Source organism: Typha angustifolia, chromosome 11 (assembly GCF_048772165.1).
Source record: "Typha angustifolia cultivar Huaian chromosome 11, ASM4877216v1, whole genome shotgun sequence".
NCBI lineage: Eukaryota > Viridiplantae > Streptophyta > Magnoliopsida > Poales > Typhaceae > Typha > Typha angustifolia.
In genome coordinates, this window is record NC_133249.1 from 7,160,398 (window position 1) to 7,276,081 (window position 115,684).

The following is a 115,684-nucleotide window of genomic DNA, read 5'->3' on the forward strand; positions in this document are numbered from 1 at the left end:
ACTAAATAAATAAAATTTAATTTAAATAGCATAAATTTTAATAATTTAATATTTCATAAAAATAAGCACATTCTAAAAAGTATTAATATTAATATTATTTTAGTTGTATGTACATAAATATAAATATTATAAAATTCTCAATAATATAGTATTGAATTGATATAATATTTTTTTATAAATTCTCTTATTATTAAATAATTTTTATATGTACTAATAACATAAAAAATATAATATTAATAAAATAACATTTTATCGAAATAAATATTTACTCGTAGGTTAAATAATATAATTACTATTTAAACTATCAATTAACCTAATTAAATATTTCTTTCTTTAAATAATAAAATAAGAAATTTGGAAAAAAATAATATAATATTATTAATAATCTCATGTTTTAAGCTAAAATGAAAATGTATATTTTACAAATGTGTTTATTTTAAAATTTATTATTATCAAATATTATTTTAATTGCATATACTTAAAATGTAAATATAATAAAACTCTTAATAATATAGTATTTAATTGATATAAGACTTTTTTTGATAAATAATCTTATTATTAAAATAATTTTTATATGTACTAATAACATCAAAAAAGTAATATTAATAAACTAATATTTTATTGAAATAAATAAAACAATATTTTATCGAAATAAATATACATAAACTAATATGTACTAATATTGTATCAAAATAAATACTTAATAATCTCATGTTAAGCTAAAATACAAAAATATTTTCCATCTCGAATAAAATTTTATTATTTTTGAAAAACGTAATAGTATTTATCAAAGAAAAAAATTTGTACGCTATGAAAAATATTTGTATATCTAGCACTCTTACATTGCATACTTAGTTAGCATTGTACACCTACGTTATGTTATGATCTGATCTTGACTACCGATTTAAGTTCGTGTGCAAGAAAGCAATTTGCGCAGTCGGTGGAGAATATTCATCAAATTTTCTTTTGTAATTAGAAAATTATGAAACTAGATGTGTTCCATCCATATCTTCCTAATCTATATTTTTTATATTACCCTTGGTGGATTTAGAGTGTAGCTTAGGCAAAAATTGACAAAGTTATGGTAGAGGTGTTGATGATGACATGGAGATGGAGGTGGAGATAGAGTGGGCATGGATTATAGGTAGGTTTTGCACGAGATGCAATAGAGTGAAGGAAGAAGGGGGAGAAGGGGTTGGTGTCCCAAGAAGGAGGGAGAGTCCGATAGTCAAAAGAGGCAAAAAAATAACTAACAGCGTAGTGCCACGCAGCTAAGGTTTGAGCGAGAAGGGAGAAGCTTCAGACTAGAGGGCAAAAGAAAGATTAACTCAATAATTCATTCCCATAATTCTTAATGAGACTGCTTTCCACATTATATATTGGAGGCTAATTAAGCAACCAAATAACTAAAGAAAATAGACCTAGTACAAGCATTCTCATCGCGAGCGTTCAAACGGCCTCACAGGGCGTCCGAATGGCCAAAATAGTGTCTCTACGTATGTGAACGCAATCTAGGAGTCTGAATGGTGCATTCGAACGACCCTTCCTTGCGTTTGAACACACCAGTTAGAAAACCTTATTCATCATGAGGCTTGTAACTAAAGCTCAATATGTTGATGGAGTTGCCTGTAGCCCTATTGACCTTTGAGGAGCCTTATCGTCGATGGGTCTCGACAACATCTACCAATGATCACTAAGTATTTGAGGAGTGATCCATAATGACATATTGTGGACTAGATGCGAAGGTAATCTAACCATAAAGTAGTTAATCGAAATGGAATTTAAGGAAGGGATACAAACTTCAACACTTAGATGACAAATTGTTGAAAGAGTTTTAAGTACTTTTTATTTTTACAAATAATATATTATAGATTGATTTGATTTGAGCGGATCCATAGTTTTTTGGTCTCAACAGACTAAGAGGTTTTCACGTTAAAAGAAATCATGGTCGTGTGTTTGCCATGTAGTTTACTTTTTCTATTCCCTCTCAGCTTTACATTTTCTACACTTACTCATTTTGTATTTATTTTCTAACTTGAGTTTGATTTCATAATTTGAGTAATATTTGATTTCCTTAGTCTATTACAAACCAGATCTAAAACAATCCGTTCGTAGGATGATCCTGTGATTTTGAGGGGTAGTAAGCTCGGAAGTTCCGAATTTAATGACTTTAAAATGAAGTCAATTTAGAGATCTGAATGAAAAGTTATGATTAAAATAATGGAGCAAAGTCGAACTATGACAGAATAGTAATTAACCGACATTCCGGTAGTCGTTGGAGAGTGGTGGACGGCCATATGGTAGAGTGGTTGCTGGTGGAGGAAGATGGCTAGGGTTTGGAAGGTTGGGATGCTTTTATAGTTATGATTTATTTCTAGAAAGATAAAAACAATCTAATAACTAAGGTAAAAGATAAAAGCGATAAGAAATATTTTGCTAAACTCAAATTTATTCCCTAAGTCTTATCAATATATCCACTCCTATTTATAAGAGTAAAAATCCCTAGCGGATCAGATCCACATACGAATTATCTGATTTATTTAAAATTTAAAATAATAAGATAAAACCAAGTAACTAACTCGACTCGACTCGACTTAACCCATGTGGTCGGGTTGTAACATAGTCTAGTAAGATTTAGATTTATAATCCGACTAGGATTATAGTTTGATTTTTCTACTAGGTTTTGGTTTTCTAAATAGAATTCATAATCATTTTTCTAAACTTACTAGGATTAGGCTTTTCAAGTTTTATTTGAATTTGAACTTTGACTCTTACTTTCTATATTAGAATCTTATTCTCGCCTTACAGAATTTCGAATGCAATTAGATGAAGGATTGCATTTTCCTTGGACTCTTTCTAAGTTTAGTTATCTCTTTGTAGTTCTAATAGTAAGATTATGACAAATAGAAGTTCTTTTATAGTCTAAATAACATGAATAATATAAAACTAATTAATCCATATCATTAGAGATAAATCTAGGATTTTTATCCAAGATTAAAAATCTCTAGAGTAGGTTTTGCCTTTTTGTCAAATGGAGATGTTATCTTCTAATTGTTAGATTGTAATTTTATATTTTATATGTTAAAAGTTGGTGACCTGTAGTAACTCATCATGCTGCTTATCTTTGTAATGGTAAGTTTAGTAGCAGAAATTAATATTTTTAGATCATTATTACATCAAATGTTTATGCCACGGCAATCATCCATTCCTAAAGAGGATATTATTAGCCATCATCATATGTAGGGGTTAAAATAGATCAGATTAAGTTTGACTTGACTTGCTACCTAATTCGGGTCGATTTTAAGTTGAATATCCGGATCCAAATCAGAATGGTCTTTTTAGAAAAAAATTTGTATCCGGATATGGTATAAGTTACATCGTATATGTATCCCGATAGGGGATACGGATAACTCATACCATATAACTAATGTTATTGGATTTGGATATGGATAGCGAATATCCATTTAACCGCTTATATAAATAGTGCTACCGATAACACAATCCAGCAACCAGCAACCCACTGGTCCTTAGTTCCTTACGCTAACCCTCTCCATCTCATTCCCAATCTAGCTGCCGCCACCAAAATCTCTCCTTACATCACCCGATCACCGTATTCAACCCCTCCTCCGTCGCCGTTGCCGTCTTCAACCCCTCCTCCGTCGCCGTTGCCGTCTTCAACTCCTACGTCGCCGTTGCCGTCTTCAACTCCTCCGTCGCCGTTTCCGTCTTCAACTCCTCCGTCGCCGTCTTCACCTCTCCGTCCTCTCCGCTTGTATGATTACTTCCAACTTACTGCGGTTTCCGTTCTGTCTCTTGATTGTTAAGTCAGTAGCTTGATTCTTTTGAAACTGGCCTAGCTTTGATCACGATAGTGAATCCTTCTGTTCAAAAGGATGTTGGTCTAATATTATCTTACTTGTTGATGATCTCTTCTCTAGCCTGATCATATGTCAGCTACTTTACAATTGAATATAGTTATTCTCTATATTTGCTAAACCAGCAACCTGATTGTTTCACTTCTGCCGTTCACTTCTTGTTGACCTTTGCCACTAGATCCGAATTCAATAACATTAGTTATACCAAATCCCCATTCGGATCCGAATTTTTTCTAAAAAGACTATCCAGATCCGGATGTTTAACTTAAGGCCTATCCGTATTCGTATCTGGATCCGGATCAGAGAGGACTTTTTAATCTGAATCTGATCCGGATGGGGTAGCGGGTCGGGTCAGGTCAGACTTAATCTGACCGCTTTTCACCCCTACATATGATGGCAAATAATATCTTCTTTAGGAATGGATGACTGCCATGTCATAAAAATTTGAAGTAACAATGATCTAAAAATATTAATCTTTGCTACTGAAACAGCGATAAGCAACATGATGAGTACTCCATGTCACCAACTTTTAAACAATATATTGCACAACAAAATCTAACATATAAAATTATAATCTAACAATTAGAAGATAACATCTCCTTTTTTCTGACAAAAGGCAAAACCTACTCTGGAGATATTTAATCTTTGATAAATCCTAGATTTATCTCTAATGATATGGATAAATTAGTTTCATATTATTCATGTTATTTAGACTATAAAGAACTTCTATATGTCATAATCTTACTATCAAAACTCAAAGAGATAACTAAACTTGGAAAGAGTACAAGGAAAGTGCAATTCTCTATCTAATTGCATTTGAAATTTTCAAGGGCGGAAATAAGATTCTAATATAGAAAGTAAGAGTCAAAGTTCAAGTCAAAGTTCAAATTCAAAGAAAACTTAAAAAGCCTAATCCTAGTAGGCTTAGAAAATTGATTATGAATTCTATTTAGAAAATCGAAACTGAGTAGAATAATGAAATGTGTATACATCTGCTAATGAAGCGTTGTATTGTAAGTGACAACATTTGGAGAACAGTCGATCTCTTCCATCATTTGAAAGATATAAATAGTCTTTTCAAGCTTCCCCATTGAGAAGAGAGAATTCAGAATAATATTCAAAATGCTGACATATGAAGAGATCCTTCTTGCTAACATTTTCTTTGAAAAATGACCAAACTGATGCTACTTTCCTTTGCTCTGCAAGGGCAGCAAGGATGGTATTACAAGTATAAGTTGAAGCTTTAAATTTATGGGAACCTATCAAACGAAAAATATTTACAACACTTTCAAGCATCTCTTTCTCAATATAGACTTTAATCCATAGGTTAAGAATCGATAGATTGTGATGGCGATAGGTCTCCATGAGAGAACAGAAAACAATAGGACAAGCGACATCCATTCGACAAAGATATTTCAATATGGCCTTAGCCGGCTCATACATCCGGGCTCGAACTAGTATATGAGCTGTAATACAGTAGATATAAGTAATCTGATTGAAATTAGGCTGCTAGATAATCCAATTCAGAATCTTCACAGCCATCTTACTATGAACCTTCATAAGTGACGCCAACTTGTACTCCATGTGATTCAACGATTCCCATCAATGTATCGTTAGCATAGTGTAGATATTATCTTCTACGGAACAAGGAATTTAAAGGATAGGCAATATCTTTTTCTCATGAAAAGCATGGCCATGCTCCTCTTATGGGGTGATCGCCTGCCACCCACCACCCGCCACTCGCAATCGCTTTTAACGTTGCATAAGGGTTTATACCAACATAGAAATATTATGTTCCTTAGGACGTCTTGTACTTTGTAGTAGACCGATTGTTCTTGGATTAGTTTGATACATATTAGATGAACGGTATAATGGTAAGTGCATTAGTTTATCTTATTTTATCTCGTTAAACTTAAACTTACCTTTCTTTTTCTCTTCATCTAATAGAGCGTAAGGAAGAAGACGAAACAACCAATCTCCAAAAAAATCTCAGGCAAGAATCCCGGGCAGAAATGGTTAGGGTTAGGGTTAGAAACTTTCTTATCCACAGAGGAGCATACCATGCTCTCCATGAGAAAAAGATGTTGCCTATCCTTCAAATTCCTTGCTCCGTAGAATATAGTATCTACACTATGCTAACGGTACACCGATGGGAGTCGTTGAATCACATGGAGTACAAGTTGGCGTCACTTAGGAAGGTTCATGGTAAGATGGCTTTAAAGATTCTGAATTGGATCATCCAGCAGCCTGGTTTCAATCAGATTACTCATATCTACTGTATTACAGCTCACATTTTAGTTCGAGCTCGGATGTATGAGTCGGCTAAGGCTGTATTGAAATATCTTTGTCGAATGGATGTCGCTTGTCCTACTGTTTTTTGTTCTCTCATGGAGACCTACCGTCGTTGCAATTCTAATCCGTCAGTTTTTGATATGTGGATTAAGGTCTATGTTGAGGAAGAGATGCTTAAAAGTGCTGTAGAGGCTTTTCGTTTGATGGGTTCCCAGGGATTTAAAGCTTCAACTTATACTTGTAATATCATCCTTGCTGCCCTTGCAGAGCATAGGAAAATGACATCAATTTGGTCATTTTTTGAAGAGATGTTGGCAAGAAGGATCTCTTTAGATGTGAGCACTTTGAATATTGTTCTGAATTCTCTATTCTCAATGGGGAAGCTTGGAAAGGCTAGTTATATCTTCCAAATGATGGAAGAGATCGGTTGTTCTCCAAATGTTGTCACTTACAATACAATGCTTCATTGGTATTGCAAAAAAGGAAGGTTTAAGGCTGCTTTGAAGGTACTAGATGGCATGGACAGAGAAGGCATTGAGCCGGATGTATACACATTTAATATATTAATTGGTAGGTTGTGTAAATGGGGGCGAAGTGCTCGAGCTTATTTATTGTTGAAAAGAATGAGGGAGAAGAAACTATGTCCTACTGAAAGCACATATAATACCCTTATCAATGGTTTTTGTAGAGAAGGCAAGACTGATATTGCTACTCGAATTTTCAATGATATGTTGAATGTTAAGATTAAACCAAGTCTCGTTACTTACAATACATTAATTGATGGGCACTGTCGAAATGGAAATACTAATGAAGCTGCAAGAATTTTAGATGAAATGGAAGCCACAGGTGTAAGGCCTAATGAGTTCAGTTATGGTGCTCTACTGAATGGCTATTGCAAATCTTCAAAGTTAGAGTCTGCTGTGAAGGTTCTTCAAAAGCTGAGATCGAAGGGTTGTAATATCAACCATGTCATGTACACAATCCTGATTGATGGGTTCTGTAGAGAGGGAGACCTCTATAAAGCTCTACAGTATCTGTACACTATGCTTGACGCTGGGGTTAGTCCAGATGTTGTTACTTATTCTGCACTTTTAAATGGCTTTTGCAAAATGGGTAAGATGGGCCAAGCAAAAGAGATTCTATCAAAGATGCTCAAAACTGGGGTTATGCCTAATAACATAGTGTATGCAACGCTGATTTACTACTCTTGTGAGAAAGGGGATGTTCAGAAAGCAATGAACTTATATGTTGATATGCATCGTATGGGTCAAGTTGCCCATCCAGTCATTTGTAATTTTCTAATTTCTGCTTTTTGTAGACTGGGTATGTTGACACAAGCAGAGTGTTTACTGCAACACATGACTAGGATGAAACTAGCAATTAACTCCATTACCTTCAACCATATAATGCATGGGTACTGCAATAGAGGCGATGCATTAGCAGCATTTTGCTTTTACGATGAAATGGTCAGATGTGGCCATTCTCCAAATAAGTTCACATATGCAAGTTTACTTAAAGGATTATGCAGAGGAGGCAATTTGAATGAGGCAAAGAAGTTTCTGACCCACCTCTGTGAAATACCTTTTGCTATTGATACACATACCTATAACTCACTACTCATAGAAATTTGCAAATTCGGAAACTTGGAGGCTGCTTTGAGATTATGGGATAAAATGATCGAGAATAATGTAGTACCTGATATCTACACTTATACAATTCTCCTTAGTGGATTTTGCAGAAAAGGTAAGCTTGTTCCTGCAGTCATTCTATTTAACAAAATGTGGGAGAGAGAACTTTTTCCTAGTCATGTCGCTTATACTTGCTTAATCAATGGACTGGTAAGAGAAGGCCATCTAAATGCTGCTTCATACTTGTTTGAAGAGATGATGGAGAAAAAATACCTACAGCCTGACACTATTGCTTTCAACGCCATGATATTGGGGTACTCAAAGGCAGGTATGATTCAAAAAGCGGAGAGCATGATTTCCATGATGCAGAACAAAAGTATAGATCCAAATCTATCTACTTACAACATTCTTATGCACGGACTTGTCAAAAACCAGCAGGCATTGAAATGTTTTAAGTTATACAAAAGTATTATAAAGAGAGGATTTATTCCTGATAACTTAACATATCATTCACTAATTCTTGGACTTTGCAAGTCTGGTATGATTGACATTGGAGTAAAGCTGTTGGAGAAGATGATGCTAAGGGGAGTTTTTCCTGATAGTTCAACTTTTGATATGCTTATCACTGAGTATAGCGATAAAACTCAGATGTCTAATGCTTTTAAGCTTTTAAATTGTATGAAACGTTTAGAAATGTCACCCAGCAGTGACACTTACAGTGCCATCATAAGTGGATTAAATAGAAGGAATTGTTTCCAACAAAGTTATGCAATATTGCATGAAATGATGGAGAGAGGATTTTGTCCAAAGCACACATATTATATTACACTGATCAATGGGAAATGTAGGGTTGGTGACATTTGGGGAGCATTCAGATTGAAAGATGAGATGGAAGCTTTGGGTCTTGTTCCATGTGAAGTTGCAGAGAGCTCAATAGTTAGAGGCCTTTGTAAATGTGGGAAGCTTGAAGAGGCAATATTGGTTTTTCATGGCATGATGCGAGCAGGGAAAGTGCCAACAATTGCTACTTTCACTACTCTCATGCATACTCTCTGCAAAGAAACTAAGCTTGGTGATGCTTTGTGCTTAAAGGATGTCATGGAACGGTATGGCTTGAAATTAGATGTTGTTACTTATAATGTTCTTATTACAGGATTGTGTACCAATGGTCGTCTTTCTGATGCGCTAGACCTGTATGAAGAGATGAAGCAAAACAGGCTTTGGCCTAATATTGCAACATATACTGTGCTCATTGATGCTGTTTTTATGGAAAAGAATTTTGTGGAAGGAGAAAAACTGCTGAAAGATATACAGGAGAGAGGTTTGAGTTCTTCAGAAAGAGTTCCCAATTGTTTGCAGGAGGGGCTGGAAAAAGCAATGAAGAGATTAAACAATATTAGGCACTGCCGGAGAAGAATTAGTTATGCACCATGAATTGGAACTTATATGCACCATTTTCTTTTTGAGATACATGGCATGCTGAAGTTTAAATCATCAAGGCATATCCAAAGAAAGAAAAGATGAGAGACTGATCAACTTAATTTTGGTACTGGAAGCTCGATTAGTCAGTGATGAGAAAAGCTACCATGCTTGAGGAAGCCTCCTTGCGAACAGCAAAGTTTGTTGACCAGGGTCTTGTGCTTCATCAAAGGCATGTAGAGCTACAGGGCGGGCAATGAATAGGTGCAAACAGCTAGAACATCAGATGAATTGACAAATACCTTTTTCATGTTCAAAACCTATGAAAGATCTCGTTTTGGCTCAAACAATCGTCTCAGGTATACTTTTTCTATTTCTATTTTGCCTATTGTTTTCATATGTGTGGCTTGAGCTGCTAGACTTCATGTCGTGTTTTTCAGAGATCATTGTTTTCATTTTAATGTAGTCTATACTCTGTAGTACCAGCAAAGAAGACCTTTGTTTCATCAAAGTGGTTAACACTCTGTTGGGTCTGATTCCCTTGAGTTTCTGGTGCAATTCCCTTGTTACATAATTGCTTTATTGAATGCCTGGTTGGTCACAAAATTTGGAAACCAAGAAATGCTTCCTGTATGGAAATGATATTGTTTATCTCCATACCAATTTGATTTATAATTAGACTGATGAAATTTTCTTAATTCCATTAGCTACATGATTACTGTAATTGTGCATTATTTACATATAAAAGGTTAATTACATTCTGTGTTGTGTTGCACTGGCACTTAGATTCATATATTACTGCAATATGATTCAGAGTAACTTGTGTACTTGGAAACTATAGAAAAGAAGTTGATATAGATGAAAATGTCATTGAAAAAGTCTAAAATTTGTTCTAGGTTGGTTGTATCTGTCAGCAAGATGTCAACGTTTGCAGATTAGCTCGATCTACTAGGATTGGCAAGTATATGTATCTTGATGATTTTTGCCATCAGTGTTGGAAATATGTAATTGGACAAAAGTAGAATACTTTCATCATCATCAAAAGAGAAAAAAAGAGATAAGAAGAAATGAAAGCAAGGGTGCATAACGGCTTTTATGGAAGTAACATGATAAATTCCTTTTCTGCTTTGAAGCTTCTCTCAGTATTCCTGACAGAAGATTGTGTCTATGACAATTACATTTAGCACACTTGCTTATATTGCCAATAATGGTAGGTCATAATCTCATATTGGCCAAAAACTTGTGAAAAAGAGTACCAGGTAGGTTTTTCTGTCATCAAGGAAAATAGATGATGAATGAGTATTTTTCTTCTTCTTGAAGTTGCTTTGGTGAGAGATTGAACTCATTTTTTACTTGTCATACAATTGTAAGTGACTGGAAATGCTGTCAGATTATCTGTAATCTGTGTAGTATGACTGTATGTAGTTTTCCACGCTTTATTTGTTTTCCTGCCATGCTTTCCTGCACCAAACTATATCAAAAGTAATCCTGACTATTACTATTTATACTCTTATGTGTGCTACTCGAAATTGAAGGCTCTCACTACTGAACTTTTTGGAGAATTTGCTGCCAAATGGTTGTCTAACCCCTTTTTTTGATTTATGAGTTGAGATGTACTTAAGTTCAGTCGGGCATAACGATGCTCAAATATAAATAGCTTTCTGGTTGTATATTACAGAATTCCATTGTTGCTACCTTTGACTGCTATTTGATGATGGGTGCAATGGGACTTTTGGAGGAAAGGGCTTCAAATGCACAGCAGGAATCATGTTTGAAGAGGCTATTGCTCTATTACGATATTTCTATGAACAAGGAAACCAAATGGTATCGATATCTATCATTGATCTTTCCTATCTATTTGTCATCCACTCTTTTTGATAATCTATCATTCACATATCTTAATTCTTGCAAAAAATTTCCTCTAACTGTTGGATTATAATTTTATATGTTAGGTTTGTTGTGAAATATACTGTTTAAAAGTTGGTGACCTGTTCACATATCTCTGTAATGGTAATTTAGTAGCAGAGATTAATATATTTTTAGATCATTGTTACTTCAACTTTTTATGCCATGGCAGTCATCCATTCCTAAAGAAGACATTATTAGCCATCATATGTAGGGGGTGAAAACGGGTCGAATTAAGTCTGATCCGACTTGCTATCTGATCCAGATCAGATCGGATTGGATACAGATTAAAAAATCCTATCTTATCTAGATACGGATACGGATAGGGATACGAATATGTTTTAAGTTAAATATCCGGATCCGAATAGTCTTTTTAGAAAAAATTCAGATCCGGATACGGATACGATATAATTAATGTTATTGGATTCGGATTGGATAATGAATATCCGTTTAACTGCTTATAAAATACCCCTACCAACAATCCAACCCTGCAACCCACTAATCCTTAACCCTAACCCTAACCCTAACCCTTTCCATCTCTTTCCCAATCTAGCCGCCGCCACCAGAATCTATCCTCACCATCACCCGATCACCCTCTTTAACTCCTCCGTTGCCATCACCGTCGTCATTGCTGTCGCCGTCTTCAACTCCTCCTTCGCCATCGTCGTCTTCAACTCCTCCTTTGTTGCCATCTTCAACTCCCTCATTCGCCATTGCCGTCTTCAACTCCTCCTTTGTCACCTTCAACTCCTTCGTCGTCGTCTTCAACTCCTCCTCTGTTGTTGTCGTCTTCAACTCCTCCTCCGTCGCCGTCTTTGCCTCTCTGTCTTCTCTGCTTGTATGATCACTTCCAACTTACTGCAATTTTCGTTCTATCTCTTGGTTGATAAGTTAGTAGCTTGATTCTTTTGAAGCTGGCCTAGCTTTCAGCACGATAGTGAATCCTTCTGTTCAAAAGGATATTGGTCTAATATTATCTTGTTCATGATCTCTTCTCTAGCCTGAAAGCTGATTGTTCTTTTCTCCTACTATTTGTCTTGATGTATGTCAAAAAATTTGCCTCTTTACTCAATCAAAATAGTTTTGTACTCATATATCTTGGTCATGATATTTTTCAGAATTTTTTATTTTTTATGTTAACAGAGAAAGTTTATCTTTAATTCACCATCCACACCATTCATTCACCTTGGACAGGAGGTTCACCATTTTTCCCATTTGAAAAGTGCTTTCCAAGTATGTATTTTATTAAGCTGGTATTGCCATTTTCTTTCACTTCTCAAGCCAGTTGCATTTGCTAAGTGATATTAGCATTTATATAAATAAAAGCATGCTGTCACCACATCTTTAGACCATGACCTCTTTTCTCATATTCAGACCAGACCATGACTACCATACTTTTACACCCTTATAATTTGCAGTAGTGAGATGCTACTTTTTTTTCTAGTACTAGTAAATAATCTTCTTCAAGCTCCACCCAGACCACTCTTCAAAGATTTGATTTAACGTAAAGGTATATTTCATACAACCAATCTAAGTGGCATTATTCCATCTAGTTAGATCAATTGTACATATCAATTTATCAATAGACATTGAGGGGGTATTCTTAAAATATTTCTACTAGTCTGCCTTATACAACATCTGGTTATTTATAATTCTGTTTTATATCTTGTGCTTGATTCTTATGTTTATGTAGGTTTCACACTTTGCAGCTAGTTTTTTCTCTCCTCTCTTGTCTGACAGTTTTGCAACTTTGTAAGAGTAATTAGTTTTCAAAAATTGCTAGACCGGTAAGATTGTTTTTATCTTTAATGTGTTCTTTTTTTTTATGCTCTTACCTTTTTGTAATTAGTTTTAGTGTGTCCATGTTTAGGAGTCTGGCATTTATAGATGCATTAGTTCAAGATGACATCTCCAATAGTATTTTTAATAATGATAGAACAAAGAAAAAGAAGTTGACATCTGAAAATTTTTTGGAAGTGAAGTGTGTTTTGACTTGTTATCAAAGCTTTCTCTTGTTTTTTTAGGTGCAAGTGAAGTGTGCTTTGACTCTTTATTATTGAAGCTTTTTCTTGTTATCAAAGCCTTTTTTTTTTTTTGAAATAGTCTTTTGTGTTAATTGTGTCTAAAATAAAGGTTATAATTGTTTATGATCCTATCTGTATTCGTTTATAATTCTATTTGTATTCATTTATGATCCAATTTATATCCGTTTAAGATCCGATCCATATCCGAAAATTATCTAAATCTGTACCTGAAAATTATCCGATCCGTATCCGAACATTATCCATATATGTTTAGTTAGAATACGATTTTAAATTTTACTATCCGTCCAATATTTGTATCTGAATCCGTATCCGGATTAAAAAAAATGGATTCAAATATGAGTTGAGCGCTATTCGGTCAGTATCCTATCCGTTTTTACCCCTAATCGTATGTCAGCTACTTTACAATTGAATATAGTTTTTCTCTATTTTTGCTAAAACAACAACCTGTAAGTTTCACTTCGGCCCTTCACTTCTTGTTGACCTTTGCCACTAGATTGAGGTCACCATGCTCACGTTTGAACTGTTCGTTAAAATTTTACAAGTTCTTGGCTAGATTAAGATTTTTAGCTTTATGTTCTGTGTTGCAGCTCCAAAACCTCACAGTCCAGTCAGACTAACTCAACTACAGTGAGAATTGGGAATTACCCTTTTTTTAATGTTCTGAAAGGCTGTGATTAGGCAGTCGGCTGTCGTTTTCAAGAATTCAATTAGATGTCCAAAAGATAGAAAACCCTACAAAGAATTTCCTGCGATGTTTCCAAGATGTATGAGGTTTGATTCACTTAAAACAGATAGTTTGCTTTATTTCTTAATTTCAAAATTTACTGCTCTTATTAATTTCTTGCCTCTACCTCTGTTTTGCAGATCCTTCATCATATATCCAGAGTCTGTCTTACATATCACAGGCTGAAAGAATCAATGTTACCTTATTCACTTCTCTGCACATTGCTTACGGGAATAATATTATTAGTTGCTTCATGATTTGCAAAGGATTCGAGATGTGCATCTTGACAGTCATGCGTAGTATCATTTAAAAGGGGAGATCAAAAAAGTCGAATCACCCTAATTTTATGGCGTTGGAAAGAACACCACTGGCAGCAAGAGAGACCTCTATTTTATAATTCTGATCGATTGCTATATCTTTTCTCCCCCTCTTTTTTCATGGCTAAAGTTTCCTAAGTCTTTGAAAAGAGAGGGCTATTTGCACTTTATAACAAATGGAAGAGGGAGGAAGTGCATGGTTAAACTGTGAGCAATATCTATTCAAATTCAATGACTGGGAAGAACAGGCTTACCAGAAAAATGATCAATGTGCTTGAAAAACAATGAGAACAATCCATGACTAGGCTGTAATAAAAGATGAGTTTTTGCTTTCTAATCTGCGCGCTTGTTTGTTCAATTGAGACGTTGATCTATCAATGATTCCGAGGTCTAATTTGTAGTTAGAAATCATGGAATCTCAGAAAGACATGCCAGAAATCGCAGGAAGTCTCCTCCTCCCTGAGGATTAAACTTTATTAGAAGATGCCTACTTCTTGTCCACTGAAAATCTCTAACTGCATAAGCATAAGAAAGAAGTTAAAAAGTTACCATTGCTAAGACAAGCAAGCATAAGAAAGAAGATAAGACTTACCAGTTCTTTAGAACACGGCTTCTCACGCACTCCTTTTAATTTGAGTTCCAAGTCATCCTACATAAGGTGAAATAGAAATATTGAGATCAACAGGATTGTCAGAAATATATTAATATGCCGAAGAGCATTTGAGATCACTGCCAATTCTTGTTTCATTAAATTTCAGGACTTCAAAATCAAAGATGTCTTCTGCAATTTCTTACTATAGAATTGATGCAAAACATGCCCTAAGTTCTGACTAGAGAAGATCTGTTAATATTGAGAAAATTACACCATAGGTGGAAGGGAACTGGTAACCAGAAATGAACCTAAGAATACATGAAGAGATAATTAGTTTTGAATTTGGGTTATGATGATTAGTCCACACTACCTTGTTTATTACCTAAAAAAATGTTGCAATCAGCTGATTTTTTTTATATTTTAATGCTGCTTTATTCACATGAGTATTTATTCATCTCCCTGATGTTAATCACATTTTCTCAAAGCCCATGTCAAATTTGCAACTGGTATGTACCTTGATCAATACTCTGAAATTGGATAAAGAAATTATGAAGTAATTGCTTAAAATAACATGCTATATGCTTATATCCTTTAATCCATCTTATACCATTAAATTTAGATAAACGATTAGGAGACTTCTTTAAGTATTTTAATGTTTCTCTAATGTTATTGAGACTCTCTCAATTTTCTTTGATCTATTTTGTACCATCAAATTAAGAACATATGCACAATATCATACATGAAAAGAATTTTCCTTTAAATTTATTTATTTAGTGTTAAACAAGAAGAATATTATAAAGATTAGATTATAAATATTTTTAATATATATACTTAATTTTAAGTATTTACTTTATTTTTTTACTATTAAGAAACGGAAAAGGGAAGATTTTGAGAGGTTACAAAGCGGGAATCCATCGCTAAGCCTCTGCATCCGGCTCTCGCATCCCTTTGCTCCAAAACCCAAATGCCGTTTCCTGTCGTTTTAGAGATTTCTTCAGGATTTTAATCGAAGTCCAAATTACTGATCTTTTCATCTACTGCTGTGTTTCGCTTTTGTGATCTGTGGGTTAAATGGGTAGAAATGTGGCTGTCGAAAAGAAGCGAACGTTAATATCCGGGGATGTAGTTGTTGGTTGGTATCTAAGAAAATCAAGAGTTTGAAGAAAATGGTTGGATTTTATGCCACTGGATTCAATTTCATTAGATGTTCATGTTTTCTTTAGATCATGTATGACTGTCCTTGAAAAAGGGATATCATGTTTCTTGTTAAGAGTTCTTTGTCTAAACTGCATCTGACCTATCTCTTATTGTATACTTGATTGAATATATCAATACCTTTCAGTTAGGTTTCTATGTGTTATTACTTGTGAGGTTAGTGTCAAATTTGAAGGTGTTTCCTATATTGATGTGCAAGTTTTTTTGCATCCATGCTTATTTTATACCCTTGAAATTAAGGTGAGCTATTACTTTCATGAACATAATTTGTTAAGAACTTGAAATGAGTGCCAACTATTTTTCAGTTTTAACCAAAAATTACTGCTTCATTTATTCAGCATTCAAGTGATTCTTTACTTCTATCAGATCTCAGTTTATGTGATACCTAGAGAAGTATTCTATCAGATCTCTTGGAGAAAGGAAAAGGTTATTGGTTTGAGGAAAAAAAAATTATGTTGGAAACTGCAGTTCATAACAGAAATGATAGGAAAAAAACATGCAATTTTATACAAAGGTGTGGAAGAAATAATTGTTTTGATAGTGATTGCTAAAATGTGATTCAGAATACCAAAAGGATCGGATCAATGAATTGGGGATTGTAGATGCGATCTTAAATGATCAAAAAGTGAACTTTTATGCGATTTTGTTTATATATATATTTTATATTTATTTTGATGTTCTGTTGGCTGCTTTTAAAGAGTTTTAATCCTGTTTAAGATTTACAATAGATTAGGAAAGTTCTAAACTCAGCTGGATATTGTTTTGTTCTATTTCTCTCTTTTTACAATAAATTCACAATAGATTCACTATAGATTAAGCAAGTTTCTTTTGTAATTGTTTGCTTAAATTCTTCCTAAATATTTTGTATTACTTGGTATCTGAAATTATCATATATTGCTGGAAATTTCTTTAAAGATATAATTTTCTAGTATGCTAGTTAAAAGCACTCTGGACTTTATATTAAACTACCAAGTTTTACATCATATATCAATGTAGTCGACCATAGACTTTTGATTTGAAACAAGAATATTCTTAATTTATCTTCAGATAAATCCCTAGACAAAGTGGCAGATCATCATTTTGAGCAGCACCCACACCCTGCTCTAGATGGGATTCTCAAGCACAGGAGGTTGGATTTTTGACATCTGAATAGCAACAAAAGGCAATGGTATATTTGCTTTTATCACCCAAAATTACTACTCAAATAATATCTGCTTAAATTGCACACCAATATATGTCTGTTATTTTGAAGTGATGAGGTTCATTGTTGCAGAATACACTAGGTGATATATAATACAACTTAGTTTTTTAATATACTAAAATATTATATATGATATATTATATATTATATGTAATATTTGGTTAGTAATAAAACTAGGTTTTGTATAACCATACTAAATAATATGTATAGAACTATATTATGTACACATGTATAACATTTGGTAGCATCATGTTTTAATATAATATAGAAAACCATAACTCACGCTTGCTAATCCGGTCTATCTAGACCAGTAAATGGCCTCTTAAAAACTGTCAAATGGCTGTTGAAAATCACATGTGTTGCATATCCGTTCTCAAAAACTGTATATACAATCTAATCGCCTTGCTAGGCCGCATTTGGCCTGTGTGGGGCGGTCCATAGGCCACCAATACTAAGGTAGCCGCCAAAATTGCCTTTCAAAATACTGATGAGGCTATCAATTTTGCAAAACCTTAGCCAATATTCAAAAGTAGAATCTCAAAAATCTATTTTAGGACCGAAGAATCAAGTAGGTGGAAACAAAAATGAATTGAAAAAAAAAGAAAATTGAGGTTTATAACCATATTTTTTTGCGAGGAACTAGTTAGTTAGCTCGATTATTTTCGCTTGAATGATCAGCCATAGCTCGAAGAATCTCCAATACTTTGTCAACATTAGTGACATAATATTTTGCATTAGTTGGCTTTCTGTAGCTTGTGCAAGTGAAGATTTGGGGAGATTTAGGAAAAGCATTTCCTTCAGCTGCCTTGTTAATTCTCTCAAACAGTTCGTCTGATTGATCACCAGCAATGCACAGTATGAACTCTGGTGGTTTCCCACTTTGAATAAGTTTCTTGATGAGCTTCTTGGCTGCCAACCCTTTGGTTATTCCCTGTAGTTTTACCAAGTATTAGTGTAGTTTTAACACTAGAAAAGAGAAAAGGCGATATAATATATGGAATTATACTGAAAGCTATTCCACAAAAGCACAAGGTCCAAATGTATCAGGTGCAAGTTCAGATAGTGGATATAGATTTGATACGCAAAGCCAAAATAGATGAAATATTCCTTGGAGTATACATAAGGAAAACACAGACAACCTCTATTCTATTATTATTTCGTTATGTTCATAAATAATTTCACCTAATATGAATATATGCATACATATTTAGATGATATATCAATATCTAGATAGTCTATCAGGATACAATTTTGAGCCTAGATCTAAGTTGGATAAACAAATTTAAGTTCGTGTCCAGCAAAAGCTGGATGTGGGACCTAGTAATGTCTTAATATATAATTAGCAATCACACACAAAGAGTTCACAGATTTAAAAGTAGTAACCTGAGGTTTAACTTCCACAATATCCTGAGCACTGTCAACAATGACAGGATCATCCTTCAGTAAGTAGCAAAGATGATCCAATAGGGCCTTAGCCTGGGAGGAACCAAACTCAGGATCTGCATGTTTATAATGCCATGCCAATGAACTCTCATTTGATTCTATATAGGAACCATTTGTTGTCTGATTGTAGAATTCCATTACAAGCTCTGCAAAATTTCTCCATTCATAATCCTGACTAACTAATGAAGTAGATTCCCTTGCAGAAGCTTTACTCCACCTAAAGGAAAAGAATGAGCAGCATAATATCTAACAATGAAGGATGATAGAGTTCTCAGTATAAACGGTCGTACCTGATGAAATAACCATGTTCGGCAGCGGCACTGAGAGATACACAAGAGGAAAGCCATGCATCTAGTAGATTCCTCCCCTTTTTGCTGAGAATACATACTGTGTTTCGACTGTCCCTGCATAAGTTATCGAGGATTGCTATAGTTTTTGCGCTTGGAGATTCATATACACATGATTCAGACATGATCATTCCATCATAATCCAAGAATATTACCCTGTTTTTTGCTGCCTTATATGGCAAAGAAATATGTTTGAAGGATAATTCAGTGAGATCAGGAGGATAGGCAACAACCTTGAAGCCTAAGCCAATTCCATGATTGCAGTACACTCCATCTCTACGACCTTCACATGCTTTTTCAAGATCATTTACAAATCTGCTAGTCCAATATGCTAGATCATGTGTAGCTATATAGTTGTAATGTATTTTGTGATGGAATTTTCTTTTGTCTTCAGATAAGTTCATTGCTTCACACAAGGCATCAACAACAGACTGAGTACTATAAGGATTAACGCAAAGAGCTCTGCTAAGAGTTTGAGAACAGCCGATGAACTCTGATAGAATCAACATGCTAGAGTGAGAAGATATACACCTTTCTCTATCCATGAGTTCAGATCCTTGCCTGCAAACAATGTACTCATATGGTATCAAGTTCATACCATCTCTTATAGCAGTTACTATGCAGCAATCGGCAGCCACATAGAAAGCAAGTTTCTCCGAGCAAGGAATAAAATGATCGATAAGGACGACGGGCGTATATCCTGGGCCACCAAATTCTTCATTAATTCTTTTGGCGATGAAAGCCACTTCACTTGTTGTTTCCATCACATCTTGTTCTTTTCTCCTTGGAGGATTGATAATTTGAACAATAACAATTTTCCCTCTATAATACCTATACATCTGCAGCATTTGTTCCATTGCAAGCAATTTCAAGATGATGCCTTTGAACATATCCATGTCATCCACACCAACAAACAATGTCATTCCTTTATATTCTTTCTCAATTTCTTGAACCTTTGTGATCGTAGCGGGAAGATTCAGTATTGATTCAAGCCAACCAAGATGAACACCGACAGGAAGAGACCTAATTGTCACTTTGCGACCGTAGTGCTCAACTGCAATATGCCCATGTTTTACTTCATGATGCAGTCCCAGTATCCCGCTGCAGCAAGAGAGGAAGTTTCTCATATAATCGAATGTTTGAAAGCCAATGAGATCGGAGTGAAGTAATCCGCGAAGTATTCCCTCACTTGCAGGTAGAGTCTGAAAGATTTCTAATGGAGGGAAAGGGCTATGAAGGAAAAATCCAAGCTTGATTCGGCACACCCGCTTCCTTAAGAAACTAGGTAGAAGCATAAGGTGATAATCTTGAACCAAGACACAGTCAGAATCTGAATCTATCAAACCTACCACCTTTTCACAGAATTGCATATTTGCAGAAACATAAGCATTGAAAGGCTCCCTGTCATAGTGTTCACAAGAATTCAGACTACAATGGAGAAGAGGCCATAATTTTTGCTTGCAGAATGTGAAATAGAACTTGTCAAAGAGGTTATGGTGCAGGAAAGTAGGTACACATCTGAATTCTTTGTAGAGCTTCTGATAGACAGTTTCTTGCTCCTTTTCGTCATCGATTGTAACATTTAAATTGCCTACATAAATGACTTCAGTTTCTGCTGGAAACCCATCTTTCATTTGTAATAGCAATGAGCTTTCATCCCATCTGAAGCAAAACTCTCCAGTTTCTTGATCCTTTACAGAGTACAGGGGAAGGAAATTAGCTACTATGATTGTTCTTTGCATGACAACTAACTTTGGACTATCTTCACTGATGAAAATTCTTTGATTTCCGCAGGACAAGTTGGACATGACCATCAAGGAATTGATCTGAAAAAAAATCTTGTTCATGATCAGAGCTCACACAAAAGTAATATCATCTGTGGAAAACTGCAAAAGAGATGTTGATGTGTATTGTTCTAATGCACATAATCTGGTAAATGCATTAACTAGGTAGCAAGACATAGCAAAATTGCCTTAAATAATTAAGAATAAATAATTGAAACACTTCTAGTTAATAATGACCATATATGATTGAAAAACTAAACTTTCAAGTTTCAATAATTTATTGCATCAGTATATGAGCAAAATTCAAAACCCTCTTCTCAATTTGAGAAAAGAAAATAAGAAATTTCTTGGCATCTTCTAACATGAAACTATGGATCAGATGATGCAAATCTTCTATTGTAGAAATTTTTTGTTAACCACATCAGCCATACACTTATAAAATCAAAGATAGAAATAGTAGAGAAAAAAACAATTTAACAATCAATCTGCATTAGTATCAAATAAACCTTCGAGTAATTATTATTAACGACAAACCGATGTTAAAACGGTAAAATTCAGATATATGATCGATAAATGATACAAGAAGTCATCTAATATCGTAATTTCTAGAAAAATAATTGCAGAAAATGAATCGATAACGACAAACAAATAACAAAGTGGACTTTGAAAAAAAAAAAAAAACTTTTAGCACTAATAAAAAGTCCATGAAAGAAATAAGATAAGAATAAATAATGACATATTGTACCCCGAGGAATTCTTCTTATTATCCTAAAGAGAGCTACTCCCTTCAATTACTTCATCCCCTTCAACCATGGTCACAGTTATATATACAGGTGACACAGCGCCGGAAATGGAAAGCTCCAAAAATTTATTCTACGTAGGATTGAGTTGTGCCCTTATGTCTGTCCGAGGGAATCTAAACAATCTATTCAAGCTCTGGATGTCAGCTGACATATGGAAAGTATTTAGCCCACCATATCTAAATTAGATGGCTAGATTCATCCAGGAACTAGAATCTATATTTCCATAAATGGAATGGAAACTAGATTTACCAGCCATATAGAAGGCCATATCTAAATTAGATAGCCGTACAAAATAGAGAAAATTAGACACAAAATTTTAATAAAAAAGGGGGGGTATTTATTAGCTTTTTAACATAATGACATTATTATTAAACTACCCTCTCTTATTTTTTTTAAGTTTAGAATGTAAAATATTTATCAATAATTTTTATCTAGCATAAAAGAAGATACTTTTTATTGTACTATGATAGTGGGTATAATATTTGATAGCTTTTAAACCATTTAAAATAATTAAAACAAGAACAAAATAGTTTTTTTTTTAAATCTAAATCGTGTTTTAATCATGATTAATTAGATTCAACTAACAAAATAGCACGATAGTTTTGATGGTAATTATAATATTTTAAAGAATGTAACAATAATTATTATATTTTAGAAGTTTTCAATAACAATTATGTAAAAATAACTAAAAAGAAAGAGTTCAAAAAGACAGCTGAGCTCCTTTGTATATATAGCATAGCAGTAGTTGCAATTGATGTAATTGTGGGTGTAATTGAGTGGAGTTTGATTGATCCTTGCTCTAAGTAATCTGAGTCTAAATTTAATTTGGAGATGATCAAAGCTTGGCATATTTAATTTTATCTCATGATAGAACTACTTTAGCTATTCTTTGTTGCATCTTGACCTCAACTTTCTAAGATCTCTCAAATACATTTTCTATTAGTTCCCAATTCAGCCTTTTTGTCAAGAAAATATCACATAATGTAATCAAGTTTAGGCGTCATAGGATGGTTTTATTTTTAAAAGCAAATTATAATTCATCCCTCTTATCACATAATGTAATCAACTTTAGCTTACCCTCTTATGCTTTAACTTTAAGCACTTAAATTTCTCTGGTGCACACCCTGTTGTAATTATTAGTCAATCGATTAGCAGAGATATGAAAAGACTTAATTAATAATCAAATATACTATTTCTGTTCTCCACTATTTGACAAATGGAAACTAGCTATGGAAACTGGTGGAGGTTGTCTAATAGAGAATAATAAATGCCTTCTTTCTTATCCTTCAATTTGTACCGAGGGATGAAGAGGGCATGACCAATTATAAATGGTGTTCCATAGTGATAGTTATAGTTTGCTAGTTATGTGATGTTATGAATTAGATTTGACTGATTTTGGTGTTAAAAAATTATAATATAGTACCCTCAGAAGTTAGGGTTATAATAGCTTTAGTTTTAAGTAAATTAGAAATTAGATGAATAGTTAAAAATAAAATAATGAAAGTAAGTTAGAGTGTGACAAATCGGTAAATATCTAACATTGCAGTAGTTATCAGAGTAGATCGTCTTTATCTTTATAAAAGTAGATCATAATCCTAGATCCACCTTAACTCTAGCTGCCATCCTCCACCATGAGCCACTCTATTATACGGCTATGATAAAAGATAAAGGCAATAAGAATAAATTGCTAAACTTAAGTTTCATTCTACGAAGATAATCAAATCTATATACGAATTATCCGCTTTATATAAAATTTAAATCAATTAGATAAATCTAACTAACTAACTAACTCAATTTAACTCGACTTAACTCAATTGACTTGACTTAACTCACACACCACACTTTTAACACCTTGTCCTCAAGGTGGCTATTCCTTCTATTCGTACAACTAATTAGTGGACTCAAGTTTATTTTCTTCGAGTTCGCCTAGGAATATGAGATAGCCTAATTGGCGCTTGCATTTACGAATGGGGGTGTAAATTGCTCATCATAGTAAAAAATGCAAGCCTTTCCTTTTGCACACATCTAGGTCATTGGGTATAAAGTGGCACGAGATTTACTAGCTATTGGGCTGATCCATTTGCATAGGTTAGGTTAGGATAGATGCAGTCTCTAGTGGGCTATGGGCTTGAGCCGTCTTTCTTCTTTCCTTTTTACGGATCTGGTTCAACTGATCCAACTTGGATTCCGTTAGAACAGCTAGGGAGAAAGCTTCACTAGAAGTAGTGTGCCTCAAAGCCTTAACCTCAGCCTAAATATTAGGTTTAAGCCCACTAATGAAGGTACTAATCAAGGCCTAGTCAGACTTGTTAGGGACCCGGTTGTAGATCCGTTCGAACTCTTCTTGGTAAGCTCAAACTATTGTTGGTAAGTCAGCTTAGTCAACATGACATGAAAGTCTTCGTACTAGATTGGACCAAATCGAGCACAAATTGCATCCACAAAGTCCTACTAAGACTCGAATTGTTTAGTTCGCTCAGCTGATTGGTACCACCTAATCTCAACACCCTCCAATTGGAATGAAGCTAGCTAGACTTTTTAATAGTCGGGCGTGCCATGGTACATAAAGAATTATTCTACTAGATAGATCTAGTCTAGCAGGTCTCTTCTAGAGAATTTTAGAAAATCAAGCTTGACGGTATGATATTGGGTCCCAAAATGTGGCCTATTGTCGTGGGCCAAGTGACCTCATAGTCAATGTTAGTCACATAGGTCATAGGCCCACGAATCCGGCTCATGTTGCACTCGGGCTGCATGCGGGTTTGGTTTAGTCCGATGGCACAGGTCCACCATGACGTTGCACTAGTCATCCTCAAGCTTGTACTCAGGCCTAAGGTCATGCACATGCCTTAAACTAGCTAGCACAAGGTGGTTGAATCGATTAGCAATAATTTGGCTTGCCTCGAAATTTGTGCACTTTATATTTCCCATGCATTTGCCCTAACCCTAACCTAGTGTTGAGATAGGATTTTGGCCTAGGAGCACCACCACAGGCCATTGTAGCCTCGATGGTGGCTGGCCACAAATAGTCGCCATCTAGCGAGTCCTTTCGATGGTGGAACAGTGGCGAGTGACGGTGATAAGCCAATACCGAGCTTAGGTTCAAGCTAGTACCGTGGCAACTAGGGTGAGTCGTCGACTGGTTCACCACCCCCCGCAGCTGCAAAATGGACTCGTGGTCCTATTGCAGGGAAGTGGTGGCGGCGAGAAGCCCCGGTGAAGCCATCCCAAAGAAAGGGATAGCCCACCGTAGTGGTTGCTAAGGGTTTGGCCACCCGACGGTTGCCAACGTCTACGACAGCCACCACTGGCTAGCAGCTAGCCTGAGGAAGCTAGTAGTGGTCGTTGATAATCGTGGGAGCATCAGACCCATGACCACCAATTGCAAGTTAGCTGCAATAGTAGTGATTGTCAATGGCGGTCTTTCAGTAGTCTCCAGCGGCTCCTGCTAGTTTGGCTCAGGTGAGAGGGTCCATGGAAGGGATCGAATGTCGAGGTTGGGGCCAGCGTAGGTTGGATCGCCACTAGTGGAAAGGTACAATTTTTTATCCTAGCTTCCATTGTAGGTGGGGAAGATGACTTTACGACCACTATTGTAGGCGACTTAAGCATGATAGTAGCACCATTGTCCTAGTAATGTCGACTCTAATACAAATGTTACGAATCAAATCTTGACTCATATGAACGTAAGAAAATTATGATATTTTACGACTGATAGTCTTGAAAGTTAGGGTTCTAATAGTTTTAGTTTTACGTAAATAAAAAATCAAGATAAAAAGTTAAAAATAAAAAAAGTAGAAGTAGATCAGAATGAGACAGATCAGTAAATATCCGACGTAGCGGTAGTTGTCGGAGAGTGGCAAACGGCTAAGGATGGTGACTAGAGTTTGGGTGCTTGAAGGTGAATTTAGAGTTACGATCTACTCCTACAAAGATAAAAATGATCTAACAACTATAATAAAAATAAAGACAATAAGAATAAATTGGTTAAACTTAAGTTTTATTCTATGATAATAATTAACTTATGACTACTCCTATTTATAGAGTGCGAGGTACAAGGTGCGAGATGCGAGTTTTCAGATAGTTAAGAGTATCAAATATAACAAAAAAAAAAAAAAAAAAAAAATATATATATATATATATATATCAAACAAACGGATGTGTACAGAGGCTGTGATTTAGGAGGATTTTTTTCTTCTTGATTTAAATGTCCGTAGGCAGAAGATTCCATTAAACTCGAGTAGTACACAACCCACCCAGAGATGGGTCAGTCCAGATTTTACAAGGATATTTTTTGTCAGCTAGTCTGGCTAGAGGATGAGCATAGACAGCAAGCATTTAAATGATACAAGGACTGAGTATATGAAGCAATCCAGTAGCACACTACTAATTCTTCAGTTGATATTATGGGAGGATTGATTCGGTTGATTAAAAAAAAAAAGCCGACATAGTTACCTAGCACGATATTCTCTCTCCTGCGAATGTAAACCCGGGTTTATTCACTGTAGATTGGATGACAACGATCCCTTCCTCGCGCTTTTTCTCAACCCGCTGCAAACGTTTGCACGGGAGGTAAATTCTATCGAATGCCCATCTTGTTCAAAACCTAATTAACTATTTAATGTTGCGAATTAGATGCATATATTGCGATTTTGGGCTGTGCCATTAGAGGTTCTAATTCATCTTCCTGCAATGTTTCGCAGTGGGAATCACATGTGAAATTTAGCCCTAAATTTGATCGATTTTCGATGCTCGGATAATGGCTTCTAAGATTGTTTTGATTTGGGCTTTTGGTTTGTTCTTGTTTAAGTTTTGCTATGAGAGCTCAGGTTTTATGTAGTCAATTTGATTTAGTTCAGAAGGTGAGAGTGAACTTAAATGGAAACAAATTGCATTGGTTTTTATACTACATGGTATAGAGGCTTAAGCATTTGGACTGAATTGAATTGTATTATGTATATCTAATCTTAGTTGGTTTATGATTATGGTCTCCTAATATGGTTTATGTTTGCCTCTCTAGTATGTTCCATCTATAACATGCATCAAGAATGATGACAATCCCATTTATATATGCTGATTTCGTATGTGATAGCCTCCCGGAAAGCTCTGGACATGGGTTAAAGCATTGCTTCATAGAGATGAAAGCGTTAGTTATTCAAGTATGCATTGTGATAGTTTTAACAAGGTCTTTTTTTACATGTATAGTTGTATACCCCTCTAAATTTCTTATTTATGTTTATACCCTTCTAAATTTCGTATAAAAGGCATGGTTTTTACATGATTACCATCCAGGTTACTTTTTGACTGTTGTTAGTTAAAATCCAAGTAACTTAACAGGCATAAAGGCACATATATCTTTAACCGAAAGGAATGTATGCAAATACAAATAAAGTTATTTATGTCTTCCTACATTTAACTTGATGGAAGTTTAATGGTTAAAATATATTTGCAGGGTATGCATGTGAAAAACAAGGGTTTTAACTAAGGGTTATCTATGTAAAAGACCAAATGTTTTGAGAGAGATATACAGACAAATATTAACTTTAGAGGGGTACACACATAAATAAGAGATTTTAGAATGGCCTCCATGCTAAAAAGCCCTTTTAACAATTGTACTTGTACTTATGGAAGATTCACACTTTTCTTTCTAACAAAACTTTTGAGAAGTTCAAATTTTTTAATAACTAATACTTATGTGACAAATAGAAAATTTGGGGAGGATACTCCGGTCTACTTTAGAAAGGATTTCATTGTAGCTATCTTTGTCTATGAATCTAGTATTGTGGTTTTCAGCTATGATATTGAATGTATCCGTGCTATTGCTTCTGCAACATTGTGGCGCTGTTGCTGCTCCTGTTTCCACTACTATTGCCTGCATTTTCTGCATCAACAACTTTGTTTAACATTGTGTAGCAAGTAGTGCTGCTATTAGCTGCACAAGCAATTGATCCATCTAGCAGCATTTTGTAGCATGAGCCATTTTTATTTTTTGGACAACTAATTTGTTGCTTATTCATAGGCTAAATTTGAATGGTTATAGTTGAAAGATATTACTAGTACTTACTATGTAGCATAATAGATTAGATGACACTCAATTATGGTCGTTGTTGACAATTAAATTGTGATTTTGTAGAACTAAAAGGATTGGATTTAGTTGAAAAGTACTCTATTGTACATAACTTAAATTGGTCAGACTTCCAGAACCACTATCTTCTCAATAAGTTTTGCACTTGGAAGTGCCTTTTATTTTCCTTTTTGTTCTTTGGAAGAAACTAATGCCTTTTCACCAAGTATAATCTTTTCTGCCTAGTCTAAGCTTTGGCTTTCTGTGCATGCAGTCCATTTCGCTTATTCTGCACGTAACCAGTGTTATTATTACATATGCTGATATAGTTAGTTCTAGTTCCGCGCTGTTGTAGAAATCTAAAGTAATAATTCTTCTTAGGTGAAATCAGTGTGCAAGAAAAATCTTGTAGGCTAGAAGTAGCTCTACTGTCAATGCTTCAGCCTAGCTGTACTTGCAACCTCAATTACTGTAGCAACATACATTCTGTTATTGCAGCAGCAGATTCTGCTTCAACAAAATATTTTGCAGTTGAGACAACAGTTATATGTTGCTGCTGCAGTAGACTTTATAGGTCATTGTGCAGCAAATGCCTGCGCATTCTGTTACTTTGTCACCAACAACCATGCTGAGATGTGTAGTGACATGATAGATCAAAGTGAGATGCTAACATGTGACATTACCATGCTGGTAAAGGAATTATCTCTACACTTGTGGTGGCCATGCCAACACACTGATGGGATGGCACAGTATTAGGGGTGAAAACGGATCGGATACGGACCGGATAGTGCTCAATCCACATCCGGATCCATATTTTTACTCCGGATACGGATTCGGATTCGGATACGGATATTAGATGGATAGCAAAGTTTAAAACCATATCCTGACTACACGGATATGGATAATTTTTTGAATAGAGGATCGAATCTTAAACAGATATTGATCAAATTTTAAATGAATTATAATTTTTTATTTAGACATAATCCGAATTTTTTTCAAAAATTCTATCCGTATCTAAATTTTTTTCAAACATTATATTCGTATCCGAATCCGTATCCGAATCGGATAGATATTTTTTATCCGAATCCGATCCAAGTCGGGTCGGATAGCGGGTCAGGTCGGAGTTAATCCGACCCGTTTTCACCCCTACATAGTATGAAGGGAAGAGTGACACACCTGCATATTCAAAGAAAAATTGTATAATTTGAAGATTTACACAACTAGACAATGAAGAACAATCAGCCTTCGTGTTCAGATCATTAAAATTGTTTGAGGGAGCAATATCCTACTTACATTTACTGTTTTTTTTAAAAAAAAAAATTGATAGAAGGGTGAAGAAAAACCTGGTCTTGCACTATCAAGAACAATAGTTGTATTACCAGAACCAGTAATTTTATAATTATTCTGGCTTTGCATATTTGCATTTTAGATCATCAACTTTTATCCATAACGCAGGATTTTCCTCATTAATTTTTTTTTTTTTTTTTTTTTGCTTCCTCTGAAGTAGAAAGTGCATAAACTTGAAGATGAGAAGCAGTAGGGCCTAACCTCAAGTGCTAACATTATGGGATTTTTCTGTTCCATATGCTCGAGATATATTATCTTGGATTTTAAGTTTCCCTAAATCCTTCGCTGACAATGGACATTTTCCTCCAATTCTCTGATTCTCATTAGGTCAATCATTGACTGGGATTGTTCAATTCCTCCAAAAGACATGATGTACAAGGGGACTGTGTGAGATCAATGGTGTTGAATCTTGGAGTAGTTGGACCTGTCAAGACCCTCAGGGCGGGGAGAAATAGTTGCTTTACGACAATTGAGAGACGCTTCCTCCCTACTTTACAGGCCAGCTCTTTCTAAATTTATTCTTAGATGATGATTAGTTGAGTACAATGATAATTTCTGTTTTGTGATTGTCCACTAGTCTACATCATCAAGAAAATATTGACTATTTAGTTTCTGACTTTCTGTTTGATTCAATTATTTTTCTCTAACAAAAGGTTCTAAGCAATTACCTTCAGAATTACTCGGGGGCCATTGTTTTACCATTAAAGCTCTCTCGCTACTATGGTCTTAAAGAGTGTTGGAAATCATTATTTAATTCCTAATGGTGTCTTGAATTATTATCCGATGCATATCATCTTTTCTTCATGAATGAGAGGTTAGTGAAGTGGAGAAATCTAACTAATTAAAGCTCACAATTATTTTACAAAGCAGATTACTGACATAATACATAGCTTATCTTTTTCATAGGAATGGGAGTTCACATAACGAGCACCTACCTTTCATGACCCTGATACTCTTTTCCTAATAGCAATTAATTTTTTCCAAAAACCAAAGTATATGCTTCTCTTAATTTTCTTCTTAGATATTTGTTTGCACTTTGCAATCCTGTGTTCACAGTGGTCTTTCCGATAATCATGTCATTTGTGTGGCATGTCTTCACGTAGTCCATTGTAATTCAGTAACGAGTCCAACTGTTGGTTATTGTAACATATAACGAAATTCAAAGGCAAATAATTTGTCATCTCTTACAGAATAAATTACTTGGTGTCAAAGAAAACAAAGTAACTATCTTTACTTAATTATTAAGTCCGGGAACATTAGAGTTCTGATTTAAGCTAGATTCAACCAATGGTCTTTTGTCATGCATCAAAACATTTGCTTCATATTATATGTCTCATCAGATGGCCTTTTGCTCGGAACGTTGTTCATTTCAGCAAGCATTAACACATTTTGTAGACTATTCTTTGTTTTCTTAACAGTTTCCTTTGGAGCCAAAAGTTGCTTTGCAATTCGATTTTCAATTTACAATCAATTGTCCTTTCCATTTTATACAACTCTCTTTTTACAAGATGAACTAACAAATTCCAAAGAATACCAATTTTTGACTAACGAAGAGATCGTAAGACTTCTTGCAGGACACCCCTAAACCTTCTACAATCAAGATTAACATTTTGCCGATTAAGAAAAACAGACCATAGAGCATTCCATCCTTGTTTGTGGATTGAAAGTGGATCTGTGAAGACTGGATGATCTCTCGGGTACTGGTATATTAAAGAGCTTTCTTCTTCTTTGATATCATACTCTAAGTACTTTATTCCCATGTCTGATGCTGGATCCCCGAAATCATGTCGACATGCATAACCCAATCCTCCCCATGGGACTATTTGGAGCAATGTTGCATTGTCTGGAAGGAAGATCATGTTAGCCAGGCCAGCTCCATGAATACCCATCATTACATCACATGAGTTCACAGTACGTGCAAAGCGTGGTAAATTCCTAGTCTCCTCAGGCCCTGCAAGAATTACTTTATAACCCAATCTTCGAGCCATTGAAACAACTTCTTTCTTGTTCATGAATGTTCGCGACCCTTTTCGGTAGAGTATTACAACTCTTGGCTTCTTCGTTCCAAAGCTCACGGACTTCCTGCTCAAGGAGAAGGATTCCCTCAGGAGCTCTCTGAAGTCAGTCATGGAGTGCCCATTTGGAGATTTTCTGGCATAAATGCCGAACTCTTTGTGGCTTAGAAGTCCTGCGTGAGCTTTTGGGAAACAATGTACTCTCTTCTCTCTGTCCAAGTTGATGATCTCATAATGTGATAGCCGGGCTAGTATTGGTTGATACTTCTTGATCCATCGTGAATTGAAGTTTGTTACGAGGAATTGAACTTCCCCGTTGTATTGGCGGGAAGTGATGAAGAGGGGGACCAGAACATCAGTGAAGTCATGGAAGAAGTTGCCTAAAAATCCACCAGTGGAGAAGACTATGGCTGGAACAGTATGGTTTATACTGCATTTAGGTGATTCTTCAGGCCTAATATGCCCTTTGAGTGTTAGTTCTTTGATTTTTTCCATGACTGGCTGTTCCCATTTTCGAGCATATGGTCTAACCTTCCACAAGTTTTGTCTTGAAGTATCTAATTGAGGGTTCCCTGCTAAGATAATTGTGGAAATTTGGCTAAGAACCCTAACATCCCCATTCATTACACAAGTATCTGATCTTCGCTGGGAGAAATCACACACTATTTTGCTCTTTGGAAGCTTGTCACCTGCACGTTTTTAAGAGGAAGAATTTAGAATTTTGTAATTTAAATGCTAATACTATGGAAGTCTAAACCTACTTATGTTATTTCTCTTCATTGGACATGAACTAGCTGCACCGCAATATCTCTCAGTGAAGATATAGAGAAAAAGAAACAAAATGATGAAGATTTCATTTATTTTAGTACTTCCCAACTTAAGCTACATCAATCCTTTTTGGAGAAAAAGAAATTGAGTTTCAGTAAGTTGAACTTGATCAACATCCTCACTTCTGGGGAAAGTCAACTACTCTTACATAGTAGGGAGAAAATATAATTAGGTTGTTATGATATAAGTGACATAAAATTTTCTAATTTGAGGGATGAAAATCATGACAGAAAGATTTCTAAATACTGAAGGAACACTTATGCCCTTTTAAAGAACTATTATGGCTGCATCTGGGGGGCCAAGAATTTGACTTAAAGTAGTAAAAGGAGATCTAGTACTTGAATCTATTGCATGAATAAATTAGAAGGTTGTTCCTTGTACCTTCCGTTGTGTCATGTGACTCCTCTTTCTCTTCTACATCATGGGGTTCAACATCTTCTGCATAACATGCATAATCATCTTGCATCAGAATTTCCTTCTTGATAGCGAATTGTAGAGCTTTATATGAAATCAAGTTTTAGACTTACCAATAATGGACCTGCTTTCCATGATCTCTTCTTCCCTGATAGAGTTACCTGACAGAGGATTCAAGTAAACAAAAAAAAGAGCATGACTCGCTATTTACAAGATCAATTTCTCTTATTCTGCATAAAATGCATACTGCTGATAGCTGACATCAGAATTCCTTTTTTCCTGAAATTATACATCTTGTACCCTTTAAAAGAATAAAGACTACTGTACCTGCATTAGGGAGGCCAAGATTTTTGACTAAAGTGATAAATGGATCTTTAGTACTTAATTAATTGCATGAATAAGTTACAAGGTGGTTACATAATCATACCTTCCATTGTGTCATGTGGTTCCTCTTTCTCTTCTGCCACATGGGGTTCAACATCTTCTGCATAACATGCATAATTAGCTGGTATTAGAATGTTTTTCTTTCTTTTTTCTCACATTGTACAGTTTTGTATGAAATATAGTTTAGACTTACCAATGATTGACTTGATATTGACAATCTGTTCTTCCTTGTTAGAGTTACCTGAAAGAGAATTCATGTAGGCAAAAGCAAAAGAATAAGCATGATTATCACTTATATATAAGAAGAACTTCTCATCTTCTGCAAATGTATAGAATTGATAGCTTGCACCAGAGTTTCTTTTTGGTAGCATTATGTATCTTTGCATAGAAAAGACCTTAGACTTACCGATACTTGACTTGATATCTGTGATCTCTTCTTCTTTATCAGAGTTACCTGAAAGAGGATTCAAGTAGACATTGCAAAAAATAAGCTTGGCTATCACAATATACAAGATCAATTTCTCTTCAAAATAGAGGTTAAATTATTCGGAGTAAAGATGGTTGCCATTATTGTTGTTCTTTTTTATCTTTTCTTTGTAAGATTTTACCACTAGCATGTAAGGGTATTATGCAGAGATTTATGTGGTAAGGGATGCAAATGCTTGGTTTGACCTACTAGATTTACAGACCCTAACTGTATGCATGGCTTTGACCACTAGATTTCTTGTGTGCTAGTAGTAGGCTTGAGCTAAAATGCCAATGAATTCGTAAGATGGCTGAGTAACCTCTTGCTTGTTTGGATCACTGTTTATGATGTTGCTAGCAATATGGTCTTCCAAGTGAACTTCTTTATCTTAAGTATCACCTTCTTTCACTCAACTCCTCTTTCCAAATGTTCCGAAATTTGATGCATCTTTGCGAAATGATTATATCAAGTTATTCTTTGAAGACCTTTATACAGATTAAGGTAACTTAAAGTTGTATATCTCTGTCATTAGATGATGACGATGTTTCGAAAGCTTTGCTCTTGTAGTCTTGTATTGCATAAGCCTGAATTGCAACCATTAGGTTAACAGTTGTTATCTATGCATTGTTCTCTAGTCTACCTATGTATTTGGAAGGTATGCATTGTCCTAAAGCTAGACTCCTTACACCTTCAAGCTTGAACTTTTTCCCTTTTCCCCTTTTCCTTTTTCTTTAATACATTATTTAAATTGCTCAGTAGACAAAAGAAAAAAGAAGAAGATTATAATCCCTTAAAATAATTTGGATTAAAAGGCTTGTATTAGAGATAGTTTACACTTACTGACAAATTTAGCTCTTTCACTTTCCTTCTCTTCATTAAAGATTGGCAAGTTTATTATTGTGGCATCTGCATCAAAATTATGAAATTTGCCTAATTTGTTTGCAGGAATTAGAAGATATAATCATATGATTAAGAGTTAAACCTACTTGTGATGAGTACATTATCCTCTTTCTCCTCTACAATAATCGGGATTAATGTTCTTTCGTGATCTGCATAAGATAAAAACTTTTGGTTATGCAATAACAATTAAAACATTTTATTAGCAACAATTGTAGTAATAATTAAACACTAATAATAAAACGATTTTGTAATAAGAAAAGAATTTGGTCAAATAATTCAATATGGAGACTTGTTTCCTTGCCATTCAAATTCAACACCTTCCTCAACTTCTCAAAAAGATTAAATTAAAAAAAAATTAAAAAAAAAATCTTCTTCCTCACAACAATTGTTAACTCTTATGGCAATTCAAAGAAAAATCTATGGCAATTATATTCTTGTCTTCTAAATTATGACTCAGTACTGTATTGCACCCTAATTATTTGCCTTGAACTATTTAAAATGCTATAAATTCTACCATTATAGAAGAGTGCTTATATTTTATTCTCTTGTAGTATAGCTAAAATTCAAGTTACCTCCTTATAGTTTTAATATCTATGAAACTTGAGACAAAAGAAGAAAGGATTTTTACGTTAAAAAATTATTTCCTAATTTCTTAGTATTTTTTTAAATTTAAAATTAACGTCGGTATGACAATTTAGATACCGGCTAGAACTACAAGGAGGTTAAGTAATTCAAATGAAAATAGAGGGATGCACTTTAAATTTTGGCATAACTATAGGATATAAATTATATTTTCCCCTATTATTAACCATTTTCCTTCAACATTAGAAGTAAGAAAATTTTGTTGACCAATTAAGCTTGGTGACATCTTGGTATGTGGTTTTAGCTGAGTTTGTCCATTGACCATCACTTTATAAAGCTTTTGCCATAAGATATCCCCTTTGACTTCCTTTCTTCCAGCACTCAAGAATTAATTGCCAGACTAACCAAAACCTTATCCTTGAAATGGAAAGAAGAAGGCAATTGTTTGGTATACGGTCATGTTCAACTCCCATGTGGAAGATTAGTATATTATCTGGACCACACTTGCTATGCAATCTACTTTTATTCAAATTCTAATTTTAAAACAAGGATTTAATATTAATAGTGTTCTATTTTTTGTGTGTGTATGTATACTCTTTGAATAATTTCTTATTTATTTTTATACTCCTCTAAGGTTGGTATTTGCATGTATACCTCTCAAAATATATATATTATTTGCATAGATATCCGCCCAGATAATGTAATAGAAAAAGATTAAAATACCGTTAACTAAGAAAAATATATGGAAACTCGTCTATTTATGTCTAAATTGTTCAAATTTTAATGGTCAGTTAACTACTATGTGTTTTAAAAGGTATACATAGAAATATCATACAAGCAAATAATAATACTATCAGAATTTTGGAAGGGTATGTATGCATAGTTATCACTAATTTCTTGGAGGGATTTTACCCATATGAAATTGGGTTTCTATTGAATTTAACTCTTATCTTTCTATGAGAAGTATTTTAATTTAAGAAACTTATTTCTAAGTCAAGTAGAGATTCACGTAAAGCCACGAACAAAATAGAAAGGATATATCTATATATATGTATCAGACTCTGTAACACTAATGCTTATTGCTTAAAATCAAGCTAGAAATTTACTTGGCTCACTGGAAAATCTTGCATCTTCTTCAACTACTCGTATCCGTATATTGGTGCCCAGCGAGAGCTGCAATTTGACTGCAGAAAAGAAGAAGAAGAAAGATGTGAATCAATAGCAAAGTATAGACTTGTTTTAGTAACACTACGAATCATAATATCATGACAAGAATATATTACTCACGAACAGCGAGAGGATCCAAGCTCAGTTTGATCACTCCGACGAAGAAGATAGGGAGGAGGAGGCAACCGACGACGATAGCCAGAATGCGAAAATTCCCCAGTTTTCGGGCCTCGATTCGGCCTGCGATACCCTTAGGCGACTTCATATTGGCATCCTTGTTCTCCTTGCTTCTCTTGCATAGAGCTCCTGAGCAATGGTGATATGAAGTGTTAGATGACATCTACCCTTCCTTCCTTCCTTTAGATTTAGATGTTTAATTCTTGTGAGAACTTTGGACCTTATAATGCACGCTAGAATCTTATAAAGTTAGTAGTTAGTAATCACATCCACGCCATCAAAGAGAGATGTTGACATTCCAATTACCACTTACAATATTTTTCTTGAAAAAAAAAATTCCTATGGAATACAAAACTTGCTTTGCTGCTCTGTACACTGTAGCAGATACATCTGGGTGATTAGTATAATCCTTTTGTTAATTTCTTTGATCATAATGATGCGATTAGCATCTAATTAATTATCTGTTTGATGGATGATTAGAGATTAAATTTAATTAAGGACTACAGCTATGCAATAGGCCAAGTAGGTCTATTTTCTTTTGCTTTCACAAGCTATGTGGATACTAATCTACATGCTGTCTTCGATTCATACTGAATAGGACAGTGTTGTCCTAACTAAATTTCTCTATTTAGATAATATTTGAGGTTATCAATACAACCGTCCTATTTGACATCCACAAGTACAATATTATAAGTTTTATGTGGTCGATCGCTATTTGTAATGCAGTGGCGGAGGAGGGCATTATCCTGAGGTACGTTGTGGATCGAATACAGTAAGCCCTCGTTCATTTCAAGAATAATTGTTTTCTTATTCTAGAATACATTTTAAACCACTTATCGACTTACTAATTTACTTTTAATATTAATCTCACTAATCTACTTTATATCAAATTAAAAAATATTTACAATAATTTTATAAAAATTAAAACATTTTTTTTTCTAACATTTATCTTTATTTTAAATCATATCAAAAACAAATATTATACTCTTGTTCTAAAATATAAGTTAACATAAAAATAATTATTTCTAAAATAAAAAACTTATCTTAAAAATAATAAAAAAGAATATTTATTTTAGAATTGACTTTAGATATATCTAAAGTAAACGAGGCCCTGAGGAGAACTAGTTTCTTATGGTCCTAATATATCAACATTCAAAGTATTAAAATTGATGCAATCCTAGCTTTTGGTGAATTAGGCTGCACAGGAAGTCCATAGTGGCTGCCACAGTGAGGTCAAAAAGAACCTACAGCCAACCACATAGCTGACAGAGAGAATAATAGCAGAATATTGAGAAAAGAAAATGAACAGTTCATAGTTTGCTGCACAACAAACAACCTCTGACACCTAAACCAAAGTAGTTCCAGATTGGTTTCATAAGACAAGACAAGCTTAATATTCATAGGACTATGCATTATTACCACACGATCACCAATCATTGGCATATTTTTTGACAACTCATAGGAGAGTTCCGAGGAAGATAGTAGGTGTTTGTTGGATTTTGAATAATTTTCAAATAACACTCTATATTTTTTTTATTACTTTATTTTTAACATTTCATTTGCGAGCTATTCGTAATTTGATCTTTTCGTTTTCTCTTATAATTTTTATATTAAATTTGGTTTAACTTTAACTAGTCAAACGAAGATAACTAGTTAGGGGTGAAAACGGATTAGATACGGACTGGATAGTGCTCAATCCATATTCGGATCCATATTTTTACTCCGGATACAGATTCAGATACGGATATTAGACGAATAGCAAAATTTGAAACCATATCCTAACTAAACAGATACGGATAATTTTTCGGATAGAGGATCAGATCTTAAACGGATATTGATCAAATTTTAAACGAATTATAATTTTTTATTTAGACATAATTAACACAAAAATATTAAGAGTTTCACAAAAAATAAATTTTTTGTATGTCAAATACATATAAAATTAGAAAAATTAATCTCTACGAATAATATATAACACACCATTAGTAATAATATCAATATTCACTATTTAAATAAATAAACTAAAAAGTGTAAATCATTCAAAAATATATGTGAGTAAATAGATATCCGATATCCATATCCGAATATTATATCCAATCCGTATCTGAATCCGTATCAAGATTTTTTTTTAATAATTCTATCCGTGTCTGAATCGGATAGAAATTTTTCATCTGAATCGGGTCGGATAACGAGTCTGGTAGGAGTTAATCCGACCCGTTTTTACTCCTATGACTAGTGCATATCCTCGGGTGAACTCCTCAATGCAAAGGTTATGACCCTAGCTGTTGTAACAAGTGGTTGGCTCAATAGTATTGAAAAAATTAACTTGAAATTCTAAGAAGATTGGCATAGTTTGATTGACTAAATCAGACAAATCGAGCTAAACTGAGCCAAACTGAATGTTACACCTCTGGGGCACAAGTCGGTTGCCACAATGGCTTAATGAGCTTGAACTTAGCTTGAGACAGAGCTCCAAGTTAGTTGTTCTAGGTTGACTTGTTTGCTTTTGAGCAGATTCTAAGTAGTTGTTCTAGGTTGACTTGTTTGCTTTTGAGCAGATTCTAAGACCATATACTTCTATGCAACTTAGCAAGACGAGAGACTCTTGTTTTCTTTGCTTTTTTATTTTTTTTCTTTTAGCAAAAGGTCTGTAGATATCTAATTAATGTTCAAAATTATGATTAATCAGACTACTACTACACATAGATAATCTCTGATAGCAAGACTGGCTCAATTATACACACTTAAATTATTGCATTAAAGTTGAACAATGAAAATGTGCACTCGAAAATAAGGAGTCGATTTTTCAAATTGAGTTTCTTTTGCTAGATTTTATAATTGGCAAATTGGTGATTAAACAAAGTTACTCATATTGTACTCTCTAGTTTTTATTGTATGATCTGTGGCATAATGTCCTATGAAGTTTGGAAGTTAAATGGAGTTGGTGCGGCAGAGATTAAAGTTTGTTTGAAGCTTGCTCGAAACTTGTTTAAACTTTGAGCAAATCTTGCCCGAGAGCTCCAAAAGATAAAGCTAAGTATTTTGTTCAAAGTTTGTTTGAACAAACTTCAATTATTCGAAGTTGTTCGAACAAACTTCAATTGTTCGAAGTTGTTCGAACAAGATTTTTTTTAGAGTTCTAAAAAAATAATGCTGAGTTGTTTGTTCAAAGTTGTTCGAATAAACTTTGATTGTTCAAAGTTGTTTGAACAAACTTCGAACAAGATTTGCTCCAGAGCTTTATAAGTCATTTAAAGCAGCTTTCAATAGGTTTGTTTGAACTTGTTCAAATAGAGATCATTCAAAGGGAGAGTTAGGGAGATCAACGTTTTATCTTGTTGGAGTTCTACTATATTGAAGATTCAATTCGACATTATCTCAAGGTTGGGTACTAAGCACAGAAAGCGGTGCATTAAGGGGAGTCAAGTAATGCATCATCAAGAGGATTGTGGGAAATAACAATCGGATTGTAAGTGTTTTGTAACTGTTATTTTTATAATGCTTGGTTTGATCTCATAGAAGAGATTCGTAGTTTTTTATCCTTGGTTGATAAGGAGTTTTTTCACGTTAAAATTGTTGTGTTTGATTGTGTCTTATGTTCTATATTTTGATTTTCTCTTATCATTCAAAGTGAAATAGATCTTTTAGAGATAACTAAATATTTTCATCTTAATAGGAGATTTCTCTCTCTCTCAAAGCTTCTCTCTCTAAAATGAGTTTGCAAATAAAGCCTTAATTAGGCATGGAGATATTATATCTACTCTTTGAAAAGAAAAGGAAAATTAACTCTATGTTGGGTCTGTGATATCAGACTCTTTGATAAAAATATTATACTCATTTGGCTCAGTCCAATAGCCCTTTGGAGTGAGTTATGTTGGTCCGATTTCACTTGACTCCTGTGATTTGAGTTAACACTGAGGCATCCATTAGAGGCCTTAAATTTATGGTCTAAAGGCTCTGAGCTTAATTAGATAGAGATTAAGACTACAATTATTTGTCATACCCATATGTTATTTAGAAAAAAATATAAAACCTATCTACTTATTTAAATCCCGTTCATCTTGTGGGTCTCTTAAAAATATCTCGAGCTTAAAAGTGAGGGTATTTTTTATCGGCTTAAGATTTTAGAATAATTAGTGGGTTAATAAAACCATACTTTATTATGAACATAACATTGCATCTAACATTATTGTACAAAATTTAAGATTAATGCATTTGTTTTCTTTCAAAGCACATGAGAGTCTAGTATTCTTTCTCATTTGGTAAAAATACACAGCAAGTAGGAGATTAATGATGTTGAATATTCTTTTCTATCACAAAATACTACACCAAGTATAAAAAACTAAAAGTTACCAAGTAGTTAGTGTCAACTCATTCAAAATTAAGCCATAATTAAGTTGTAACTTGAGCTTTGCCAGTTTGTATGAACAGTAAAAAACTTTGTGTAGGATTGCTAATAGGCCAAGGTGGGTCATTTAAAACAATTCGCATAGATGTTGGGTTTAATAAATCACTATTAAAACCAAATTAACTTAGATTTTAGAGGACCATTTTACCTTTACTATATTACTTAAAATGGCTCAAAAGCTAGCTAATGAATGATATTACCCAATTAATATATATCACAGACAAGAAGATAAGATATCTTTTTTATTATGTAAGGCAAAAAAATATTTATGAATCTTTTAACACTCTAAACTATAAAAAAGAAGATATTTTATTCATTTATATGTATTTGTCAACTCTAATAACAATCTATAAATTAATTATAATGATAATTTTGAAAGAGTCAACAGATTTTAGCGGCAATTATAACATATTTCAAAGAATGTAGTGGCAATTATATTTAAAAAAAAAACCTAAATTAAACTGCTCACGCTTGGTTATATATAATTTAGGGATTTTTACGTAATTATCAAAGAAAATTTTCAAAATATCATAATTGCTATTACATTATGTAAAATATTATAATTGCTACTAAAATTTTTCGACTCTTTTAGAATTAGATTAATTTTTAACATAAAATTCCTAACAAATTATTATTTAGGTTAGTAAACACATGCAAATGACTAAATACCCCTTTTTAAATTTAGAATATAAAATATTTATCAATAATTTTTGTCTCATATAAAATAAGATATATTTCGTTGTGTTATAGTATTAGGTATAATATTAGATTTATGCATGACAAAATAGTCTTCTTTGGCTCTAAATTATAATTAAATTTTAACTAACTGAATGACATTTTTAAAAGAGACACAGTGGTAATTATGCAAATATATATCTTATATTTTACCATATCATTAGTGCTGCTGGTACTGCTAACTGCAAGAACTCTTTGATCCCTCTAAATGTTTCCCTATGACATTGGTGAACGAATTTTTGACTGGAAGGTGAATATCTGATGTATAAATCGAGTATTTTTAGAGTGTTTTTAATGACTAAACTAATACGATTTGATCCATATTGGCTCTACACGGGACATTGGGTTCATGGGAATGAGCCTATTTATCTAGTTGAGTAAGTAGAATCAATAAAATCTATTTTTTGCCAAGGTCTGTTCGAACGCCTGCATCATGTTTGCATCGACAAAGAATGGAATTGGCGTGTTCGAACACAATCGGGTGCGTTCGAACGCACTGCGGCGAAAGTATAGGTTAAGTTAGGGATGTTAGGGTTGTTGGGATGTTTTTATGTTACTTATGGAGTTCTTAGGGTAAGTCTTTATATATATGTGGAGGAAACTCTAATTGAGATTATTATCTAGATTGGAATTGGCTTTAACCTCATCTTCTTCTCTCTTGACTCTAGCCATTGGCGCATTCTCCCACCTCCTTCCTTCCACCGCTCAAGTCTTGGTCGGCCTCTAATCTTCCTCTTCCACAATAACTTCTTTTCTTTCACACCAAAAATTAACCCTAGCATCCATCTAGCCATTGAAGGGCTATCAAGCTAGGATCTAAGTTTTGAAACCGTTGCGGATCAGATTAGGCCGGTTCGTAACATAAACCTAAAATGCAGGGCTCAAATGATAAATCATCTATAATAGGGTGCAAACAATAACGAAAGCAAAATGCAAAGTGTTTTTTTTAATCAATTTCTTTATATTTTACTCTTGAACTTTGGATAATTGTTTTATCTACTAAATGAAAAGTTTTTTTAATCAATTTCTCTATATTTTACTCTCGAAAAATTGTTTTATCTACTAAATAAAAATTATTTTACGTTTTGAACTTCTAAATGAACTGTAACTGCAGATGCTATTAGTAGAGATAACAAAATAATTTCAATGACTGATTTTTCTTAAATAAATACAAATTTCATGATAATTAAATCTAACTAATTTTGATAATTATATAGTTCTCTCAATAATTTTACATTAATTCTAATAATTAAATCTAAATAATTATGATTGAAACTAAATGTGGATTTAGAAATACTATTTTACCTAGCATTGTTACGATCGGACTGCGTTAGTTAAGTCACTCAAATTGAGTTAGTTAGTTAATTTATCTTATTACTTTAAATATTAAATAAAATATATTATTCGTATGTGGATTTAATTCGCTAAGGCTTTAACTCATAAGTGAACATTTGTTAATTATCATCCTGAAATTGATCATTTTATTATCTCATTTTTATCTTTTATTATAACCGTTAAATTATCTTTATCTTCGTAGAAGTAGGCAGAATACCTTCCTTCACTCTTTTATTTTTAAATTTTTACCCTGAGATTCATATGAAACCAAAACTATTGAAACCCTAACTCACGAGTATACCACCCATAAATATATTATAATTTTCTTTCGTCCAAATTAATCTGATTCTTAACATTCATAAATTATTTAAAATAATTTTAAAAGCTATAATTTTTTTAGAAGATAAAAAAAGCTATCCAATATTTATTGTGATGTCATAGTACAATGGGAATATCTCTTTTGTATTATGACTATAATAGACTTAGTAATGTTAGAGTTATTTTGTAGTAAAAGTATTTGGATTCAAAATGTTTATCAATAATGCTATTTGTGATGGTATTTATGTATTGTGTGAATTACGGTACGGTGAATTAAGTCAAATTAAATTTTAACCCCGAATTAAAAAATTTAATCATGAGAAGATAATATAACAATTATAAAATGAAATAATATTTAAATTTAAATTTAAATTTAAATTTATTTTCCATTTTTTTCTCCATAAAAAAAACCCCCCCAAATCCCTGGGGGAAATAATTGGACTCGACACGCTGTCAAAAGGCTCAAATCACATACACCGTTGACATCCACTCCACTTCTCTGTCTTCAACCCCTCCTCTCATGCGGAGTTCTCTCACCGGTTGCAGCCCTAGCCGCAACTGAGCACCAAACCCCAGACCCTACATCCCCTCCTCCCGATCCGGCCATGGCCTCCCGCCGGGTCCTCTCCTCCCTCCTCCGCTCCGCCTCCCGCCGTCGCTCCCCCGCCGGCGCCTTCTCCGGCCACCGGACCCCCTCCCCTTCCCCGCTCTCCCGCCCCTCCCCCACCGGATTCCTCCTCTCCCGCGCCCTCGAGTACGCCACCTCCGCCGCAGCGGCCGCCGCCCCGTCCCCGCCGTCGAAATCCACCGCCGCGGGTGGGCCGAGCGGAAAGATCACCGATGAATTCACCGGCGCCGGCGCGATCGGGCAGGTGTGCCAGGTTATCGGGGCCGTCGTAGATGTGCGGTTCGACGAGGGGCTGCCGCCGATCTTGACGGCCTTGGAGGTGCTCGACAACTCGATCCGGTTGGTGTTGGAGGTAGCGCAGCATCTTGGTGAGAACATGGTGAGGACCATCGCCATGGATGGGACGGAGGGGCTCGTCCGCGGGCAGAGGGTTCTGAACACGGGGTCTCCCATCACTGTACGGATGCTTACCTCTCTCGTTTTCGTTTAGATTTTAGTTTTTCTTTTATCTATCTGCGTCTTTGAATGTAGTATGTGTGCAGTTGATGATGCATTTAGATCTTAGTATTGATAAACTTATTTGAAGATGAGTGGTTTTCATGTTAAAGGCTAGATCTTTTTGGTTGGAGGCAGCTGTGTATCTCCTATTCCGATCTCCCTCATCACCTTATGTAGATATATGTGCTTTCTTGTAGTGGGTTTCTAGAATATCTGATTTTTTTGACCTATTCTGAAATTGTATTATAGGCCTCTTATGTTCTTCTGTATGTACGGTGCCGCCAACATGATAAATGCTAGAAATGTATGGGATTTTTTGTCCTCCTGTGGTAATTTGTTAGGATATATTGGCACTCCTCTGTTATATGTTAGGATTTTGAGATGTACGCTCATAATTTATGTTGTTTACCTGCATTGTTTGCTAGGTTCCTGTTGGTAGGGCAACCCTTGGACGCATTATGAATGTTATTGGTGAGCCAATCGATGAGAAGGGTGACATAAGTAAGTTTGCTTGATCAGATTCAGATTTACGTCAGTCAATTAAAAGCAGTATTTTGATCTAGTCATCATATTTTATTGTTAAGTTCTATTTTGATGTTTGTGGTCCTTCACATTGTTAGAGACGAGTCACTTCCTTCCCATCCATCGTGAAGCTCCTGCTTTTGTTGAGCAAGCAACGGAACAACAAATTCTTGTTACTGGAATCAAGGTAACCTCATTTCCATTCTCTTGAACTTGTTCTGGTATACTTGATATTCCTTGTGGTTTGTCGTCAGATGAGACGGTTGTGGATTTTAGTTTGTAATGAGTTTTACTACTTCCAACAGGTTGTGGATCTTCTTGCGCCTTATCAAAGGGGTGGAAAGATTGGGCTTTTCGGTGGTGCTGGTGTAGGGAAAACTGTCCTTATCATGGAGTTGATCAACAATGTCGCTAAAGCTCATGGTTAGTCTTATTGAGACCTGATCCATAGTTCCATGATTTATTTTTCTGTCATTGATTTAATTTCTCATCTCAGGTGGTTTCTCTGTCTTTGCTGGTGTTGGAGAAAGAACTCGTGAGGGCAACGATTTGTACAGGGAAATGATTGAAAGTGGTGTTATTAAGCTTGGAGACAAGCAGGTAGATGATAGTGTTCTGTTCATTGTGCTTATTTTCACAGGTTGAATTGGTTTTCCATTGGTAGCTTCTTTTTCTCACTTGATGAATTTATTGGGCAGAGTGAGAGCAAGTGTGCCCTTGTGTACGGGCAGATGAATGAGCCTCCTGGTGCTCGTGCACGTGTCGGGTTGACTGGCCTGACAGTTGCTGAGCACTTCCGTGATGCTGAAGGCCAAGATGTGCTCCTCTTTATTGACAATATCTTCAGGTTTACACAGGTCAGGGTTTCAATATTTTTTCACTGAAGGTTTATGGTTGCTATTGAAAGGTTGTTCTTTAGTTTTGTTCAAATTTCTATGGATTACAGGCAAATTCTGAAGTGTCTGCCTTGCTTGGACGTATCCCATCTGCTGTGGGTTACCAACCAACCCTTGCTACTGATCTTGGAGGACTGCAAGAGCGTATCACCACAACAAAGAAGGGCTCTATTACATCTGTCCAAGCTATTTATGTGCCTGCTGATGACTTGACAGATCCAGCACCTGCTACTACATTTGCCCATCTTGACGCTACGACTGTGTTGTCAAGACAGGTTTGTTTACCTAGATATATTTGAAAATACTATTGAAAATTGTAAATTCTGATGGCTTCTTTGTAGATCTCTGAGCTCGGTATCTATCCTGCTGTCGATCCCCTCGACTCTACATCTAGAATGCTTTCCCCCCATGTACTTGGGGAAGAACATTATAACACTGCTCGTGGTGTTCAGAAAGTTCTTCAGAACTACAAGAATCTCCAGGATATTATTGCCATTTTGGGAATGGATGAGCTCAGTGAAGATGATAAATTGACTGTTGCTCGTGCTAGAAAGATCCAGCGGTTCCTTAGCCAGCCATTCCATGTTGCGGAAGTTTTCACGGGTGCACCAGGAAAGTATGTTGAATTGAAAGAGAGTGTGAACAGCTTCCAGGTTAGTATAGTCACTTCTATGAAACTCTAATCTGTAGTTTTTGTTCTTAAATTGTAAGTTTGCATCTGTTATTAATGGCTATTAGTATATTATAGTTTAGTGATGACTACACTAGTTATTCTATCTTTTGGCTTTTTTTCTCTGAAATGAATCTATGAGCTGTTTGAGTTCACTTGATTTGACTTGTTTCGCAAAATAGAGGTTCGCAGTAAGTTAATTATAAGAATGTGGGGAACCTTGCCACAGGACTCTTGCACTATTGTTGTAACCAAGCATAACCAAGCACATTCTAAAAGACAGGACGATGAAGCTTGATGAGGAGATAGAGTTACTTTATTTTTAGAACTTATTTCAGTTTGAGGGTTTAACTAGTTTGGTTGCTCATATTATATTTATTTGCCGATCGTCCGAAAATTGAACATCAGCCAAAGCCATGTTCAATCTTATACTCGTGCTACTTCAGTGAGGTTCATTATATTGTTAAACAATATTCATGGGAGTATGTTCTTCCGTATTTAAACTCTACGACTGAAGCAATCTAATGTGTTACTAGATGGAGAATAGTTCTGTTCGAGCATAGAGAAGTCAGTTGCTGTATTTAGTTTGCTCAGAGTTCTATTCTTTCAATTCTTTTCTGTGCTTTATAGGGTATGTGCTGCTTCACTTAGGATAGCGCACCATCTTGTATCACTTGCTTTACCTTTTTGACCAGAATGATAACATATTGGGAGAACAATTTTTGGTTCCGATATCCCTTTTTTGTTGTTAAATGAAAGAACATTCTAGTATTCTACACATAATCACCACCCTTTTTTTGATGAAGCTTGTGAAACTGAAGGCACAATTGCTGACTGTAACATGAGAGGTATATATTGCCTACCATTTCTTCCATTTCAGTTCGTTAGTACTTTCACCCACTCCAGATCTTCTGTTCATAGTTCAAACCTTTTTGCTGTCTGACCATGTATACTATGCTCTTATTATTGTCCCACCATAAATTATGCTCTTATTATTCTTTTCTTCCTCTACTTCATTGCTGCTAGTAAACTGTAATTGACGAAATGATAGAATTTTAAGGCTCTATCTATTGTAGAAAGCCCAAGATATCTATTTTAAACTCAAGTTTCGTAGTCGTGAAGTCGCACATGATAGTTATACGATAGGTGGCTAGTTTATCCTCTTCTTATCATTTTTTTTTTTTTTTGCAGAAAGCCATTTTCATTGGAAATATTAGCCTTGGAAAATTCATGTATTATTAGTCTTTGGGAGTATAATGAATTTCCATACTTGACCCTTTAGAACATTAGACTTCTACCCTACATACTCCATATTAAATTTTGGAGACATATAATAGCAAGAAAATTTTCTGTTCTCAAATCCTGGTTCCAGCAAAATGTGTTATGTGCATCACTTTTGCAATGCTATTGCACATGGAAGGCTGATATCCCCTAGTCCCTCATCTTATTTTGTGTTCCCCTTGAATGATGCAACCAGACGCTAAATTTAGATTTATCTTCTTTTAGGGATTTGTTTAGGGCTGTTAGATCATTAAATTTCACTACAATTTCTCAAACTTTATGTAACACAAAATATAGTTTTCAGAAATGAAATCAAGTCTTCACTCAGTAAGGTTTTGATTTCATTTATTTTAGGAATGGAAGGATCAATCTTTTTCACTTTTTAGATCAAATCAAGATTGATTTATTTAAATGGCAATTCTAAATTATAACATTAGAACTACTTGCAAATTATGAGAAACAAAGTAGAAGGGAAAAAATTTGATATGCAGAGGAATAAGTAGCTAACTAACCAATTAACATACTATCTGTAGCTAACTAACCAATCAATATACTATCTTTCGACAAATGGAACCTCTGGATTACCTGGTGGATAGTGATGATTTTTATGGGTAAACCTCCATAGTCATATATGCCTGCTTGGTGTTAATAGGCAGTTCAACTTCTTATCTTAGTTTTACAGGCCAATATAATAGTGGAGAACTTTAATCCCTCCCTTGCCTTCTGTATGATATATAGTTACGACTAGAAACTTATGAAGAGGTTTAGCAGTCTTCTTTCATTGTTATTGTTATCACTATCATCACCATCATCATCGTGTTCCCTTGAGGAACTTGGAGTTTCTTCCCTTTACCCTGAAATTTGGTTTTTTTAGAGGCTGCGATGAGAATGATGTTAGTCATTCACTACTCTGATGTTCTGTGCTGATAATAAGGCTTCCTATAGTCATCTGACTGCTGCTTCTTTCCTTTTGTTCTCCTTGGACTGTAGCTATTTTTTTTCCTGTTTGGAATCAATCTGATGATTGGTTTAACTACTATTAAATATTTTATACATGTTATATCTGTAATTGGCCTTTTATTTGATTAATTGTTGTAATTTCAGGTTCTGAATTTTCTCATATCTATAGTGTATTTCAGCAATAAAAGAAGTTTTTATCTTAATATACTGCAAATTGTAATTCCTTATAAAAGTTTTTTTTTTCTTTTGCTTCTTCCTCAGATCTTTCAGAGTTTTAGTTTTCTTACTTCTTAAGTCTGCTTTTGTTTTACTGGAATTCATAGGCACTTTGGGAAACGGCCCATATTAAGTGGGCCATTAGATGACCCAACCATTTGACAGGCGTTCAATTTGGCGGAGTTCTTGTTATATTAAGTTTCTTGTATTTCTGAAGCCTATATAATGTTTTTGTAGCAATCATCTAAATTTTTATTATAATGTGCTTGGTTTTTGTAGCTCATTGAAAAGGCTTTCTTTCTGTATGCCTTACCAACAATCTACTCTCATAGGCTCGTCCTTTTTGTTTCTACTGATTCTTATGGAATCATGGTAAAATTGACTGTATCTCTGGACCAGTAGGTGCCCCAACCATAATGCTGCCCAAATTGCACTCCATAAATAGTATTATGGGATTATACTAATCAAATTTCTTATAAATGATAAGGCGATTTTATTATCAGAGAGCAATCGATAGTTGTTTAGTCAAACAACTAGAATTGCGAGAATAAATAGTTGATATTTACATTACTAGCTAAAAAGTCTAATTCAGGACAAGCATCTTGTAGTTTAGTTAAAACAGTTCTCTTATCTGCTCTCTTTGCTTACACAACAGGCTTAGTGATGATCAGAAGCCTGTAACGTTATAACATTATGTGCTTATATCAACAGATCGGATTTTGTTATTCTTTTTGTAATATATTTTTTTCCCCGTGTTATTGCAACTTGTTGTGGTTGCTGTCAGAGTTTCCTTGGTTATTGTTCTTAAACATTTCTCTCTGATAATGCCAGGGCGTTTTGGATGGGAAGTATGATGACCTCTCGGAGCAGTCATTTTACATGGTCGGAGGAATAGAGGAAGTCATTGCCAAGGCCGAGAAGATTGCAAAGGAATCTGCAACGTGATAAAGATCTTTTTCTTTAAACAATAATTTATATCACGCAGGTGATGATACCTGTATCCTGCTAGTTCCATTTTCACGCCGGCTTTTCTTTCTATAATGATTTTCACTTTCCTCCATCAGTTGTCTCCGAACTTTTTTGCTTTTAGCATAAGAGCAAGTGCTTGCTCTGAGGAGTTCCTGTTACCCAATAAATAATTTGGGATTTGTTTAACTTGTTGCATCAAGATGACAAGCACTTCAAAACTACATATTCCGTGTTTTATGTTTGGAGTATTTCTGTAGTCTGATCCATTGTAGAGTTGGAAATTGTTTACTTCCTTAATTCTGCATTGGAAATTTGGAAACTAAATGATGTGGTTGAAACTTAACCCTGGATTCTTAGCATGATCTTGCAACTAATAGTTCGTTGCAAGGTTTTAAATGGTGGGTGGACAATCTTTAGTCAAAATGAGATGCCCGATGTCAGTGTTACGCGTCCTAGGTTGGCCATCGTGTCCGGTTTCTTACAAGTGAACTTAATTCTTTCGAGATGTAACGAGCCTAAACACAGCCTCAATATGAAGCCTGAGTTCTAAAATTAGAATTGCCTATGTCATGTATTCCCTGAACCCTCGTCTAGTGGTCTGAGTTTGCATATGATAAAATTATAATTGCCCAGCAAAACCCTTGGTACAAATGATAGAAGACTAACCAGGAGTTCATATAATATAATGAGGATGAGACTGCCTACAGGCTACAGGTAATCCTCCCAGATCCTGTACTAGTAAAAGTCCTTCCCACTACTGCCTAATGCTTATTTCATCCGCAGGGAAGAATTTGCAGGTATCTTGTAACAAATAACTTACCAAAGATATTACACTTACATCTGCAATTTTACAACAGAAGTCTTACATTTCATGTAAATTATGTAATCTTGAAGGCTGCGGCTTCTGCCATTCGAGCCACACAAAATTCGTCTCTGCATAAAATTGCCAACAGTATTAGCAATAGCAGTAATCGGATGAACAGCATAATACTGGAATATTTCAACTAATATGCAAATATTTATTTAAAGTGTTCAGTATTTCGAGTTCATTCAACAACAGAAGACACATGCCAAGTCGAAAGGATAAACTCACTTAGCGCTTACTACCCACAACCTTAAAATGTAGAACCGACGATAACAAGAACACTCCCAACTAAATAAAACTCACACATACTACTTACTAAAAGCATGCAGACCAGTACAGATATATATCCACTAATGTCGTAGAAACACAGTAATAATCTGACAGTCCAGGACGACGGCAGATACTTCACTCTTCCTCTGACTCAGACTCAGCGCTCTGCAGCCATTCGACAAAAGGTTTTGCATTCTTCAAGACCTGAGTGCTTTTGCCATTTTTGCCACTTGCTGCACCTTCATTGTACCACTGAACTATGTTTTCTTCCTCAAGCACATCTCCATCGTAAAGGGCCTTGAGAACAAGTGCCACCTCCTTCATAGCATCTGCACTGCATTTGCTACAGAAAGATTCAATAGCTTGGAGCAGGAGCTTCTGAGATCCTTCATCTTGCACGGCAGCAGCAAGATAGTTCTTTTTCTTGCCCACCTCCTTTGCGAATCCTTTGCCAGCACCACCAAAGAGTGCCTCAAACAGGGCATTCATCACTTCCTGAGGAGGTTGAGCTACAGAATTCAGAACACTCTGGACTTCACTCGGCTTGCAACCCTTTTTCAAATTAGCCTTAATCTCCTCAACCAGTTTAACAAAAGTATTAGCTTTAACACCATTTTGTCCAGCACCAGATTTTTCTTGGGACTTTGTGGTCCCATTAGTAGGTACCTCTTTCTTTGCCGCCTCCTTTTTCTTTTCCTGTTCATGCTCACTAGTTGAGAGCATTACCATCTCTGCAGTTACAGCACTCAGTTGTTCTTGAATTCGCTGTTTTGCAGCCTCCAATGATGTATCTGTCTGCCACTGGATGTCATCATCATCGTCATTATCTGCAACACCATTATCGCCATTCTGACTCCCACCAGGTGAAGTTGAACGATCTTCATCAGAGCCACCACTAGCTTTCTTCTTCACAGCTGCAGCCTTTGCAGAAGTGCCATCCTTTGTAGTGACACCTTTCTTCTTTGCTTCCTTCTTCAACTTCTTCTGCTCCTCATCAGCAGCATCTCCTTCCTTTAATCGCTCCTTCTCTGCCCTTCTTAATGCCTTCTTCTCTTTTCCTCCTTTCTTCTGTTCAGGTGGGTTCTTCAGGATGAATGTTGTCAGCTTGTCCCTCATATCAACGTCAGATAAAAAGCCACAGGCAGCACATTTCAGTGTGATCATTTGTGTCTTGGTGATGATAATCTCGGTCTCAGGGTTTCCACATCCATAACACTGCACATACTTCTTGATGAAATTTTCAAGAAGACCAGCCAGCTTAGCAGTATCATGGGCCCCATTTACCAAGGAAATCCCAGTCTTTTCATCAAATTTGGACTGTGCCCCAAGCTCGCAACCAAAATACTTTGTGGTGTAGGAAGCAGGCCTGGCAAGTGCCTTTGCTATATCCACCATGTTCACAACGTTAGTCTTGATGCCATTCCCCCGTCCTTCTATTTTAGTTATCATCTTGGGCATCTTGTACCTATAGAAGGCATCATCGCTGTTTGAAGCACCAATATTTTGCAGCGCCATGAGGTCAAAGTTTTCTTTTTTTTTTCAATCAAGAGATGCTAAGGATATAAGCGCTAGCAATAACCAGAAGCAAAAGTATTGTCGTTTTCAAGAACACCAGTCTGATATTCTGCGAAGACAAGAGGTCGGTTACAGCAGCAACCAACCCTTTCTCTAAAATGCCAAAGAGGCTTGTGATGCATGCAGCCAAAACTCTCGAATGAGAGCCCGTGCCTTTTTGTTGATAAAGGAGAGTATTCTCCAAGCAATCCAACTGATCCCAAATAGACAGAGACTTGTCCAGACATAAAAGAAACTTCAAGCTTAACGCCCTTCACCTTGGCAAGGTGCAACAAGAAGACTTGAAATGTGAACTTCCTGAATCAGAACACAGGTAATATGTGATTAAAGAGGAGGAAACTACTAAATTATTGGCTATAAGCAGAATAACTGATTTTTCACACAAACTATTATAACAAGTTACATTACTGTAAGAAAAGCATATTGATCATCTTGATGTATCCTGTAAATAAAATAACCTCATGAAGAAGTCATTTCTCACTCTGACAGGGAATATTAATATTAGCTAAAGAAAGCTCCTAGCTCTCTTCATGACTTCATGAAGCAAGGGATGATACATTAGCTAACACCTTGACTGTTTGGTAAACAACATTCACTTTACCAAACACAAGCATTCTTCCTATTAGGTTACTGCTCAGAAGCAACTCACCATGCCACTGACCAGGCGACTGGAGCAGAGCAAGGAAAAAAAGAAGAAAAACGAGATCACAACATATTACCTCTTTATATATATATTAGACTATTAGAGCATCAAACACTAAACCACAAAAATAGTAGATCTAGATGGTGACCACCATTTCAGGAATAACAACGAAGAAGGCAAATGAAATAAAAAAGCAAAATTAAGCTCATGGAAGCAGTACAAAAAAAAATACTGTTATCTTTTTTCACTAATAACTAATTTCTCCTCAGCAAGCAATTCATCAATTGTCACACTAATATTGTTTTACATGAAGACATGTTCCCACTGTATATGAACTTGTGAAATGAGAACTTTTCATATTGGCTAAAGTAAATCACAATACTGAACTCAAATAATATTTTCTAAGTCATTACTTATATCTTCAAAGCATTCTGTGATGCCTTGATTCTGTAATTGTCATTCCAAAAGTTATTAACATTCTAGAATGTCTTGGTCAATCATTCCCTAACCATAGTGAATCAGACTCGACTCTTGAACTCCTCCTTAGGTTATTCCTCCTTTTGTTTAGCAGCATATGAAATATTAACAACAATTTCACTTATTATTCTCAATCCAAGGGCCTATTACATAGTAGCAAGGTTCTTCTTGGGCATTGCTCAATACCTAACCATTTCCAATTGTTGTTTTCATCACAGGAGAAGGGCTCCATCCAGGCATTATCCAGGTTGTACCCAATGTTGAATTTTTAAGTACAAGTTATAATATCTGTAAATAATTATATTCAATCATCATGCCTAAGTGAATTGCCAGCAGAAATAAATGCCAGATAAAGTTGATCTTTCACACCAAATCTAACAATGGCTAAACCTCTAAAAAGTATATGGTACATAGAATATAAAGAAGTAGCAATAGACCAACACTTCATATTAACTGTCATCAGCTTCCTCAGAGACCTACCTGAATGGAGAATAATACGCAGATAGAACTAATTCATGCTCATGTTTATATCGAATTACAAAATAACTTTGGAACACAAACAGTGACAAGAAAAATCTATCGTAAAACAAGAATAGAACTCGAACAAATGATAGCAGATTCCAGCATGTATTCTCATCATTGAAATCCAACAAAATCGACGAGTAGTTAAATTTATCAATGCCTTTAAACTCTAATGACTAGGAAAGTTAAGCCCTCATGTTCATGCAAAGCCAAACTCCACTTCAAACTTCAATTACACAGAAGAAATAATAAACAAAGAATCATCGACCTCCGATCTAACCACCAGAAAAAAAAATTGTACAAAGATCAACCCTGACGACACCGTATCAAACAAAATTAAAAAAAAAGGAAATAAAAAAGAAAACGAATCATCACAGATCCGATCCGATGATACCCAAATAAAAACTCCATGCAACAATACCAACATTTATGGGATAACCGATTAAAAGAACTCCAAACCGATTAGGGAGAGAGACGGAGATGAGAAATTTCACCTTTGATGAGATCGCGGAGGAGAACTTCTAAGCCGCAAACTGCAAAACGCTCTTCCGTTCTCTGGAAATTTGTGGGGAATTGCTAGCGAGATCGGGGTATTTATACGAGAGGAAAAAGAGAAAGGGGGTAGGAAGCCCTTCCTTCGTTTCAAGGATTACGATTTAGGGCACCAACGGTTGACGCATTTACCCTTCTTTTTCCAGGGAAATTACATCTTTGCCCTCCCTGTAGGTTTCCAAGGCGGTGCTGGTGGATTGGCATCCGCCCATAGACACCACCACTTCCCAATGTAGTCGTCGGATTGGTGGTTGGGTTGGGCCCCACTTTGTTTACGCTTACGTGGGCCCAACGATGTTTGTTGGGCTGGACCATCCTTGAAGCCCGCTCGAGTCCGAGCTGGTCATGAGCGACATCTAAGCTTGCCTGGAGCCTGAAGTTATCCTAGCTATAATGTATAAAGATGTTCTTCTATTCAATATTCATAGTGAAGTTTGCATCACAGCTTTTAAGTGTAATAAGAATTGCCTTTCTGGATTGATGTTATGCCAGAGATTACTGGAAGAATCTATTTAATTTCCTCTCTTCAGACTACTAAAATCTACAAGTATTCTTACGAAACCCGAGCACTCCATCCAGATAATAATCCTAAGAATAATTCCTTGAGTGGTCTCTTAATTGATCACCCCAACACTGCATGCTATGTAGATCCCAGGTTCGTACGTCAATAATATAATGTTCTTTTTCTAGGGAATTTGATCCATTCTGGATCATTATTGTTAAACTACCAACCAAGATGTCAATTTGGCCTATTGGGTTGGTACTAGATCTAAAGTTAGGATCTACAGAAGGTTGGGTGTCTTGAAAGAAACAGTTCATTTTACCTATGTAGGCACTAAGATCTTCTATAATTGTATCAAGGTGGATATCCATGGAGAGACTTGTAAGCCAAATTGTTTGCAAATTGGTGGGTTGGAAACATGGATAACCTATCCATTGCTGGCTGGCTATTTTACCTTTGAACTCCATAAGGACTTACCTTACTTTTCTTTTTCTTTTTCTTTTTCCATCCTTCATTTAATTCCTAATTTCTAGCTGGATTCCTAACTCTGCTTTGGACCAGAAGACTAAGCTGTCAAGGAGTTCTATATCAGAGAATGAGGACCTCTAGAAAGAGGCTTAACCTGTTAATTAGAATATTATTCCTCAATCATTGGTTATGACAGGTAAAGTGGTTTTAAAAGTGCTTATCTCTTTTTAATTAGAATGAGGATTGCTTATGACAGGTAAAGTGATTCTAAAAGTGCTTAACTTCTTTATATATATATATATATATATATATATAAATACTATGGTTTTAATTAAGGGGTATGTGGTACTGTAATACCCACGGCATCAAGATACAGGAGCCGTACCAAAAGTTAGGGATAAGCCCCTTGTCAGATACATCCATAACCTGCATGTCTATCCGTGTTAGCAAGTCAATCTGCTGCTTGATTTGCTTTTTGGTTAGTATGCTCAACACTGTGCATTGGGATATAAGAAAGAAACACTTCGATCAGCGATAAAAGCTTCTAGGAAGCCGGCACTGATCCTTTGAGAATGTTGACGAGGACAAGTGAATCTGTTTCTATGTCTAGATGTGAAAATTTTAAGTTTTGAGTAGCGTGTCAACTTTCTCTAACGACGGTTACTTCCGCAGCAAATAATGATTGGTGGTGACAGAAGTGACTATTGGCCTTCCTCTAAAAGTGCTTAACTTTGATAAAGCTATTTTGATCAAATTTGTTATCGAATAATATAAGAAGTTGGACATGTGGAATAAACCTGTAGTCCAAAGGAGGTCTTGAGCTTGGAAAGCCATCAGTAACTGTTTGCAACCACCAAAGGAGTTAGTCAAAAAATTCATCTGGGAAGGTCCCTTTATTAGCATTTTAGAGGATCCTTAGACCATCTCAATTTTTTTCAGTTGCGCTACTTTGTAGATTATGCTACTTTACATAATTAAGTGAGAGATGGGAGGAGATTAAGATGCATGCTAAGTTTAATGGAGCGATAGCTTTGAACATCTTCCGCTTGAAGATCTATTTGATTGACTTTTTCGAGGAGGCCAATGTAATGGGTCAAGTTGAGCTAAGCCCATTTTATAATTTTCTCAAATGTCAAACCCTTTCAATTTAGCTAGGTCGAACCAAAATCTGGAAGATGCTCACTATTAACATATATGCCAAGTTATATGTATAGAAACTGCTTTGAGATCGATTGCCTACTATAGCTTTTCTATATGGAATTGGACTTAGCCTCAACAATAGCTAGTTAGTTTATGGGCAACATGAAGAAACTGTCTCTCATCTTCTTTATCTATTGTAGGTCTAGAAAGAAGGTTTTGGACTACATTGAAAAATCCTTGAAATGTACATTTAGTTTCTTTGTATTTTATATTGAATTGATTTGGCTAATACTCCCATAGGGAGACCTAATCAAATTCAAGGTTTGTAGTAGCATCCGACTTTTGGTTAATTTGGAAAGCAAGAAATGGCAAGGTTTTCGGAAGGAATTGGATTCTCCAAATGTGACACATGGAAGAAGAGCATGTGAATGACAAATAAATATTTTGATTGAAAATGAGCTGATGGCTGAGACAAGAGAACTAAAATAGTTAAATAAATTATACCTCCACTAGGATGGATCAAACTAAACTCGCATAGGTGTTTTGTGTAACACTCACCCCTTATCCTCACGCATTCCACTACCAATATAGCATGAGTGATGTACATTACAAAATAGACATGCGTCAACACCAAAAAAATAATTATCACTATAAATTCCATTCCCAAGATAACTATGTCACAATCCAAACAAACTTCTTAACACAAGAATCCTATACATATTAAAACAATATTAAACTACAAAATCTAACATGACCTACATAAAATTATAGTTTACAACTTGACACCAATATAATAATAAATAACTAATGTACAATGTCACCTATTGTCACAAATTAGATTTAGACCAATCTACTTGTAAAAAAATTCTATTATTTTTATGGGTGGTAGCCTCATGAGTTATGAATCTTTAGCTCTAGTTTCACGTGATTCTGAGGTTGATGTGAAAATATATAATCGAAATAGTGGAGGAAGGTTAGATTAGGACAAAAATGGGACTATCTGATGTTGGACGACCGTGAGATGATAGAGGTCGGCCGTAAAGTAGGATGGTTCATGGAGAGTAATAATGGCTAGAATTTGGAAGCTTTGAAAGATTCTAGAGTTAAGATATACTTTTAGAAAAGTAAAGATAATTTAACATCTACAATAAAATGATAAATACAAGGTAATAGAATAACTTAACTCAATAATTATTCCACTATGATAATTAATCTATGACTACTCCTATTTATAGGAGTAGAATCTTAGCGAATCGAGTTCATATACAAATTATCTACTTTAATTCAAAATTAAAGATAATAAGTAAATTAGGCTAACTAGACTCAACTCGACCCACATAATCGGATCATAACAATCCACTATGCTTTTGACATCCTTAGAAGTAGGATAAAGAGTTGTGTTGCATTTTTATCAAACTTATACATACACGAATAACTCTTTTTTAATGCATCTATCACTTTCAATGATATCTTGAATAATTAATATAGATTTCATCTTGAACAACTAGATTTAAAATGTAAGCACAACATTTAACATAAAAAGAAACCTTAAAGCACAACTTCCCTCTAACTTAAAAGTTATTCATAATAATCTTAGCAACAACATCATTGGTGGAGTCATTGTCTAAGGTAATAGTTGATACTTTATCCTCTATCTTCCAAGCAATTAAACAATCAATAATAACATCTGAAATAGCAACTCTAATGTAAGGAGGTTCCAATTGATAGAAATTGATAATGTGTTTTTACAAAATCCAATTAGTATCAACAAAGTGAGCAATTAAAGACATATACCTAATATTTTGATTTGAGATCCATAAATCTGAAGTCAAACTAATTCTATTAGTTACTTTCAAAATCAATTTCACTTCTTCTTTCGAATTCATAAACTTTCATTGACATCACTCTTCATTGTATTTCTAGAAATCCGTTCATAACGTGGATTAAGAACCTTCAAAAATATATTGAACCATATATACTTAACCATATTAAAGGATACTCATGTGCTATTATCATTTTTGCCATTATTTCTCACACCATAGTTTGATTGTATTTTGATAAAACTATTTTGAGATAATTTTTTTTTCATAGTTTGGTTGCTTTTTATCCTTTGCTTAACAAAGCAGTGCAAAATTCCACATGTCTTTTTATGTGTGAGGCGATGACTTCCTTAAAAATACTAAATATTGATGAGCAAGTATTACACTAATACTTTTCTACTTATTTTTCATTTTCTTTCACCTTAATTTGTTTGACATACAACCTGAAACACCCACTTCCAAAACTCACGTGTTCTTCACGTGGGTATGTCCACGTGATTCCCACGTGACCGGTCAGTGAAATATTCTCACCAAGTATTTTAAATGAACCAAGCAATACCATAATAAACCAACAAAAGTCCTGAATTAATAATATCACAGGCCTCAACAAGTCTCTAGGGTTACAAGTTCTTCTCTAATTTGCTAGAACATAAATACCCTCGCAGGGGCTAAGCTTAACTAAAATAAATAGAAATAACAAATGCAGGGAAAATAGGGAATTAAATCTTCTACTCCTCGATGTCCGCATCCTCTACAAACATCTCTGAAATAATTCCACAAAAAAAAATGGCGGTGAGCATAGGGCCCAGCAAGTAGAATCTAATAACAATCTAAGAAATATTACATGATAAGTAAAAATGCAGCTCATACATATCAGGGTAAAGTACTTGGTGATTTTATTATAGCTTTCATCATCATAGCTTATCTTTCATAGAAAAATCCACACAGGAGTCGAGTCACAATAACATATCTCACACAGCATCACAAAAATCGAGAAGGACTAGTCAACTAGCGATATTATCGCCCATACATGCTTGGCGACGCTGCATATGACTGGTTGTCTGTGGCCATCAGACTAAGGACCCCAGTCGTAGGCCCATCAATACCGTTCTAGTAATCATTGTACAGAGCGAAACCATCACATACGGCTGAGAAGAGCACACAGCTCAATAGACGCCCTGACCCTACGTCCTCGGGTATCGCTAGAACTACAATCCCAATCTCTCAATCATCTTTTCTAATATCATACTAGTCTAGTCTCCAATTAGGGCAGTGTAATCACCTGAATGCTCCACCTGCTATCGACCTCAGGTGTAGGCCGCTAATATAATACTATATAATATACACTCTACCCCTAACCCCGGGTTGAGTAGGTAAAAGGGCACTGCCTAACTGAGACTTGACTAATAGTGATACGTGCACGTGGTGTCATGACTTCTATTATTTATTTAACATAATCATTACAATAGCAGTTATCATAATCAAACATAGGGTCTATCAATACTTGAGCATTAAGTGATAAATAGTACAAAAAGAACTGACATGTAATTAAATGCAAATATGAGATGTCATATAAAATTCATATGTAAGAAGCATCATTTAACTACCACAGGTAAGATATGTCATAAGCATACAATTTAAAGACTATTATAGAATTCTACTCGCTTGGTGTATTTCTGGAATTTGTCTTACTCTCCTAATCAGTCGGCTCTTCCTGAATTTCAAGATCCTTCCCGCACAATGCTGAATCTAATAATTTATAAATAAACATAAAGTTAATGGACTTATAACTAACCGTGTTGTTGTGTATATTAAGTTTGATTTTCTAGGTCCGAGATATTATTTGTCCTAATTACTATAATAATGGTCATTAGAGCGGTTCACATTGTAAATGTGAAGATAATAGAGAAGACTTAATATTCAATATTATTTTGATCTTGCGAAAATCACTAATTTCCTTAATAACATGATTGAGAAATTATAATAATTATAAATTGTGCAGCTATCAGAATTTAAGAAAATAACAGACTCAAAATTAATTAGACTAGGGTTAAAGAAAAATGTTAAAGGTTGGGCTGAGCCCAAGGCCCAGCAATTTAAGTGAGGGTGAGAGGGAGAGAGTGGGCTGCAGACCCACCTGCAGCCCACTGGACCAGAAGTAATGGGCTGGGCTCTAGAGCCCAGCCAGGCAGGGGGAGTTGGTGGACTGGGCTCCAGAGCCCAGTCCGACAACAAAAAAAGAGGTGGGCTGCGGGGCCCTCCGCAGCCTACCAGAAGCTAAGGGAAGGTGGTGGACTGGGCTCGAGAGCCCAGCCCACCGAGACCCTTAGAAAAAGTCATAAGGGACTGTGGGCTTGGGCTGCAACGCAGCCCATGCCACAGTCCAAGGGAAAGAGAGAGAGAGAGAGAACGGTGGGGGACCCAACCCCCCACCCTCTCCTCGTCTCCACAACTGTGAAAGAGAAACAGAGGAGAGGGGTCATGCTGCCGGCGTTCCCTGTCGCCGGCAGCCCCCTCCCCCGGCTCTAGCAGCATCACCCCCAAGTCGACTATGTCGACTTGGGCGCAGAAGAGGAAAGAACCTCCGGCTAGTGCGGCCGGAGGTGTGAGTTGAAGGACTCCATGGCCGGCGGCCATGGGGTTCTCAACCTAGTGCGAGATGGGCTCGAAGCCCGATCCTCGGATACCCAACCCTTCCAAGCGAAGAGGTGGGTCAGCCGAAAACGAAGAGCGAGGCCACCACCGCCGGTGGTGGCCGCTAGTGCCAAGGGATTCCGACGGTGGGAGGCGACATGGCATCGCCTCCCACGCGCCCCGTGGGTACCCAATTTGGGTACCTACAACTAAGGGAAGAGACCGGGAAGCTTCCCGAACCGGTGGTTTGTCGACCCGAGGTCGCCGGCCGGCGAATTTCCCGGCGAAGGTAAACTAAAAATAAAATCCTAAATACGCATGCTTACTAAACTATTTTCGAATTAAACTAGCTAGGGGCTGAAGGCTGACCTGACGATCGAAGAGGGAGGGTTTTGGTCGGTTGCCGGCGTTCCGGTGGCTCGTTGCCCGCGACGAAGACCTCAGCGGCTCGGAAGAGGAAAGGAGAGTAGAGAAATAATGAAGATGGGGAGATTCCGCAAAAGAAGAGAACCCTAGGGGAGAAGGGGGGTTAAATAGAGGAGAGGGGAGAGAGATTCGGAGTGGAGTTACTCCACTCCGGCGATCTTCTCTCCCACCTCTCGCAACTAACTGCGAGAGGTGGGGGAAGGGGAAGAAGGAGTCAGCGCACGCGCTTGGCGCGTGCGTTGCGGTTAGGGTGCACGCGCGTAGCGCGTGCGCCAAATTTTTTTTTTTTTTTTTACGGGTGTTACACAACCACATATCTAAAGTTCTTCTCCTTTGTTTCTTTTGACTATTACTTTCTTCTCTCTTATTAGTTTCATTACTCTCTTCATCAATATCAATTTCAAAAGATTCATTTTCACTAACAGCATCAGATGATTGAGAAATATTTTTAGTTATTGACTCTAATATCTATATAAAAAAAACAAAAAATAAAAACAGATGTATAACTTAAATTCTTGTAATATTTAATTAGTACAAAACAAAAATAGATGGCTAATAGGCTAAGGATATAGTAGAAGTATGGTGGGTACCTATCTTAAAGGATCATGTTTACTAAGCAAGTAAATATATTTACCAAGTAAGAAACATAAGTCTTCAGTCCTTCACATGCAACAATAAAGAAAAAATTGATTTACCAAGCAAGTAAAATATAATCATCTTTAACACAATTTAACATAAGTGAAGATGTAATAGACCCTCACTTGGAAATCTTTAGACTAAAATAAATGATTAGCTAAATAATGATCTAATTTACAAACCAGTGAGAATATTAAGATATAAATAATAATATTAATTAATACTTAGGAATATCTCTTGCCAGCCGATGAAGGAGGAGGACAAGGCGGCTAGTTGGCAAAGGAGGAGGAGGACGACGAGGGGGCGACTTGAGGAGGAAGACGAGTACAGGGTGGCGGCTTGAGGAGGAGTCGGCTTGCCAAAGGAGGAGGAGGCGGGTTATGGTAGAGAAAGACGAGGCGACGGGACTTGGAGAAGGAGGAGAAAGACGACGAGGTGGCGTCTTGAGAAAGAGGATGAGAAGGAGGCGGGTTAAAGGAGGAGGAGGATGAGGAGGAGCCAAATTAGAGAAGGAGGAAGAGCTAGGGAGAGTGAGGTTTTTAGCGGCTATGGGTCGACTTGGGATAGAAAGATTGAGAATTAGGGATTAGGGTTTGACTTAAGAAATCCTTTTTATACTGAGCCTATCGAGTCGAGCCTGAGCGAGCCAGCTCTAGCTTAGGCTCAGCTCGAAATTATTTTCAAACCTTCTAACCTGGCTCATGCTAGGCTTAGCTCTAGTGGAGCCCAGTCGAGCTCGAGCCAAGCCCGTGGGCTCGTTTATTTTGACCGCCCTACAAATGAGAGAATAAGATAGAGGCGACTTTAATCCACTGCACAACAAATAAAGTAAAAAATTTAGTATCTTGGCCATAATTTTATTATCCGAACTCCGGTTATTATTATTTTAAAATCATTAATTTTTTTTGTCAATCCTCTGTAATCTTATCTTTCGCGAAGATTTTAAAATTTGACTTCTTAAGGGCTAACAATTCCTTGGAACATAGACAACTTGAAAAAAAAAATTGCATTTGCTCCACAGATTTAGAGTATTTTCTATAGATTTAGAACATTTCATACTGATTTTGGGCATTTTCTATGTATTTAGAGCATGGGTTTATAAAGATAAATTATGGCAAGACAGGATGCTATTAAGGAAAATCCAAGAAGAAAAAATATTTAATTAGCCGGTTTAAAAAAAGTATATTTTTTTCTTGGAAAGGACAATTTGCATTAAATGTAAAGCAGACAAAGACGCACCTCTAAAACATTCTCTTCTGCGTGCCATCCGTCCGCCGACGCCCGATCTCTACATCCCGCTCCGCCTTCGTCACTGACTCCTCCACCGCCACCAACGGCACCTCTCACTTGTTTCGGCGCCGCATCCCAAGCTTCCGATTGGTCAGCCCCTCGGCCTCCCTAGTTGTTGGTCAATAAGATCTCTTTAGCCAGTACGTCTCTCTCAATCTCCCACTCCCGCTCCCTCTCCCTCTCTTCACTTTCTAGTCTAAATGTCTGTCGTAAGATAAGATTTGGTGCCTGGATATTGGATATGACCTGAGATCCGCGTGCTGTTATCCTTGCAATATGTACAAGTGAACTTTAGATTAGGTTCTTACTCTTGATAGGCTCGTAGATCTGACAGTAGTTGGGTTACTTATTGCCACACACCACTCTTAAAGGGAAAAGGAAGAAGAAGAAGAAGAGAAAAACTCACAAAATTATCTTGTGGGTATAGGTTTTTTCTTGCTATAAACTAGGATAAATTACATGAAAATCGAGCTCTAACCACTCATCACTATCTTCTTTCCATTCTCCTTTGCTTAGAGGAAAAGTATTGTGGGTAAGATGCTTGTAAAAATGCTAAATGTTGCAACTTTCTGTTTCAGTTAGGCATCTCAAATGTACTTAGCCAAGTAAGGAAATTTTGAGTTATGCTAGCGGCTGATCCGTCTAAAGTTGAGTGCTGAGTAAAACCACAGAACATCACAAGTCTAATCTCATTGCACCTCTTATAATAGGGGTTCCTTAGAATGTCTCTCATTATGCTGATGATTAGGATTTCCTATGTACGATTGTCAGGGACTCAGGGGTAAGATTGTAATGCATTGGAAGGAGATTGAAATCTTAGACATCAATAACATTTTGGGGACATTTCAAGGGAGACTAGCATTACCTTAATTTGAAGTAAAGCCAAACATGAGCCTTAACAAGCTGCTCAATAGCAATAATAGAACTCTGGATCTTTGCTGTTCGCCCCTTCTTGTAAGAATGTCTCTGGGTTCGCAATGATAACTTGTGTACTAAGTAACCGTACCATTAAGTATAAAACAATATAAGAAGATGTAACAAAATATTGTTAATGTTAACTAAGAGCGAAGACAAATTCAAGTCAAGCTTGAATTTTTCCAAGCTTCATTTGGTGTGTTTTGGGTATTTATTTTTTGGTTTATCAAGTTTATGTTGAAAAACGCTTGAGTCAAGCTTAAATATGTATCCAATATAGCCTTTCTTGTGTTTGTCTGCCTTTTACTATTCAATTGTGGCTTGAAATTAGTTTTCAGCTTGTGAAGCTGATCAAGCTCCGCTCATTTGAATTTAAACTATGCTTGAGCGTGCCACACGGTTGTGCTCTAGGGATTTGAGTCTTTTGACAACCTTGTCTACCCTTGTGCCTTCAGTGTTCCTATCATGTGCAACTTGATGCCAAGTACTGAAAGCATGCTCACAGTTAACATCTGATCAAGTTTCACCAAGCAATAAAAGTGAAATTAATAATATAGTATATTTACGCAAAATGATTTATGTGGAAAGGACTCCAGCTAGAGTGAATTGATAGGTTTGCAAATGATGTATTGTGAATACTTGGTTTACTTTATTAGTCTTATAGAATCTTATGCCGACCCCTTTCTTTACCAAGTCATACTACTGCTACCAACTACCTACTCCAGACGTATTTATTTTTTGATATATCATGAACCCAAATGTTAATCATAGGTTAAACAAAGAGGATAGTTCTTCTCGATATATAGATTGGATAACTGGGTTGCCCTCCCTGATTTATAGATTCGATATCTAAGTCAATTCTCATGAGAAATAAATTATAATTTATGAAGCAAAAATCAGATACAGGATATAGATATAGATATGACGTCAATAAATCTTAAAAAGTAAGGATACGATATGCCTAGTATACTTAGCTCATCATATATAGAGAGAGAACATATATGAATTAATGAAGTTTTATACTTTCATTTTCTTGATTGAGGAATTCTATACTATTTTATGTATGATAATTTATATAAAGAGATCTTAAATAAATTTAATAAAGGAAATACCATTTCGTAACAATGAACTAGTATTACGTAGTATATTACTAACTAAAATGTAAGATAAACAAGCAATTCAATCTATAAATCAAAAGAAATTGGCCATTGCAACATAATTTTCTAATATAGATCATAAAATAGAACAACAAACTCAATCTTTTCATGAAAGGAAACCTTCTAAATCTGATAAAAAAATGATTATTTATAATTACCTTTGATTTGGCTTTTACTGGTAGGAATCTCGAAAGTATCTAAGAATTTTCCGAGAAGTATCCATAATATTAAGTTTATTTTTAAAACTTTAGATACTTCTATCATCTCCTTCCTTTCACATGAACTAAAAGGAGATTTAGAGCCATTAAAAGCTCTCAAGTCTCAACTCTCATGAAAAAGATCGAGAGCTTTCTTAATCAACAGGATTTTGTAGACTTTTTTTGTTATTTAAAGAGGCCAAAATAAGAAAAAGAAAAACTGAAATGCCAATCCAAAACTCTGAAACAGACTGAAACTTCGAAACACTTTCTTTTTTTTTCAGGGACCAAAACTTCGAAAGATTTTCTTTTTTTTTTCAGGGACCGAAACTGAAACATTGAACCATGCTTTTATAACAATCTCCGGTATTTAAATGGCGGATACAATGTCTGATATGTATTGATTTTTTGGGTGGTCAATTTTAATCACAAAACTGATACATGGAAACTTGGACTGATATAAAGATCTGCTTCCATGCTAATGTTGCATTTTGTAGAGTTCTCTAGGATAAACTTCCTATTTATACTTCTCTTTGAAGAACCGTAAAGTGCACATGTATTTCTTGTGTGCAGATTTTTTATCCATTTGTATGTATATGTATATGTATATGTACATTTATGTTTACATGATGCATATGTAAGGTGTATGTTTTATGTACAAGCATTAAACAGCACAGATATATATATATATATATATATATATATATATATATTCATATGTCATTACTGTAATTTATGCAGCATGCGATATTGCAGGTTGTAATGATACAATTGTGAAAAGACAATCAGAACTCAATCACTCATTTAACTCATCATATTTCTGGCTTTCTGTTATTATGTTTAACAGATTGTGGTACTATCAAGATGCTATGGAGTGTGCGCAATGTGTAATTCATACTAACTTATTGGTAATGTAGAATATTTTCACCATATAGGTGGACAATAACAGAAAATGTAACAAACGTTGTTGTATTGCTCCAAGGAGAAGCATAACTAGAAAGGAGGTTGTGGATTTTTTTTGACAGGGATGTGGTCATGTAATGATGATATCACTTTATTTTTGTTGTTTGGTCTTTTCATATCATTTGTGACAAGCATGTAGTTGGAGACCTAACGTTGTCTAATTGTTTCAGTTGAGGATATCGGCAGACATGACTCCCATCAAGCTTGAAGCTTCCAAACAGTACTATGCAACCAGTAGCCTTGTTGTAGGATATGCTCTCTGTTCGAGCTTACTCGCCATCATTAACAAATATGCCATCACAAAGTTCAGTTATCCTGGTCTCTTGACTGCATTACAGTACTTGACCTCTGCACTTGGTGTTTGGTTTCTCGGTAAGTTGGGTTTTCTTTACCATGATCCCTTTACCTTCGAGACAGCCAAGAAATTCTTGCCTGCTGCCATTGTCTTCTATCTTGCCATATTCACCAACACCAATCTCCTGCGCCATGCCAATGTCGACACATTTATAGTGTTCCGATCACTGACACCACTTCTGGTTGCTATTGCCGACACTACCTTCAGGAAGCAGCCTTGTCCTTCAAGACTTACATTCTTATCTCTTGTTATTATATTGGGAGGCGCCGTTGGATATGTGATGACAGATTCAGGATTCAACCTCACAGCATACTCCTGGGCAGTTGCTTATTTGGTGACAATAACGACTGAGATGGTGTACATAAAACATATGGTAACAAACCTGGGGCTGAACACATGGGGTTTTGTACTCTACAACAATCTTCTTTCATTGATGATGGCTCCAGTGTTTTGGTTTTTGACGGGAGAGCATGCAGATGTATTTGCAGCCATAAAATCAAGGTCCCAACACTGGTTTGAATTTGATGCCTTTCTAGCTGTGGCTTTGTCTTGTGTTTTTGGATTGTTCATCAGTTTCTTTGGTTTTGCGGCACGGAAAGCAATTTCCGCCACAGCATTTACAGTGACAGGTGTTGTCAACAAGTTTCTTACGGTTGCTATAAATGTACTGATTTGGGATAAGCATGCAACCCCATTTGGTTTGCTTTGCTTGCTTTTTACTCTTTTGGGGGGAATCCTTTATCAGCAATCAGTTACTGGAAAGGGAAGCCCTTCGTCCCAGCAGGAGACACCAATTTCTAAGCAAACAAATATAAGTGGAGGAACCAATGAGGTGGAAGTTGAGGATCAACTGTTGGGTGTATCTGGTAAGGATTCTAGTGTATAAATTTTATTTATAGTTTCTTTTGTGCTGGTAAAAGTGTGTTACAAAAGCACAAATTTGTCACACCATAGTGATAGGAAGACTCTCAATTCTGTTGTTGCTTGAGGAAGCCCTGGCTAGCCTTTGCATTGAAAGGCTAACTAGTCAATTCTATCTTCTGTGTTGCAATTATTGGCGATATCTAATTCCAAAAAATCCTTGGTAGATCCAATTGTGCATTTTCCTCCTTTGGATTGTAGACTGTACAAAACTGTCTTATTCTATTTACAAAATCTAGGAGCTTTTGCCCAAATTAGTCGTGTTCCAAATTTTATTTACCAATTTACACTGCCTCTCAAACTTATAGGGGTCTATTTTACTGTAACTCAGATGAAAAATATTGAACTCATAAGCGTTTTTCTTCTAGGGTATGAATTCTATTAAGATAAGCATTTTTATATAAAAATAAAATTTTAACATAAGCTGCTAAGATACTAATTTAAACGAATTCTTACAAATAAAATAATGTATTGTTTGTGTGAAATAAAAACGCAGCAGGGCTAGATTGGTCAATCACTCCAAAATATAGTATCCTATATTGAAAATGTTATAAATGATGTACCGTATAATGATGGACAACAAATAGTTTGTCTAGTATGGTATATTTGTGCAGATGTTTTCGATGATATCGGATTGCGTTGGATCAATTTCCACCCTCGGTGAAATCACTTGCTAAGGTTTTTTTAGACATGAGGTGGATAAAGAGTTAACCCTCTTTAGATATAGAGATACTTAGGCTTTACCAAAATTTTTTTTAAAAAATATTAAAGTTTTTAGTCTAGACTTTAAATTGTGTGCGTTATTGAGCTAATATTCCGAACTAAATACTGTCGAGATATTGCTTCAAACCACTAAGCTGCCGAGCTACTCCTCCAAGCCACTATATCGTCGAGCCAACATACAAAGATGTTTAATTTAAGCTCCAAATCATTGTGCTGTTGAGCAATTGCTCCTAGCTAATCACCGCCAAGCCATCGCTCCATATAGTCGTGTCGTCGAGCTACTACTCTAAGCCAACAAACCGTCAAGTCATGAGCTAACTCAAGCCAAACAGACAAGCTAAGGCAACAACAACTAAACAAGTTGGCCATAGCAAATTTTCTTAGAGTTGGACTTTAATTTATGACCTCCTAGATCATACGTGGGTATCCTCTCAACTTCCTAAAGTTGGGTGCTATGACTGAGCTAATTTTTTTTTCTTTTATCATTTAAGAGCATGAAGGCTAGATATGGGCTGGACAAAGTACTAACTCTCTCTAAATACATAGACACATAAGCCTCACCAAGCTCTAACCAACATATTGAACTGCTTATCCTAAGCTTCAAGTTGTGTGCTTCGTTGAGCTATTACTCTGAACTAAACAGCGCTAAGATATCGCTCCAAGTCATCGTGATGCTGAGTTGCTCTTCCAAGCCACGGTGCCGCCAAGTCATCAACCAAGCTGAGGTTTTGAGCTAAGTGACCAAACTAGCAAATAATTTGTTCTACATAAATTATTTGGGGTTGGAGTCAGCCTGACTTGGTTGTAAAGAAGGTATTTACCAACTTTACAAGGGTTGGTATTAACTGAGCTAAGTTTTTTTTTCTTTGCGATAAAGGAATTATGATCAACTAGTATTATTTTTGCTTAGACTTTTGGCAGAGTCCTAATCAAACAGATTACATAGCTCAAGAAGGATAGGTTCGCCTTGTCGCAAAAAGATAGTATGGGAGCTCTTCTAGGATCAATGAACCACTTCGTATTGATCCAATCACGGTCAATTCTAGTAGCTAGGTTGCCCACCTTTTTGTGCATGGACCTACTTCCAACTCAAACCTCCTATGCATACGAGCCTATCTATTGGTGATACTAGTAGAGTGGGAGGGGCTGGATCTCGGTTCTAGAAGCATGGTTCCAACTATTGATCACGAGGGTCTAGATACAAGTCTCGAACAGAAAAGTATCACCCAAAAATAAGGTGTTTAATATACTCACTATGCAGTACACAAAGAGCACGTTGCTCCCGATCCTCAAGTTATATAAATATGAGTAGGTTGGAATCCTATGCCAAAAAAGCTTCCAACTAAAAGTGCGCACCCAAGGTGCAACAGCTAAACTCCACAATACTTTCTAACTTGGCCAAATGTACATCAATGTACGAGACAAAAAAGAGAAATGGAAGAAGCTTGAGGTTCTCCTTCTGAGTATGGCCACCAAATACATGTAACAGTGGTGGTGACATCAGCTAAATGGAGTGACGTGATATTGAAGGCAAGATCCCTACCAACCCCCGCTGATGAGCCAATTTGATCTCTAGTTGCCATCAATTGCTAAATATGTAACTAACAAAGTATTGAGTAGAAGGCTTAGGTGGATGATGTGAGGTTGACAGTTCCCAGGGGATTGCCATGGACCAAGGCTCAAAAGTTACCAAAGTGATCCCCACCTATTGTCAATGAGCTTGTGGCAGCCCATCCGAATAACAGTAGAGAAATTGCTCAAGACTCACCACAACCAGGAAGCATACTTTGGAATTAGGGATCCTACGGATTTAAGACCTTATATTTAGCTGGCAAGATTCGAGTCCAAAGCCCATCCTGCCTATTGAGGACCTTGAAAACAAGCTTATCCATGAGGGCATCCCTAGCAGCTCTGAGATTCTTTACTGTAAGCCCACCTTCAACATTCTTTCTAAACACAATATCCTAATTAATGAGATGAAGTCCTTTGCCTATGTCCGATTCCTAAAGAAAAGTATAGTGTCTGAAGTCCATATGCAACCGAGTCAGTAAGTAGGAATGGGTAGTAACGTGAAGTTGATCATTGTCACTCTACCTACTATAGATAGTAGGATGTGTTTCCAATTGGTGAGTTTTTTATTGACTTTGTCAATCAAACCAACTAAGCTAAGTTTTTTTTTTTAATAATTCAAGATCCCAAATACTAGATATGGGCTAAACAAAGGATCAACTCTCTCTAGATATAAAGGCATCAAGATCCTACTAAATTTTAGCCAATATACTAAACCGCCTAGTCCAGACTTCTCAACTACCGATTCCAAAGGCGAGATCCCTACAAAACAAGGTGCCGCCAAAGTACCAAATTCCTAGTGTAATAACCCAAGGTTTAAAAAAAAAAAAAATCAAGATTTCTGCACTGCATGGCACGAGCTGTCGTGCCATGCAGTGGCAACGGGGATGGGCGCCACGCGCCCCAAGCGCTGGCCCGGCCAACCTGGCCGAGCCAGCTGGCACGGTGGGCCCCCGCCGCCGCCGCCGCAGCCTTCCTCCCCACCGCCTCTCTCTCCCTTTTCTTCCTCTCTCTCTCTCTTTTTCTCTTTCGAGCTCTCTTTGACCTTTCTCTACTTCTCTCTCTCTCAAACACTCTCTCTCTCTACCCACTGCCGCCGCCACCTCCCCTAGCTCCGGTGAGCCTCCCTCCCTCCCTCTCTCTCTCTCCCTCTCTCTCTCTCCACCTCTCTCTCTCTATTTCTCTTTTCCTCCTTGTCGGCTTCCTCTCGGAACCACCGGAGGATTGAGCCGTCGGCGAGAGGCCGGCCGCTGAGTGGCCACCAGCGGCCGCACCCCTCCCCCATGGCCCAACCCTCTTCTTCCTTTTTCTTCTTCTTCTTCTTCTTCTTCTTCTTCTTCTTCTTCTTCTTCTCTTTCTTCTTCCTCTCCTCCTCCTCCTTCTTCCCTTCTCTCCTCTGGTTGCACCCTGCAAGTGGTGCTGGGCTCGGCCCAGCGCCCTTGCAGCGCCAGGCGCTGGGCTCGGCCCAGCGCCCTTGCAGCCCCAGAGCCCAGCGCCTTGCTGTGCATGGTGCTGGGTTGAGCCCAGCACTATATAAATATAAATATATATATATATATATATATATATATATATATATATGTGCACAATTAGTTTAGCTTAGTTAATTTAATGTATTTAAGTCGTACAAATTAAATACAATCATATCATAGTTAGTATATCATTCTAATTATATCATGTTTAGTAAAATACCTGCAATATAAATTATTATTTTAATCCTAAGTAGGTAATAGTAATTATTAGGGTTATATACGTATATTCTTACATAATTATTTGCAGCAACTTAATTCTTATTTTCTTAATTATCAAAGAGAATAATAGACAGATAAAATATATTTTAAATACACTATTAAATAATATAATTATGGTTAATAAATAACGAACCAAATATAGAAATGAAGAGTACATACTTACAACAAGAAACTGTCTTTTTGTCGGGTTAATTTTAATTAATAAAAAGACTGACATATTTGTTACAAATAATTTCAGATCCCGACCCCCCGGTTCAAGACCCTATGGACTTAGCTATCGAGGCTTGATCGTTATCGTAACAGCGTGAACGAGTGGTGGTTTGGTATTTGCCGTGGTGTGAGTAGTCTTATCCCCTAGATCCCTTTCTCAAATTAAGTTATATTATATATTATGTACATGCATGTTTTGGCCTCCAGCATGATTATATGACTTTATCTAGAAATGATTACCGTCGAGCATATTTTTATCATGCATGTAATTAGGCTGATCTTTGATATAAGTATGATAATGATAAATAAGGATGGTTGGAGATGATTATACTGTTATAATTTTATGTCAAGATGATTTTATGTCAAGATGATTTCTAGTATGAGTGTGCATGTGATAGACTAGCGAGAGTATGCATGTGTTAGATACATGGTTGGAGACTACATTGCAGCATTTTTCTCTTGATTCCTGTTCCACCTAAATTCCTATTATGCATTGACTCGTTATTGTACTGGATATATGCATATGATCTGTCATTTAAAAAGAAAGCATGAAATATGATTGATAGGATAGTTGATAGAAAGCGTGGGGATACCCGAGTAGGCGCCAGGGTTAGGGGTGCCTGGATTGATGATTATGGTCGCTGATATGCGATATCTCGTGGCCCATGTCCGAGGTCAGTTGAGTCTGTGCGCACAGACAATCGGACACATGCCGTTCGTCAGGGCATATGTGGCGAGTTATCCTCACGAGGTTTCTATCAACTATGTGGGGTGCCCGGTCTGGATGGATGTTGATACCCTTAGCGGATGGCAGGGTATGGTTATATTTGAGATACTCCTTGCGGATGGCAGAGTATGCTCGGAGCCTTCGGGCATGATGTTAAGACCGGGTACCGGGTGTTGACTGTGCACAGTGGTCTAGTATGATGATATTATACCGAGATGTCGGTGATGATTATGATGTTGAGAAATGCATATGATTTCATTATCATTCGGTTACCTGATTATCGAGTAGTCGATATTAATCGTATATGATTGCATGTTGTATTTGATGTCATAGTATTGTCATGGTCGGCATGCATCATGTGTCATATTTGAGAGGGAGTTATGATGATCTTATGATGTGATGATCTGTTTATTCATTGTCGAGGATTATGTATTCTTATCAATTATGGCATGTTATCTATATTTCATTTATGTAGTATTGAGGACACATTCATTTACTCATTCATGACATGATACTCTTTCTGATTCATATTATCCAGTACTTGATTTACTCTCTATTTGTCATCACTGATTCGGGGTAAGGTCTATTCACTGAGCCTTTAGCTCATGACTCTCTTTATTTTCTCCTTTCCAAAAACCAGGTGAACGAGAGGAGCAGGATTCTCCCTTAGAGGTCTTGCCGGTGAGTGAGGAGTAGAGTGTGGTTAGTATTATATGCCAGATGAGTTATCTTATCTAATGTATCTGTAGACCTCCTCCAAAGTGTATCTGTATCCTTGTCTTATATTTTAGCAGGTGACTTTGTACTTGTATAATTATGTATATATCTCTGTTGTGTATATGTAGTTGTGAAAAGCTCTTGATGATGTGTTGTGGCCTGTGTGGGGCCCAAGTATGGTTATCTGTATGCTGTTGACAGTGAGACTTGAGTTATTCTTAGTTTATATATTGTGGATAAAATTATGATGTTGCTACAGGTTTATGAGATTGTTAGTATCTAACCAAATGGTCAGGTGCCACGCACGTGCCGTGTGGGCTCGTGCCGTGCACGTGTTTAGAGTTGGGTGTCACACCTAGGCTTGATAATGCATAAGATCCACCACACTATCACGGGGACATGACTATCCTTCTTTATCTTGAGACAAATTTGGGTTTAGGTATGACGTGTCCATTCTAAGAATTTCTTAACATTTAAATCCATCTCTAATTGTAATTATTGGAAGCCGACGTATCTTTAAGGAGTCCTTTTAACGTTCAAAAGTCTCCTAGTTCCTCGTTGCAGACTGGCATCCATAATATTATATAGTATATCACCAGAGATTCGCAGCCAATTAGGAAACGTTACATGCACCCACCTCCGCACTATCGGATCAGAAGTCTTATTCTACTCTCGATTCTTGACCTTATCCATAGTTTATGTGACACAGACGTACAGTAGCTTCCTAGTTATCCGAACTTTCGCAGCAAGTAATCTTTAAAGATATTCAAAGGTGGTGTCCTATGAACTACTATATAAAGGCATGCATAGATACACTATGCTTCATATCCTTCATCAATTCTATCTATAATCTCATCATTTACAAGCATGGAGCTCCAACTCTTAGCGAAAACACTCTTCCTCTTGCTCTCCATAACTACCTTACTCCCCACGTCGAGCGGTGCCGACTCTGATCCCGTGCAGGACATATGCGTCGCGGACATGAAGGCGGCCGTGACGATTAACGGATTCCCCTGCAAGCCGATGTCGGAGGTCGTCTCCGACGACTTCTTCTCCTCGGCCATCTCCAAGGAGGGCGACACCAACAACCCTTCAGGGTTTAAGGTGACGGCAGGGAACGTGCTCAGCTTCCCGGGCCTGAACACGCTGGGGCTGTCGATGAACCGTGTCGACCTGGCCGTCGGCGGCATCAACCCTCTTCACGTCCATCCCCGGGCCACCGAACTAGGGTTCGTCGTGACGGGAGAGGTGCTCGTTGGGTTTGTTACCACGTCCAACGTGTACTATTCCAAAGTGATCAAGGCCGGTGAGAACTTTGTGATCCCTCGGGGGCTCATGCACTTTGAGCTCAATGTCGGGCATGGGAAGGCACTTGAGTTGAATGTGTTCGATAGCCAGTTGCCTGGTACGCTCTCGGCCCCCCTATCCCTATTCGGATCCAACCCCGCTATTCCGACCGAAGTCCTTACGAAGACATTCCTGGTGGAGCCTAATATCATCAACCTCCTCAAGTCCAAGTTCGGAAACTAATGAAGTCTAATATGTGTATTTGTTTCAAGATTTAAAGTATCTGTGCTTAATTATTTTTTTTGTTTTCTTTAACTATTTGTGCTTAATTTCCTGTAACTTACGTACTATGTATTAGCATGCACCAATACGTACCGTGTTGCACGCGATGATGACATGCATGCATGCATGCATGCCTGCCTATGAAATAAAATGACGTATAAATAAACTATGGTTGTTATTATTGTCGTTTTATCTTATTCTATGCAGAGAATATACCATATATATATATATATATATATAGTATTGAATCATTTGTCTAGAATATCATGGATACCAGTAAGAATGCAAAAGCTAGAAGGTTTGTTCTGGATATATAAGTGTACAAGATACGACGACTTCGAATATAATTACCACTAGGGAGGGCTTAAATGTTAAACTCCTACGTAATTACTTAGTTCTTACAGATTGATCTTTTAGGATTACTTTGATCTGGATATATATATATATATATATAGGTCATAATCATGAAATCAAAGAACACGTCGTATGTAAACAGAAGTTGTCTGATTAAGAAAGATGCATGATCATTTCTCCTCTGAAACCATCGCCAGTCCAGCTATTCAAGGTCTGAAACCCGTTGATGGATTTTTGTTATTCTTAATTTAATATATCCGTTGATGGATTGTTATAAGTTGCTATAATTTTTATAATTAAACTAGCAGTAGATTCTCCACATTCCCATCTCTATGAATCCTCTACAGGTGGGGATACTTGGCAGCCTTTAACCTACAATCACGTTTGCTGATTTAGCTAGTAATTGGGAGCAGCCAAACATAAAATATTGTATCTTTTCTCTTTCTATATAAAAAAATTATAATTAGATGTATTAAAAAAAGATAGCAGAATGGAGCAAGTACTGCTTTGAGTTTTTCTATATAAACAAAGAATTGTATTTATATTTTTCTGAGTACCATTTGATGATTTGTTTATCCACTTTAAAGAACAATCCACTGGCATGTAGATAAAGAGATAAGTACTGCTTCCTTGTGAACAATCACATAGCTTTCAGTCCTTCAGAGTAGTTGTAATTCCACAAGGTAGCATAATGGGGGGAGTTGGTTTCTTCTTTCTTTCTTTCTCTTTTCCATAATTGCCACTATAAAATTTTAAAATATTGCCACTATATTCTTTAAAATATCATAATTGCTACTGAAATCATTATGCACTTTTGAAAATATTATTATATTAGTTAAATTTAATTAATCATGATTAAAGCATAACATAGATTTAAAGAAAACTATTTTATGTTTGTATATTGTACTTAAAATAGTTTAAAAACTATCAAATGTTATATCTATTTTTCTTTTATATGAGAAAAAATTATTGATAAATATTTCATGTTCTAAACTTAAAAAGGTGTTTTAGTCATTTATATGTAATTGCTAACTTTAATCATAAACTGTTAAGAATATTCTGTTAAAAACTAACCAGTAATTCTAAAAAGTTAAAAAGATTTTGATGATAACTTTAATATTTTAAGAAATATAAAAGTAGTTATAATATTTTGAAAGTTTTCAGTGGCATATAGAAAAGCTCTCTTTATTTTCTCTGGCATTAAGAAGGTGACAGAAACCCAACAAGAACCCAACTCTTTCGTATCTTGCATTTGTACAAATATCTCTATAATCACCTCCCAAATTTTAGATCAGAATGCATCACATATTGTATAGTTAGTAAAAGTAAGTGGAGTTTTACACTAATATAATCAACTCGATGACCCTCTAATTAAAAGAAAAAAATTACTCCTGCTAAAATTTCAATTGCTCTAATAACTTTCTTGATAGTTTTACCTATTTGCAACAAATTAATATCTCTGAAAATGGAAGCAAAGGACCAATGTATAGTAATCATATGTATTTATGGAATATATGGTTCCTTCCTAAGTATCTATTTATTAAAAAGAACAACATATATAGAAATAATATGAGGCCTTAGTGGTTTGAAAACAATATGAAAGGATCATATTTGTCTCATCCAAATTTGACATAAAAGGTACCAAAAACTTTCAAAAATATTTTTGGTGGGATTTTGCGAGCTCGAGCTTGAGCCTAAATGAAACCACTTAAAAGTAAAAAACAAGTATATTTCATTCCAAGCCTAATTCAAACCTGATACAATTAAGCTTGATTACTTGATCGGTTGCAAATCGAGGAGCCAAAGTTGACCGGTCAAAGCCAGTAGCAGTCCCCCCACAAAATCTAATGCTGGATTCGAACTGGATAAAAATATACACGCATCCTCATAAGGTTTTCCAACAAGTCCACATCTAGCTTTCAATTGAAAATTCTTGCTGATCTCCGTAGGTCCAGATTATCTGCGTCTTGCCATTTATAATCTACTTATTACAATCGTTCCTCTACCTTTGTCTTGTCGCCATCAATTCAGTTTTCTCTTTATTTTTATCACTATTTCTCTTTCTATTCTATTCTATTCTATTCTATTATTAACTAACCATTGTTTCTTTTATAACAATCAGTCTCCTAAGGTATGTTTAAGGATTATGCATCTCTCTCCTAGCTCTACTAGGGTTTCCCACCTTATATGAGGTTTGGCCGGCAAGCGCCACCCCACCCTTCCTAAAGACTAGAAGTACTTGTTCTTGGTACCCTCTTTCTCCTTCAATTTCCTCCACCCATCCATTTAATAGACTTGCTTCACCTCTCCCAATGTCGGCCAACAAGGAGCTGCTTCTGAAGCAATTTGTAGCTCTCCTCTCATGCGAAAACATGAAAGAGGTTATCCCTCTCCAGGAGGATAATATAGTCCCTACGAGTAACCCAGAGCTTTGCCTTATCAGCAAGGTCGTCAAGGATTGGAAGTTTAGTGTTTTTGGAATGAAAAGTATTCTTGCGAAAAGCTTGGAACCCGACAAGTCCCCGGAGTTCATTGAAGCTATAAAAAGTGTTTTCATGTTGGCTTTTAAGAAAAGAAGTGATAAGTGGCGATAGGATTGAAAAGTGCTCTTGCAAAAAGCTTAGAACAGGGTAGGGTCTCTGGAGTTCATTGAGCTAAAAAAAAATATTTTATGTTGGCTTTTGATGAGGAAACTGATAAGTGGCAGGTCTAGCTATGCTCGCCTTGATCTTCTAATAGAGACCTTTTTGTCCTCAACCACTTTAGACTAGAAACGTCGGTAGAAAGTTGGAGTTTTACCTACAGTGAGTTTTGGGTCTAGTTCCATAGTTTGCCCATGGAGTACCCTTCAAAAACAAACATCAAGGAAGCTTGCTGAGCGAATAGGTATCCCAGCAACCTCTAACGCCCTCGACTCGGCGCAATGGTGTAGATTTATTATAATGATATGATAATACGATAATGACAATGTTGTGCCATCAGCTAATTGCAAAACACCAAATCTTACAAATCAAGGTGGATATCACTAAACTGTTGATTAGCTCGCTCACAGTCTCCTTGCTAAATGACTCCACCCTAGACATTGGCATCAAGTATGAGAGGCTTCCTTGGCATTGCCTCTTTTGCGGCCGTATAGGCCATGACCAAGCAGAATGTGCAAAGTGTGGATCTTTGAAAATAAAGGTCAAAATGGACCAGCTAGAGCATATTAACAGTAAACTTATGGATCTTCTGAAACTACAATTCGCTAATTTGGGAGCTATCCAAGGCTTGCTAAAGACCACCGACGATGGTAATGAAGGGAGGCTGAGGCGAAGACACCAACAATGATAGTGAAGGGAGGCTGAGGCCAAGACACCGACACTTCTCTATGATGAGAGAGGCCCTGTCACCCATCAGACCTCTCCATTCACTAGAAGACTCTAATAGTGAAAATTGACTTGTCACATCAAAGAAGCTGAATGTGTTGACCAATGATGATATCACATATGGCGTGTTAATTGACCCTGCTTGTCTAGGCAAGGGTGTTGCCTTTTCATTGCATGCAAGCAAAACTTTGGAGGAGGCTTTTGTCGATAAGGGCAAATATAGTCATCGGACTCCCTGAAATCACATTGAGAAAGCGCAAAATCTAATCTCGATAATTATAAAGGTTGTCCTTAAGGCTAGTTGTATCCTATCAATAGTGGGGATCACCTTTGACTACAACATCGATTTGCGAGCATTTATAATTAAATAGAAGCTTCCCTAGCAAAGCTTCAATTTCTATTCCATCTATCGTTAGACTTACTATACTAAAAAGAGTAAGAATACTTATCAAACTAGAATGGAGTGTAAAAGCTTATTATTTTTAATATTTATTTTTATTGAAAATCACCCAAATATATTTAACCTTATTATTTTATTGATGTTAGCTCTCATAGGTTTAATTATATATATATCACCATGAATAAAAAAAAAATACAATCCCCTCTGTTTAAAATGGGCAATTTGCAGCAAAAAGCCCTTCTGTTTTTTAATTGGCAGAAATAGGCCCCCTATTTATCAAATTATAATTTCAAGCTTTTTTATTGATTTTGCTCTAACAAATTTCAAAAAGTCTATCATGTCCTACGACATGCATCACTTATATTATAAGCATTGACTATGTAAAATGTACGTTCTAATTTTTAAAAAAATATGTATCGAGATTCCAAAAAAAAATCATGCATCACGTATATAATTTATACACATCGCCTATATAAAAAGTATGCTCTAATTTTAAAAAAAGCGTCACGCATCACATATGTAATATATATGCATCGCATATGCAAAATGTATGTTGCAGTTTTTAACTATGTGCACATCAATATTTTTACATCACCTATGTAATTTATACATATCGTTTATGCAAAAAGTACGTTCTAATTTTTAACAATTTGTCCATCGAGATTAAAAAGATAAATTAGTATAAATTAGTAAAAAAATATCTAAATTTATAATTCGATAAATGGAGGAGCCTATTTCTCTCTATTAGAAAACTAAAGGACTTTTTATTGCAAATTACCGATTTAAAACACTAAGTTTTGTTAATATAAAAATTATAGAACTTGCATTAACTCAGCAAATGAAACGTTGATTCACATTTCCAAGAGGTCGATATTATCTATTTTTTATTTTTAATGCCATGCACAGTGATTGATAGATACAGGCAGGGTAGGAGAAGAGACAATTCATTGGATTGAACAAAAGGTACACTCTAATTTTAAAAAAAAATGTCACGCATCACCTATGTAATATATATGCATCGCATATATAAAATATATACTGTAGTTTTCAACGATGTGCACATCAAAATTTAAAAAAAAATATCCCACATCACTTATGTAATTTATATATATCACCTATACAAAAAGTACACTCTAATTTTTAACAATATGTGCATCAAGATTAAAAAGATAAATTAGTAAAAAAATATCTAAATTTATAATTCGATAAATGGAGGAGCCTATTTCTCTCTATTAGAAAACTAAAGGACTTTTTATTACAAATTACCGATTTAAAACACTAAGTTTTGTTAATATAAAAATTATATAACTTGCATTAACTCAGCAAATGAAACGTTGATTCACATTTCCAAGAGGTCGATATTATCTATTTTTTATTTTTAATGCCATGCACAGTGATTGATAGATACAGGCAGGATAGGAGAAGAGACAATTCATTGGACCGAACAAATCTCATGCTCTCAACCTCTCTTATGCTTGCTCTTAGATGAGATATCCTTGCAACTCCCCTTCTCTATGTTGTTGGTGGATATGTGGTTATTTATTTTTCAGATTTGTTTAACTTATTCCTTTGGAATTTAGATGATATATTTATATTATATTTTTTGCTTGAGAGATTCTTTTGGAAGTTGAGCTCCTTGATGTCCAAAGGGGATCTTAGAAGGGTGGATTGAGCTGCTTGGTTATGGATTCCATTGACCTATTCCATTTTTACTGCTCAATAGAGATTGAGATTCTTCTTGGGATAGGCTTATGGTTTGCATAACTCAGGAGCCTCATTAGCACTTCATGAACCTTGTTTGATTTGAAGGGAGCTCTGCATTTTTCTATCATAGTTAATTTGCTATTGATAGACTTAAGAAGTAGTTAATTTGCACTTCTTTTATAACTTCCTATGTAAAGAAGTATCTCCAAAAGAAAAAAATAGAAGGAAATAGCTTTGATGAAGTGAGATCTAGACATGAAAGATTCCAATAATTGTTGACATCAACTCATCTTGCTGCTTCTAAGCTTTCCAATTGTTATAATTTTAGAGTATTTCTACTTTTTTATTTTTATTTTACAAGATTCTTCTTCTTGCTATTGTTTTTCAGAATAATTACACTTGGATTTTAAAGCCTAACTTTATAGAGAAAATCATATAAAACTTTTGAAATGTTTGTTTTGCTATTTTTTATTTAAAAAAATGTGATGTGATTAATTTTAAATAAAAAGAATAGAGAAAAGTTGATAGTAAAATAGTTATTTGATTTGATTTTATTAGCATTGATTCAAAGTAACAACAAATATAAAAAATAATAATTTCTTTTTTGCTTTTATCATTGTTTACATCTTATCATAAATTCCACTCTTGCAATTTGGTTTTACTGTCTTAAAAATATTCAGTTAATATTATCATAGCAACACCTAATCGAATACATGATATTTTATTATTTTTAAAATAAAAATAAAATAATCTAAAATATTTCTAGTTGGACTTAAATTTAGTTCTCTCTTTATTTTTATTTCAACCTAAAAGATTTATTCAAGTCTGTTACCTTCATTTTGTATTTATAGTTATAATAACTCATATACATTTTACTATAAGTTATAGATAGTTAAGCAAAACTAACTGGATTTTTAGTATTTGTAGGAGTATGATAAATATCTCAATGATAATAAGGTATAAAATAATAACATCAAAAGATAGGATGTTCTAAGACATATCATGATAATAAGGTATGTCAAAATGGGCTATAGTTTGATGTAATTAATTTATTTTTGTTTGGTAACCTGATTGTTGCTTTTGTTTTATATCTATAAAGCTTCACAAAAGTAGAAATAAAAGTAGTAATAATAACAAGAGTTAATATATTATCTCAAGATAGGGACACCTTTTAATGTTGTCTATAGTGCAACCCAGTGGGGGTAAAGGAGAAAAACAACCTATAAATGATAACAAGAGTTAATATATTATCTCCTCTCTTTTCTTCTTATTTGAAAGAAAAGGTTAAATTCGTGGCTCCAAAAATGACCAAAAGCTTAACAATTTATAACTACAACAGATTACATTTGGTGACATCTCTCTCGCTAGGATTCCTACTAGCTATATAATTAGTTAATAATCTTACAATATAATTAGTTGATTAACATATTGACAGTTTTGTTAGCCTCTCTATGCACATCTACTAAGGTCTAAGAAGTGGTAATTTTCTTCTTCTTTTTCTTTCTTCTCTGTTAGATCCAAAGGAGAGTGTTTCTTTTCCGTTAACCTTGAGATAGAGATCGAAAGATGGAGAAACCGAAACAGAGGTTAAGCCGTCAGCCGCCAGTCATCAGCCAGAAAGGAAAGAGTAGCCAGAACCCAATCGGACTCTCCGACCCCGACCTAGTAGTTAAGGATATACACCTCAAGAAAGTCATGAAACAACTTCTTTGATAAAAGGCATAAAGCAATTCACAAACCACTGGCTGGAACAAACCCTATAGAACAGCACAGAGAGCATCCAGAGAACAAACTATAACATTTTAGAAATCAAAAGCACTTTATAAAACGTGGCAAAGATGACACAATATGGATCCAAAGAGAGAAAGAGGATGAAGAGCTAATAGTAATAATTCAGAATTGAAACAGCTAGGGTGATCGAGCAAAATGCATATTACTAGAAAAGAGAAGATTTCCTTGCAGAAGGTTTGCTTTTCTTAGGCAGCATAAAAGGAGTACAGATAGAGATGCTCAAATCAAGTTCACAAATTGAAGGATAAGCAAAGGAGCCAGCTTCTGAAGAGTTCGAGTGCAAAATAAAGCTAAAAAATATGCAGAAATTACAGTACAGTTGTATAAAACACAACCAATAAAGTTTTAAAAAGAATAACATATATAATGTAACATAGGTAGAATTCTGACCAATATCCTATCTACCATTATTTTTCCCAGATTGCTGGGTATTTCACATCTTGTGTTGATTTCTGCTAACAATATCAGCATCCTATCAAAAATTATAATCCATCTAGCTAAACCATCAATTACATTTTCCATTTTCGCCCTATAAAAACTCTCAGGGTTCTAGAGGCATGTTTGCATAAAGAAGAGTGTAAAATAGTTCAACCTCGGGCAGACTTTGGATAGTCTGGATGAATTTATTGCTGCTGGGCTCCTCGAGCAGTGCCAGACTCAATTGTGCAACTTGTGGCAAGAGTTTGGCTAAGGGTATTCCTGAGGGAGGACTAGACCCTGACCCTCCAAATTGAGCACTCATGGTCTCTACCAGAATATCCACCACTTTCTTCAATGATATCTCCACAACATTTCCAAAATCAGGGCTACAAGAAAAAACAGCAAAAGTTTACAATCATCGGAGGAAAATTATATTTATGCAGCAGCATAGGGGAAAAAAGAAATTACTTGACAAATTATGAATTTGTGGAAATATTATGAGCTGCAAAAATGCTGGCAGCAATTTTGGTAGGTAAAATTAAAAAAGAAAAATCTTATGCAAGTCGTAAATATGTAATCAATTGTATATATCTAGCATATGTAGTCTTTCCCAGGCTTCATAATTTTCCTGAATTCACACATTATCACAAGCTCTTTCGCCTACTCTGATTGGACACGCATAGCACTTTTCCACCTAAAGAACTAGAGATGACATATTTAGACACCTCATACAATTTTGGTTTCCTGGCATCTGAGCTAGATCAGGTTGCTACTTGCTACCTTCAACCCCATCTTTATTGTCACTTTGGAGCAATTTCTCTTTTTAGTCCAACATTATCAATTCACTTTTCAGCAATTAAATCCTCCTTCATCGAGACTTTTTGTCCATAATGTTTACCATCCTCATTTTTAAGGCTACTTCGAGCTCGATGAGCCAATCAGCCAAGCTTTATAATAGATCGAGTCAGTCATATTTGCCACCTTCCATCATAATGGATCAGCCTCTACCATCCTCACCTTTTCACTATCCTTTTTGTTCATCATGTTCACCACCAGCATTTTGAAGGCTACTTTGAGCTCGATGAGCCAAGCTCGATAATAGATTAAGTGGAGCTCAAGCTGAGGAATCACTGGCTAGCTTGAGTCAAGCACGAGCTCAGAATTCTTTAATTTCATAGCATATTCCATCAGAAGATCACACAGGCACCAATGAAGAGTTATTTATTCAAAAGTGCCTCAAGTAGGGAGTCAGACGTTCTGTGAAAGTGTCGAGAAGAGCCAAGATAACACTTGGTTAGTTAGAAGCCTGATACATAGAAGAGCTGAGTGATTAAAAGCTCCACCTCTGACAGTTATGCATCAGCTTTCTCTATTCTTCCTCTAAAACTTTACTATTATCTTCCCTCTTTCATGAAGAGCTTTTTCTTCCTCTTTCCATTTTCATATTTCCAACCTTTGTCTACTCTCTTCCCACTCTCAATTTACTTCTTTAGCTGTTAAAAAGTATCACTTCTATTCATTTTCTTATAACTTGTATAGTATTCTCCCATCTTGTTCTATTATCCGCAATCCAATTCCTCTTATCCGATTCATATAATATTATATGGTTCATCTTTTCCATTTTCATTCTCTCCTGTTGAGGGTAAACATAAAATGTATTGCTCACCTCATAGATCAAGTTGCATATATTTATTTGAGATGGTATCATACAGTTTTCTTCGATTAACAAATGATCTTCCCTCTTCATGTTCTGAACTTCTTCACAATCAACTTATCGATTCCATTCATATAAACCAAAATTTAAACCTAATTGAGCACAAGTACATCTATGTTAACATTATAGTGGAAAATAATTTGATTTCATGCAAACTGTACCTACTCCTGCCAAGGCCCCCTCAGAGAAACAAATTCCACTGACAGAACTTCCGGAAAGAAGTTCCACCAGGTTCTCCACAAAGAAATAGTTATTTGCAATCTTATTTATCATCCCCTCTCTATTAACTTGCAGAAATTAACTTTCTCCATAAATCCATCCCTTCATTATTTTGACATCACAAACTCCTGTGAGTCCAACCTAGCCTTTCTTGCTTCTTTCAATGAAGATTCTGAAAAAATAAAGAAAAGTAGACCTTCCTCTGGCCCTTGTATGTCCTTCAAAGATTTGCCATCACAATCCAATGCATGATCATATCTTCTAGTATATAAACTATACCAAAGAACTATTATAGGAGCTTTCTCAGTGATCCTGCTCCATACACCAAGACACCTCAGGTTCTTCTAACGTTTCTTGCCAACAATCCCAAGAAAACTAACACTTCCTTTTGCACTTCTATTCTATGCCCTGATTGAAAAAGTCCACCTCATCTTTAATTCTCTCACATATTTCCTTCTGGTGAACCCCATCTCTCTTCCAACATCTCCCAATGTCTTTCTTCTCTATTCGATATTTTCAACAATTCTACCCCTATTTAGTGCCGCCTACTTGGTGCAGTAAATTTTCCAATAACTCAAATAATAATTCAGTGTACTAATTTCTCCCACTCAAGGTCCTTTCTTCTCAATCTAGACCAATCATCAAGAAGACAGGTTTCAACTTCCAATTTCTAAACAAGAAAAAAAATAATCCTAGGATGTTTCATCAGACTTTGGGTTGATATGCCAAATCAAAAGAATTTCTATGACAAAATTTTGTATGAGCTTTTACAAGCAAATAATCACATAAAGGTTTCAACTTTCAATTTCTAGACAAGAAAACAATAATCTTAGGATGCTTCATCAGACTTTTGGTTGATATGCAAAATCAAAAGAATTTCTATGACAAAATTCTGTATGAGGTTTTATAAGCAAAGAATCACATAAAAAAAATGGAAACGGGTACAGAACTCTACAGATGAAAATCAATGAACAGCACATCAATACCTTGACAGCACTGCACGAGTCTCAGAAATTAGCTGCTCAAGCTTGCTCACATCCATTAAAAATGAAGAGTCATCAGAACCATCAGTAGACATGACCATCAGCTGTCTATATGCAGTAGCATTTTCAGGTACTAAATAACTCATCCAGTAGTTTGGTTCACCAATTGTCATGAACAACTCCAATATTTCCATGATTGTTTCATGGAGTTGTTCCATGCTGAAAGGATCCTTCAGCCGTTTTCTGCATATGACGTCAAATTTCATTCAAATTGTTCATTGTGGAATGAAAAATAAACTTTCATTTAGATGCAAACCAAGAATGCCATTATCCTAAACTAAGTTGTCAATGATAAGTTCCAACAATGCAGACAGAATGAGCAGATACTTAACTAATTAAATTGAGCCCATTGAAATAGACTAGAGCAAATGAATCAAGTTATAAGTTTGTGTACCATGGTTGAACGCAGAATATGGCAGGCATTAATTATTAGATATGTTCTTAAACTGCAGAGGCATATCAACTATACAACTGAGCGTTAGAGAAAGCTTAAAGATGGTTGTAATGAAATGCATACTCTTTCAGAACTGCCGTAGAAGCACTCTGCATGTTCGTGATTAATTTATTGATGCCATAGGTGGAGAGGTAATCAGCAGTTGCCAGAAAATCTTGCTGGCCATGTTTGCTAAATGAGTCTGATTCGCCCTACAATGATCAATAAGAGCAACTTCAATGACCCAAAACATGTATTCTCTGAAGTAAATAGAAACAAAGATCAACAGTGAGGTTCACAAGAAAGTGGTAATTGCTGATCAATTATGCCATTAGATTTATCCATTAATCACCATAGTGAATAGAAATTTTCCAGTGTTTTAGAATATATGTAACACACAAATGTCTATAAGTACAAATAAATGTTGTTTGCAAAGTACCATACCAAACCATTCTGCAGAAACTTCAGTTAGTTGATAAGTTTGTTTATGTTTGTCTATGTGTGTGTTTCTTAATCGCTGGCAACCTTCCTTACTAAAGAGTATTGCAGTAGTCCCTTGTCTGTTGCTTATGTGTGCTACACAATTGTTCTGCAACATATGATCTGATATATATATATATATAGAAGCAGCCACATAGGCAGTGGCATCAGGTAAATGGACCCTCATATGTAGCAATGGACATGGGCCACGATGCATATGTGCCCCTTATATGGACTGCATATCTATGCACCGGCTTATGCATATGATAAGTCTAAGTCATATTGTTGATATATCTATCAATATTATGTTTTTCACTTTTCCATGATTAGTATTTTGTTAGTGATCATCAACTAACTTGTTGCTTTACTTGAGTAATTATGTGATTATAATATGATCACATTTATTGATAGGATTTGAGAAAACATGATTCTCCTTATTATAGATATTTTACCTAAGGATTGGTTTATTACAGATAGAATATTCAAAATGCTAATGTACTTTACTTGGACTATATCCGCATTTGCTATATTTGGTGGCTTGACCACCCTGAATATCATAAGCATTTTTAAGTTTTAACAAATATGTATCACTAACAGATACAACTAATAGATATGTACAAATATGTATATATAAATATATATATATATATATGTGTGTGTGTGTGTGTGTGTGTGTGTTTATAATTTATTTACATAAATCAAGGTATTGTAATATATCAACATATATATGATTATGTGTATGACTCTCTTCTCATCTGCATAATTTTAATATCAAGGTTTCAAAACTCTGTATTGGGATTGGGATTGGGATTGGGATTAGCCGTTATAAAAAAAAAAACGAGTATCGGCCATATCGGCAATATTGGTCATATCGGCCGCCCATATCAAATCAAACTATTTTTAATTATATAAATTCTAAATATTATTTAAAATGCAGAAAAATTTCTAAAAATATCTAAAAAATATAAGAAAAATAAGAAATTAAAATTAGTCACATATAAATTTTAAAAACTAAAGAAAAAACCCACTCAAAACTATAATAACTTTTGACTTGAATTAAACAAATTTTTATACTCGTAAATTATTACTGCAGAATAACATGAAGAGAGATATCTCTCTTTATTGTTGTTCTATAGCAATTAGAAAAGAGAATTTAAAAAATGGGTAAGAAAGAAAGAAAAAAAAAATTATCCTAGTTCAAGTAGTGGACTAGCCAGAAGGGCTCACCAGAATGACCGCCAAATAAACTCAGTGAAGTGTGATAGTGAAAGAAGAGTGTATATGAGAGATAGAGAGAGTACAAATTGAAAATTTAAAAATAAGCAATTAATAACATCAATTATTAATGTCTCCTAGGTTAAATATATTTTAAATTCAACCTGAATCTTAGAAAAAATTAATTTTAGCCGATACGGTTGAGTTTTGGCCGATTTAACTGATATGGCCGAGATTGGACAAAATCGGCTAATACCGACCAAAACTGGCCAAATCGATCTGATCGAAATTGGTTATGGCTAATCCCAATCCGGATTGGCCGATTTGACTCGGGATTGGCTGATTCTAGAATCCATGGTTAATATATATATATAGGGAAATTACTATCTTCAAGATTTCTAAACCCTATCATCATTCTCTCTTCCGCTCCCCCCCATTTTTCTCACTTTCCCTACCCAATGCTAGGATGTCTACCTATTCATCTACATGTTGTTCAACCTAACTATGACCTTGGTTTATCCATGCTCCCTCTTTCACATCATCGCCAAACACATACATCAAGTTTGCTATACTATATTGGACAAGTAGGAATCGACATCGTAGACACATTGTTGACTAGCCTAATACATTGCAAGCCAAGTGAGGACGTTGTTTTGCATAAACATGAAGACAGCATACATAGAGGCTGGCCAATAACCCAAGCAAGTACCTTCCATCCACCTCTCTTTTATTTATTTATTCTTTCTCTTATCTATTAACTTTGCTGAATGTGTTATATTTATTGAGACTACCTTTTCTACCTTGTGAATGGACTAGGATCCCTGCATGCTTAATGGGCATTTGAGACAATGGTTGCCCCTTATGGTAGATTGGTACGATCTATTTATCTGTTAATTCACCTTATTGACACACATTGTTCTCTATATATAAGTAGCATGACAAAGAATGGCTTGATAGTATCCAAGAGCCACATTAGGGTCAGTTGCTAAGATGATTACAATATGGGGCACATGATGGGCCTACTAGTGCTCCTTAGTCAGATGATAACAGTCTGTTAGGCATGTTCTGATATGAATAATGCCATCACAACAAATGTGACCATTACACATTAGAAAGAGATGAAAGCCTCTATTCCAGCTAGATTTGACTAAGAATTTGCATGCAACTTAAGTTCCAATAAATTAAAGATCATTAACTATTGAATCTTGTTGAAAGCCCTTAATAGGAGATCTACATAACCACCCATTTTTGTTTGATGGTAAGTGGAAATTTGTCCAAACTCAGTTCACTGCTCTGTAAACTTTGTTTTGTATCACAAGCCTCATCTGACTATTCCCTTCAACATAGGAAGCATTACAGAACTCTGTCCAATAAGTTGGAAAGGTACTCGGTAAGCAATAATTAAACTAATCAACGTGCAACTGCTTAGTTAACTCTAACTCTGTTACCCCAATGTGTATGCTAACTTTTATATTTATACTCAAGGAATTCATGTTTTAGACTGGCACTGATACTTAAACTATAGCAATATATATCACTGGTAGATATTGCATGGCACAAGATCCTGCAGCTTTTAGATCTATACTAGAAGAATTCTTTAAGAGGGTATCATTTAGTGAGATGATAAGGCACAAGGATTTCCTTGTTGTTGCCAATTGGCACATGTGTGACGCCACCAAAAGCCTAGCCGCAGGTCCCTTTTGTTGTTGTCATCCTATGAAATTTTCCTTCAACTTGAATGGCAACTTGGTAAGTTCATCAAGTGTGCATACCTATAGTAAGTCACACTCTCAACCTCTATCACCTCAGAATGTGCAGTCATGGTATCTAGGTAAAAAGAAATCTACTCTTTACAATACCCGATAATATCTCTACATAATCAAAAGCTGTCTTATTTCTGATGAAATTATGATTTGTGAAATTAATGAAACAATTATTGATCCTAATCAATTGGAGAAATCTACTCTACAACATATCGTTCATAACCCCTTGTTGTTTCAACTTTATATTGCACATTAACGAGGTCATATGCATATCTCCATTCTCATATTATTGTCATTACGCACATCAACTTAGTCACTTACTCTCTAGATCAAGGTTATTATAGTTTTAAGTGATGGTTCTAGGAACAAAGCAATCTTCCTCTCCTCCTCCAAATGGATTCAAGAAAAATTTGGTTTTGTTTATTAGATTCAAGGAAGGTTGTGACTGAAGGACTGAGACTAAGACCAATCGATCCATTGCAATTCGTATGTTTCTTGGATCCACTTATAACTAGAAATATGAAGTTTGTACCTCTTCCTTCTAGGGACTTGATAAGGAATGTTTTTTTCTGCAGAAACATTCACTCTGAAATTGAACCTCTGTTCATGTTGCAGGTTAAAGGCTTGGAGGTCTGTAATGTGCCCTTTCAAGATACCGATTTTTGTCCAATTCTCCAATTATTCTTCAAGTCATCTCAATTGTTTATCCCACTATTTGTTCACTCACTTGAACAGGTGAATCAGAGAGCTTTTATACCAATCTGATGTTACTCTAATATTTAGGGAAGACAATAACTCAAAAATGTCTTAAAAGAATATTTTTCTTCTATTGGTAAAGAAAACAAGAGACATAAGAAAACCTTTATTTCAGCAGAGAATCTAACAGAAATTAACAAAGAAAAAGTGGTTCCAGGAGAAAATGAAGAACAAGGAACTAAGAGAGGAAGAAGATGACAACAATGATCTCTGTAATCATCACCCAATAAAAGACTCCAAAAAGACCTTGTTGGTTTAGGCCCTAATAGGCTAATACTAAGATTGTTTCATAAATAATATCAAGAAAGGAAAAAAAGAAACAAAGAGTAGAAAAAAATACCTGCAAGAAGTACTCAGTACTGTTCATGCAAAAAGTAACAACCCCCAAAACATTTATTACATCATTTGTTTCAGTTAAATAAAGTCCACACTTCATATTCAAATCAATCTATGAAAAATGGATATTATCACATTATCCATATGTAGAAAGAAATAAACCAATTGGCTGGATTTAATTAAATCCAAAATATGCAATCATCTTTAGAATTAAATATAAAGTGATTGCAGGAAAAACAAAAGATTGTTCTGAGGTGGTCTCCAACTTCAACAGCAATGATCTATTGAAGATTGACTAACAAAATCATGCTTTCAACTACTAATGAGAAGTAAAGATTTAATTAAAAGTTCCAATGTATTTTAAATTGGACAATCAATATATATATATATACAAGGTCACCGGTCTCACCACAAGTACTTGATAAGCACTTACATATATGCAGTCAATACAACACTCAAGCAAGCTACATACAAAGGGCACACAACATATAAATACACATATTTGTGTGTGTGTGTGTGTGTGCAACTTGCGTTTCTATTTTGAAGGAAATGAAAGCACATATACGTGAAATTGCATATAGAAAGGCAAAAGCATGTAAAAACTTCCATGTATACTTTATAAGAAGAAGGTACGGGAATGTTATTCAAAGCCATGTTAATTTAGCATTCGAGCACATTTATATTGATGGACCTTAACGTATGAAAGCTGAAAAGGCATTACCAGTACAGGTGAGCCATCTGAACCACGAGCAGCGTCTAGGTAGAGATGTCTTCCTAGGATGTTGACCTGAACCCTGACATATAAGCTAAGCATGGTAACAGACCACAGAGAAGAAGCTGATCTCGTGAAACCTGAGAGGAAAGGATCACAATAAACAAATTTAGAATATCTAATCCTACCCATGTTCTATTACCACCCAAAGTGGCACCAAAGAATCCACACAGAACTTGGATTCTATCAATCATGCTATAAACTGTGAAGATACCAAGATTGAACAGAATTAAGGGGCATCTTAGTTAGAGTATGGTTACAAACTTAGAACTTTAAGCATTTCCCAAAGCTCAATCTTTTCCTTAGATGGAAGAGCACTGGATTGACCCTTCCCTTGCATTAGCTTCTCCGTCAAATGAGAAAGATCCAACTCCTCATATATTCGTGATCGCAGATAGTGCACGGCATAAGGCAGCGTGGTTGTATCAGAAATTCTTTGTATGTTCTCAAAGTGGGCCTGCAATCTACAACAGATAAAAGCAAAGACAAAATCAAATTTCAAGAAAAAAGTAGAACTTTAGAAGATGGTAGCAAAATAATGTCTCGATTCCTTACTGGGCCTTAATAATCTCATCGATTTCTCTCTCCCCTTGCAATTGCTGCTCCATATGATATAACCTCCTCCTCTGAGCCTCATAGAACTTATAAATCAAATACCCACTTCCACATACTCCAGCAGCAACCAAGACCTTCCTCTTATGCCTAGTCCAGAAGCCCCTGCTTATGTGACAAAATTGTATCAAAAGAGATGAATAAGGAGAATGGGTTTGAATCGAAACTACGTGAGACAAGGATTACCTCAACGAGAACATGGCTTTTTTTGTTAACAAGACTAGGAGGCCATGGATAATTGCCAATATCTAATATGCATAATCTGATGACAAGGTAAGGGATTTTGAAATGTAAAAGTAACTGTTGAATCCTCCAAATATCCAAGAGAAGTTTGAGGGTTTTGGAGAAGAAACTTGGAGGAGGAGGAGGAGGGAGGGATTTGACTCTATTGGATTTGGGTCTCAAGAATCGAGGTAGAAAAGCTGGGGGGAGAGAGAGAGAGAGAGAGAGAGAGAGAGAGAGAGAGAGAGAGAGAGAGGAGTGGAAGGGGAGTGGGGGGAGGATTCTTTTCGCTCGTGGGTGTCACGTGAGTCTACGTGTTGACCCTGAGATGGCTCGTGGATCAGATCCAATCGGGTTCAATGATTTAGGTTCGAATCGGATTACATCGGGTCCGTTGTTGTACTACAATTATCGAGCTTGATCTCATGATCTGCGATCAATTGTGCACCAGCATTGACCCGACACGAGTTGATTTCTAGGATCGACATGATTGAATTTGCTTATCTACTTATCAATTGGGAACGGAGTCCCTAATAAAATCAATAATAATCTCAGATGCCCTTTTAAGTTTTTCTTTTTTTATATGTCCTTTTAATTTAAGTAGCCAATTAATAACTCTGTGTCAAAATTAGTTGCCTTTTTGACAAATTAAATGCTAAATGGTTCCTTTTGTTTTTGAAAAAAAAAAGAGAGAATTCTCAGAGCATTACTTCTTTATTTTCTCCTTATTATTTTGTATAAAATCGATATGTTTATCTATCTTATGCTCCCATGAGCATTTTAGTTTCAAAATATATATATACTTTTTTCAAATTTCAAATTCATATTCTTTATTCCAAAAACTAGTTCGAATTCAAATTATGATCTCAGATAGTCGACCGACCAACGGAGATCAGCATTGATTGGGAGAGGGTGATAAGAGATAGAGTCCTACTGCATAGTTATAGCAATAAGATCTTAATCTATGTTATGTTTATAGTTAAAGGAGTCATATTCGGATCGAGAACATTAGGTTTTCTTCTTTTTTTTCTTGTTCATCATATGGATCTCAACGTATATAATTTCTTTTGCTCCAATGACTATATAAAAAGATCATCTCACAACACCCATAGATCCACCTCATTTGAGGTTTTTCTAATTTCACTTGTTCCAATGACTAAAATTTAACTATTAGATAGATAATTGTGTGCTTTATCTTCCAACAACAAAGATCATGTCTATTAAAACTTAGAGATTTTAAATAATACCCTATATTTTTATCATTTTCTGATTAACTCTGTCTTTGAATTTTGTAATCCAATCTTTTCTTTTTTTTCTATTATTTTTATATGACATTCTAAGCTAAGTAAACCTAACTATTTTCAAATAGAAAAAATATCAACTAAGGAATATTCTATTAGAATACTAAAGATAATCTCTAAAATACTTAAATTATTCTGTGGAAGGATTTAGTAGGTGGATAGATATAAGAAGAGATTTTTGATTTAGTGGGGTGGCTACGTTGAGGTATGGCTTAAAACATTACGAATCAGATCAGGTAAGGTCTAGACATAAAAAAAATTTAGCCTCATGAGTTAAAGTACTAATGCTTTTAATCGAATGAGGTAAAAGGTTAAAATTTAAAAAAAATAGAGGAAGAATTGGATATATTAGTAATTATCCAATATTACAGTGGTCGTCGAAGGGTAGTAGATGGCCAAGAGTGGCGATGAATGGTTGTAAGATACAATGGGTTGTGAAGATCACGATGGCTATAGTTTGAAGGTAGAATTATAGTTCTAAGTTAGATCTCCTCCTGAAAAAATAAACGGCTATGATTAATTTACTTATACTCCTAGATTATCTTATTCTTACTTTTAAGATAAGCTCTAAGCTAGATTAATTTTTTAATACTTGGATGCTTGAATGCTTAGATGATTAAACAAAAAAGTTCATCCCCTCTATATATAGAGGTTGGGTATAATGAATTTTACTCAGACTAGTCTTAAAAACTTATACGATTTGAACTATGACTTGTCTTAGAGACTTACATGACTTGATTGGGATTACCTTACTAGCATGTTTGATTTAACTAGACTTGCATTAAGGCTTACCTAACATAACTATGGTTGCCTTAAGAGTTTACATAAGAGATAAACATGAATCAACTAAAAAATAAATAGACTTAATCCATCGAGCCCAATGTCCTTATGATTTGATTTGATCAACCCGAATCATATCAATCTACCACACTTTCGACATCTTATCGTCAAGGTGACTAATCTTTGACATCCTTGTACTCGTAAAGCTAATCATGCCAATCAGTGGACTTAAATTCATCCTCTTTGTGACCACCTAAAAATATGACATGGGCTAGTTGGCGCTTGCATTTATGACCGGAGGTAAACGATCATCGCAATAAAAACACAAGCCTTTCTTTTGATGCTCCTCTAAGTTATTAGGTATCAAGCAGTGCATGATCTATCTGCGTGAGCTGGGTTAAAGTAGGTGCGGTCTCTGGTGGGTTGTGGGTTTGGGCCATCTTCCTTCACTCATCTTTCCAAATCTGTTCAGTTAATCCAACTTAGACTCCATCAAAACCACCAATAAGAGGCCTCCTCAGAAGTAGTGGGTCATAGAGCCTTGACCTTAGCCTGAATGTCAGGCCTAAGCCCACTAATGAAGGTACTCTTCAATGTCGAGTCTGACTAATTAGTGACCCAACTACAGATTCATTCTAACTCCTCTCAGTAAGCTTGAACTATTGTTGACTAAGACAAACTTAGTCAACATGGTCTAAAAGTCCTCATATTGGATAAGACCAAATTGAGTACAGATCGCATCCGCAAAATCCTATCAAAATTTAAATGGTCGTATTCGCTGAGCCGACTAGTACCACCTAATTGTCACACCCTCTAAGTAGAATGATGCTAGCTAGACAATCTGGTAGTCAGGCATGTCATGGTTTGTGAAAAAGTACTTCGCCAAATAGGTCCAGTGTAATAGGTCTCCTATAGAGAATTTTAGAAAATCAAACTTGATTGTCCAAGCTTGGATCCAAAAATGTGGCATGTCATCACGAGCCATATAACCTCGTGATCGAGGCTGGTCATGTGGATCATGGGCACATGGGTCTGACTCATGTCGCACCTAGGCTGCATACTAGTTTAGCTCAATTCAATGGCATGAGCCCACCGGGTCATTCTACCAGTCATCCTCAAGCTTGTACTTAGGCTCAGGGTCATGCACATAAGCCTCAAACTGGTCCACGTGAGATGGTTGAACTAATTCGCAAAATGAAATGATAGCCCATCATAGTGGTAGTCATCGAGTTCGACCACTCGACAGTGGTCGAAGGCTACAGCGACCACCACCACTTGGTAGTCAACCCGAGGAAGCCAATCATGGCAATCAATTGTCATGGAAGTATCGGTGTAATAACCCCAAATATATATATATATATATATAATATAAAATAAAAATAAATAAATAAATAAAAAGAGAGACAAAAAGAAAGAAATTAATATATATATATATATATATATTTGGTATTGCATGGCATGAACTCATGCCATGCAGGTTGTGGGCGTACATTGAGGGCGCCACGTGCACCCACAATCGCTGGCCCAACCAACCGCGCCGGGCCAGCTGGCTACGGCGGGCCCACCGCCATCGCAGCTGCCGCCCTTCCCCTCCTTCACCGCCTTCCCTCTCTCTCTCTCTCTATCTATCTCTCTCTCGGTCTCTCTCTCACTCTACTCTCTCTCTCCACTCTCTTTCGCATTGCTTCCTCTCCTCATTGCTGACGTCGGCCTGCCGCCGCTGTCGCCATGCTACCGTAGGTGAGCCTCCTCCTTCTTCCTCTTCCTTCTTCTCTCTCTATCTCTCTCTCTCTCTCTCTCTCTCTTTCTCTGTTTCTTGTCTCGGGCTTGGGCTTGCCGAAGCCAAGCTATCGACGAGAGGCTGGCCGCTGAAGGGCCACCAGCGGCCAGTGCCCTCCCCACCGGCCCGGGTCCGCAAACCCCCTCCCTCACCTTCTCTTCTTCTTCTTCTTCTTCTTCTTCTTCTTCTTCTTCTTCTTCTTCTTCTTCTTCTTCTTCTTCTTCTTCTTCTGCTCCTTCTTCTTCTGCTCCTGCTCCTCCTCCTCCTCCCTCCTCCTCCCTCTCCCTCCTCCCTCCCTCCCTTCCTTCCTTCCTTCCTTCCTTCCTTCCTTCCTTTCTTTCTTCTTTCTTATTTCTTCTTCCTTTCTTCTTTCTTTTTCCATCAGCTCTCCTTCTCCTCTTTCTGCCACAGTGCGGCCCAGCACTATGGCAGAGCATTAGTGGCCTTGTTTATTTATTTGTTTTAATTTTGTTTAATTAATTAGTCAGGTATTGCTTTATTAATTAATGTAGATAACTTGTTTAGACATCAACTAGTTTAATAATAATGTATATTCTTCAACATGATGATTATTACTTATAATTAGTATAATTAATAATTAACTATGTTATAAACTATTATGCATAAATATAGGTAATACTTATATTTATTTAATTATGTATTTATATTTCTATTAGACTAATAGATAGTTTTGTAAATTATAATTATTAGATTTATGTACTAATATTCCTAATATATGCATTTTAAGTAATTTTAGCAATTCATTATATACTATCGTGTGTAGAATAAGATACTAGTCTTACTAATTAATTTATGTATTTATTAATTATTTTGCATAATTAAGTAAATACTATATAATTTCCGATTAATCAAGATAGAGTAAGAATTATAAAAATTTATTATAAAACAGATCTTGTCTATACATATATCTTTTTTATAATTATTTAGCTTTTATTTTATAATTACATATTTAGAGTATTTTAAACAAAAAGAAATAAACATTTCTCCTTATGTTATAACTAGCATTTTATGATAATAGTATGTTATAATATTTGAATCGTACCTATAATGTGAATCTAGTTATGTACAAAATAAAAGAAGTGATTTTAAACCTAATAAACCTTTATATTCTATTTGAACTATTCTAATTGGATAAACGACTAACTAATATTACTTGAATATTTTTCAGACTCCGAACCCCCTTATTTGAGACCCCGTGGACCTTCCTAGCAATGAGTGTCACTCGATTAACTGACGGACGTGAGAGATGCGTGGTTTGTGTCTTCTGATCAAACAGTGAGTAGTCTTATCCCTTGGACGCTTTTCTCAAATTAGGATATATTATATATTATGTACATGCATGTTTTGGCCTCCAGCATGACTATATGACTTTATATAGAGATGATTTCAGTCAAGCATATTTTATCATGCATTTGATTAAACTGATCTGGGATATGAGTACATTGGTGATATATATAGATGATTGGAGATGATTATACTGTTATGGTTTTATGTCGGGATGATCTCTATCATAAGTATGCATGCGTTAAACTAGCAGGAGTATGGATGTGTTAGATACATTGTTGGAGTCGGCATTACATCATTTTTCTCTTGGCTTCTTCACCACCTAAATTTCTAAGTTGTATGATCTGTTACAGTACTAGATATATGCATATGATCTATCATGTATAGAAAATCATGACAATAGTTGTGTATGTGATGTGATATGATGGCTGAAACGGTATCTGGTCTGGACTGGTATTGGACATACTCTTAGCATATGGCAGAGTATGGTGATGACTAATGATTGTACTCTCAGCGTATGACAGGATACAACTATCATTAATATATCCTTAGCGTATGGCAGGGTATGATTACTTTCTTCTGAGATACCCTTAGCGTATGGTAGGGTATGATTTATCTACAGAGATACTCTTAGCGTATGACAGGGTATGCTCTAAGCTTGTGACATGATGTGTATCGAGTTTGGGGCCGGGTACCGTAGTCCAACATGGTGGATGATATTTAGAGTTGAGATAGAGGATTGTGATAGTAAGAGATATGTGGATTATATCTGCCTCTGACATATACAATTATCTAGTAGTTAGCATGTATCATGCATCATCATTGATGTGACTAGTATCATTGGATCATAATTGTTATACATGATATGCTGTTATATTCGGTGAGGTTATATAGTAATTTCATCATGTGATATATTTTTTAGTTGAGTATATAATATGCTCATTCATGAGAATTGATATCATTCATATGTCATTGAGGATACATATATACATGCTCATACATGACATCATGCTGCTTTTTGATTCATATTATCCAGTACATGATTTACTCTCTATTTGGCATCACTGATTTGGGGTAAGATCTATTCACTAAACCATTTGCTCATGACTCTCTTTATTTCTTTTTTTTTAACCCCCACAGGTATTATGGTACGTGATACCGACTTGAGATATCCTGATGAGATATTTTAGAGCAAAGATGACGTGAGCTATAGATGTGAGACGGTATAAATGATAGTTTATATAGAAATTGAGTTGTATTAGTATTTGATATTTGTATTCTTTTGTATTAGACGATGATTTGTATAATACATGTCAAATCATGGCGTACTCTTGAATTAGTTATTTTAGTCGTATTTTGATGGTTTATTGTGGCTTGTGTGGGCCCTACCAGATTATGTAGTGGTCTAGTGTATATTATTATGGACTTGGATATATATATGTTAACAAGTTTATTTGGTTAATAATATAATGTATTTGGTGATGGATTATGTGATCATAAATAAGTTAGCAGGTTTTATTTGATGATGTCATAATTATATGTGCATAGGAGAGTATCTATGTGTGACGGGCCCCGCCCGTCCTGTCGCATGCGCCGCGCGTGCCGTGTGGGCGCGTGGGCGCGCATGTGCCCTTGCCGGGCGGGGGCGTTACAACCGGACCCATCGGCACCAACCAAGGGTTTTTTGCAACATTAACCACCATCATTGGTGGTCTTTTGATGGTGTTGTCGCGAACGAAGCAATGGCTTAGGTGCAGGTGGTCCAAGGAAGGTTTCAGACGTGGTAGCTCAGGCTGGGAGCGCCTACTCCTCCCTCGTTTGTCTTGGATTGCATGTTAACTATCATTCAAGAAACGTCGTCTTTACCCATGAGTACGACTTAGGACCCGAGTACGAGCTCAAGGATGATAAGTGGGACGACACGGTGGACCCACACTAGCTAATTAAGCTGTATCTACATCTAGACCCGTGGGCCCATGAGCACGACATGAGCTAGAAGGTCCAGCTCGCATACTAGTTACCTTGAGGACAAACTATCGAAAGCGTGGTGGATTAATATGATCCGGGTCTAAGCGAATTGAATCACGAGGCCATTAGGCTCGATGGATTGAGTTTATTTATCTTTTCATTAATTTATATTTATCTTTTATGTAAGCCCTTAAGATAAGTTTTATTAAGTCATGTAATCCACTAAGATAAGTTCAGTTAAGTCACGTAAGCTACTAATGCAAGTTTAATTAAGTCATATAAGCATCTAAAGTAAGTCTTAATTCGAGTCGTATAAGCCTTTAAGACTAAGTCCGAATAAGACTCATTATATCCGACCTCTATATATAAAAGGGTTGAGCTTCTTTATCTAGTAATCTAGGCATCCAATGTAGAATTAAGAATTATGTTCTAGCATTAGACTATCTTATGAGTAAGAATAAAATAATATAGGAGTAAAAATAAATTAATTATAGTCTTTTATTTTACTAGAAGTATATCTAACTTAGAACCCTAATTCTACTTCCAACCCATGGCCACCAACACCTCCAGCAGTCACCCTACTTTCCAATGCATCTAAATTAACAGTTGTAGAATTTTAGACGATAAAGATATAGTAAAAATATACATATATTTAATACATTTATTATATCTTTATTATTTGAAAATTGATTGATATTTTAAATAATTCTACTTAAACCTTTTAAACTATCAATGTTTTGCACATGCACCCTCCTGAACCTTTTTATTATCCACATACACCCTCCTAAACTAAGAAATATCCATTTGTATACCCCCTTGAACAAAAAAAATTATATGGACCTCTAAACAAAAGATATTTTGGATCAGTTGGTGTATGTAATAAAAAAAAAAAAACTTAGGGAGTGTCGATAGAAAATGACGATAGTATAGGAAGTCTAAATAGAATTATCTTTTGATATCATTTTAAATACATTGAAAAGCTTATTAAATCTCCTATAACTTTGTCTCTACTGAGGAACTTCAAATTTGAACTCTGATATGGTCAATACGATAAAGAAAAATGTTTGCATTTTAGTTAAGACTCTATAGGAATTAAGTGTTTAAGTTGAAAATGCAAAAGGACTTTATAAAATTGAGCCAAATCGGTGTAAAATATAATTTTCCCAAACAATCAACATTTAGTTTTCAAACCTCATAAAGAGATAAAGAAATTACAACAAAATTATCAAAATTAATTTATTTCTATGTTGAGAATCAAGAGAAGGGCGTCTACTTTTAAGAAAATGAGGCGTGCAATACTAAACCATAAACACATGAAAACTTAGGTTTTGATCTTTATATGATCCAAGCTAAATCCAATAAATGTTTCTAATAGTATTATAATGATCAAAGAGTTTGGTATCTTAGATATTGAAATTGCAAACTCTGATGATGATTTTTTCCCCTCTTCTCTTATCACGGTCTGAAGCCATGGCCTACTGATTTGTGTGGACAGGTTTAACCAAAGACTCATGGGTTGAAAAAATCTCTTCTCAAATCAATGTCTATGAAATATGATCCTAATAAATAAGAAAACTTTCTTGAGTTTAATCACATAATTAACATTAACATAAGTATCCCATTCATTTCCTATTGGTGATGAAAAAATGATGAATGTACCTCTTGTACCAAAAGAATTGGATATAATATGATCTTGCCATTTCCCTCTTCAAACAAAAATAAGTTCCACATAGAGCATTCCTCTTTATCATCAAGGTTTTTGTGCTTGGTCTTAGTAAGAAATGTTTGGACTTGACGACAATGCACCAACTAGAGATGGACTCTTATGTGAAACTAATTAAATAAATTAAAAGACATTAATTTTCATGTTGAATTATAACCACAAATTACCTCTAAAATTAATAAATTCATTGCAACTAGCTTTATTGAAGAAATGAATAATCTAATAAAAAATTGCAATCTAGGGCCATAGTTAGGACTTATGTCTAATTCAACCATAAACTAATACCAAAGCAATTGATTTAAGCAGTCAAATCCTATAAAGCAAAATATCACTAGAGCCATGTCAAATCAAATGTATTAGAACCAATCGCTAGGGTTTTCTGAAAATGTTGACCTGCTCTGCTATACAAAAGATTTGTGAGTGTTAATCTACCTATATTTAGTTTAAGATTTTAATTCCTTATATAGGAATTGTATAAAGAAGAATTTATGGGATATAAAGATAAGATTTGATTAATTAATTCATGCGTTCCACATATTATAGTACAAAATAATGACGGACTAGTGGTCCAAATCATAGTCATATCTCAAATGGGAGATGCGATGGTATATCTTTTTTTTATCGAGTAGAGTTTTATTAGAAAGCGATAGTACAAACAAAGTCATAAGAAGGCTCAGTCCAAACCTTAGTGACATGGTCACTTAGGTCTAGCCTAGCTAAGCAGTGAGCCATGGTGTTATTACACTTGCTCGTAAAACAAACTCTAAAGTTGGGGTTAGCAGTAATCCGCTTGGAACATGCTATGACGATAGGCCTAATCGTCCAATGAATGCATGCGCTGCAACCATACAACCTTGACCACTGACTAGGAATTGGTAAAAAACTAGCAAAGTGACGAAGACACGAACTCTTTTGCTATCTCCAAACCTTAGAAAAGAGCTAGCACCTCCCCAACTAATGCGCACGGGCAATCCTCCAAGAAAAGAGTTATGCATTTGAGGGAACAACTAGGGAGGGAGCATATATATATATATATATATATACCCACACCATCTTCATGACCACCTTACTGGGCTGCGTCGACCCAGCAAAAAATGCTACTCAGCTTAGGAGAAGCTGAAAGAACCTCTTTGAGCTGGTGCTTGGAAGCTCCTGAGGTGTAACACCCCAAAATAAAAAATAAAAATAAAAAATAAATAAAAATCCCTCTTTCTGACTGACGCACGTGCGTCAGCCTGCCACCCTGCCCCCCTCCCTTTTCTTCTTCTTCTTCCCTTCCTTTGCCGTGCACGCCACCTTCCCCATCTCCCTCATCTCTTCTTTCCCTCACCGCAGCCCACCAGCCCGATCTGGGTGGGATGCGGGCCGCAGCCCACTTAGCCTTGGATCCGGATAGGCTGCGGGCTGTAGCCCATTAGCCCATTGTGGAGTGGGCTGCAGTCTGCAGCCCACTATTCCAACCTTGGTGGGCTGTGGCTGGGCCCCCAGCCCACCAAGGCCCTATTGCTTTGTGGGTTGGGTTTGGGCCTACCCATTGCCTCTAGCCTAGCCCATTTGGGGCCGTTTGGACCCTATAACCCTGTTTATCATTTTCACCTGATTTGATTGGCCTGATCCTCAATTTGCTAATAAGATAATTAATTCTATTAGTTCGCTAATTGCTTACTTACGTGAATTAATAGGATTTACACCGCGTGAAGAGAATTTTGGGCTTCCGGAGGAGTCGACTAGCTGACGAAATTTTACCATACCGTGGAGACCCCCCAGTAGAGTTATACAAATCTAGAATAACATAATTACAGTCATTATACCTGTCATGATACTGTAGGAAATGTCGGTATTAATACATGCAGTTGGTACTCCCTGTTATACCTTTTGCATATGTAGTAGTTATTTATAACCTGTTCATCATAGTATTATGAGAATGTTAATGTGTATGATAATGCTTTACATGTGTCCTGTATGGTATACCATTGCATAGATGTATGATTTCTGTGAATATGGAATGTAATGATCATGATGACTATAACATGCTTTATACACGCATAAACACTGCACCACTTCCACCTATCATTAGTAGTCGAATTCTGACTAGGCAGTACCCCTACTCACTCAGCCCAGGATTAAGGGTAGAGTGTATCATATATGTCTATACTATTAGCGGCCTACACCTGAGGTCGGGAAGCCTGTGTGGCATTCAGGTAGTTATACTGCATAGTTAGGACTAGATTATGATGATAGAAGAACATGATTGTGAGGCGGGGATATAACTCTAGCGGTACCCGACGACGCAGGGTTAGGGCGTTTGTTGATGAGCCGAGGGCTCCCGATTCTCCCGCCAAGGGCGGTGATGATTTAGAGAGAGTGAGATATGGGCTTACGACCGGGGTCTTGAGTCTGATGGCCACAGACAACCGGTCACATGTAGTGTCGCCATACACGTGTAGGTGACATTACCGCTAGATGTGTATATATCCCCCCTCGATGTATGAGATGATGGATGATTATGTGATGGATGATTAATTCATGAGAGTATTTACCCTGTGTGGTGAAGAGCTCGGTGAGCGATGATAAGTATGATTATTGCTTTGGTAGACATGAGATGACTAAACTGCTATTTTATTGCTATGCATAACATGTAAAACCTATGATTGAGATGTGTATGAAAAGAGATTGTCTCAAGCTTTATATCTGTGTAAACTTATCATAATACGTTTAGGAACTAGCATGTTTCAGGATAGTGATTGGTAATCTTTATCAATTGCATTGACTTAGTAAATTGTGGTAAGTCATTTCAATAAGCATATCGTTATCGTTAGCAAATATGGGCATACATTGGATATATACATGCGATGTCATTAATTTAGATTGTATGGATCCTACTCGCTAGGCTGTAAGCTCACCCCTCGTGGCGGTATTATTTCAGAGCTAGGGACGCAGGTGCTGGTAGCGAGGAGTAGCCGCTTTTCCTTCCAGTACGTATATTAGTGTATTAAGCCCCTGCGAGGGTGTGATGATGACGTTGTATTTTGGACTTTAACATTATATTTTGAATGTATATTTGGAAGGCTTGTTGTGGCCTGTGGACTTGTATCCGGACTCTTATAATTGAGTTTAATTATGGTAAAATTGTGCTGTTGTGTGCCTTGTGAAATCCTTGTACTGACAGGTCATGTGATGTACCGCGTGAGGGAGATTTACCCACGCGGTTTCCATGTGTATTTGGAGGTTTGGGTGTTTCATGAGGAGACCACTAAAAGCCCATCTCAACTTTATCATAGATCTCTTTAAGGTTAGGAGGGACACCCCTACAGACAACATCGCTCCTGAGCTTTTAAATATTCCAAAGAAAGCTAAAGGTATAGGCCAACTGTTCAATAGTGACATGCTCTTTTAGAGAGAGAATCGAAACATCCAAGCCGACCGTAGAGCCTCTAACTTCAAACCGAGCCTTGAGTGGAACTAGGCTGCCCTAGTAAATGGGCACAGGAGCAGAAGGTGCTCTACCATTTCTGTGTTAGACTTGCGAAAAGTGCAATTTGGCTCGAGCTCTTGAATACGCTTGTTAATGACAACTTTGATCGAAAGAGCTCCAATAATAGCTCTCCACAGGAAAGTTTTTACATGAAGGAGGGAGATTTTACATCCCCAAACAAGCTTCCAAATGTGCTTTCGATCCAACTTTGAGGGGGAACTGTGCCAGCTTCCTTTAGAGAGAGTGTCATAGGCCGACTTGCAAGTGAGAGTACCTGAAGGGTACGCATCCAGATCACCTTATCTAGCGAGCACACGGTGGCCAGACCTATCAATTTACTGAGAATGGTGGGGAATAAGCTTCTGATCATAGTAGAGTTCCACTCAGAACCTCTTAAGAGATCATGAACCATATGAATATGGGTAGGGAGAGAGAGGTTTAACAGCTTAGTATGAGGGAGCCACAAGTCCTTCAAAATTTTAACAATTTTGTCGTCTCCTATAGATCAAAATATATTGTCCTTTAAAACCTCACGCATTGTCAAGATAGCAGCCTAAGTCCAAGAAGGTCTTCGACCAGCCTTTGCTTCCTAGAAGGAGGATTTGTGAAAGTATCTAGCCTTGAGAATTTGAGCCTAGGGACTCACAGGGTTGCACACGAGTCTCCAGGCTAACTTGAGCATGAGGCTTTTGTTAGTGAGCTTGGGAGAGCGTACTCTAAGGCTCCATTAGTGATAGGCCAACAAATCTGATCACATCTTCTAAAGTAGATGTGAGAGCTACTCCGCTAAAAACCCACCAAAAGTCTTACATTAAACCCTTGATTTTATTGAGTAGGGTCTTAGGAAAGATGGTGGTGCCCATAAAATAGATCGGTATTGAGCTGGGCACCGATTTGATCAAAGTTAACCGACCGACGTGGGATAGCAATGTCGCCTTCCATCCAGACAACTTACGTAGAATTTTGTCAGTGACATATTTGAAGGCTTTCGACTTTGATTTAGGAGGCGGAAGAGGGCAACCTAGATATTTCTCACCCACTTCTAAACTCCTAACCTAGAGAGTAGACACAATATGAGATCACTATTCTAGGGTGTTGTATCAGCTGAAAAGAATAGACAACTTCTCCATGTTAATTGCTTGACTAGAGACCTCGTAGTAGAGGTCAATAGTCTCCTTTAGTTTGAGGGCATCCTCTAGTTCTTTTGAATTTTTTTATTATGTATGTTTTCTATTATTATTGGTTTTAATTCTAATTATTTTGGTTTGAATAAAAAAGATGACTAGTTTTGACAAAACATTTAATGTAATTTTTTTATTTTAAAATATAGAGTAATCTAATTTAATAATATAATTTTAATTTGAGATATTCAACATCAATTTAAATAGTAATCGGCAATTGGCGTCATTAGTTTTAATTATCGAGGATAATAATATATTCTTGTTTTTTTTTCCATAATCTTCTGTAAATTAAAGCGTAGAGTAAACTCAAGATATTGGATTAGTATGTTATCGGTTGGAATAAATCTAGCTTATCTAATGTTATCGAGGATAATAATAAATTAGTATGTTATCGGTTGGAATAAATCTAGCTTATCTAATACTCTTTTATGTCCTAAAGCAGCACGGATCCCCGCAATGCATAGATCATCCGATTATTTTTTAAATTAAATCTTAATAATTTGATAGAAAAAAATAAAATTATCTTTAACCAAGAAAATGTACGAATCGAAAATAAGAATTGTTTTATTTTATTTTTTTTTATGTCTAACGTGTGCAAATTTATATTATTATAGAATTTTTTATTATTTATTTTTTAAGTATTAATTTTAAATTATTTAGTTTATACTACCTTTATTCTATTTTTTTTATTACTTTCGGTTTTAATTCTAATTATTTTAGTTTGTAAATTTTAAAAAAAAAAACTTAATGTCGTTCTTTTTTTAATTTTAAAATATAAATAATGTATTTTAATAATATAGTTTTAGGTTACGTTTAAATAATCATCATCAGACTAAAACTAATATTGGATTAGTAATAAGTTATCCGGTGCTAGCTTTTCCTTGTCTAATCGCAACGAAAAACAGTTGAACGGTTCGAACTCCAGATCCGATAACCCAAACCGATTCATAACCTAACCCTACCAGTAGTCTAGCACAACTCTATATAAACCCTCCTCACCTCCGCTGCTTTCTCTCTATCTCAAACCCTAATAGGCGCCGCGCATCTCTTCGTTTCCTACCTCTCACTCCTCCTCCATGGCGGAAACCCTAGTCCTCCGCGGCACCCTTCGCGGGCACACCGACGTGGTGACGGCGATCGCTACACCGATCGACAACGGCAATACCATCGTCTCCTCCTCCCGCGATAAGTCCGTCTTGGTCTGGCGCCTAACCAAGGACGAAGCCGCGGCCGCCGTCGACCCCTCCACCGCGTCCTACGGCGTTCCCCTCCGCCGCCTTACGGGCCACTCCCACTTTGTTGAGGACGTTGTCCTCTCTTCCGACGGTCAGTTCGCCCTCTCAGGATCCTGGGATGGCGAGCTTCGCCTCTGGGACATTTCCACCGGCGTCACCACCCGCCGATTCGTTGGACACTCCAAGGACGTCCTGTCCGTTGCATTCTCCGTCGACAACCGTCAGATCGTATCCGCCTCCCGCGACCGCACCATTAAGCTCTGGAACACACTTGGGGAGTGCAAGTACACAATTCAAGATGCCGACGCTCACACCAACTGGGTCAGCTGCGTCCGCTTCTCGCCCAACACCTTCCAGCCCGTGATTGTCTCTGCATCGTGGGACCGCACCGTAAAGGTGTGGAACCTCACCAATTGTAAGCTCCGGTGCACCCTCACCGGTCACGGCGGGTATGTTAACACGGTCGCGGTCAGCCCCGATGGCTCTCTGTGTGCCAGCGGTGGCAAGGATGGGGTCACGCTTCTCTGGGACCTCGCTGAGGGCAAGCGGCTCTATTCGCTCGATTCCGGGTCTATTATCCACTCGCTCTGCTTTAGCCCCAACCGCTATTGGCTCTGCGCTGCCACACAGGACAGCGTCAAGATCTGGGACCTCGAGAGCAAGTCCATCGTGCAAGATCTCAAGCCTGAGTTGCCCGCCAGCAAGAATCAGGTATCGCTCTTCTATTTTCACTTTCTTATGTTCAATGTTATACTCCATGTTTGTATTTATGCTAATTAGTAAGTATTATCTTTCTTAGTGCACACATTATATGATTATGAGTTTATATGTATAGGATTCTAAATGCACTAGTACGTTTTATTACAATTAGAACAATTAGAGAGGTACAAATGCTCTCTATATTGGTTGTAAGCCACTTCTTCATGTGATTGCTACTTTTGTACGATGATCTTGCATATAATTCATGTCATTGCTGTATTTTATATGATTAATGTAGGATCAAGTTTTTTTTTCATATATGATTGTGTGTGTTTCACTTGTACAGTTGTCCTCTGTGGAAGTGAATATTCTTTAATGTAAATTTGTTGTTTCCTGGAAATATTTTATCTTGCCTCAATTACCGACAATATCTATCAGATCTATTTCTGTGTGTACTCATCAATGTAAGCCTCCTAGTAGTAGGCTTCCAGGTTAAGGTTATTTTCTTGGAGTATTTTGTCAAGTGGAAATGTTTTTTTCTTAACTGATCAACAATATGAAGTTCTTTGTCCTAAAATGGTGCATGACAAGTCTTCTAGTAAACTGGATGTGGATTTGCCCCCTGAAATACTCTGGTTTCTTTTTTCCGTCAGTTTTGTATGTAGAACCATTTCAAGTTGTCTTCATCTGACTCAGTGCTTGTTGTTGAGGGGCCAAAGTGGAAAGCTTGCTTGATATACATTAATATTGTATGCACAGGACACACTAGGCATAGGACATGTTTCTCAGTTATTTTTCACACACAAGAACATATGTAGATAGATACACACGCAGACATACATCTAAAGATTCTAAACACACAAGACATACATCTGAAGATTCTAAGCGCACATATATACATGTGTTTGTCCATCATAGAATCCTGTAACCTGGACTTCTAGGTAGAGACTAGAAACTGAAGGAACACCAAAAGGGTGCCCAATCAGTCTAATGTACATCCTGCTGCAACATTAAGTTGGGTTTGTTACACCAAAAGCTCCTTGAAGTTAATTTTGTTATTTCCTATTTTATCAAATGTACACTTTATTACCTATGTCACCTCTCTTAAGTTTACCCCTTAACATTAATTGTGTTCCCGTTGTGTTTCTTCTGATTTTGAAACAAATCAAAATATTTGTTCTAAATTCAGATGCAACTAGTCAAATCTTTATAGTTTTACTTTTTTAACTAGTTAGATCTGTTGGCTGCTGTGTACTTATTGACCCCGCAATTATTCTGTTTGTAAATTATGCTACATTATTAATGAGGTAAGATGGATCAACGGAAGCATGAGACTAATTTTTTTCTCTTAATTATTCTGGCAGATGCTGTACTGCACAAGCTTGAGTTGGAGCGCTGATGGAATCACACTGTTTACCGGCTACACTGACGGCACCATTAGGGTCTGGGAGATTGGTCGTCAGTAGAATTCAGATGCAGACTTGAAGGAGGAACATCTTTGGCCTTAGTTATTTTCATAATTTTTTCTGTTTCCAAGGAAGGACATGTCTTATTTATCTTTCTAGTATTGACTATTAAGGCACAACCTGTGGTTGATTTTGTTTTGATTCTGTTTCTCATCAGGCTATTTTCTAGCCTCTATGCAGCGGCTTGAATCTAGTTTTGGCCGATTCAGACTATAGCTGAAAATCTCTAAGTTTGGTTACTATTGATGATCATAATCTTCTTTAAATTGCAACATCATCAAGCAATGTTTGGATGGTTTGTGGGATTGGGATTGCGAATTGGTTTTTATTTTCTTCGTAGTTCTGGACTGGATCTGCTTCCAAGTCGAATTGGATTTTATTTTCTACGCAGTTCTGGAGATCGGCTTCTAAGTGTGGGTTTTTCTTGTCTATTTTTATTTCCTTATACGTCTGTAGGGTAGGACAGTGCTTATTTAATGATTGTCCTAAGCCTCTTCGGCTCGTTTGGAAGGCTGTTCTCCTATAGTGATGTTGCTGGCATCGGAAGAGAAGCGTCTAAGATTAATTCAAGTTAAAGCTGTGCATGGTCAGGTGACCATCAAATAAGGGTGGATCTCGACGAATAACATGGTGCGGGTGATAGGCGGTATATGGTTATGGGGGGGGGGGATCTCGATGATCTCAGGAGAAGAATATTTGATGGATTTTTTTTGTCTACTCAAAGAATGGAGGAGGTTGCTCATCAGGGTATATTATTGGGTTTGAAGAAATCTTTTGCACAGTGTGTGCATGAGTAGCACCAAATGTTGGGGAAGCTGGGAAGTATTTATGGCCCTCCGTCATTAGAGCTTTGGAGGAAGATGGAAGATATGAAAAGTTGGCATGATACTGACCGGCTAATTAGAGGTGATTTTAATGCTACTAAATATTGCTATGATAGAAGATGCAAGATTGTGGAAAGTAAAGAAAGAAGTATCTTTAATGTATGATAAATGTTATGGAGTTAATTAAGCTGAAGATGATTGGGAGGAAATTCACCTGGTCTAATATGTGAGAGTAGCCGGTACTGTTCTGCTGGATAAAGTCTTTGCAACAACTAATTGGGAGAATAAATATCCTACAACTAAAGTCTTAGCTTTACCAAGAATTTGTTCAGATTATGTACCCCTCTCGGTGGATACAAGTTGTAATCATCAAATTGTGAACAAAATCTTTAGAATTATGCCCTACTGATTTTTGAAGCTAGGCTTTGATATGAGTTAGCTCAAAAATAGTGGAACTGCTCTACTGCAAACAACTCGACAATTGATATTTGAAATGCTAAAATTAAGAAAGCGAGACAAGGGTTAAGAGGATGGAGTAGAAATAACAATAAGAGGATAAAATTCAAAGAAATGAATTGCTTGCGAGCATCAATGATCTGAACAAGATTGAAGAAGACAAAAATCTAACTTGTTCTGACATAGAGATAAGAGAGGAGTTGGTTTTGAAGTTGACTCAGTTGCATAAAGAAAAAGAGTTACTATGGTAGCAGAGGTCCAGACAGAACTAGTTATTAAAAGGGATCTGAATCCTGCATACTTTCATGCTATTGCAAATGAGAGGAAGAGAAAGAATTCTATAAATTCATTGTTGTTTGGTGGAAAGAAAGTTCCAGACAATCATACTATTAAAAATCATATAACATCTTATTATCAAAATTTGTTTGGGGCAATTACTAAATGGAGGCTAAAGATGAAACCTGAGATTTGGGGAAACTTCAAATAAACTGATGCCGAGGCACATAATTTAAATAGAGTTTTTACAGAAAAGTAAATCTATAAACAATTATACTATTAAAATCATATAACATCTTATTATCGAATTTCGTTTGGGGCAATTACTAAATGGAGGCTAAAGATGAAACCTAAGATTTGGGGAAACTTCAAATAAGCTGATGCCGAGGCACATGATTTAAATAGACTTTTTACGGAAAAGTAAATCTATACTGAAATGAAAGAGATGCTGAAAATGTTACAAACTAGACATGGAACAATCTATTTGTATGATGATCTTGAGATTTTGATAGGTAGTAACCTCGGAAGTCTTGGATCTAATGGCTTTGGAATAAAGTTATTCGAAGATCCAAATGAAAAATTATGGTGAAAATAGTAAAGCAAGATCAGAACGAGGCAGAAGTAGGAAAAATCGACGTTTAGGAGGTCATCGAAGGATAGTGGACAGTCGTGGGATGGTAGCAGTTGGCCATGAGTGGGTGGATCGTAGAGGTAAATGGTGGCTAGAGTTTGAAGATGGAGATGGGGTTTCTAACTTAGATTTACTCTTAAAAAAAATAGATAATTATAATACAAAGTAAATAAACTTAACTTAGCTTAATTTAATATTCCTTCTAAGCATAAATAATTAGTGCTACACTCCACATATTTATAGAGGCTAACCCTAGTTCGACTTTCATTAAGAGTTGTCTTATTAGCTTTCCTAATTCAACTAGAACTCTTGCTTTAATGCAATTAGGACTCTTGCCTTAATGCAATTAGGACTCTTGCCTTAAAGGCTTTCCTAACTCAACCATGACTCTTACTTAACTAAATTAGAAATACATTAAATAAGTTCATAAATAAAAGATAACTAGGAATTTAATCTTATTAGCTTAAGCTCGAGGTGATCTAGTCTAGCCGAGATTGTATCAAAATAATGCACTATATCTTGATGGGTTCAGTTAGTATGAAGTTTTATCATCATTTCTGAAATTTAATTAAGCATAAATTGCTTGCTAGGATCGATATGAAGGAAATGAATCTCTCCACAGAGTGAATTATGCTATGATTACCTAAAAAGATAGGAGCTGAGAAAGTGGAAAAGTATAGCATAATAGCTACATGATAGTTATAAATGTGCTTACTAGCAGGTTATGCAAGGTGATTAGAAGATTAATTGGAGAATACCAAAGTGCTTTCATCAAGAAAAGATATATTTTGGGTAATATGGTGTGTGATGGTGAAATCATTTTTCGATTAAGGAGGAGGAAGAGATCTTTTTGAAACTAGATTTTGCAAAGCTTATGATAAGGTGCCATGGAATTTTTTGCTGACATTCTTAAAAGGAGAGAGTTTTCTGAGAAGTGGATTGATTGGATCATGTAATCTGTAATGATTGGATTTTCGATCGTGCTTATGAATGGTGAAATGGGAAATTACTTTAAGTGTAGAAAAGGGTTGCGACAAGGTGATTCTTTATCACCCTACTTATTTTTGTTGGTGGCAGATGGTTTGAATCGAATGATAGAACAAGCAAATCTAAGGGTCTGTTAAGTGGCCTTAAAGATGATGTGAAAAAAAGAAGAATAATTAACTTACAAGACACTAATGATACTCTCATTTTTCTTAAGGCAAATGAAAAAGAGGTTAGTGTGCTAAAATTTATTTTATACTATATTGGAGCAGTGTCAAGACTAAGAATAAACTTTGAGAAGAGTTCCATAATATACTTGAGAACCAATTAGGAAAAAGGGAAGAGATTGGCAAAATTGCTGAATTGCCAAGTGGAGAAATTACCAATAAATATCTTGGGCTTCTTTTACATGATAGTATGCTCCAAAAAATGGATTGGAGTTCAATAATTGACAAGATTGAGAAAAGACTTTGGGGGGTGGAAAGGAAAGCTTCTCTCATTGGGAGGCCGAATTACTTTGATAACTTTTGTTCTTAGCTTTATACCTTTTTACTATCTTTCTTTTTTTAATATGCCTACATGAGTGAAAAAGAAGATTGATGGCATGAGAAGAAGATTTCTGTGGCAGGGTACAAATGAGATGAAGAAGGGTAACTCTCAAATGAATTAGAGGAAAATATACTAGAAAAAACAATTTTAGTGGTATGAGAATTACGAATTAAACTGATATGAATAAGCCCTTGTTAGCTAAGTGGTGGTGGCAGCTTTTAAATACTGATAATCACATGTGGACGGAAGTCATAAGGCAAATATACCATTCATGTTAGGAATATGGCTCGAGTTTCACAATTTAAGAAAGGGGTTGTTAACACTGCTTAGATTTTTAAATGTGGGATCAAATGGAGGGCAAGAGGAGGTAAGAATATCATATTTTGGACTGATATTTAGATAGGAGACTGTAATTTGGCCACTCAATTTTATTAGTTATATGATATTACGTGGGATAAAAATATTACTATAAAGGATGTTTAGAATGGTCAATCATGGAATCTGAAATACAGAAGACATTTGTCCTAGAATCTTAAGAATGAGGAGTAGGAACTAAAGGTACTCGTTAAGACCAATGAAAATGAGGGAACAAATGAGAGAGATACTTCGCATCAGAGGTTTTCTCAAAATGGGATTTTCACTGCTAGATCTCTTTATAAGTTTAAATAATGGAGACATAATGCCTAGGAGATTACCAAACATATGAAAGTTAAAAATTTCTTTAAAGGTTTGAGCATTTATTTGGCTGATGTGTCAAAATGAAATTCTTACTATAGATAATTTGATCAAAAGAGGGTGGAATGAGACTGGTGGACACGTTTTCTTTCTAAAGAGGAAATAGTGAATTATTTATTCTCGAAATGCTAGTATGTAAAAAGAATCCTTCACAATGTGGGCTTGAATACTAGATTTATTGTCTTTCCTAATCACATGAAAGAATGATTTCTGGAAGATAGAAAGTTCCCCAAGCGAACCGATTCCAAGTTGGTTTGGAATTGGGTTGTGGCCCTAAAATGAAGTCTTTGGCTTGAAAGAAATAACAAAATCTTTTGAGACAAAGAGAGAAATTGGATCTCATTAAATCATCAAATAACAATAATCTTCTTGCAATGGGCAGGAGCTTCGAAGAAGAAGGCTAAAAAGATAGTCCCAGGAGAGGTGGTGGATCTGGATTGATGATCAGGAGTCTTGCTGCTGGCTAGAGCCTTTGGATGTTCTGAAGTTGGCTCTTTAAATTTTTCTATGCCCCCGTTAAAACTCTGTGATGAGATTCAGTGGTCTGATGGTGTTAAAAACTCTTAGGTGGTTTGACTTTTTTTTGGCTGCTAGTTTGATCTGAGTGTTTTAGCTGTGGTCATAGGTACCTGAGTTTTGAATTACTTCTTAAATGTTTTTAAGCCCCTCTGGGTTGATTTGAAGATGGTTGGTAGTCAGTTTTGTTGTTTTTTTGATAGATGCTGGGGCATATGGTGTGGATATTAGTAGATGGAATTTCAATCTAATTAATATGTTGTTGTTTGGTTGTTTAATGTTTCAATGAAACAAAACTTTTGCCTTTTATCAAAAAATAAAAATAAATCATAGTAGCATACACGGATCAAAGATTCATGTTGCTTGCAAATGAAGGTTATTTTGGCTTTCCAATTGCATCGTTTTCCTTTGTCACGTGATGGGGCTTTTATAATTTAATTAAATTTAGAATTTTTTTAATTTAATATCTAAAACTGAGTACATATATTCTTTATAATTAATACGTATTTTATAAAAATAAAAAATATATGATTTATATATACAATGCACATTAGAATCTATTATTATAAATTAAAAAATTAAATATGATTAAATTGCAGAACTCCTGTTGTTGGTCAGACACGACCAAAATAATGTCCCTAAAAAAAAGGTCTTATTGTGTTAGAGGTTTCTTCTATAACCCATGGGACTAGGGGTGTAAACGAATCGAGCGCTAGCTTAGGTTCAGCTCGAAATTACTTTCGAGCCTTATAATTTTGCTCGGGCTTGGTTAGGCTCAACTCGAGGCGGCGGTGACGTGGACGGCAACTTGCCGAAGGAGTAGGAGACGGATGGAGAAGAAGACGACGACAAAGATATGGTGAATGAAGGAGGAGGAGGAAGCTAACAGAGTGGACGAAGAAGAGGAGGCCGATGCCAAGGAGGAGGCTGACGGAGGAGGAGAAGAAGGAGGTGGCGCCGTGACGGTGGCTTGCCGATGGAGGCCAACAGAGAGGGAGGAGGTGGCGGCACATGAGATAAGGCTATGGGTGGTGATTTTGTGGATGAGGGTGAGCATGAGGGTGAGGGTGATGGATGAGTGACAAGTGATGAATGGGTGAGGGTAGAGTGGGTGAGAGACACGTGGCAAAATTTCCGTATGGCACGTGTCTTAGTTGTAGTTAGTTAGGCTATCGAGACTATTGAGCCAAGCCTAAGCGAATCGGCTTCAGCTCAGACTCGACTCGATATTAAT

General features: G+C 36.0%; 9 protein-coding genes and 1 long non-coding RNA gene across 14 annotated transcripts; 6 read left to right on the forward strand and 4 right to left on the reverse strand.

Annotated features, from left to right (window-relative positions):
• The first annotated feature begins 3,629 nt into the window (after nt 1-3,629).
• On the forward strand, nt 3,630-14,079 carry LOC140771494 (uncharacterized). 4 transcript variants are annotated; one of them, XM_073113077.1, is made up of 5 exons: nt 3,631-3,772; nt 5,823-9,573; nt 10,893-11,038; nt 13,752-13,935; nt 14,029-14,079. In XM_073113077.1, exon 2 carries the CDS (start codon nt 5,888-5,890, stop codon nt 9,227-9,229), a length of 3,342 nt encoding a protein of 1,113 aa, XP_072969178.1. In that variant the 5' UTR covers nt 3,631-3,772; nt 5,823-5,887; the 3' UTR covers nt 9,230-9,573; nt 10,893-11,038; nt 13,752-13,935; nt 14,029-14,079. The 4 variants fall into 4 exon arrangements, with proteins under 4 accessions (XP_072969177.1, XP_072969179.1, XP_072969180.1 ...); XM_073113076.1 differs by having other exon boundaries at nt 3,630-9,573; XM_073113078.1 differs by having other exon boundaries at nt 3,630-9,573; nt 13,752-13,928.
• A 602-nt stretch (nt 14,080-14,681) lies between these two features.
• Nucleotides 14,682-20,817, reverse strand: LOC140769887 (probable alpha,alpha-trehalose-phosphate synthase [UDP-forming] 8). Its single transcript, XM_073110776.1, has 5 exons — nt 18,947-20,817; nt 18,597-18,873; nt 17,917-18,144; nt 14,798-14,854; nt 14,682-14,720 (listed from the first exon to the last, which is right to left on the reverse strand). Exons 1-5 carry the CDS (start codon nt 20,815-20,817, stop codon nt 14,682-14,684), a joined length of 2,472 nt encoding a protein of 823 aa, XP_072966877.1.
• A 4,977-nt stretch (nt 20,818-25,794) lies between these two features.
• Nucleotides 25,795-29,614, forward strand: LOC140770071 (uncharacterized). The gene is made up of 2 exons (XR_012105993.1): nt 25,795-26,162; nt 29,329-29,614. It is a non-coding gene; the product is annotated as an uncharacterized lncRNA (long non-coding RNA).
• Nucleotides 29,615-30,419: 805 nt separating this feature from the next.
• On the reverse strand, nt 30,420-36,134 carry LOC140770070 (beta-1,2-xylosyltransferase XYXT1-like). 2 transcript variants are annotated; one of them, XM_073111057.1, is made up of 10 exons: nt 35,878-36,134; nt 35,697-35,774; nt 34,095-34,157; nt 33,949-34,014; nt 33,049-33,096; nt 32,836-32,883; nt 32,686-32,742; nt 32,372-32,419; nt 32,226-32,282; nt 30,420-31,705 (listed from the first exon to the last, which is right to left on the reverse strand). In XM_073111057.1, the coding sequence occupies exons 1-10, from the start codon at nt 36,095-36,097 to the stop codon at nt 30,546-30,548; spliced, it is 1,845 nt and encodes a 614-aa protein (XP_072967158.1). In that variant the 5' UTR covers nt 36,098-36,134; the 3' UTR covers nt 30,420-30,545. The 2 variants fall into 2 exon arrangements, with proteins under 2 accessions (XP_072967158.1, XP_072967160.1); XM_073111059.1 differs by lacking the exon at nt 33,949-34,014.
• A 7,067-nt stretch (nt 36,135-43,201) lies between these two features.
• On the forward strand, nt 43,202-49,591 carry LOC140771162 (ATP synthase subunit beta, mitochondrial-like). Its single transcript, XM_073112592.1, has 9 exons — nt 43,202-43,815; nt 44,282-44,357; nt 44,477-44,565; nt 44,684-44,801; nt 44,875-44,978; nt 45,077-45,235; nt 45,325-45,549; nt 45,616-45,927; nt 49,233-49,591. Exons 1-9 carry the CDS (start codon nt 43,336-43,338, stop codon nt 49,344-49,346), a joined length of 1,677 nt encoding a protein of 558 aa, XP_072968693.1. The 5' UTR covers nt 43,202-43,335; the 3' UTR covers nt 49,347-49,591.
• A 770-nt stretch (nt 49,592-50,361) lies between these two features.
• On the reverse strand, nt 50,362-54,375 carry LOC140771163 (eukaryotic translation initiation factor 5-like). Its single transcript, XM_073112593.1, has 2 exons — nt 54,217-54,375; nt 50,362-52,377 (listed from the first exon to the last, which is right to left on the reverse strand). The coding sequence occupies exon 2, from the start codon at nt 52,018-52,020 to the stop codon at nt 50,641-50,643; it is 1,380 nt and encodes a 459-aa protein (XP_072968694.1). The 5' UTR covers nt 52,021-52,377; nt 54,217-54,375; the 3' UTR covers nt 50,362-50,640.
• Nucleotides 54,376-63,134: 8,759 nt separating this feature from the next.
• Nucleotides 63,135-67,871, forward strand: LOC140770614 (GDP-fucose transporter 1-like). The gene is made up of 2 exons (XM_073111868.1): nt 63,135-63,330; nt 66,593-67,871. The coding sequence occupies exon 2, from the start codon at nt 66,611-66,613 to the stop codon at nt 67,661-67,663; it is 1,053 nt and encodes a 350-aa protein (XP_072967969.1). The 5' UTR covers nt 63,135-63,330; nt 66,593-66,610; the 3' UTR covers nt 67,664-67,871.
• A 6,356-nt stretch (nt 67,872-74,227) lies between these two features.
• On the forward strand, nt 74,228-75,130 carry LOC140770753 (oxalate oxidase 1-like). The gene has a single exon (XM_073112015.1). It carries the CDS (start codon nt 74,263-74,265, stop codon nt 74,923-74,925), a length of 663 nt encoding a protein of 220 aa, XP_072968116.1. The 5' UTR covers nt 74,228-74,262; the 3' UTR covers nt 74,926-75,130.
• A 7,789-nt stretch (nt 75,131-82,919) lies between these two features.
• On the reverse strand, nt 82,920-92,768 carry LOC140771514 (peroxisome biogenesis protein 3-1-like). Its single transcript, XM_073113116.1, has 7 exons — nt 92,531-92,768; nt 92,288-92,449; nt 91,997-92,196; nt 91,682-91,812; nt 86,495-86,622; nt 85,921-86,160; nt 82,920-83,387 (listed from the first exon to the last, which is right to left on the reverse strand). The coding sequence occupies exons 1-7, from the start codon at nt 92,542-92,544 to the stop codon at nt 83,123-83,125; spliced, it is 1,140 nt and encodes a 379-aa protein (XP_072969217.1). The 5' UTR covers nt 92,545-92,768; the 3' UTR covers nt 82,920-83,122.
• Nucleotides 92,769-107,092: 14,324 nt separating this feature from the next.
• Nucleotides 107,093-109,764, forward strand: LOC140770882 (small ribosomal subunit protein RACK1z-like). The gene is made up of 2 exons (XM_073112202.1): nt 107,093-108,025; nt 109,378-109,764. The coding sequence occupies exons 1-2, from the start codon at nt 107,156-107,158 to the stop codon at nt 109,477-109,479; spliced, it is 972 nt and encodes a 323-aa protein (XP_072968303.1). The 5' UTR covers nt 107,093-107,155; the 3' UTR covers nt 109,480-109,764.
• The last annotated feature ends 5,920 nt before the right edge of the window (nt 109,765-115,684 follow it).

Bases quoted from the DNA above. Each gene is read 5' to 3' on its own strand.
- LOC140771494 (XM_073113076.1), top strand. From the start codon at position 5,888: ATGGTTAGGGTTAGGGTTAGAAACTTTCTTATCCACAGAGGAGCATAC.
- LOC140771162 (XM_073112592.1), top strand. From the start codon at position 43,336: ATGGCCTCCCGCCGGGTCCTCTCCTCCCTCCTCCGCTCCGCCTCCCGC. The intron at 44,358-44,476 runs GTAAGTTTGCTT...TCACATTGTTAG, and splicing joins CGATGAGAAGGGTGACATAA to AGACGAGTCACTTCCTTCCC. The intron at 45,550-45,615 runs GTTTGTTTACCT...GCTTCTTTGTAG, and splicing joins CGACTGTGTTGTCAAGACAG to ATCTCTGAGCTCGGTATCTA.
- LOC140771514 (XM_073113116.1), bottom strand. The intron at 91,813-91,996 runs GTTTGTAACCAT...CTTTCCTCTCAG, and splicing joins GGAAATGCTTAAAGTTCTAA to GTTTCACGAGATCAGCTTCT. The intron at 86,161-86,494 runs GTATGCATTTCA...CGTCATATGCAG, and splicing joins TCTACGGCAGTTCTGAAAGA to AAAACGGCTGAAGGATCCTT.
- LOC140770614 (XM_073111868.1), top strand. From the start codon at position 66,611: ATGACTCCCATCAAGCTTGAAGCTTCCAAACAGTACTATGCAACCAGT.
- LOC140770753 (XM_073112015.1), top strand. From the start codon at position 74,263: ATGGAGCTCCAACTCTTAGCGAAAACACTCTTCCTCTTGCTCTCCATA.
- LOC140771163 (XM_073112593.1), bottom strand. From the start codon at position 52,020: ATGGCGCTGCAAAATATTGGTGCTTCAAACAGCGATGATGCCTTCTAT.
- LOC140769887 (XM_073110776.1), bottom strand. From the start codon at position 20,817: ATGGTCATGTCCAACTTGTCCTGCGGAAATCAAAGAATTTTCATCAGT. The intron at 18,874-18,946 runs GTACGACCGTTT...CTTTTCCTTTAG, and splicing joins GAACATGGTTATTTCATCAG to GTGGAGTAAAGCTTCTGCAA. The intron at 14,721-14,797 runs GTAAGTCTTATC...ATGCTTATGCAG, and splicing joins AGCCGTGTTCTAAAGAACTG to TTAGAGATTTTCAGTGGACA.
- LOC140770882 (XM_073112202.1), top strand. From the start codon at position 107,156: ATGGCGGAAACCCTAGTCCTCCGCGGCACCCTTCGCGGGCACACCGAC. The intron at 108,026-109,377 runs GTATCGCTCTTC...TTATTCTGGCAG, and splicing joins TGCCCGCCAGCAAGAATCAG to ATGCTGTACTGCACAAGCTT.
- LOC140770070 (XM_073111057.1), bottom strand. From the start codon at position 36,097: ATGTCATCTAACACTTCATATCACCATTGCTCAGGAGCTCTATGCAAG. The intron at 32,420-32,685 runs GTATGATTATGT...ATCCTCTGTCAG, and splicing joins ACCACATGACACAATGGAAG to GTAACTCTATCAGGGAAGAA. The intron at 31,706-32,225 runs GTACAAGGAACA...AAAAACGTGCAG, and splicing joins GTCACATGACACAACGGAAG to GTGACAAGCTTCCAAAGAGC.